General features: G+C 37.2%; 1 protein-coding gene across 18 annotated transcripts; it reads right to left on the reverse strand.

Moving 5' to 3' along the window:
• Positions 1-12,495: 12,495 nt before the first annotated feature.
• CEP162 (centrosomal protein 162) lies at positions 12,496-106,197 on the reverse strand. Of its 18 annotated transcripts, none has more exons than XM_072736542.1 (28): positions 105,876-106,197; positions 104,834-104,949; positions 91,014-91,128; positions 87,610-87,756; positions 87,077-87,260; positions 84,865-84,932; positions 79,998-80,113; positions 78,436-78,463; positions 71,870-71,983; positions 68,255-68,446; positions 67,604-67,685; positions 61,703-61,928; positions 60,560-60,821; positions 54,245-54,378; positions 53,756-53,983; positions 53,088-53,228; positions 50,793-50,905; positions 48,836-48,941; positions 41,990-42,116; positions 39,651-39,814; positions 38,829-38,933; positions 34,670-34,882; positions 32,830-33,280; positions 32,628-32,745; positions 28,768-28,909; positions 26,535-26,633; positions 21,031-21,165; positions 12,496-14,034 (listed from the first exon to the last, which is right to left on the reverse strand). In XM_072736542.1, exons 2-28 carry the CDS (start codon positions 104,888-104,890, stop codon positions 13,825-13,827), a joined length of 4,077 nt encoding a protein of 1,358 aa, XP_072592643.1. In that variant the 5' UTR covers positions 104,891-104,949; positions 105,876-106,197; the 3' UTR covers positions 12,496-13,824. The 18 variants fall into 18 exon arrangements, with proteins under 18 accessions (XP_072592643.1, XP_072592633.1, XP_025863229.2 ...); XM_072736532.1 differs by having other exon boundaries at positions 61,703-61,943; XM_026007444.2 differs by having other exon boundaries at positions 61,703-61,985.
• Between the last annotated feature and the right edge of the window lie 37,982 nt (positions 106,198-144,179).

The raw sequence follows: 144,179 nt of genomic DNA on the forward strand, positions 1-144,179 counted from the left end.
AGCCAAATATAAACTATGGGCTATTTCTTATTAAGTTTCAAAGCTATTTAAGTGGTATCTTATTTTGAAGTAGATTTACTAATCAGAAGGCTGAAGAATATTACTAGAAGTTGGAAAAATGCCCATGACCATATTAGCATTTTTATTAACTGAATGTCAAGAACTGTGAAGGGTCTAAGATCTTACCCCTCCTGCAAGCTATTGAGTTAGCTGGCCTGGTTTTGTGGATGCTGGCTAAAGACACGAGATTCCTGGCTCAGAGACAAAGAACTTCATCACAGCACAGCAGGCAACATGGGCTTCATGTTCATGTTAGTTCCTAAATGTATTTCCTACTGGGACTCCAGCAAAGTACCACAAACTTAGTGGCTTGAGCAACACCAACTTATACTCTTGTAGTCCTAGAGCCCAGAAGTCCAAAATCAGTGTCAGTGGGCTTAAATCAGGGGGTCATCAGGGCTGTGTTCCACCTCAAGGCTTTAGGGAAAAATCCACTTCCTTGTCTTTTCCAGCTTCTAGAGGCTGCTCACACTCTGACTTATGACCTTATATCACTGCATCCTCTGCTTCTACTTTACACCTCTCTCTGACCGTATGCTTCTCTCCTATAAGGATCCTTATGATATCATTGGATTATCCTTGATAATCTCTCATCACAAGATTCTTAATCATATCTGCAAAATCCCTTTTGTCATATAAGGTAGTAAGTATATTCACAAGTTCAAGGATTAGGATGTGGACATGTTTAGGGGACCATTGGCCTACCCCATGGGATCTTCCATTTGGCCCCAAAGATTCATGTGCATCTCACATGCAAAATACATTCACTTCATCCCAATGCCTCCAAAATCTCAATTATTACAGCATTGACTCAAAGTCCAACATATAGTCTAAATCTTATTAGCTCAAAATTCCCAATCTCGTAATCTTTTTTTAAAGATTTGTTTTTATGTATTTATTTTAGAGAGCACGGATGGGAGGAGCAGAGGGAGATGGAGAGAGAATCTCAAGCAGGCTCTACTGAATGTGCATGGAGCCCAATGCAGGGCTCCATCTTATGACCCTGAGATCATGACCCAAGCTGAAACCAAGAGGTGGATGATTAACCGACTGTACCACCCGGGTGCCCCCTCAGTCTCATCATCTTTATTATCTAAGTCAGGTATGGGTGAGACTCTGGGTATAATCCATCTTGGGGAAAAATTCTTTTTCTGTGGACCTGTAAAACTAGAGAACAAGTAATTTGTTCCCAAAATGTAATGGTGTGACAAGCACAGCATAATAGACATTTCTTCTCCTATAGAAGGTGACACTGGATAGAAAAAAAAAGGAGTCAGTAGTCCTAAGCAATTTTGAAATTCCACTGGGCTAACTCCATTCAGTTGCAAGTCCTGGAAATAATTCTCTGTGGCTTGTGGCTTCGCCCTCTGGGCCTGTAGTTCTGCCCTTACAATTATACCTCTTTTGCCATGAATGTATTTGTAACCTGTTTCCTGCATGTAGAATTTTGCGGGCCTGATGGCCACTTTTCATCTTGTCCTCTCCCTTTCCCTTAAAGCCCAATTTGGCAGTGTTTCTGCAGGTGTGGTATTCTCAGGAACATGATGAGTCACCTCAACACGTCACATGTATTCGTTCCATTAGATAGGAGGTACAAAGTGCCCCACAGGATCATTCTCTCTTGAGGCAGGGACATGACCTTTTGTAACTCTAAGCTGGTCAGGGAAAGGTGACTTTTACCTTCACCAAGGGCAATTCCCTAGAGAAGGGAGCACTTAGGGGGCCCATATCCCCAGCAGCTGGGACTGACACGCAGGCTAGTAAAGGAATCTGTCTGAGACACTACCATTGCCCTTAGGAACCATAATGGATGACTTTTATTGGGCACTAAGCAGGCTCTGTGCTAACTTAATTTTTGTAACCCTACTCTGAGAACTCTCCACACAGAGGCTTAAATGATCCTTTTAAGTATGTTAAGTCAGGTTACTTGTTGCTCAAAATGCTGCAATGACTGCCAGTTGCAGTCAGCAAAGAAGCAAGAGTCCTTATGGTGACTTCAAAGCTGTCCTCCCTCATGCACCAGCTGATCTCTCATCTACTGTTCTTCCCCTGGCTCACCCCGCTCTGGCCACACTGGCCTCCCTGCTGTCCCTTGGAAACAGCAGACATTCACCTACACTAGGGCTGTTGCACTGACCAGTCTCTCTATCTGGAACATTTTCCCTCTAGGTATCCCCTTAACCCACTCCCTCATCTCTTGCAAGTTTTTCCTCCAATGCCCCCTGTTATGGGTCAGATTGCATCCCCTCCCAACCTGCCAAATTTACATGTTGAAATCCTAACCCTCAAAACCTGAGGAGGTGACCTTATTTGGAAGCAGGGGTGTTCATTTGGAAGCAGCTGTAATTCATTAAGATGAGGTCATGAGGGTGGGCCCCCATCTGGTATGACTTGTGTCCTTATGAAAAGAGAATATTTGGAAAGAGACATGCATAAGAGGAAGACAACATGAAGAGAAATTGGGAGAATACAAGTCAAGGAGACAGGCCTGGAACAGACCCCTCTGACAGCCTTCAGAAGGAAGCAACCCCACTCACACCAGACCTCAGACTTCCAGCCTCAGGACTGAGAGACTACAAATCTCTGGGGTGGAAGTCACAGGGTTGTGGTGCTTTGTTGGAGCCCTAGCAACAAATAGCCCCCTCCTCAACTCTCTGAATGAAGCCCACACTGGCCATCCGTTCAGACCCAGTACTGCGTTCCCCTAATTCCTGTCTAGCACCCCCATTACCTTGATCTCACTCTGTGTTTCTTCCTCTACAGTACTTCTCACCTATGTACTATGCAGTTTACATATTATCATGTCTGTGGTTTCCTTTGTACTCCTCCTGCTAGAACGTAAGCTCTGCAAGGGCTAACTCAGTGCCTGAAACACAGTAGGCAGTCCAAGAAGATTGGGGGGAGGGGGGGAAGGACTGTTCCTTTGACTTGCTCTAGGCGGGAGAACTGAGGCTCTGGGAGATCCAGTATATAATATAGCTCAAGTGCACAGCTGCCATGAGGTGGCCCCAACTGAGTTCTGAGAGATCGAGAAGATGCAGAAGGTTTGAATGGTACCCTCTCTGTTGGTTAGTATTTATCTGACTTTTTTTCTGTCTCTAACTTTTGACCTCTTTATGTGTTCTTTTTAACTTTCCATCTGGTTTAAATTTTAATTTTAAAATTAAATGTGTAAATGTATCTTTAAACTTGCACAATTATTGTATGTATTGTGATTACTGATGATGTTTTATTTAACATCTTATTTTGTGATTTCTATTTACTTGGCTCTGCTTTTCTCCTTTCCTGCTTTGTATCATGCTGTGGTCAAGAGCATAAGGTCTAGAAATAGTCTATTTGGGCTTGGTTCCATTATATGCTAACTGCAGTCTTAACCAGCATACCTAACCCCTTTGAGACTGTTTCCACATATACAAAAAGGGACAACCGCCACCTAAAAGTTTGTGAATGTTAAGTGATAACACATATAAAGCACTTAAAATAGTGACTGGCCTATTCTACATGCTCCATTGCTGCTCATTCGCTTTTATTCTCTCTTTTCTAAATTTTAACTCTAGTGTAGTTACTTTTATTCTCTTTTAAAACAACTATTTAGTTATTTATTTATTCATTCATTTGTATGTTTATTTAAATCAGTATTTTGGCGATTACTCTTGAATTTTAATGAACATACTTGACACTGAAAGTTGAAGTCTGTTTACTCACTGAAATGAATTTATGTATCAAATGTTATATATATTTTGTTCCCATAGTTCTCTTTGGCTCTTTCAAAAAAATTGATCTGTTCTTTTCTCATGAGCTCCTGATTTTTTCATTCTATTTGCTATGATATATATATATGTACACGTATATAGATTATATATATCTATATATACACATATATGTATTTATATACATGTGTATACATATATAAAATATATTTTTTTATTTTAATAATTTGGCCATACTCATTTTATGCTCTCTTTTAGATTGTTTCATAATTTTGGGCTCTGGAATACTAATTATCCTGGGGTTTTTTGGGCTTGCTACTTCTTTACAGCCAATGGATTCCAACTGTTTGTGTGTGTGTGTGTGTGTGTGTGTGTGTGTGTGTAGTTGCCTGAGCTTCCTTTCAGTGAGTATTATTTTTTGCCTATGATTATCCTACGAACCCTGGTTTTATAAAAATTTCCCTAGAGAACAAGTTTGTGTTGCTTATCCTTAAGCCCCAAGCGATTTGCTCAATCTGAAATTGTTAGTTTAAAATTTTTGCTTGGGGATTCCTGCCTCTTACATGGAGTATGAATTTGGATGGCACCCCCACATAAAGCATAAGCTTGGGGTTTATGGCAGCCTTTGTTTTTCTTAAGAGACCTTGGTAGAACCAGTTTCCTCATCTCTTTCCTGTGTCCGTGTATGGGGTTCTTGTCTCCCTCTCACTGAAGAGTCTCAGTAAAGCAGGGGAGTCTCTACATCTGGTATGAACCCCTTTTTTTCTGAATGGATATTGTAACCCACTTCAAGATGCAGATTAAAACTCTGTCCCCTGGGGTGCTGTGGTATTAGCTCACAAACTTCCCATTCCAGCTTTACATTGCCTGTTTATTTGTGTCATCTGAAAACTTCTCTTTTCTTCATGGTTAGTCCTATATTATTTTTGTTGTTGTATTTTACCCAGTATTACCAAAATTTTAACTTTTAAAAAGGATCCAAATTAACTGAGCTCACCATGATTCCAGAGTCAAAAGCCCTAGTTCTCAAATATCAGTTTAATTCTTTTAAAAAATGCATTTCAGTGTATTTCTCTGGTGCAAATCTTTATCCTTTATCTAAATCTTTATTCTTTATCCTTTCATCTGTTCTGTCCATTACTTCCTCTAGTTTATCAAACATATAATTATTTTACAGGCTCCATTTGCTAACCCTGATACCTGGACCATCTGTGTGTTTGCATGCTAATATTTCCTATTTTCATATTACCAATCATGTAGCCGTGGCATTTTGCATGTTTAGAAATTGTTTACTATTTGGCATACATTGTGAATGAAAAATCTATTGATGCTACAAATGATGTTATCCTCTGTGAGAGAAGCTTCCTGTCTTCCTGTTAAGGCAGGTAGGGTGAGAGGCTGATCATCATGCTCCTGTCAGGCATCAAGGTGGGTCAGGACTCAATTGCTTTTTCAAAAACAACTTTGAGGTATACCTGACAAAATTATTTTTACATATTTAAAGTGTGCTACTTAATACATTCGGACACCCAGGGAACCAAGATAATGACTCTATCACTCCCAGAAGTTTTCTCATACCCTCTTGTAATCCCTTCATCATCATCCTTTCCCTGGAAACAGTTGATCTGCTGTCTGCCACTATATATTGGTTTTTATTTTCAAGATATTTATATGAATGTAATCATGTCATTTCCATTCTGTTTTGTCTGGCTTCTTCCATAATTATTTTGAGATTCATCTGTGTTGTCGTATTTGTCTACCCATTTACTTGTTGGGAGGATATTTGGGTTATTTACACATTTGTCTATTCATAAAACTATGACTATTTGTTTATGAGTCTTTGTACAAGCATGTGCTTTTTTTTTTTTAAGAAAAATTATTTATTCCTGAAAGAGAGAGAGAGAGAGGTAGAGACACAGGCAGAGGGGGAAGCAGGCTCCATGCAGGGAGCCTGATGTGGGACTTGATCCCGGATCTTGGGATCATGCCTTGAGCCAAAGGCAGACGCTCAACTACTGAGCCACCCAGGTGTCCCATGTGCTTTTATTTTCTTAAGCATGTAGAAGGGGAATGTCTGGGTCATACTGCAGATAGATGTTTCTTTTTAAGAAACTGCTGGACAGTTTTCCAGAATGGTTGTATTATTTTAAATTCCTCACAGTGTGTGAATTCTGGTTGCTTTGCTTCTTTACCAATACTTTGTAACATCTGTCTTTTAAAATTTTATCCATATTTGTGTTTAGTGGTATCTCATGATGGTTTTCAATTGCATTTCACTAATAATGATATTCATTGATTATTTCATATGCGGATTTTTCATTTGGGTATCTTTGGTAACATGTCTTCATATTTTTGGTTCATTGTCTTATTGGGCGTGTTTATTATTGATTTTTTGAGAGTTCTTCATTATGTATATAAATCCTTCATCTGATATATGACCTGCAAATAGTTTCTTTATTTCCTATAAGATTTATAGTTTTAGGTTTTATATATAAGATTTATGATCCATTTTGAGTTAATCTTGGTATATGTTGTGAGGTATGGATCAAAGTTTATTTTTACTTTGTGTTTTAAGGTATCTAATTGTTTCAGCACTGTTTATCGAAGAGACCTTTCTTATTGAGTTGCCTTTGCACCTTTACTGAAAATAGGTTATCAGTGTACACATACTGGATTATTTCTGGATATTCTATTCTGTTTCATTGTTCTATTTGCCTATTTTATGCCAAATCATACTTCTTGATTACTGTAGCTTTATAATTTGTGTTGAAATCGGTTAGTGTAAGGCCATTAACTTTGTTCTTGCTTGAAGTTGTAGCTAATTGAGGTCCTTTGCATTTCTATACGAACTTTGGAATCAGTTTTTGGAATTTCCTTTCTTACGTTCTGTTCTGCCAAAATTCCACCCATTCCTTAAGATCCATCTGTGAAGCCATATTTTCCAAGAAAGCCTTCTGGATCCCAAGTGTAAGGAATTTCTTTTTCTTCCATGCTCCATTCACACGTCATAACACTCTAATTGCATTTGTTCATATTTGGCTATGTGTACTTGTCTGATCTTTCCTGCCATACAGTAAAACCTTACCAGGTCAGGAATCTTGATTTGTTCCCTCTCTCTGCTGATAAAGCTAGTTTTAGACTTCGCAGGTGTGAGCCCTGCATTAAGCGAGATCTGTAGAAGATATCTAGCTCATCTCCTGCATATTGTTAAGGAGTTCAACAGATTTAGAATGGTTTATTTTATATATCTCCTAGTTCTCTCAGGCTTCATTATTCCTATTCCTAGTTCTGCACATTCAAAGAATAATGGAATATTGTCCAAATAGCAAAGCATATTCTAGTTGACTTGTGAAAATTATGCAGTTATGTCTTAATCTATTGTTCACATACTCCCTCATCATTGAACTTTTGGGAGAATGTCATAGTTTTAAGGCTATCAATGATATCTTTGGCTCCTTAGGGCAGTGGTACCTCACCTCAGACCTACCATATTTCCACCGGTCCCCTCTGGTTCTACTCTAGCTCTCCACTGGGGGGAACTTGCAGTGATGCCCTTACCCTCTAAAAGCCTGTTCTCCTCAGGAAAAATTTTTCTGGGAGTATAATCATGTCTTTCTTAGGAGGGAAATTTAGCCCAGTGATCTGCCAGTATATTTAGTCTGATTTTGTAGAATCTAAACCGTTTCCTACTTATTAGGAACAAATACAACGAGGAAACTGTTTTAGCACCTAAGAAATTAGCAGCATAATTATATGAGTAAGGAAATCAGCTTTCTCATCACACTCAGGCATTATGTTGATGTGATACTCATCTTGGATAACGGTTTCTCCTGTGAAAAATTCTGAGGTACAAATTCACACTTATGAATGGCTTTTTGGTTTTCTCCATAGTCTTTCCATATTCATTACACCTGGTGAGATTATATAAATCCTGTTTGTGGCACAGGACTAATGCTGCTTAAAGCATCATATGTTTATTTTTAAAAAATATTTTATTTATTCATGAGACACACACACACAGAGAGAGAGAGAGAGAGAGAGAGAGAGAGAGGCGGAGACACAAGCAGGCTCCATGCAGGGAGTCTGATGTGGGACTCAATCCCAGATCTCCAGGATCATGCCCTGAGCCACCCAGGGATTCCCATGCATCATGTTTAAAAGGCGAGTAGACAATTTGTTAGAAGATAGATATCCCCTTAATTCTCTTTTTCCTAAAGTAGAATCTTTGTTCACAGATAAAGAAAATTCACATTAAAATCTGAAATACAGTGATATAAAATTAAAAAGAATTAACTATTAGATGCCATAAACACTAGAGCAGTTATTTACTTCTAAGCCTATTTCCATGACAGCTTCAGCTTTGCAATGATTTCTTTTTTAACAAAATCCTTGAGAGGCCTGTGTCACAGCTATCATTATCATCATTATCATCATGGAACTGATTCCTCTAAAAGATTCTAGGAAAACAAAGAGATGAACAGGGGAGGTGTGTATGTGAGTGTATGTGTGTGTATACAATGAGAAATATAATCAGGCATCAGGCATTGGATGCAGAATATATGTTCGATTTAGAGAAGAATGTGATTTTGAAAACCTGGTGTGGTGAACAAAAGGATGTGGTGGGGGCGAGATGGTCAAATGGAAAGGAGGACGGAAGCCAAGATGTTAGCCTAGATGTCATGCTTGGATTAGGAGATGGGTTTGAGTAAGAAGATTGTGGTAAGAATCCTGCTCTCTGCTAACAACCCCCAAGGTGACTCCTCCCACCTATGAAAATGTGCTGTACATGCCAAAAGGGACTTTGCAGATGTCGCTAAGGATCCTGAAATGGAGAGATGGGAAGGGCAGCCTAGATTGTCCCAGTGGGACCAATTTAATCATGGGTCCTTAAAAATGGAGAACCTCTCCCAGCTGAGTTTGGAGTCAGAGGTATGGAAGGATGCTCAGAGAGATGCACGGTCACTATGAGGATGAAGGGAAGGGGGGCAAAGCTAAGGAATAGAGGTGGAAACCAAGGAGTGGCTGGAAAAATCGAGGAAATGTTTTCTCCCAGAGTCTCCAGAAGGAATGCAGCCCTGCCGATACCTTGATTTTAGCCCAGTGGAAACAGTGTTGCTCTGATCCACAGAACCGTAAGATGATGAATCTGGGCCGTGTTAAGCCATTACGGTTGTGGTCATTTGTTACAGGAGCAATAGGAAGCTGGCATAGGGAGTACTTGTGTAAGAGATTAGAGGTCTGGAATGGAGTGTGGAGAGGAAAGCTAGCTCAGACCGAGTAGTGCCTTGATGGCTTAAGGTAAGGGTTCTAACACCTAAAAACCAGCTGCGTCAAGTGGGAAGCTGGTATGCATCAAGCAGAGCCTTAGGAAAAACTGATCATGTTGTTTTGCAGGCTATTTGGAGGGGGGAGAGCACTGGGGAAGAGGCATCAATCCTCTTCGAGAAAAGTAAGGAGTTAAGATGGTGACGGGTTTTAGTGGGTAAGATGGAATGGAAAGGGACAGGTAGATAGAAACATTATTTTGAAGAAATTGGCTACAGATTTGATGGCCACATGTCGAGGACAGTTCATCGATGTGGACTGTGTCCCCTCAAAATGTGTACATTGAACCCCAATCCCTCAATGTGATGGTAGTAGGAGGTGGGGCCTTTGGGAGGTCATTAGGATTAGATGAGGTGGTAAGGGTGGTGCCATCATGAATGAGATTAGTGCCCTTATAGACGTCCCAGGAGAGCTTGCTTTGTTTTCAGCTCTGCGAGGATTCAACAAGCAGACAGACCCCTTCAAGCCAGGAAGCAAACTGTCACCCACACATCTTGATCTTGGACTTCTCAGCCCCCAGAACTGTGAGAAATGAATGCTTGTTTAACCCACCCAGTCTACGGCAATTCGTTACAGCATTCCAAATTGACTGACAGCTGGGAACGCCTCAAGGTTTAGAACTGTCCAGAGAATGTTGAAACCCAGGGGAACAGGCAGCTGGTTTCAAACATGTTGACTTTTTTTGAGAACAGTGGGTAATTCCAGCAAGAACTGGGAAGAGGGGCTGGCACTCAGGAGAGAGAAAAGGTAGAGAGGCAGGCCCAACCTTATCCTGTTGGTAGAGTGTAGACTTAGTCTAGGTATTGGAGGGAGGAGAGGGTCATATTTGCAGATGAAGGGCAAGAGACCAAAGAAGGGAACTAATTATTAAGCCCTGACTGTGTATTAGGGACCGTGCTGTGAAGGCTCTGATCCCAAGCCAGAATGTGCACCGTTATTGGTGTTATGGCTGTTATTGGGGCTCCTTGCATGTGGCCATGATAATGAGCTTAACAGGTAAGACGTGGGCATGCAAATATGTGATGATTTACACTTACTGCCCAGGACTGATGTGAGTTAAATCCCCCCCACCCCCCATGCTTCTTTCTACTCAGTCTTTTCCAATAAGCAGTCTCAATTTAACCCTTTTATATTCTTTCCCTCCTGACTTCACTTTTGGCTACCTCACAAATTCTTCTCCAAAATCCCTTCCAGGCTTTCCCCAAGGACTTAAAAAAACAAACAAACAAAAAAACCCCCACAGGCCATGTATAGTTTATCATCTGTCCCCTGCATTAGGATTTTCTAATTGTCCTATCAGCACCCTGAGGTAGGGACCACTGGCAGGCTACCATTAAGGGTTCAAGTACAGGGGAGGCTTAATGAGAGTAGCTCCAGTGGGTCAGCCGCCTGCTGTGTTCTTGCCCCTTCACTTTTATGCTCCAGGGATGCTTACCTGGTACAATTGCACTAATTGTGTGTGTGTGTGTGTGTGTGTGTGTGTGTGTGTGTGAGCTTCTCCACAAAGTCTAGTCCATTTCTCTGGTTCCTGAATTTACTAACAATCCATTTTGTTCTGATCAAGCTCAATGCTTACCTTCCTCCTAGAGAACAGATTTCCCCCTCTGATACAGCCCTTCAAACATTTCTTATAACAATCCTACAAAGCGAGTGTGGGTAGGAAAAATGTTTCCTCTTAGTTATACTATTTAGGTGGTTGTGACTGAAGCTTTCAGCAAACCTGGAGACAAATGGACCTACTACTAGCAGGGAGTAAATAGGCTAATTAGGGCTGGACAGGTGCTGAGAAGGAACACATGTGCTTTTCATTTTACTTTTCTACAGAAACTGGATAGGAAGGCTCTAATTCATGGTTTCAAATACCAAAATAGAATTATATAGTAACTTGGGAGGTTTGGAAAATTTTCAAACTTCACTCTTCTCACCATTCACAGCTAAGGAGCTTTATAAAGAAGGATGGCGTGAATAGCCACATTAACTATAAAGTCTTTTTTTTTTTTTTTTTAAGATTTTATGTATTTGTGAGAGACAGAGAGAGAGAGATAGAGACAGAGATAGAGAAAGGCAGAGACACAGGCAGAGGGAGAAGCAGGCTCCATGCAGGGAGCCCGACGTGGGACTTGATCCCAGGTCTCCAGGATCACGCCCCAGGCTGAAGGCGGCGCTAAACCACTGAGCCACCCGGCTCATAAAGTGTCTTATTCTGAGTAAGATTACCTCTGATAACGTGCCTGTGGACCTGACCTAATTAGAGTCCTTAGTCATATGAATGACAAAGAGAAATGTTTTCACTTTCTTGGCATTTAGTCACAAATATAGGATATTTCTAATATGGAATGGGACCCTAATACCAAAGCCTGGATTCCCCAAAGTTGATGGGTTGATACTATAGAATTCTATTTGCCCAAAGTAATAGATTAAATCAGAAATCTCTATACAGGGGATCCCTGGGTGGCTCAGCAGTTTAGCACCTGCCTTTGGCCCAGGGCGCGATCCTGGAGTCCCAGGATCGAGTCCTGCATCGGGCCCCGGCGTGGAGCCTGCTTCTCCCTCCTCCTGTGTCTCTGCCTCTCTCTATCATAAATAAATAAATCTTAAAAAAAAAAAAAAAAAAGAAATCTCTGCACAAAAGCTGTGGTGGTAGCAGCAAGCCATATATCCTGGTAAGGTTCCCACCCTGTAGAAGCAGGTACCTTATAGCATTGTGAGGGCGGATGGAATTGGTAGGAGGGACTGATAATTTCTGGAGCTTCTTTCTTTTTAAAAGCCTTCCTATTCAAGGGGCACCTGGGTGGCTCAGTCAGTTATGCATTTGTCTTCAGCACAGGCCATGATCTCAGGGTCTCGGGATGGAGCCCTACTTTGGGCTCCCTGTTCAGCAGGGTGTTTGCTTCTATCTTTCCCTCTCGTCCCTGCTTGTGTGCACCCGTGTGCTCTCTTTCATAAGTAAATAAACAACAAACTCTTTTGAATAGGAAGACCTTTTTTTTTTTTTTTTTTTTTTTTTTTTTTTTTAAGATAGCCAAAGTGATATCTTCTGTGTTATCATCTTAGACCCTTAGGTCAATGACTAAGGAATGGAGTATGGTTCCTGAGGTTTTTAAACTAATAATTCTGATAGTACTTAGGGATCTTTAATCTGTAAATAGAATTGAAAACCTGCTGTGTGCACAGCTTATTCTAAAAGTGAATACAGAATCCTCATCAAAATAGGATGTAAGGATGTAATAGGATCACTTTCTTCTGTAAGTAATAATTTATTTGATGTTTATTTCAGAATCAACCAGGTTTGTGCTTGGGTGCTTGGAATGAATGGCTAATGGATAGAATCATTAGGGATGGGTGTAATAGCTAGAATTTAATAGGTTTGCAGATAGAAAATACACACAAGTACACTCAATTAATAACCAAAATAGTTTATATTATAACTTAAAACTCTTTCACATAAAAAAATAGCTACTTTTAATTAATGCTTTTTCTATTCTCTTAAAGGACATAAAAAACGTTGAACGTTAAGACATTAATTGCATTCCTTATACTTAATTTCCACATTTCACATTTGCTACCCATAATTTCACCAAGATCAAGTACACCTGTCTTTTTACCAAGTATTTTACTTTTTAATTATTCAGAATTGCACTTATTGGTATATGGTAATTGAGCACTTGGAATATGGCTAGTCCAAATTGAGTTGTGCTGTAAATGTAAAACACACCAGATGTGAGAGACTCGTATGGAAAAAAAAGTAAAAATTCAATTTTTATACTGACATTTTAGATTTTTATAAATGAACCAAGTTAGTTTCATTTGCTTCTTATCTTTTTAAATGTGGCTATAAGAAAATTGAAAACTACATGTGCCTTATATTACGTTTCTATACGATAGCACAGGGCCAGAACACTTGAAAACAAGGTGGCTACAGCTTTAACTTACCAGTATTTTATATACTATCTGCTAATGGAAATGGGCATTGTGAAAAATAACAATCTGGCTATTTTTATGTATGCTTTTAATTTTTTCTAGTGAACATGTTACTTTTTAAATAAATATATACTCTATAATCTTAGACTTATAAAAAAGGACTAGAATTTAGGACTTGGAGCATAAAAGAATAAAAGAAAGAATAAATCAAATTCCCTTATTATGTGTGAACTATCCTTTGCACTCTATATCACAGGTAAAAACTGAGGCACTCAGAAGTAGAAGCGGAAATCTGAGAGAACACAAGAGATCACTGTTTGCTGGTACAAAGTTGTAATTCTTGTCAAAATTACTGTGGAAGTTTTACTACTTGAGTGACTGATGATCTGACTGTCCAAACCACCATGCTCTCATTCTTCTCCATGTTTTCATGAGAAAGCAGAGCTGTTTTTCTAGCAATGAGGATTAAGAATACACAGTCAAAAATGGCTGAGTATGAGCAATTTTTTTTCTTTCCACGTCAAGAATGTAAGTCAAGACCTTTTACAGCTAATTTCACTAGTTTTAATGATCTGACACAAAGGGACCCGTCCATAAATTACTTAAAATGTGACTGTGAATGATTTTCAGTAAAATACAGCATAATGTTTTTCTTACTGCTTTAGGGCAATTTATTTTGAAATGTTGCTTCTGTATTGTTTGCTTTCAGACAACATACTGGAACACTTGTTTTCAAGAGCCGCCTTCTGACAGTGGCACAATCCTCCATCTCCAGGCCTTTCTGTGAGCTCCTAGGAAATGCCAGTTTCTAGTAATATTCTGGTGCATCCACTTCATCTGCAAAAGCAACTGGCACAACCACTCCCTGCCGGTGCAGCTCTCGAAGAACATCTAATATCGAGTCTAATTCTGTGCGGAACTTGTCCAATTCACGATTCTTCAACTGTGCAAGTCTTTTCCATTTCTCGATTTCTTTGTTCTGCTCAGTTTCTACTACTTGGTGTGTCTGCTGTATTATCTGAAAAAAAAATCACATTACTGTTACAGTTCATAGTGGGGGAAGATTTAACAACCTCAAAGAGCTTAAGTGGGACAATGCTGACAGCAGTAGAGAGGACGGAGTGGTGGTGGGGAGCCTTACCTAATGGGCTTCATTGTGTCTGTCAACAGGCTTGTGGGTGAAGAAGGTAAGAAGTGGGAATTCAAATTCTGATAGGGAGGTTAGGGAGCTTTAATCTTGTTGTCTTTATTCTTTTACTCAAAACTTAAATATAGCATTTAGAGCATCAGAAATTTCTAGTATCATGGTATGAATCCAAACACAGCCCCTGCTCCCCCAGATGTTGTTCATCTTAAGAATAGCACTTGAGGGGCACCTGGGTGGCTCAGTCAGTTAAGCGTCTTTTGCTCGGGTCGTGATCCCAGAGTCCTGAAACGGAGCCCCAACATCTGGCTCCCTGCTCAGCCAGCAATCTGCTTCTCCCTTTCCCTCTGCTTGTGCTCTCACACTGTCTCTCAAATGGATAAAATCTTTAAAAAAAAGGCACTTGAGATGCAATCAAAAACAGTTCCAATATATAACATATGTCCTTAATAGACATTATAGCAGGGGAAATGATAAAAGCACACCTATGTAGCATCTATTATGTGCCAGGCTTGATTTAGACATTTTACACACGTTAACTCATTTAGTCCTGCCAACCCACTAGGAGGTGAATTCTATATATATTTATCCCCATTTACTCGGTAGGGAAATTGGGGCACAGATGAGTAAAAAATAATTTGCCCAAGATTCATATAGAACTGGTTAGAGGCAGAGTCAGAGTTTATACCCCAGCAGCCTGGCCTCAGAGTTCCCTCTTAACTACCAGTAGACTAGACCATTTTGCTCATGGGGATAAATTCTTTCAACTGTGAAATAAGGGTACCCTGTCCAGTAACTTATAATATAGTTCTTATAATTTCAAAATACCTTGCCATAGGGGAATCATTAGTCCTAAGTATTACCACAAAAAGCTGGACATATGAAAACAGCTACCTAGGGGCAACAAAAGCAAGAATAGCTCATCTCTGAATATTAAATCTGTTGTACTTCAGCAATATAATTTTTATCTATAATTCTGTCTGGCTATAGAATAACTTCATAATCTAAAATAGAAAGCATTGGGGAAATATTGTATAAACAGGTATTTGAGTTATGGGGAACACAAAATGCTGTATGAGTTTTCAATTCTAAGTTTTAAACATACTTTGAAAATTTTTGATGTCTATCGAAATTTGGCATTTAACCAATTTTTTTCCAGTTATATTGTTATAATTGACATATAACATTGTGTAAGTTTAAGCTGTACAATGTCATGACTTGATACATGTGTACACTGTGAAATGATTACCACAATAAATATCTCACTTCATAGTTTTAAAATTTTGTTGTCATAATGAAAACTTAAGATTTACTTAGTAACTTTCAAACATACAACAGACATATATAGATCAATGGAACAGTTTAGAGCCCAGAAATAAACTCATGCCTTTATTATGCTAAGGTATTCCTTCTTTATCTAACTTGAGAATTTTTTTTTTTTTTATCACGGATACTGTATTTTGTCACATGCTCTTTCTGTATCTATTTAAATGATCACAGGATTTATATCTTTCAATTAATGTGATGCATCACATTTATTCACTTGCATATGCTGAACCATCCTTACACGCCAGAGATGACTCCCACTCTATCATACCATATGGTCTTTTTAATGTACTCTTGAACTTGGTTTGATAATATATATATTTTTAAATATTTATTTTTATTTATTATTTATGATAGACATAGAGAGAGAGAGAGGCAGAGACACAGGAGGAGGGAGAAGCAGGCTCCATGCCAGGAGCCTGACGTGGGACTTGATCCCAGGACTCCAGGATCGCGCCCTGGGCCAAAGGCAGGCGCTAAACCACTGAGCCACCCAGGGATCCCCGATAATATTTTTTTTGAAAAATTTTGCATCTGTATTTATCAGGGGTTGGCTATGGTTTTTCTTTTCTTGCAGAGTCCTTATCTGGCTTTTTTTTTTTTTTTTTTAAGATTTATATTTATTTGAGAGACAGCAAAAGCAACTGGACACAAATGAATGGGGGAAGAGGCAGGGGGAGAGGGAGAAGCAGGCTCCCTGCTGACAGGGCTCAATCCCAGGACCCTGAGATCTTGACCTGAGCTGAAGGTTGTTGTTTAAGCCACCCAGGTGCCTCCTTATCTGGGTTTCTTAACAGGGTAATGCTGGCTTTGTGAAAACAAGCTTGGAAGTGTTCCCTCCTTTTCCACTTTTTGGGAGAGTTTGGGAGAGTTTGAGAAGACTTCTTTTTGTGGCCTACCATATTACCTATTCTGGAATATTTTTCTTGTGTGACTGAGAAGAATGTATATATTTTTTCTGTTGTTGCAGGAACTTTACTGTGTATGTCTGTTAGATCCATTTTATCTATAGCATTGTTTAAATCCCACTCTTTTCTTATCCTTTGGATGATCTACCCATTGATAGGAGTGACGTATTAAAGTCCCCTACTATCATTATATTGTTGTTTATTTTTCCTTTTAGTTACTGTCTTATATATTTAGGTGCTCTGTTATTGGATGCATATATTTTACAACTGATACATCTTATTGATGGACTGACCCTTTTATCCTTATATAATTAGTTCTGTCTCTTTTGGAGATTTTTAGCTTAAAACCTATTTTTTTCCTGATATAACTATACCTATTCCTGATTTCTATAAGTTACCATTTGATTGAAATACCTTTTTCTATCCCTTTACCCAGTCTACGCTGCTTTTAGAGCTAAAGTCTCTTTTAGGTAGTATATTTCTTGGATCTATATTTCACCCATTCTGTGGTTTGAATGAAGAATTTAATCCATTTACATTTAAAGGAATTACTGATAGATAAGGAATTACTATTGTCATTTTGTTGCTTTCTGAGTGTTTTGTAACTCATATGTTCCTTGCTTATTATAACTTGCAGTCATATTTTATGATGTGATGACTTTTTGTAGTGGTATGCTTTGACTCCTTCATCATAATCTTTTTTGTAATTAGTATGCTTTTTCCTTGGTGGTTACCGTGAAGCTTACATAAAATGTGATATATTTGTAACAACCTAATAATTTAAGTTGATAACTTTGTTTTTGTTTTTTAATTTTTGCTTTTTTTTTTTTTTTTTTTTTTTAGATTTTACTTATTTATTTATTTATGGTAGACAGAGAGAGAGAGAGAGAGGCAGAGACACAGGAGGAGGGAGAAACAGGCTCCATGCCGGGAGCCCGATGTGGGACTCGATCCAGAACTACAGGATCACACCCTGGGCCAAAGGCAGGCGCTAAACCCCTGAGCCACCCAGGGATCCCCCTAAGTTGATAACTTTGATAGCATACCTAAACCCTACATTTTTATTCCAACCCTACCCCCAACTTTAAGTTATTGATGTTAATTTTAACATCTTTTACATTGTGTATCCAATAACAAATTAGCGTAGTTATGGTTATTTTTAATGTTTGGTTTTGTAAATGAATTAGGAAGCACCATTTCAGTATTAGTGAATCTGACTCTGACAATTTATTTACCACTGAGTTTTATACCTAACGTTCATAATGTTTTTATGATGTTAATGGTTTCATTCTTCTACTTGACAAATTCCCTTTAGCATTTATTTTAAGGCTGGTCTAGTGGTGATAAACTTAATTAGCTTTTTATGTTTTATTAGAAGTGTTTCATCAGATGTCAGGGATTCATCAGGCTCATATAACACCCAGTGCTCATTACATCACATGCTCTCCTTAATGTCCATCACCCAATTACTCCATCCCTCAACCCACCCCCCTCCAGCACCCCTCAGTGTCCTATGATTAAGAGTCTCTATGGTTTGTCTCCCTCTCTGCTTTCCCTATGATTCTGTTTTGCTTCTTAAATTCCACATATAAGTGAGATCATACTAGAGGGTATTATGCTAAGTGAAATAAGTCAATCAGAGAAAGACATTTTAATTTTAGTTTTATTTCTCTTTTCTTGGGTTAGTCTAGCTAAAGGCTTGTTAATTTTATCTTTACAAAGAACCAACTCCTAATCTCTTTGACCTTTTTAGTCTTTATTTCATTTATTTCTGCTCTGATTTTTATTTCCTCCCTTCTGCCAACTTTGGGCTTCATTTACTCTTCGCTTTCTAGTTCCTAGAGGTATAAAGTTGTCTATTTGAAATCTTTTTGTTTCTTGAGACACTTAATGATATGAATCCCTCTATTTTTGCTCTATCCCCTAAGTTTTGGTATATTGTTTTTCCATCTTCAACTGTCTCAAAATATTTTTAAATTTCCTGACTTGTTTTTTTATCTACTGGTTGCTTAAGAGCATGTGGTTTCATTACACACATTTGTGAATTTTCCTTTTTTTTTCTTGAAATTAGTTTCAGGTCATTGTGTTTGGGGAAGTTGCCCTGACCTTTCAATCTTAATTTATTAAGACTTGTTTCATGGCTACTATAAGATCTAACCTGGAAAATGTTCCATGTGAGCTTAAAAATGTGTATTGTTACTTTTGGATGGAATGTTCTATTTATGTTAATTCCATCTCATCTAATGTATTGTTTCAGGCCAGTGTTTCCTTGAAGTTTTCTGTCTTTAGGCACATGATCTTCTGATGTAAGTGGGGTATTAAAGTTCCTTACTTCCTTGATGAGCACTGGGTGTAAGTGTTGAATCACTAAACTGTATACCTGAAACTAATACACTGTAATGTTAACTAATGAATTTAAATAAACTAAAAAAAGAGTTCCCTATTATTGTATTACTATTTCTTCCTTTTGGTTTGCCAGAATTTGCTTTATGTATTTAAGTACATTTATCTTGCATTCATAAGTATTTGTTAATGTTATATATTCTTACTGGATCACTCCTTTATCACTATGTAATGACCTTTGTTTCTTATTACCAGTTTTGTCTCATATAGCTAGCCACGCTTTTTATTGATTCTCATTTGTATGAAATACCTTTTATCATTCCTATACTTTCAGTCTGTTTCCTTATATCTGAAGGGAGTCTTCAGTAGGCAGCATATAGATGGGGTTTTTTAATCCATTCATCACTTTTGATGGGAGAATTTAGTCCATTTCCATTCAATTATTGATAGGTATATATGTATTTGCATTCTGTCAATTATTTTCTGAGTGTTCTGTAGTTCTTCTATTCCTTATGGTCTTCCTTTGTGATGTGATGTTTTCTTAGTGGTATGCTTAGACTAATTTATTTACTTTTTATTTTTACTTTGTAGTTGACTAACATACAGTATTAGTTTCAGGTATACAACATAGTGGTTTAATAGTTATTTACATTCCAAAATGCAAACCAACCTTATGTCACCATACAAAGTTATCACAGTATTATGGACTATATTCCCTTTGCTATACTTTAAATATCTATGATTTAGTTATTTTGTAATTGGCAGTTTGTATCTCTTAATCCCCTTCACCTATTTCCCCAACTCTTTCCCCTCTGGCAATCAGCAGTATGCTCTCTTTGAGTCTGTTTTTAGATTCCATATGTAAGTGAAATCATACAATATCTGTCTTTCTCTGACTTACTTCACTCAGAATAACCTCTAGGCCTATCCATATTGTAGCAAATCGGAACATTCCATTCTTTATTGCTGAATAATATTCCACTGTGTATGTATGTATATGTGTGTATACAAACACAAATACATGTGCACACATAGCACATCTTTAGCTACTCATCTATTGATGGACTCCTAGATTGTTTCCATATCTTGGCTATTGCAAATAATGATGCAAGAAACATAAGGGCGTATATATATTTTTGAATGTTTTCATTTTGTTTATGTAAATACTAGAAGTGACACTTTTATACTGTATGATATTTCTATTTTTAAGTTTTTGAGGAACCACCATACGGTTTTCCATAGTGGAAGGAACAACATACATTCCCAGCAATAGTGCATGAAGGTTGTGCTCAATTTAATTTTAGACTTCCAGCCCCTAGAACTGAGAACATTAATTTTTTAAAAATTTGTATTCCAAGCCCAATTTCTGATATTTTGTTGTGGCAGCTCAAACAGAGCAATATACTGTTCAAGCAAAGCTAATTATCAGCAGAGAGGCTAATGCCTAAAATCGTCATGCCCTTACTTCTGCCATATTTAATTTCTATTTCTTTACCTGTTTGTAGTATAGTAATTGTGATGCTACTAGTGCTGGGCATATATTTTAAATGATTACATTTTAATATAATTCTACTTCTTACAAACATTTATGAAATGAATATGGAATATGGCTTCCAAAGACCCATTCCCACAGTAAAATGCCTAACTTTTCAGGCAACCATCTAAGAACATGAAAGGTGCCTGGGTAGCTCAGTTGCTTAAGCATCTGGCTTTAGGTTTTGGCTCAGTTTGTGATCTCTGGGTCTTGAGATCAAGCCATGCATCAGGTTCCATGCTGGGCTCTGAGCCTGCAGGAGATTCTTTCCCCTCATCCCTCTCCCTCCCCTGCTTGTGTGTACACTTGCTGTCTAAAAGAAATCTTAAAAAAAAGAAAACCCATGATACAAGTTGTTTATTATTCCAGAGATATGATAAATTGATCTTTAGGTATTTGAAGTATAAAGTCTTTTTTTTAATAAAGATTTTATTTATTTACTTATTCATGAGAGACACACAGAGGCAGAGACATAGGCAGAGGGAAAAGCAGGCTCCTCACAGGGAACCTGATGTGGGACTCAATCCTGGAATCCCGGTATCATGCCCTAGCCAAAGGCAGATGCTCAAAAACTGAGCCACCCAGGCATCCTGAAGTTTAAAGTCTTATATGTTCTTAAAAGCTATACCTTTATTCCTAGTATCAATATACAATGAAACAATTTAAGAAGTGTTGCTAGAGATAGCAAAACTATAGTAAACTGGAGGTACTTCAAAGTAAAGAACTATACAAATCTGTAAATATAATTTGTTACTCGACCTGTTGAAGTTCTTGCTCTCTTTGCTGATGTCTCATTTCCATCTGTTTAATTTTCTTTTCTAAGCCCATGAAATGTTTCATCTCTGGTGTATGGTTTTCTCTGGCTTCTCTTAATTCTTCTAGAAGTTTTGTAATCTAAAATTGAGGTATAAAGTAAATGAAAAACTGGTAACAAGAAAAATTTTTTACCAGGTAGTCTTAAGAATGTTCACTATATTTTCTTTGTATAAAATTTCTCTCAAGAGGCTTAAGAAAGATATCTGGAGTTGTTAGAATAATGAATAGCTTGTATTTTTTATGTCTAGAAAGAGAAGGCTCATCCTTGGTCTGAAATGACCTCATATTCCAAAAGGTTCCAGATGATTGGACCACCACCTCCCATGTTGCCAGTCTGATTAAAGCATTCAAAATGAAGGAAAGCACTGTCATTGGTATATTCAGCTTTACTAACACAGTGTCAATGTATTTAACATGGTTGATTGATCTCAGGATTGAATAATATTTTTAAAGCACCCTACACAGTACAGCACCTACACAGAAAGAGTTCAGTAAATATGGATCCTCCTTTTGTCAGTTCCCTATAATTCTCTTCTGGCTCTTATCATTTTATAATTTATAATAATTCCATAAGTAAATTTATGCTTATAAAAAAAGGCAATATGTTGAAATATTTCTGTGCTGGCTGTTGTCTTAGGTCCTGAAGATATAGAGATGAAAAACCTAGTCCATCCTCATGGAGGTTATGGTCTAGTGTGGTACCTCTTTTTTCATATTACGGTCCACAGAGAAGATGATAATATTTTCATGGTGTCAGTATGTAAAATAGGGGGGAATCTAAGCAATCTTTATTTTATTTTATTTTTTTTTCTAAGCAATCTTTAAATTGGGCTTGGTAAAACAAATGCATTTTTTTATAACATAGAATTATAATTTGCTAATTGTTAGTATCAAAAGACAATAATTAACAAGCAAGTGAAAATGGCTAAAATTAACAAATTCAATCATGTTTCCCATGGAAACAGTACCTAGCAAGAACACTGATAATACTACAATAAATCCAAAAAACAAAACTCAAAAACAAAACAAAACATACTCTTCCTAAGTTAGTTTTAAAAATGTGAAAATACAAGCAAATTAAATCAGGTGCAAATATAAGTAAATCTAAGTATTTAGATATGGGATATCCCTGATGATATCATCAGTGACCAAAGAAATTTGCAGACTTTAATTGGGATGCCTTGCAGAAAGGTCAAGGAGAGAGGCTCTATAGAACATGCTGTAGTGATGAGTACTAGGCATAAAACCTTATCCATCAAAAACAATGATTGCTAAAAATTATAAAACAAAAACTAATGATTGCTGAACTAAGAAAGTTGTAAGAGGCACTTCAACTTCTATAAACTTTTTAATGACTGAAAAATGATTTTGAGTTTGTAGTAAGACAACCTTTCCAGTCATCGCTATCTTATGATCCACAAATAATCCATTCCTGATATAACAGCTGGGAAATTCTGGTTTAGTCAAAGAAGTAGTCAGGTGAATGAGAATTCTAATACGATATGTTGTAATGGAGAGATAACCAAGTAGCAGTGAGGTGATAAGTAGGGAATACCTAACTGGAAGTGGAGTTAAGTTGTAGATTCTTATTTGACGCAGCTGTGGTTGAATAAAGTCTTAAAGGACAAGTAGTAGAGTCATAAATGATCATGTGCTAGCTGCTATACTAAGTACTTTACAGATATTGCCTCAGTTTGAGCCTTACACTTGTTTACATTTCTGATTCCCCAAATAAAATGTAAGCTCCATAAGGCCAGGGATTTGTCTATTTTGTTCTCAGTATTCCTAGTACATATATAGATGTGCATAGCAGAGATAAATGTTTAACAATTATTCATGAATTAATTAATGAACTCACCAATGATTAAACATTAGTTTATAAATTATGTAAATTCAGAAATGTGTACTTAGACAAAAAGTAGGAAAAATTTCCCTTCATCTATGCCTACTTAAAAGTACCTTTAAGAGTACACTTGAAGTGAATGTATATATTTTTAAATCCTTGTATTTTAGTGAATTTATCCTATGGAAGTAAGTGGATACATAAGCAAAAGTGAATGATCAAAAATTATTCCTGCTTTTTGAATGCTATTAAAAAAACTGGTAACTACCTGAATGTCCAAAAATAGGGCATTGGTAAAATAGTAATTAAGAGCCTGGAACCTAGAGTGAGGTTTTGGGTTCTAATGCTGGTACTTTTTACATGTTGCTTGAGAACCTCTGACAAGTTACTTCGTTTTTCTTAGCATCGGTTTCTTCATCTAAAATGGGGACAATAGTACCTGTCCTTTTGGGCTATGGTGAAAACCACACAGAGCACTTGTCAGTGCTTAGTTCATACTTAAAATGATGTTTAGTACATACTAAACTAAATATTGATGGTTATCATTTATTTTGACTATTATGGAGATATATACAGACAGGAAGAGTGATGTCACCAAGGTGGTGACATAAGTAGTTCTTGAGGCTGTTCTTCCTTAAGAACTAATAACTATTTATGGATTAGATACAACTGAGAGAATCTTATGAGGGTGAGGCTGAAGCAACCCCCTGCATCACAGAGACCAAGACAGATGACATTAGAAGGCTAAGAGGAATGGCCACCTACTGGCCCCTCCCTAATGGCCCCTCCCTCAGGCCCAGGCAGCACAACATGGAGAGGGCTCCCTCTGAACCTACCATTTCTCCATGGGAAAAGAAAGCCTAGGTTGGCATCCAGCTCCCCCAGTGTTGTAGGTCACTTCTTGGGAGGCCCAAGGGCCTCACCCTGAGGAGACTGATGCCTTGGAATTTGATTATGATGGACATGTGGGGAAGGGCTTGTAACAACTGGCACTTAGATCTTGGCAGACTGAGTTCCTACTTGTAGTGCCCAAGTAGTGATCCCAACTAGCAGCTTTGGTCATCTATAGATCCAAGTTTGTGGTGAAATCTGACCAGGGAACTCAGTGGATCTGGTCAGATCTGTGTGACTGAGGTCCTCAAACAAAAAGATCTGCCAGCCCCGAAGCTGCGACTGCACCCACTCAGGCAGAAAAGCTAAGTCATACTTTGGCCTACTGCTGAGTGAATACTGCAATGCCGCCTGACTAGAAAGCCAAAGTAGAACACCTGAAAAGCTGGGTAGCCCAGCAACACTAGAGCAGAGTCCAGCAGTTAAAGTTGATTAGACTGAAATGCCAATGGTATATTCAGCCAGGGAACTTGGAGTGCTATCCTAGAGCCTTGCTTAGAGCAGGCAACCAAGCCAAAATTTTTATTCAACTATATTCAACCAGTGGTATCTACTTTACCCCTGACCTCAGACCTTGGGCAGTAGCCTTGGCCATAAACAGACCCTAAGAGCAAGCGCCACCTGCCCAAGGACATCACCACTAGACACATCCAGAAACCCAAACTGAACTGACTGGTGAAAGCTGTTCCTACCAAAGTGAACCTATAAAGTCTGGAAGAGGAGACCATTTAGTCAAATATATCAATACCAATCAAAGGAATCAAGGATGAGAACAATCTGGTAAACATGATATCACCAAAGAAAACTAAGAAACAGATATCTATGAAATCTATGACCAAAGAATTCAGAATAATCCTCTTTGATAACTTGTCTGTGTTCTTGTAGTTCTCTAAACAAAATTAAGAAAACATAGAAATAAAAACCATAAAAAACTCCACAAACTCCTAAAACAGAAATCTCAGAGCTGAAAAATACAAGGACTATACTGAAGAATTCAACAGAGAGTGTCAATAGCAGACTCAACTATGCAGAAGAAAACCAGTGATTCAGAAGACTGGTCCTTTAAAATTAAACAGAAGAACAAAAAAAGAATGAAAAAGCCTACAAGACTTATGAGACACATCAAAACAAACAATATCTGCATTGGGGTAATTCCATAACAAGAGAAGGGGACAGAATATATTTAAAGCAATAATGGCTGAAACTTCCTCAACTTGAGAAAGATGGAAACAAAGATCCATGAGGCCCAGGGCATCCCAAATAAGTTGAACCAGAATAATGCTATACCAAGACACATTATAATGGTCAAAAGTCAAAACAAGGAATTTTGAAAGCAGCAAGAGAAAAGAAATTACATACAAAGGAATGTATGTCCTTAAGATCACTGGAGGAATTTCTTGACCAAAACATTTCAAAACAGCAGAGAAAAAGATAGATTTTTCAATATTTTGAATATGCCATCAGCCAAGAATTCTAAACTATCAAAACTGTTCTTCAGAAATGAAGATTTTAAATCACTTTTTTTTTCTATAGAGACTGAATAACAACAAACAAGCAGTCAAAAAAACAAAACAGAATTTGCTACTCTTAAAAAATATGTATTATGCTTTTTCTTGTGGTCAGAAAGGGACAGGGATTTACCCTCCTTTCTTAAACAGAAAAACCAGATGACATCTGAAACAACTGTTTCCAAACTGTAGCTAACAGCACTGCAGGACTGCGATTCCTGAGGGTAGGGGGAACATGCAGCCTGAACTCCATGACTGACTACCTGGCTGCCCAGAGGCGGTTTTGAAGCCAGTGGAAATGGCAGCCTAAACAACTCCAGGAGCTCCCACAGGGCTGGGAAAATGAACTATTCCCACCAACCTGAGAGAAAATCCCTTTGAGGGCTCTCAGGTTATCAGTAGTGGGAATAAATAAGCCCTCTTAAAACAACTATTATAAATGTACTGTACATTAAAAGGCAGATGGCAATTATTTTATTCAAAAAATGGAGTTTTACTCAGTTTTCCAGTAAACAGGCTTGAAAATCATGTGTTGCAGCTTTTCTAATTTGAAAACAGTTTAGCTATTCTTAACCTAAGAACACTGTAACTTGACTAAAACTGACCTTTATCAGAACATATTTCCTTTTATTGCTTCTCCCCCAAATTTTACTTCAGGTCTGTGAAGTTCTGTTAACTTACTACTTATAGAACAAAGTTTATGTTATCTTAACCACTGAAAAGAATGCAAATATGCTGCGCTATAAGCCCTTCAATTATTGAAACAAGACGTTTTAAATTGATAGTTACATAATTGTGGAGTGTTTTTACATTAATCTTTTTTGTAATGCAATTAATTGTATGTTCTGCTTGTACGGTTTAATAAATTCTTGAATAATAAAAAATGGTGTGCATGCTTCAAAGAATAGAATGTACAGGTTTTTTTTTTACACTTTCTAGAATCAAAAGGATCTTAGAGTAATAAAAAATGGTGAGTTTCCAGAAAGATCTGTTTCCTCAACATCAAATATATAAGAAACTTAATATCTGAGAGTTCCACCTGGGGAAAGCAGACTTACAATAAACAAGTTATTAATATTTGTTTGACATGTGATAGATATTTTCAGGTTCTTTCTACTTGTAAATTTGTTAAAATATTTATATAAAAATAAGAATATGATTGAAATGGCTAAGAAAAGCTTATGTTCAGTATTTTTATTTCTTACCTCTTTCTGTAGGATTTCTTCTCGAACTTGAGAAACTACAAGAGACTCCTGTTTACCCTGTAGTTCATCAACTTGATTTTGGAAATGTTTTAGAAGTACCTAGGAAATTATGTTAGAAGTCAAGAGACTTCGCTGAGTCAAGAGAGCTCTTCCTTAAACATTACTTGAAAAATATGAGAAAACCAACTAATGACTTTTGTTTGCAAAAAGAAAAATTCCTAATATTTTAAAATTACCAAAGTTTAACATAGAAATAAATTGCCACAGGAAGTAAGTTCATTGGATTAATTAAGCTCATTGAATACATACAGCATCACACATATTACAAATTAATGGCTATATAACTAGTGGCTTCTTTATCTCTAGTACTTTTCTCCTGAAGGCCTGAAAAGCACCTTTTAAAATAAACCTTTATTATAAAGTCTGAGTATTTTGAAGAAAGTAGCTAATATGTCTTTATTACTTTGTGATTAAGTAGGATAATAGTTTTTATTAAAGAGCTGACAAAGACAGCATAAGCCTATCAATAAGCATGAAATAAATATCACACATTTTTGGCAAACTGAAAGACATCAATACTTCATCATCAAGCAACTGAAAACTTAGGAAAAATGTGTAGCTCTTATCTCTAATGCTTTATTTTTATTGTTTCTCCCACCAGACTACGCTGACTTCCATTTAACTCATAATTTACAATATTACATTTAGAACACTGGGAAAGTAACCTTTATGGCACTATGGCACAAGGAGGACACTACTTTTCTCACCTCTCCCAACTATGTAATAACTTGATATAATGTTTATACTGCCCATGACACCCTACTCCTATGGGGGGGAAAAGCCAGAAAAGTTATCAACTGCTGTACCAGGATTACTTTTGAAAAGCACACTAAATCTTTCTCACTGATATATTAAAATAGGCAAATTTTTTTGTTCCTGAGCTACCTGAATTTAAATCACAGAACTCATACTTTACCCTTAAATACCCCAAATACTTCAGCATGCATCTCCTTATAAGGGCATCTTCTCACAAAACCATAATAGCACTTTATACCTGAAATAATTTACAATAATTTCATAATAACCATTATCTGGCCAATACTAAAAAAAAAAACAAAAAACAAAAAACAACAAAAAAACCCAAAGCCAAAAAAAAAAACCCAAATCGCTCAATGGGGAAGTTTAAGAGGGCTCGATGCTGGGCCGGGGCCAAAATAATGTGATGCCCAAACTCAGGACACGAGAGCAATACCTGAGGGGAGATCAAGAGTTGGACACTTAACCAAATGAGCCATCTAGGCGCCCCTGAGTGGTTAGTTTTTAATCAAGAGGCCATTAAATAATGGCCAATTTAAATAAATAATTATTGATGGGAGAGGTGGTGGCAAGATAAATACTTCTTGGTTTCTGCCCCCTCAGCTTGTTTTTCAAAATTAAAATCTAGAGAAAAGAGCACAACGAACATTTATATATTCTTCAATTTGATTTATCAACTGCTAACATTTTTGCCATATTTGCTTTCTTTTTCTTTTGGGAGGGGATACAGATACAAATTCTATCTTAATGCTGTTTTTTCTATTTGCTATCACCACAGAAGATGGGCCACATTAGTTGATATTCATAAATATTCCATGTAGATTTATATATACAAACCAAGAAGGAAGATACACTTTTTTGAAGAAATGTTGATGTGCTTTCAGCATACTCAGTCATATTTCTAAGAAGACTACGCTTCATAATGGCTATAGTTGCATACATCTCTCTGTTCATTATTTTATCCCCAGGGCCTGATTGTCTATAGACCCTGAAATCATTATTTAATGAATGAAAGGTAACTGGGCAAGAATAACTAGGATAATTGCTAGTCAGCTGGGACTTGGGGAGAGGGAGATGGTTCAACATTCAAGTTCAAATACTCAGGTTTCAATCACATAATGTGATTCCACCACCACTTAAGACTGTCTTAGGAGAACAATTTGAGGAATGTAGGGACAAAATGGTGAAACCGTTTATTTAGAGAGAATAATTTTAAAGCAGAATAGTTAAACACATGGTAATGGCATCCTCGCCTATAAAAAAAAAATACTCAAGTCAGTAATTTCTCATTCCTATCAAAAACTGAAGTGTTTCTAAATTTCTAAATTAAAGTGAAGTTATAGTATTTCTAGTACTCTGTTAACAGTCCTGAGAAAAATAATTTTAAAGCCAAAGAAAGTTTGTTAAAGTCATTTACCTCTTGAGTTGCTACTTTACGATTTAGTTCAGCTACTCTGGAAGAAGAATTTTCTACTGCATTTTGGCAAAGGAGCTTCTCTACTTCCCTCTGATGAGATGCTTTGAGAGATGTGATATGTGCTGCAGTATCTTCCTTGACCCTGTAGGGCAAATCAAAGAAAATAACACATTAAAAACAGCTCTTTAATTCAGTTAGCACAAAAGTAATGTAAGAAGCCTGGAAATCAAAGTAACAAAGGCAGAGAGAGCATCAATTCTTACTGCACTCTGTCAGGTGCTTTATACATTATCACCTATGAGATCTTACAAGCATGCCAGGAGCTATTATTCACTGAATTTTATAAGGGCAAATTGGAGTTTAGGAAGGAGTGATGTCTCTAGAGTTCACTTTAGTAAACTGCAGAGCTGCGGTTCAAACCCAGCAGAGTAGGAGCTCAAAGTCTGGGCCTCCCACTTGACCCCCAGCCTGGAGGTTACTTTCTGAGAGAATGAAAGGTTCTAAATGGTCTACCCGGATTTAAAGCAAGGGCCTCATATTTTACCTTTTAAGATAAACTCAGGTATTTCCCCAGATTATTTTTTTTTTCAGATTCTTATTTTAATAATCACAATTCCTTTTAGAATCTCCAATGCTGGGTGCCTGGATGGCTCAGTCAGCTAAGCGTCTGCCTTCAGTTCAGGTCATGGTCCTGGAGTTCCAAGATCGAGCCCCCATCAGGCTTCCTGCTTGGCGGGGAATTTGCTTCTCTCTCTGCTCTTTACCCTGCCCGTGCTCTTTCCCTATCTCTCAATCTCTTGCTTCAAATAAATAAAATCTTAAAAAGAAAAAAAAAAAAAAGGAGAATCTTCAATGCTCTGTCTTTAGGCAACATTCACCAGTTCTTGGTCCATGCATATGACCTCCAAGGCTAGCTGACACGTTATAAAAATAAAATAATCTTTACGGTAATTCTTTAGGACCCAGTGTAATCTGCACGTAATCTGTTTGGACTGTTAAGTGTGACAGATAACTGATTTGTCTCTGTGACAAAATTTCTACATTCAGAGGCAGTTTAATAAGTGGCAAAGTTCTGATAAAGCTTGATACATTTCTTACAAATAAACATATTCTCTCTTACTGGAAAGTTATTAAAAATTGACAGGATTTTACTCAAAGCAAACGGAGTAAATCACTGTTGATACATGTTAAATGGCAATTCTCAAACTATAAACAAATTTATCAGTTGCTTATTTGACTATATGAATATTTCTTTACAGAAATTATATAATTAGCATCCTTGGAAAAGTATAAAAATCTAAAGCACTTATGACATAACTGAACTAAAGTAAAAAACAAAAACCCAAAACAGCCTAAATCTGGGATTAGGAAAGGTGACTTCTCACTTCTCAGGCCCAGAGCTATTTGGAAAACAGATTAACAATGCTAAAAAATTACAGATTATGTATAGAAAAATTTATAGGAAAAATTTCAATTTTAAATTATTTCCAGAAAAGAATGGGATTCTTCCCAAACAGCTTCATTTCTAGTATTACATTTAGGACTCAAGAAATTTCAATTTAGAAGCATTAGGATTGCCAGGATGACTCAATCAGATATAGCTGCCAATCAATCAGTAAGCATTTGTCTAGATGCTTGCTATGCTCATTCTGCTCCTATGGCCAGCCAGGTTGCAAAAGAATTATTATTACATCAGCTCTCAAGGAGTTATAAGGCACTGTCTGACTCGTGCTTTCTTGGTACTTAATAATGGTACCTGGGTACGTAAGTTATAGAGGAGCTAGATGTTGGGAGCAGGAAATTTCCTGGAAGGCTCTAGGAAATATTTTGTGGAAGACCTAGTACTTGAACATGGATGAGCAAAAGTCAGCAGACATTCAGCAAGTCAGGCCCACGGAGAGGTCTTGTAATGGTGATGGCACTTGGGAAGCCGTATAGAGTAATTTAGTCTTGATACCTCAGGAAGCAGGGAGTCAGTGGAAGGCAGAGTAACTCAGAGACAGAAATATTTAAAGAATATTAATGATTTTTAAGCAAAATTTTGAAGGCGACAGAAACTAAAATCTGGGAGATTAGGGTGGGGAAACTACTAAACCAGGTAAGGCAGAAAGCAAAAGGAGACGTTATTTATAAGGAAGCACCCCATTAACTGTGAACCTAAGAAATAAAGGAGGTAAAGTTGGATTTGGAGACGAAAAAAATATGGTCATAGAGACAGTAAAGTTGTGAGGGGGCAGTTTATAGGTATAAATGGAATAACATTTGAGATACTACTGATTCTGAGAGGAACAATCCAGAAAATGGCAGATTTAGCATCTGAGCCAGGGAATAAAATAAGCCTTGAAAACTAAATTGGAGTCATGGTTCATAGAAGCCTTAAGAATGGATGAACTGAGCAATGGAGAAAGAAGAGAGAACAAATAGCCGAAAATGAACCCTGGTAGAAGTCTGATTTTTGAGGAAAGAAGATGAAGAGGAGTCATTGTTAGTTAAAAGGAATGGAAGAGGAGTGTTAGTCAGAGGTGTCAGTCATAGAAACTGTGGGAGGAAACCCTTATTTCAGGAAGGTCAACAATGTCAAGGAAAATGAGAATGGAGAAACTACCACTGGACCAAGAAAGGTCACTACTTAGAAATGAGATTTAAAAAAGTGAGGATGAGAGCCCCAGTTAAGAGGAAGTGAGGTGCAAATAAGAAGCTACTTGTGAAAAAAAAAAAAAAGAAGAAGCTACTTGTGGAAAACTGGTACTGACAGAGGACAAAGACTGGGTTTGAGGACAGTGAAAAAGGTCTGAGAATGTTAGAAGGCTCAGAGGAAAGAGTAGATAGTACCTGGTGATTCTGAGAAGGAAAGGGATAGGCAAAAAAATTCTTTGAGGCATGAATGGGTATGAGCACTAGATTAATTTGAAGAGTTATTTTGGAAAAGAGGATCTTTTTCTCTTAGAATGTCAATTAGTTTTTTTTTTTTTTTTTCCTTTGAAAGACATTTATGGGCAGCCCGGGTGGTTCAGCGGTTTAGTGCCGCCTTCTGCCCAGGGCATGATCCTAGAGACTCGGGATCCAATCCCACATCAGGCTCCCTGCATGGAGGCTGCTTCTCCCTCTGCCTGTGTCTCTGTCTCTGTCTGTCTCTCTCTCTCTGTGTCTCTCATGAATAAATATATAAAATCTTAAAAAAAAAAAAAAAGAAAGACATTTATTTTATAGAGAGAGCACACATGAGCAGGGGGGAGGGGAGAGGCACAGAGGGAGAGGAACTCAAGCAGATTCCCTGCTGTGGGGCCGAATCCCTCGACACATGAGATTATGACCTGAGCCAAGACCAAGAGTTGGATGCCCAACTGAATGAGCCACCCAGGCACCCCAGAGAGAGAATCTTTCTTAAACAGGCTACATGCTCAGTGCGGACATGGGGCTTGATCTCATGACCCTGAAATCACGATCTGAGCCAAAATCAAGTCAGATGCTTGATTTGAATCTGAGTCACCCAGGTGCCCCTGTTCAACTACTTTTAGTGACAGCTATTTTCTATCTGCCTGTGGCAGTTATCAATGATGATATTTATTTCCAATGGGTCAACTTATTAACACTATCTGATAAATGTGGATAGACAAGATTAGTAAGCCTAAGGACATGATTTGGGCTGACATAGAGATTTAGGTTTACCAGAGCCTGGGCTTCTGACAAGTAGAGGATCCTACTCTGGAAGAGATCTATGCTGAGCGATGTAATACAATTTCTCAAAATTTGGTGATGAATTCAGTTCAAGGAAAACTAGTTATCCAGAGGAAATACACCTTATAATTTTGATGTTTTTATCGTTTATGTCTCCATATATTTACAAATTCACATTTTACCTTTTCATGGAATTTTCAAATTGGTTCACTGCTGCTTCAGATTTCATCTTCAGCTCATCTCTCTCCACAATTAATTTCTCCAGTTCATTTTTTAATCTGCAGTTTTCTTGTAAAACCTCTGAAACATGGCAATCAGTAAAGGTATGTGGTTGGTAAAGTTTGCCATCCAGGGTTCCAGGGAATGAGTGAGCATTTCCTTTACCTGAAAGCAAACCATCTTTCTTCACTCTTTTTGCAGTCACTTCTTCTCTACCCTTAGAGTTCTGATTAGACAGCATCACCCTTCTCTCCTTTTGAAGCCTCTCCACAGTTTTTGAAAGATCTTGTATTTCTCTTCCCTTTGCAGCCAGCTCCTCATTGAGTCTCACCAGTTTAGCTTTAGCATGAGCTTGTTCTACCTGGAATTCTATAGACTGGAAATCTTTATCATCTTTATCATTTTTCTTGCATTCCAATTCAGCATTTTGATGTTTAAGAATGTCTATTTCTGCCTCAAGATTTCTTACAGTGATTTGATGGGCTTCCTTGATGTCGTTGAGCTCCTTCTCTAGTGCTTCAACCCTGGAGGAGTTATCAGGGTGGTTCTGGGGTACTTCCTTTAATTTGCAGGCAAGTAGCTGCTCCTGCTCTTCCAGTCTCTGTTCATACTGAATCTGAAGAAAAGAATGATGTGATGTCAAAACCACTGCTAAATATGTCATTCGCTTCTGCAGCCCTGCATCTTACTAGGGCCTGCCTAGTCCTTCATTAAGGCATTCATTCCATTTTCTGATGCTTCCAACTCTGAGTTCGAGGAGTCAGTAAAATGTTCTGAAGTCCCAATCTTTAAAGGGCTTAAATTATGCATATATATAATAAATACATATATTCTTAAAATATATATGTTCATTATATATTCTCAGGATATTATATAATTTCATAATGAATGTGTTGCTTCCTAAACATTAAATAACACATTTCTGTACACTCCAAAACATAATTAAGTATCACAATCGAACCTATTATTGTGTACCCTTCTTTATGCAAACTGACAAACTATACTCCTGCAGGATAAATAGGGAAAGCAATTGGGGACACTGAAATCTTTAATCGTGCATTTTCAACTTTCGAATATTAATTTAGGAATCTCACAGGGAGTAAAGCAGCTTGGATTTGTTACACTGGAGCTTTAATATTACAAAAAAATAACCTAATAGGTTACTCTATGATAGAAGGCACTATGATGTTTATTCATTCATTCAATGAATATTTATTGAGATACTGCTGTGTGCCAGGCACTATGCCAGACTCTAGAGATAAAGAAGTGCAGTTTATGCCTTCAAACAGTTCACAGCCTGGTCAGGAGAGCAACATGGCAAGTTTCAATGTCCTATGATAACTGTGATAATGGGCCTATGAATATGTGAAACGGAAATGAGGCACCCTAGTGCCTCTCACCAGTGACTGGACAGATGATGCGGAATGACCTAAAATGTCTGTGAAAGCATCTAGCATGAATTACTGCAGAAACTGTGTGTTCAACAAAATATTAAAAGTAAGTGAAATATCACATCTTTCACATTTGGTCATCCTAGTGCTTGCATTTTCTAATTCATTCCTCATGAAGGATCAGAAAACTCACAAAGCAAGGCATTTTCAACAGATATTGCTCTGCCTCCTGCTGTACCTCCCAAGACATGCTGTGTCTTATTCCCTTTTTCCCTTGTCTAAGGAAACTTCAAAAAAGTATTTTCAACCATGGTATTTAAAAAACAATCTTATTGAATATACATCAGAGGTGTTTTGTTCTGCCGTTTCATGACTTAATTTCCACTAATTCTATTATCACTGAGAGAGGCCCTGTGCTTGATTTTCCATGCCTGACAAAAAGAAGTTGCTGAAGGAGAACAAAAAAGATAGGTTTCTTTTGCATCTGTTGACATTCAATTTTATGGGCTAGGACGTTTAGTGATTTGTTAAAATGAGACCTGAGAAGTGCCCAGCCCCCACGGTACTGACACCTTGGGGTCTGAGACCCATGTCCATGGCGAGCTGGCACTTACCTTCATTTTCTGGAACTGTTGCTCCATGGTACGAAGGCTTTTCTTTGCTTCTTCATCTCTGCCCTCCAAATCAGCCTCTAGTTTTTTTATCCTTTTTTCCATAAAGTCCACTGTATTTCTATTCACTGTATCACCAGCTGCTGATGCAGCCAGTATTAGAGCAGGTAAAGAATTGGGGTATCTTCTCTTTAGAATTCCTTCCATTTCCTTAACCTTTTAAAAATATTTTTGCATATATGTAAGGTCACAAATATATTAAAATTAAGTAGTTTTACGCATAAATTTAGATTAGGCTCTATCAATTCATGCCTAGATTTCAAAGAGATGTTTTTATCACATCTTAAGACTGAATCAAATGCACAAAAACACAGATTAACTTCGAATTTTATATCCCTAGGTTACCTGATCTTAAAATCCTATAGTGTAATGTCTAGTTTAGTACTGGTTAATTTACAGAAATCCTCTTACATTTATTTGCAGTAGATCTTTGGATTTTCTATTGTACTAGTGATAACCAATCTTTCTGAGGACAATGTTCTTTCCTTTTTTTTCCCCACAGAGTCCTTTGGATAATCATGTTTATGCTATCTACTGACTGAAAAATGACCTGTATGCATATGAATACACAGAATTTTTGTGGTAAACACCTGGCTTCCTAAGTATTTGCCCCTACTTGTAACAATCTCCATCCTAGCTCATCCCTCCTAGAAATGTCCCCTTCCAAATGAAGTTTGATCTATTTTGAAGTTACTTCTTTCAATTAAAAAGCAAGGAAGATTAGATAATATTTAATGAAGTCTTTACAAAAGACTACTTTTCATTTTGTCCGTTAAACAACATATTTTATGGTCTTTCTGTAAGAACTGTGCCAGGGCCCACAGAAATTAGAGCATATGTGCATGTGTGTATACCTGTTTTTGTTAAAGGTATTATAGTTAAGATATCTCAGAAAAACATATTAAAACACTAAATTCTTTGTTGAGCAGTTTTCTACCCTCTGAGCATAATAAAATAAAATAGCAAAAAAAAAAAAAAAAAAAAAAAAAAGCATCTAAGAGGCAGTCCAGTCCAGTGGTTGGAGTATGTTTGGAGTTGAGACTGTGCCACCAGCTTTATGACCTATGTCAACTCTTCAATCTAAATCTCTTTTGTCTCAGTGGTAAAGTGGGAATGACGACAAAACCAATTTCATTGCACGGATACATCTAGGTGAGGATCAAAGGACATTTATCTTGGTAAAGTGCTTAGCAGCAGAATGCCCAGCATACAGTGAAGCCTTGCTAATGCTGGCTTTTATTGTGATCTGGTCTTAAAAACTACCTTTCCTAAGGCAAGATGGGTTGCTGGTGCTCAAAATCCTATTTATAGATTGAATATTGTTCATGTTAAGTATTTAAGGATCTCATCATCTGCAGTTAACAGCAAATATTTCCATTCATGGAAACTGCTTGCACATTCATATATGTACCATAAATTGAAATACATCCAGATACAAATATTGATAATTTTATCTGCAACATTTTCAAAGCTTTGCTTTCTCTGGTATTAAAAATCTAGTTATCTGGAGTAGATCTAAGCATATAAAGTATACACACAGACATTACACACCGTATATATTGAAGAGAAGATTTCGATTTTAAAAATGAAAGTTTTAACATTATTTATAATTAATGCTTTAAAATTTTAAGAAATGTTTCAATTTAATTATGATTTCTTTTTTCTTTTAAGATTTTATTTATTTATTCATGAGAGACACAGAGAGAGAGAGGCAAAGACACAGGCAGAGAGAGAAGCAGGCTCTATGCAATGAGCCTGATATAGGACTCGATCCCGGGACTCCAGGATCATGTCCTGAGCTGAAGGTAGGTGCTCAACTACTGAGCCATCCAGGCATCCTGTCTTTTTTCTTTTCTTTTTTTTTTTTTTTAAGATTTTATTTATTCATGAGAGACACATAGAGAAAGGCAGAGACATAGGAAGAGAGAACCCGATGTGGGACTCAATCCCAGACCCCAGGATCATTCCCTGAGCCGAAGGCAGATGCTCAACCGCTGAGCTACCCAAGCATTCCTAATTATGATTTAACGTTTTATTACATTTTTGGAGGAAAATCAGATTTTATTTGTAGTTTCTTTAATTTTGCTTTGTAACATTATTCTTTGGTCACAATACCAATAGGGCTATCATACAAAGTAAATATTTAAAAAAAATTCTCACTGGGAATTAAACCATGGAATATTCCATTAAATAAACGAATGAATAAAAAACTGTGCATAATCTGAAATTTTCTTTTTTTTTTTAAGATTTTATTATTCATGAGAGACACACACACACAGAGAGAGAGAGAGAGAGAGAGAGAGAGACAGCCAGAGACACAGACAGAAGGAGAAGTAGGCTCCATGCAGGAAGCCTGATGTAGGACTCGATTCCAAGTCTCCAGGATCAGGCCCTGGGCTGAAGGTGGCACTAAACCACTGAGCCACCCGGGCTGCCCCTGAAATTTTCTTTTGTTTTTGAAATTTTCATTATAACTAGCCCCATTTTTTACTTATATGACTATTTAGAAAAGGAGATATTTTATTCTATAATTTATTTATTTCAGAATATGGCTCCAAAATGATTCTAAATATGCTGATATACTTGAACTTAAAATACATGTTAAGGTTTAAAATCATTAGGATAGAAATGTTCATGGAAAGAGAATAAGATCTGAAATGCACATGTAGTAAACTATAAAAATACTATTAATGAGCAGTATTTTAGAAAGATACAGTTTAAAATGGTAAACTAATAAATTTTTAACAAAACCACTAGTAAAAGAGAAAAGTAATTGTATAAAGTGTTGTATTTCTAGTCAATATGGATCATCATTTCAAGTCTTAATTTTGCTTTTAAGCATGCTACATTTTTTCACTCTGATACATTTAGTTCTACATTAATTCTCTTAAAGTCATCAAGTTTCTTTGGTCCTTTCTCTCTCTAAATTCTGGATGGCTTCATCTACATTAGCTAATTTAAATCTTAAGCACTAACAGCCAAGCAATCCTGGATATAGTTATTTCAGAATATTTCTAGTTCTTCAAAACATCTGTCCTTTTCCTTCCTTTCCTGGCTACTAAGCCCAAGTACCAAACCATACCTTTTAATAGAAGAACAGGTCTTGTAAAAGTAACAAAGTTAATTTTTTGCTTAGTTTTTCTTCTTTTATAAAACCGGGCTAATATTCAGCCCAGTGATGACCTCACAATTTTGGGTTTGTGATGGAATAATGGCCATACATTGAAATGTCATTATTTGATTACAGGTTCATGCTCCCTATGAACATGGCTGGAAATTCTTATATTGTTTTTATATTGAGTTGTAAATACAAATGAAACAACGTTACAGAGTTTCAAAAACAGAAGGAGGAAGTTAATATTTCACTCCTGAAAACAACTACTTCATTTTTTTTCTTCATGATTCTTTGCATTGTTTTTTTTTTTTTTTTTTTTTTTTTTTGCTTGTTGTTTTATTTATTTTTTGTATATTTTTTTACTGGAGTCCGATTTGCCAACATATAACACCCGAAAACAACTACTTCAATGAAAAAAAACTTTACCCTAATAAGCATCACTATATGATTTTTGAAATGGTCTCCCAGCTACACTGACCATGAAATGAATATTTCTAAGCTTGACAGTGCTTAGAAAGAGCAAGAACTCAAAATTAAGCTTTTTTGGGGGCTAAACGTCCCAAGTACTTCTAACATGTTCCAAACTCAAGGATCTCCTTTACTGTACTTCTTTCTCATGGACTTTCATCAGGAGAAGGAATCCTAACTCTATACCTAGAGTTTTAAAATGCTGCTTCCTTTTTTCTAGATGCCTAATAGAGCTGGAATGCAAAATAACCTTTCATCCACAGTTCTACCATCCAATGAGGCACAAGAGCCTACAAATTCTTTATGCAGAAAGCCACAGACTATATAAAATGATTTTATTACTTTTATTACTATCACCTTAAATATTATATATCAAGTATGTTTCAAGGGCAATTCTATATTAAAATAAATGAATACAACCAAGAATTTTCAGGTTGATTATATTTTGAAGGAACTGTATATAAAATAAAATGCACTGCATATAAAATATCTTAATAAAAATTTATCCTGAACACATACTTGTCGCTCTAGATCCTGAATTTTTTTGGCATCAGCTGCTTTCTCTTTTAAACGTATCTTCTGCTGAACAGATGGATTTCCAGACTCAGCTTTCAGCTTCTCAACCTATCAATAAGTAAAGAAAATGTTAAGAAGCATATTTAAAACACACCATAGAAACACTAGGAGATACACATAATGTATTCAGTCATTCATTTATTAATTTTCAGGGTGCTGTGCTGGAGATATGGAGAGCAAACAAGATAAGCCAGATCCCTATTTTCATAGTGCTTATACTCTTTCTGGTGGACGAGACACATGATAAGCTAATGACATAAATCAACAAGTAAATAAAATAACTTTGGAGTTTGACAAGTTCTATGAAGAAAATAAAACAGTGACAGAATGGGAAGAAAGGTCAGAAGGGGGGAGGACTGGTAGCTTCATTAGAGGAGGAGATCGGAAAAGGTCTTTCTGGGGAGTAGAAATTGGAATTGAGACTTGAATGAATGAGACATGGAAGAAACTAGACCAGAGTAATCAAGACCAAGGGAACCTGTGGCACAAGTGTGGCATGATCAAGAATCAAAGGGAGGTTTGGTGTGGCTGGAGAGTGACACAGATGAGGCTGGAGAGAGACCTGACAGGTTCTAATAAGGAGCTTAGATTTATTCTCAGTCCAATCCAAAATAGACTACACATCTAAGAGCAAATGAAACCCGAAACCAACTATTCACACTAACAGAGTTTATGGTATTGATTCCATTACACTTACAAGGCTAAGAAGAACTAATTGTTGAATACAGTTCATCACAGAAGTACATACTGAAATGATCTTACTACCTCAAGTCTGAGCTTCTCAATTTCTTCATTTGCTTCTTTAAGCCGAATTGCATCCTTATCCAGAAGTTCCTGATTTTCAGCATACCATTGTAATCTTTTTTGCAGGCGACTTACTTCTTGTTTATGTGTTTCTTCTAAAATTTTTATTTGATATAATTTTTCACCTGTAAAATTTTTATTTCACATAATTTTTCACCTGAAAGGTCCCCTTTTCCCCTGTGTCTTATGGATGTTTTCTGATCATCCCATTCCTGGCTGGTGCCTCTCACAGGAGGGGGACGGTGGGTCTGAGGGCCCAGGAGGCTGAGGACATGTCCCTGTCCAGCGTCCAGGGGCCTGGAGAGACCCGTGCCCCTCCTCCCCCAAGGAGTGCAAGGTCACTGGGACCTGGTTGCAGCCACTGAGCTGTGGCATCGTGAGGGGGGAGGGGGAGGGGCTCCCAGGGACTCGTGCTTTCAGGTGACCACCCCCCCAACCCCCCCACCCCCCAGGCCTGGCCTCTTCCTTGTATTTAATTAAACCCTTTTTTAATCCGAAAAAAAAAATGGAACTCCTGAACTTGATTGTAATTTTCCAAAATAAGGAAATAAACTAAATTATATGAAAACCAATGCCTATCTAGTGAAGGCATTATGAAAAAATAAGTGAAAAAAAGATGATATTTGCAATGTAGTATCCAGTTTACTTTATTAGTAAAGAGAGATGAATATTGTGTTCACAGTCCAAATCCTCAAATTCACAGCAAAATTGGCTGTGTAAATTTGATAAATCCATTGCTGTCCCACTGACTTTCATTATAAAAGCAAAGTTGTTTTCATGGGACAATAAATGTTGGATTCAAGAGATAATAAACACGAAGAATTTCTATAATAAAAAATTACCATGGGAAACATTAGAGAATGCTTACCATGCATGATTTCATTTAACACAAAACATACAATGGGTACTATTATTATTATTCTATTTTACAGATGAAGAAAGCAAATGTAATTTTCTTATAAACAGGTAAGTGGATTTTATTGTATGTATCTTACAATGAAGATCAGAATATAACAGTAGAAAGACCCTCATAAGGGCTTCTCTAATCTACTTTTCTAGCCCTATGTTCTGTCAACCTAAGCTCCAATCACAGCCACACCCAATAACATGCTCATCCAGCAACCTTCCTCCATCCCTTCACTTCTGTGTCTTTCAATCTGTCAGGGCCCAGCTCAAATGCCACTCTTCCCTGACAGCCTTATTTAGTACCATAGTACTGATGGGGAAACAGGACTAGTTGAGGACAAAATACAAGTATGGGGCAGCACATACAAGTCCTTGAAACAGGCAAAGGGACATTCCCCTACAGACTCAACTGCCTTGATGTTAATACTTTGCTGAGGGCAAAAGGCAGTCTTAGCCCAATCCCCAGAAGCCTGTAAGTCTACTTTAACATATAAAAATTACTTTAGAAATGTCCTTTATCTTTAAGCCCCCACAATAAGTGTTGGCAATCATTCTCCAAGCACATGGCCCACCGATATACATCTGAAGGGTCTCATGATTCAGAGACCCTTTTATTATTTTATTAGATGGTAATAAGTGACTTTTCCCAACAACAGCTAGCCCCCTCAAGGTCCTGGAAATCTTGCTTCCAAAATTCCTTAGAGAGTACACTATCCTCAAACCCCTCCCAACTCCCATGTATATAATTAGCCACCCCTCACAGGCCCAGGGATCTTCCTGTCCATGGGTCCTGACCCCATGCTTTAATAAAACCACCATTTTGCACCAAAGACGTCTCAAGAATTCTTCCTTGGTCATCAGCTCCAGGCCTCACTTATACTCCAAAACTTTATCATTAACACAACTCATGTTTATTTATATAATTTTTAATATTAAACTTTTCTTCATTCTTCTTTCTTTGGTTTTCCCTGATGGGAAATGTCACATTTATCCTTGTGTTTTCTATAAACACAGTGCAGTGTTATTTGTTCATTTGGTAAATACTTGAGAGCCTAGGTTTCAGATCCAGGGAAAAAAAGGCATACCATGCCCTCAGGAAGGTCACAATCCAGCTAGGGTGACAGACATGAACATGAATAAATATAAGATGCCACAAATTAAAAATAACCTTAATTTTTTCTTATCCTGCAATTATTCCTGCTAAAACCAACAGCATGAATTTTAATTTTAAATTTTTTTCTAAAATTTAATTTTAAATTTTTTTCTAAAATTACAATATAATTCAAGGAATAGCATTTTGATTCCTTAAGTAGTAACAGCAATTGCTATTACTTAAATTCAAGATTAGAATACTTATGAGTGTAAAGGTAAGCTGTTTCAGCTCAGCATTTTACCTGTGGCATAAGCAATCTGATCTTTGGCTTGGTCTCTCTCTCTCTTCATTTTTTCCAAGTCTACTTCAAGAGCTTGTTTATCTTGCTTCAGTCTTTTGATGTCTTCCAATAAACTGTTTTTTTCTTTCTTGATAGTCATACAATTACAAAAGCAAATTATTTCTGACCACAAAAAGTGTGATATAGGCTCTTTTTTTTACCCCATCCATCATAAATTCTACATATGCACTTTTTATAAATACATAATTATTTGTCCTAAATTTAGTTCTGGTGCCATTACTACCCACCCTACCAAATTATTAATAACTCCTCACAGCCTACAAGAATCAATTTTATTCACCTAACTCAACATAGCCTAGAGACCTTCCAATGAACCGTTCTAACTTCTCCTTGATTACTGCGATAACTTCCTAACCAGTATGCCTCTTCTACTTTCAGCAGCTGGTCTATTCTCATAGTAGCCAAAGAAATTTTAATTTTAAAACAACTTTTAATTAAAGTATAACTGACAATAAATATCCTATTAGTTTAGGAATACATCATAGTGGCTTGAAATTTTTATGTATTATGAAATGATCCCCATAAGTCTAGTCATGATCTGTCATCACACAAAGTTATTACCTTATTGCCTAGATTCCCTATTGTATATATTACATCCCTGTGTCTTATTTTATAACTGGTAGTTTATATTTTACCTATTTCACCTGCCCTCCAACCCCCTCAGCAGCCCCACACCACTTCTGGTAATCAAACACTTTGTTTCCTGCACCTATGAGCCTGTTTTGTTTGCTCGTTTATTTCACATATAAGTGAAATCATATGGTATTTGTTTTCCTCTGACTTATGACTTAGCATAATACCCTCTAGATCCACCCATGTTGCTACAAATAGCATAAGATCTCATCATTTTGCATGGTTTAGAAGTATTTGGTGTTCATTTATAAGTGGATGTTTTTGTTGCTTCCATATGCTGCCTAGTGTAAATAATGCTATAAGGAACATAATGCATGTATCTCTTCAGATTGGTGTTTCCCTTTTCTTTGGATTAATAACCAGAAGTCAAATTGCTGAATCATATAGTAGTTCTATTTTTGATTTTTTTTGAGGATCCTTCATTCTGTTTTCCACATTGGTTGAACCAATTTACATTCCCACCAACAGTGTAAGAGGGTTCCCTTTTTTCTACAACCTCGCCAACAATTGTTATTTATTTTTTTGCCTTTTTGACCATAGTGAATCTGACAGGTGTAAGGTGATACCTCATTATGGCTTTGACTTGTATTTCCCTGATGATTAGAGATATTGAGAATACATTCATGTATCTGTTGGCCATTTGTCTATCTTCTTTGAAAAAATGTCTACTTATGTCCTTTGGCTGTTTTTTAATCATGTGTTTTTGACATCAAGTTGTATAAATTCTGCATATACTTTGGATATTAACCCCTTATCAGATATATATCATTTATAAATTATATTTTCATTTAGTAGACTACCTTTTTATTTTGTTGATGCTTCCTTCACTGTGCAAAAGCTTTTAAGTTTGATAAAATCCCATTTGTTCATCTTAGATTTTGCTGCCTTTGCCTGAGGAGACTGGTCTAAAAAAAAAAAAATGCTAAGACCAATGTCCAAGAGCTTACTGCCTACGGTTTCTTCTGGAAGTTTTGTGGTTTCAGGTTTTACATTCAAGTCTTTAATCCACTTTGAATTTTTTTTTTTTTTTTTTTGAGAGAGTGTGCATTTGCATGAGTTGGGGGAGGGGCAGAGGAAGATAAAGAATCCCAAGCATCCTCCATACCCAGCATGGAGCTCAATGTGGGGTTCAATCTCATGACCCTAAGATCATGACCTGAGCTGAAATCAAGAGTTGGACACTTAATCCACTGAGCCACCCAGGTCTCCCTTTATTTTTATATTTGGTGTAAGATAGTCCAGTTTCATTCTTTGGTATGTATCTGTCCAGTTTTCCCAACACTATGTATTGAACAGACTGTCTTTTCCCTGTTGTATATTCTTGTGTTTATCATAGATCAATTGACCACATATGTATGGGTTTTTTCATGAGCTCTCTCTTCTAGAATGTTTTAAAGAGTCAGAAAGTTTTGCCCCTTTGTCTAAAATTCTCTGGTGGCTCCCATCCTTCTCAGGGTAAATCCAAAATCCTTACCATGACCATCAGTATCCCATAACTCAGCCCTGCCCATGCTTCTGACCATATCTACCCTAAATTTTTCCCTTCCCACTTCATTCCAGCATCAGAGACTTCGCACTGTTTTTTGACTAGAACCAGCACAATCCCACCCCAAGGTGTTTGCACTTACTGTTTCCTCTGCCTTCGGTACTCTGCCACCAGATAGCCAGGTGGCTCACTCTTTCACTTCATCAAGATTTCTGCTCAAATGAAACCCCAGGAAGATCTTTCCTGATCACGCTTTGTAAAACAGCAACCCTCATCCTGACTTCTAGGTATGTTGTTTTATTTTCTTGTCACAACACTCATCACCACCTGACATATGTTTACTGGAAAGCAGAGTTTTATTTTACTAACCTTTGTATGAAAAATGCATAAAAAATGCTTGGCACATAAAAAAAGTTGAATGCTCAAATGCCCTACTTCAGTACTACTCTCAATTGCCCCCAATTCCTCTACTTGACAAAATCATACTTATCCTTCAAAGCTTTGTTCAAATTAGGGTATTCCTGATAATCCCCTCCTCTGTGCTCCAGTAGACGTTCACTGTACCTCCAGCATAGTATTATTTTCTATGTCATATGATATTGATTTGTGTACATGCCTCTATCAGGTTGAGAACTCTATGGGGACTAAGACTAATTTATTACTAATACTTGTATACTTTATGACACTAAACACACAGCTAGTACTCAATAAGTGCCCACTGATCTGAACTCATAACTGCTGAAGAAACTCTTGGAGTCACAGCAGTACGCTCAGTATAGTTAAGTTTTAAAATAAACTTCTTAAAATTCTCTATCACTCTATCTCATAATCCCAAATCCAGTCTTGTGAAGAAAATAAATCCATTCATTAAAACACTATAATTGTGGTTTCTAACTGCATCATAGATTTAATTGTGTCATTTAACTCTTTACTCTTCTGTGTGACCTTTTGTAGATGTCTTGTCAAGAGAGCACTGAGTTTCACGTTTTTGAATGCTCAGGATCTTTCTACAACAACCTTTCGTTTAATTAGTTCAATCAATTTAGAAATGCTCTCTAGTAGAGTCTACTTCATAAAATTACAAAGTTTTAGAACTCAAAGGAATTGTAAACATCTTGAGTCCAGTCGTGCAATTGACACTTAAATGGATGTTCACTCTATGTTTGCATGTTTCCACCTTGAAGAAGGCTAGTAATGTCCCAGGTCAATCCTGTGGGGACAGGGTTGGGGCTGACAAGTACTTGCACTCCCTTATAAATTACTATGCAGACATTCGGAGAGGGTCTCCTCTCTGCCTCTCTGAACTTGTGTTTACTCACCTACTTCTGCCTCAGACGTGCTACTTCTAGAAAGTAACAAGGCCCTTCCTGAATATGGGCTTATGTTTTTCTCCTGGCTGGTAGGCTCAATCTTTGCATAGTTGGCTGCTGCTTCTCTTTAGCTCTCAGCTCTTGACAACTTCCTCAGAGTGTCTCCTAAAGCACACTGTTGACTACTGCCTTACCCTCTCTTTCCCACCCACCCTTATTCTCTATTTTTATATTCTTCAAAGCACATCTTTTTATTTGCAATTATTTCATTTATTTATTTATGGTCTTCCCTATTAGAATACATGTTCCTAGTGAGCAAGTTTATGCCTGTCTTGTATAATTCCTGTATTGCTCATGCCAGGATGAGTGCTTGGCATGTGGTAGGTGCTTCAATAAAGGCTGACTGAATGAAAGCAGTGGTCAGCCTCATTCTTTTTCCTACCCCGAAATACTAAAAAGAGCTCAGAACCTTTGCTTTTGCTGTGTTTCTATCTATGCTTTACAGAGAAACAACTCATATTATTACTATTCCTTTTCCCAGGACACTGGGATCATGACCTGAACTGATGGCAGATGCTTAACCGACTAAGCCACTCAGGTGCACCCTAACTTGTATTTTAATACTACACTAATTGGTATTAATTCTTAAGGTACAAGTTAGATTGCACACAAATATACTCTCTCTCTCTATATATATATATTAGAGACTTTTCCCAGTATGAATTTTTGCTCTAAACCCAACTAAACTCAGAATACCAAAGTAAATGAAAATTAAGAGTGTTTTACATTCCACCTTACAGAATTTGCAGAAATAAACAAATCTCCAAATAAGTTTTGCTATTATCTTAAACTAACACTTTTTAAAAAAATGTCTTTTTAGGTTTTTCTTGCCTTTGGTAGTTTTACCATTGGGGGCCTAAATGTAGATTTTTATTTTTTCTTCAGCTGGGCTCACTGGGTTTCTTAAATTTGAGATTCATTTCTTCTATCATTTCTAAGAAATTCTCAGCCATTATTTTTTAAAAATATATATTTTAGCATTTCATGTATCTGATAGTTATAATTTTTAGTCTATTTATAGTATAGTCTATCCAATAATTTTATTGAAGTTCTAATGCTGCTGTTTATTAAATCATCCCATGCCTGCTCTCATGGTTTCTTTGGGTTTTATAATTTTGTGTTGTAAGCATATTGTTAGTGGGTTTTTATCTGCAGGAATACTGTGTGAGCTCAGCTAAGGGTGTATACTTCTAAGCGCTGTTTTGCATTCGTTTCTTCTAGATTCACTAGAGGTGATCATTGACTCAAGACCACAGTATACATTATTTTTTTCAGTTTGAGCATAATCAACTCTTGCAGGTAGTGTTAATTCGAATACTAAAACACAAACGAAGGCAGGAGGGATGACATTTATATTGAACAATCAGGAAAAACGTGGGCACTCAGCAGGAGACTTTCTGCCCCTCCCTAACTAGAGATCAAGTTAAGATAGAGAAGCTTCTTGACATTTCAGCCCCTTGTGAAGGTGGGTGGATTTTTTTCCCTAGTCCGCTCTTGTACTGAAGGATATGGTCCTTTGAACTCAAGTGTCCTGTCTCCACTTTGCTCTTTAAGCTCAGACCCGGGGCTACTGAACCACTGGTCTAGGAACAGATGTTTACTATTAGGTTTTTATCCCTCATTTCGGATCCCTAGAGAGTTCTCTTACTTTCCTGAGAGCTTTTACATCATGTATTTACAAGATGTTTATTATATTTTATCCAGTATTTTCTCATGCTTTTGTGGCAGTTTTAGTTTCCTATCTGTCAGAAAAATACTTTCAAAATAGCCTTTTAAAAGGTCACTAATTAATAGAGTCTGAATAAAGCTAATATAATGCTTGAAACCTTATTGCGGTTTTCCAAGCCTTCATAAAACACAGCAATATTAATTTCTCTTTTAACTATTGAATTTTTGAGGCCTATTGATAAGGAAGTTAGGAGGAGTCCAACCATTCACTTTCTTCTAACCTATCTGCCTATCTACCCATTTAACCATGCTATGTATGCCCATGAAGAAAGTTGCCTAACAGATTCACATTTGAAGCTGCATTTTATATACACTACAAAAACCTGTTAAACATGTTATTGAAGTAGGGTGTGTTTGGATTTCTGTATAACAAAACTTTATACAAAAAAAGTAGTGTGTATTGGAATTTTTCTAATTCATATAGTCATGCAAATAGATTAAAAGGGCTTTTTAGTTTCATGCCATGGTTCTTAATGGGAGGGAGTGGGGAGAACTAACTACCCTTCCACAAGGGACAAGTTTTGAAATGTGGCAGTGCTTTTGATTCTTATAATCACTGGTGAGTGCCATGAGCACATATTTCCTGGAGACAGGGATGATAAAAATCACGCAATACATGGAATTGTTCTACCTAAAGGAGAATTAACTTGCCCGCAAATCCCAGAACTTCTCCCACTGATAAATACTTCTTTAGAAAATTCTAAGCCATATCCTTTATAATATGATCCGATAAAAATAAAGAAAAAAGTTACGGAGCAGCTATTCTATTTCATATTGGTGTTAGGTACACATGATGCAAATATTTGTAAATACAGTCTCTGCCTTCTAGTAGTGCACAGTCTGGGATCCCTGGGTGGCTCAGCAGTTTGGTACCTGCCTTTGGCCCCAGGGTGTGGTCCTGGAGTCCTGGGGTCAAGTCCCACATCGGGCTCCCTGCATGGAGCCTGCTTCTCCCTCTACCTGTGTCTCTGCCACCCCCCACCATGAATACATTAAAAAATATATAGAAGTGCACAGTCTATTGAAGACAGGTAGAAAGCTAACTAACGTTTTAAGGTGAACAATCATCTTCAAAGTGTTTTCCTATTTTAGCTTACATTTCCAATAAGGAATTTAAAATAAGGTATACATGTTCTAAGTAAGGTTATGCCTCCAATATGGCTCTGATGATAGCTAGATGAGAAGCTAGATTATAAAGAGGATGCCATTTAAAACCAATATTATGTCATTTTCTCTACTAAGGTCACATGTATATTAAATGCTTTTTTTTTTTTTAAGATTTTATTTACTTATTCACGAGAGACACAGAGAGAGGGAGAGAGGGAGAGAAGCAGAGACACAGGCAGAGGGAGAAGCAGGCTCCCTGCAGGGAGCCTGATGTGGGACTCAATCCCGGGTCTCCAGGGTCATGCCCTTGGCCGAAGGCGGCGCTAAACTGCTGAGCCACCCGGTCTGCCCTAAATGCTAATTTTTAATGTGTAAAATTTATAAGCAGATTTTCTTACACATACAGAAATTTTTATAATAATCTTTACTATCACTAGTAGTTAAAATCCTTGTCCAACTTACCTGTGCCACCCGTAGTTCTGCTAACAGATCTGTAAAATTCTGGTTTTTGGTGGGCTCTGAATCTTCAACTACTTGAGACAGAAAACGATTTTTGTGCATCTGTTCTCTGATTTATTTTGAAAACAAAAAGATTGTTTTTAGCAAAGTACTCTTAAATACAAAATATACAATTCTTAAAATTAAAGAATCTAATGGACATTGCAACTATTTGAGCCACTGAAGAAAAAGGTTATTTATTCTAAAGATTAAAATATTAAAAAGCTAAAATAACTACATTTTAAAGGAGGTGTTTGTTCAATTTAAAAGAATTGAAGCCTTAACATCTTGATTTATAATAAAATATTTTCTTCTAATTCTCAGAGAAAAAAAACCTCAATCTCCCAGAAAGATGTGCTGCATTTTTCCTATGGTGTTACATCCTCCCTGCCACATCACTCTAGGCTCCTTTCTAAGAAACACAAACCACCAAACATGGTAACTGACAAGCCAGACATAGTCTATTACTTGAAGTCAGAATCAATTTTTCTGGTTTTCTAGAAACATTATACAAGGAGTTTAGGAATCCATATAAGATCATCTAATCGGGATCCCTGGGTGGCGCAGCGGTTTGGCGCCTGCCTTTGGCCCAGGGCGCGATCCTGGAGACCCGGGATCGAATCCCATGTCGGGCTCCCGGTGCATGGAGCCTGCTTCTCCCTCTGCCTTTGTCTCTGCCTTGTCTCTGCCTCTCTCTATATATATGACTATCATAAATAAATAATAAAAAAAAAAAATTAAGATCATCTAATCCTAATGTAGTAAGGAAACCATCTATTTCATTAAAAAGTAAAAGTTCATTAAAGCTAGTTCGGGATCCAGCAATAGATCTCTTTTAATACACAGGTAATACAAGATGTGGTATTTTAAAATACTTCACCGAGGCATACTTGATCTGAAAGGAATCAGATATAAATGCTTTCATGCATCAGACCTATGCAGATTATCACAATTGGCTTGGGTCATACATTAAAGGTCAAATAAGCTTCTTCTAATAGCAGTCCTACCTGAATGATTAGGTGTCTATGTGAAGTGGGGTCAAAACTGGGGAGCCATTTCCTAAAAGATGATAGTATCCTAACTTGCCCATGTTTATGAGTTCAGCTATTTTCATTTAGTATGTTCAAGTTGGATGTAATAATATCCAAAGATCTTATAGTCTGAAATAGGATTCCTAAGCAGGTGTTGGTCCTCCATGAGCCTGCTGTGCTGAGTGCTGGTTAGTACATCTCATAAATTATTCTCTGGAGAAATGCCCTCAGCCAAACAGCAGTCTCTGCCCCCAGGCTTACAGGCCCCCACTCCCTTCCTTAGGCATATCTCAGCCAGTGACTGACTAGTTTGGGGTTTAAAGGCTGCTCCACTTGCCTCAAGCAGGACCAACACTGTGGTGCAATTTGTTTTCCTGAGCTTTCTGGTGAGAATAGAATAAAGTCAGTCCCCAGCTAAGACTGAATTCTTACTTACCTTCCTTCCCCTCATCCCATCTTGCTTCTCTTATTCCCCTTCTCCTAAAAGTTATCCTCCAAGAAATCATCTCCATAAGGCTCCTTACCTCAGGCTCTATTTTCACAGAACCTGATACTGTATGACATATATATTTTTAGTATTATTATCATATGGTTCCTTAGGAAATGATTAAGCAACTCAGGCTTAATGACTGACCAAGAGGAATACTATATATTCAATTTCCTAAAAGTGATGTCAAACTCAAATATGAGTATGCAGAAAATACTAAAATATGTACTACTGGTCATCTAACACTAAAATACATTGAATATTAATCTATAAAACTTACAAACTATAATCAGTGTAAGCATTTTTCAGTTCTAAGTAAAAATAAATATATTATTAATATAACAATAAAATGCTTAGAAATAGTCTAAGTGTCTTTGATTTTAAGAATTCAAAAAGGACTTACTTTAAGGAAGCTAACTCACTGAATAAACTCTGGTTTTCCTTGAACATTCGCTCCTCATTCTTCTTATTTTGTTCTTGGAGATCTTTCACTTGATTATACAGTCTTTCATTTTCCTTTTTATAAACAGAAAATTACATTGTAAATGTCATTAGTACTTATATAGCATAAGTATATATGCTCACAACAGACACATCTTTTAAAAATTTTCATAGTCTTTTAAATTTACTCAGTTTTTGAGTAAGCAAAATCTTTTAAAAACTCTTTATATATCATCTCGGAAGAAAACTTGTTATCTGAAAACAATTTTCTCCAAAATGCTTACTTGAAAAAAAGTTGCAAAATTTCCTATAGCCAAAGATCCTAATGTCAGTACAAGGCACTGTATTTCACAAGAATGAGAAGGTGAGTGCTTGCAGGAATAACCACATCCCAACTCTATGGATCAGGGTCAGGAAGGACCGCTGGGATTGTCTGCATCCTCTGTTTTCTGATTCTAGCCTGGCTTCCTGCAATGAAGTCACTGGATAGAGATAGCCATGATGGGCTTCCAGGGTTGTTTCTGGAATTCCCTCTGAGCAGGGAGTTAGAGACCAGGTATTTCTGAAAGTGTAAGGACAAGGCAGATCAGAGACTAGGCCCACTTCTCCACCAGCCTTTGACTAAACAGTGACTCAAACAATGAGATCAAAGGGAGAAAGTACCAATCTATGCTTAGATGGTATGGCTTATTAACCTTTTTAAAATTAAGAATCTGATGAACCTTTGAGAATCTAATAAAAATCATGGACTGTTCTACCATGTGCTTGGTGAGATGGTCTGTCCTCAAACACCTGCAATTTAATGACTAAAGATATGCAAGTTTTGTGCTTTGTGAGAAAAGGTGGTTGGCATCCTTATGGGTCTGTGAAAACTCCTTAAAAACACATGCTCTCAGGCCCCTGGTTATCACAAATGGTTAAGCAACCAACTCTTGGATTTGGCTTAGGTCATCATCTTGGGGTCCTGGGATCAAAACCACTCCAGGTTCCATATTCAGAGTAAAGTCTGCTTGGGAATCTCTCCCCATCTCCCCTGCAACCCCCTCTGGCCTCTCGCATCCCCCCCACTACCCACTGTACTCTCGCTCTCTTGAGAAATAAATCTTTAAAAAACCAAACAAACTAAAATGTGTGCTCTCTACAGCAAGATCAGAATGGTAGGCAAAGGATTAGAAGGTTCTCACTAAGTCTAGGGCAGTGTGCCCTACAAAATCAGTACTATTTCATTTACAGGAAAGTTGTGAATCACTGATATGACAATGTTTCCTCTGGATATCCTTGGATGACAATGCTTTATTATTAGCAGATCTGATGCCTTATGGTCAAAAGAAAAAAAGGTAATGACGGAAGAAGAGAAGGAGAGGGAAATAAGAGAAAAAAAGAAAAAATTGAGATGAACTTTCATGCTGGAGATCACTAAACCTGTTCTGGCTGGCAGCTAGTCAACATCACCAAGAATCCACCACACATGGCAAATACCTGCCTTCTTTTTTTAAAATTAAAAAAAAATTTTACCTGCCTTCTTTTTAAAAAAAATTTTTTTTAATTTAAATTAAATTTGCCAACATATAGATAACACTCAGTGCTCATCCCATCAAGTGCCCTCCTTAGTGCCCGTCACCCAGTCAAATATCTGACTTCTATAGGACACACAGATTTTCTCTCATTTAATTGAATTTTTTTCACTCTCAACACATTGGCAATTAATTTCAGATTTGTATTACTGAATATAATATGAAAACTAGTCCATATAATCTACTGAAAAGCATTACAGAAAACTAAAGAAAAATAAGGCAGCTTCTAAGGAATATATAGCTATTAAAAATGATAACAGGCTACATGAACTAATTGGTTACTGTGTGCCAGGTACTAAGAGGCTAGTTTGTGCTTTCTTATTTACTTATTTTTTTGCATTTTCTTATTTTAATTTCACAATCATCATATGAGGCAGCTACTATTATTACCATCCCCACTCACAGATAGGGAAATTGACCTAGAGAGGTGAAGTGATTTGTCCAAAGCTGCACAGAAGGTGGAAAGAAGGCTAACACCAGATTCTTTGAACTCAGAACCCATGCTCTTAATCACTTTACTTATATACCCATGAAAAATGTTCAGGCTAGTCCAATTATTACTTACTCATATTTGCCAGAATTCCTATTACCTGATACAGAAATATTTTAATATGCCTTATTTTTTTTTTTACAATCAAAGGATCTCAAGAACAAATTCACAAAGTGCAGAAAAATCACCATACCTGCTGATATCCTTGAAGAAGTGTCTCTTGTTCTTGTATTTCTTTTTGAATTTGCTTCAATTTTTCTTCAGTGACAGGATCAGCTGTTTCTCCAAAATGTAACCATCTTTGCTTTTTGTTTGTTTCTTCAAAGCTACTTAACTTAAAGAAAATACAGACATTATTTTACTTAGGAAAGGAAATGATGAAGTGAGAAATGAGGAAGAATAATAGAAAATTCAAGGTACATAGATCTAAAACAATAAAATTAACAACTACAGCTAAATCATAAAATATGATGTTTTGTGCTGATCGTTCTGGTGATGAGAGTAACTCAGAAATGTTACACAGTGTCATTCTCTGAATCTAGGCCTGCTATAGCAGTTTTTTTCTGAAATCACCTTCTTGGAAGGTCATAGTGAACTAAGGGATTAGTTTTCAAAAAAGACTGCTAACAGAAGAAAGTTATCAAAATGAGCCAATTTAAATTTTCATTTTTTTTCTGAGTGGGTTTGATTTAAGCTCTGCTGTGAGGAGGCAGTCTTGGGAACCAGGTTCAGATTTTATACAGCAAATACATCAAGTCAAACAGCCCCAGGAACAAAGGATAACAATGCATTTGGCAGGAAGTACAAGTATTTTTTAATCAATAAAAAGAAATAGGAGAAATAGGACAATGTGTCTAGTACCTTGGCTTGAAGAATGTAATTGTCTTGGTTCAGTTTGAAGAGTTCCTTTTCCTGTTGTCTCTTTAGTTCTTCCATCTTATTTTCCAGCTCTCTCTCTTTTTCTGAGAATGTAACTTTAATTTGCTCAATTAGGGCTTGTGCACCCCTCCATTTTTCCTCTGCTTCCTGAACTCTTTTAAACATAATTAACTCTGTCTCCTTACTCTCACCACAGTATCCTGAAAAATCCTTTTAGGGAGAAGAATTACTTCATTATAGTATATTTACATATTAGATTTATCTGAACATAGGTGGTTAGGAAAAAAAAAAACCAGATTGAATAAAAATGGTAACAATGTTCTACTAAATAAGGAAATCAGTAAATGTTCAGTAAGATTAGAACATCATGCTTGATGCAGAAGAAATTTCATATGTTTCATTATTTATTATTTAATTTTAGTATTATAAAACAAGAAAATTATGAATATGATTTTGAAATTCAATACCTACATTCTGAAACTGAACACAGTAATCAGTTTCTGTAGAATCTCCAGCCTTCTTAGGAGTAGCCAGGCAACCTTCAGTTTTGGAAGCTGGTTTACCCAGAGCTTCAGGCTTGATGACTTTTGTTCCAGATAAGATTTCTAAATATTGCAAACAATGGACAGAAGCACCACAAATGCAAACATAGTTGAATGTGTATTCAGTAATTATGTAACAATAGTACTAATACAATGGGAACACTAAGATAGATGAGTATCTCCAAATAGGCTGAGGTGTAACAATGAAACACAGCTGTTTCACTGCACTCAGAACTGCTGCCCATAATCAACATTTTACCCAATCTGACAGAGAAGGATAACTGACCCAAAATTCATGTCAAATGATAAATGGAGCTAAAAAAAAAAAGTGAGAATGTGGATGGGATAATTTCAGGCCTTACTAATTTTAAATAAACTATTTATTTGGTTTTATTTATTTATTCATGACACACACACACACACACACACACACACAGAGGCAGAGACACAGGCAGAGGGAGAAGCAGGCTCCATGCAGGGAGCCTGATGTGGGACTCGATCCCAGGACTCCGGATCACACCCCAGGCCAAAGGTGGTGCTAAACTTTTGAGCCACCTGGGCTGCCCTAAACTATTCTTTTAAATATTCACAGCAATAACAAATAAGAATATCTAAACGATAAATCAAAGAGCAGCTGATTAATTTTATGAAGCACTTTTGTTCAGATTAAATGTGATTTCAAAGCTTTTTGAAAACCACTCAAAGATTGCCAGAATCATGCTGCTTTTAACTGCATTTTCAATTTTATACATTATCAGTTTTCCCTTCTATGAAATATAAGGTAGTAAGACTTTTACATAAATACTGTATATCAAGATATAGTATTAATGGAATAGTATAAATTGCATAGAAATTTTATAACAGCTAGTCTAAATTTGACTTAAAAATCAATTATAATACTGCTATAAAATCCTGGTAATATATATTAGAAAAAATGTGATTAATGTATATCCTGGTCAAATTTTCAGCTTTTAAGGTACCTTGTAACTCCCCAAACAGTAAGAATAATTCTAAGGCCAATAAATTATTCAGTTAACAATAAAAAAAATGTTTATGAGAAATACCTGGAAGAGATCTTGAGGTCCATAGTCAAATACTACAGGTTCTGAGCTGAACAGTCAGCAAACATTTATTTATCTGCCTTAGAGGTAAATGAATAATTTGAATTTTAGATTTTTAAATATAATTTCTTCAAGATGCTAGCTTTTTGAGTGTAAAGTTTACTTTTTCATTTAAAGAAAAAAATAACATGGTTATTAAAGATTTGGAAAATACAGAAAAATCAAAAAAAGAAACAAGTTACCAGTAGTATTTCACCCAAAGATTTTTTTCTAACCTTTTCTCAGGCATGCAGAAGTTTTCCTTACAGAGTAGTAGTCATATTTAACTGGACTGTTCCATGTAGAAGGTTTTCTGGAGAAATTTCTTATATGAGAGTTTCTCATAAAGAAACTGAGTCACTATGAAAGCCAGCATTCATCCTTCCAAGTCACTGGAGATCCAATAATGTGGCCAATGAATGGGGTGTGATCTGCTAGCACTGTCTAGGAAGTGGCAGCTAAGAGTGGCAGGTGGTTCTTATTCAAGTTGTAGTCAGCTAGTGCTTTCATACCAGAATTCTCTTTTCCTGAATTATTAATTTTGATTTCTCTAAGTAGTCATTTTTGTAATGGTACACACACATTATCTTTTTCCTTTATACATGACAGAAAATTGCCTAGATATAAAACTTAAACATGAAAACATCGCAGATTGTGGACCTCATGAACCCTTCTTGAAATAAACAATGCATCAAGGAAATTTATTCAATAAGAAACAAACCAAAATAATTCCAGAATGGAGAAGCTATGGCTAAGCGACTTATGAAAAACATTCCATCTCTTTAATAACCAGAACCAAGACCTAAATTCAAAAGCTGAGGGGAATTAAGGTTGAAGTAGAGAATATAATAAATAAATTTGAACAAGTAAAAATGAAATCAACCAAAATGAATAAAAGGTATGTGAGTGGGGGATGTATTGAAAATGCAGTTAAAAGCAGCATGATTCTGGCAATCTTTGAGTGGTTTTCAAAATCTATTTTCTTAAAGGGATCTTTTGGAATATAATATTTCTTAGGATGAAGTTTATTTTTCTTTTTACAGATTTAAGAAAAACTAAATCTAGTATTTTAAAAAACTTGCAGGAGAATCTGGACGGCTCATTTGGTTGAGCATGGGCTTAAGACCCGAGTTGGGCTCCATGCTCAATGGGGAGTACACTTGGGAGTGTCTCCCTCTCTTACCCTCTGCCCCTCTCATACACTTGTGTGTGTGTGTGCATGCGCTCTCTCTCAAAAATAAATAAATAAATCTAAAAAAAGGAACTTGTAAAGAGTGATCCTATTCTTACAAAATGTTTTGTCCATTTAGCCATATATCTGCCTGTCTCCTTCCTTCCATCCATTCATCTATGCTTCCTTTTATCTGTATAAGAACAAGAATATACACATGAGAAGCACAAAATGATGCTCACTTGGTGTGACACCCAATGCTTTTTGCTAAGTGTTTGTTTTCTTTTTACTTTTCTGTATTTTTTAATTTAAATAATGAGCAACTATTCCTTCTGTGACAAGAAACTTATTAGTCTAAAAAAAAACATAACTTAATAGCCAAAGAAAATTAATTTAGAATAAAAAGGAAGACAAGCACACAGGAGGTGCTGATAATTGCCAATCTCCTCCTCCTCTGTATTAACAGAAACTTTCGTATGAATTTTACCCTGGGCAGCAATGTTCCCAGTTGAAAGTACTCATTTCCCTGGACTCCAGGCAACTGAGGGTGACCACAAGATCAAAATTCAGGCTGATAAGATGAAAGCAAAAGTCTTATATGGGGTGTCCAGAAAATCACTACTTTCCCGATGAAGAATTTGATGATTTAACTAACACAGACCTTTTTACCTCTCCTGCCGATCTGGCCTGGAGGCTAAGTAGCCATCTTGTGATAATGAAGACAAAACTCACAGATGAAGGATTTTTTGCAGCATGAAACAAGAAGGGATATGGTTCCTTGCACAGTGGCACCAGCTCTGAACTGCCTATCCCTGCCTTCTTATTACATTAAAAAGAGAAACTCTGAGTAAGCCCCAGCAAATGGCTTATTTTTCATCTTAACCAATGCTGATTACATGTGTGTTCTCTAGACTTTCTGTATACTAATCTCTCAGAGTCTAGTTGGAGAACCCAACCTGCAAAAAGTAACAACCATCCCAAAGGAATTAAAATTCTTCTTAATAAAACTAAAATTGCTCTGGGGGAATTTTATAATAAAAGGATTTTTAAATATCACACTTAATAGTCTAATGAAAAAAAGTAACTCAGTATAAACATGGACAGTCAAGTTTATCATTATACTTTAATTTTTTTTTTTTTTTTTATTTATGATAGTCACACACACAGAGAGAGAGAGAGAGGTAGAGACACAGGCAGAGGGAGAAGCAGGCTCCATGCACCGGGAGCCCGACGTGGGACTCGATCCCGGGTCTCCAGGATCGCGCCCTGGGCCAAAGGCAGGCGCCAAACCGCTGCGCCACCCAGGGATCCCCTCATTATACTTTAATGTCAATTTTTCTGTTTTTATTTTGGTAGTCACAAATATTATAAAATTTTGAAAATATGAAAAAATACTCATAAAAATATTGTTGCTTTCATCCACTGACTTCTAAATCATGCCCCTCATTTCTTTTCCAGCAAATGTGATATTACTTCTGTCTTCATTCTTAGTAATTTCAATATACTCATAGGTGATCCTTTCAACCCTTGGCTTTTGGATCCTTATACTTAAAACTGCTCCACCTCAGCTACTTAATTCCATTGGTATACTCTAGGCCTTTGTTTACCAGTAACACAATCACTCCTAATCTCAGTCTTAGGCATTTACTCTCTATCAATCCTATCTTTCACTTTACGCTCTCTGGTACCTGAATTCCATCAATCCTTTAACAGCAGTGGCACTCACAGATGATTGTTCCTACCTGTTTCACACTGTATTACACCCCTTGATGTCCTGTCTTCCTTCCTTACTCAACTTGAATTCCATATACACCATTAGCTCCCTTGCTCCTCTCTCAGTTCACTGCACTCATTTGGCAAAATGGTAAATCCAACTATACAGCTACTCAACACCTCCAATCATGTAGCAAATGTTGATATGCACACACAAATACATTACCTAGTATCAATTTAAATGTATAATCACCAACTTTAAGAAGACTCCTCTGCAGGCAGTCTAGTTCTCCAGGATGGCTATATCACATCTTTTCTTCTATCCTCCAACACTCCTAACTCCACCCACAATGCCACCTAATGATGTTTTATATCTTAGAGAAAATGGAAGCAATCAGAAGAAATCATCTACATTCTTTTACCATTTCTACCCAACCACCAACTATCTATACCTATGTCTTCCCCCTTCCCATCTGCTTCTATAGATAAGCTATCCATGCCTCTATCTAGAGCCAACCCTTCCAGTTAACACTAGATTCCATTATACCTCCTCTACTCAAGGCCATTGCTCTAGCAGTTCTTCCCCTCTTACCATCACAAATCTATTGAATCTTTCCAAAAAGCATAAACATACTATTAGGCATACTATTATTTCTACCATTAACAACAACAACAAAAAAGGCAAAACAAAAAGCTTTTTCTTGACTTTACTTCCCATGTCAGCTACTACCACACTTTTTCCTGCCTTTTACACTCGTTCCTCCTGGTCAATAAAGTAAGTATCCCTCCTATTCTCATTTAGCCTGCCTTTTACAGCCGCATAACCATGGAAACTGTCCAGTTTACTGATGAACTCCTCCATGCTAAACCCAAAGGTCAATTCCTAGTTCCTATTTTCCTTTCTCTCTCAGCAGCAAATGATAGATAAATCAATCCTCCTTTCTTCACTTGGCTTTCAGGATCCCACACATTCAGGTTTCCTCTGACATTATTCTCTTTGAAGGTTACTCCTCTTCTTCCTGACCTCCTAAGGTTAGCATGCCCAGGGCTCAGGCCTTGGTTTGCTTTTCTTCTATTGCAATGTTCACTCTCTCGATAACCTTTGTTAAGTCTTATGGCTTAAAAACCATCTATATTAGTTTTAACAATAACTCCTAAATCATATCTTGCAGTCCATACCTCCCTCTTGAACTCTAGAGTTTTCTATTTAATTGGCTCCTTGTCATCTTCACTTGCACATAGAATAGTCATTTCAAAAATAAGAGAAAACAAGAAAATTCAAAGACTTTGTAGGGGAAGGAATGAGAGGCCTACAGGTTAAGAACAAGAGGAAAGGATGCCTGAATTAATCCTATAGAATCATATTCCTGTCTCTCCAAAATAACCACCTCCTGCTTCTGTTCTCCTCTACTCTAACATAAATCAGCCTTGGCCTTCCTTTCCATCTTAGACGCACAGGTTGCAGCAACAAGTACACACACACAAAGGCAGGAGAATCTCTAATGCCTAAAGAATTTAAAATACAGTTAAATAGGTCCTGGACTTAATTTCAAGCTAGAAATGAATTTTCCAATGAAGACAATTCGCCTCATGACAAATATCACCATATAATAATGGTGAAATTGATCAGCTATTAAATTTAATCACAAAGGTAAAGATAAAATGCTTCTGGCTCTATTGCTCTCTCTCACTGGAATTTAAAGGCAGCAGGAATGTTGGTCTGATCTGAACCCTTCTATTTCTTTTAATAGCTGTATGGGCTTCTAAGTTGAAAATTACCATTCCTACTGTCAATATCAATGACTACATTAGGAAATAACTAACAGAAGCACTGCAATATATAAAAATATGCATTATGTGACATATAAGACATCCAGTCTGTCTCAGTCTATATTGAACCAATATCCAAATAATCTCTATATCAACCTTCATTTGCAGGTTGCTATTTGCATTCTGAATTTGTAGTTCTTCTCTGGTAAACATTGGATATTCCAAAGTCAACCAGATGAGCATGAGTTTGACTCTCCAATTCATTTCCCATACTTTATGAGTTTCACTCAGGAAAGCCTAAAGCTAATGACCAAAAACCTCCTGTCAACAGAAGCTTCCAAAATGGAATGTCCTATCTTAAGATTAATTCTTTCCTATGAAAAGAAAAGTCCATACAAGGAGAGAAAGAAATACGGTAAGTAGAGAACGTGGAAAGTAAAGTAATATGCTAAATGCACAGAACTCTATTACGAAAAGAGTATAAAATTACCTTTTTTCCTAGCTTGATTAGAAGTAGGAATGGATTTCAAGTTTTTGCTTTTCATAATGTCCTTTGAAGTTTTCTTTTCAAGAGTAGAAAAAGTCTTGAATGGCGAACTGGGTTTGCCATAGCCTGAGCTCCTAACTGATGCATATAATCCACTCTGGGGTTTTCTTTTAAGTAAGGGAGGTGCACTTCTGGCCTTCTTGTATGGTACCTGTTTGCCAGGTATAGCCCCTTCTTCTCCAGAACTGAGTTGAGATCTAAAAGTCTGCACACAACAAGTAGCAGCTTTTTAGGACTTAAATAAACTTCAATTCCAGTTGTAAATGAAAATTTAACAGATGGCAAAACCATAGTGATTTCTAAATAATAGTTTGCAGAAGGCAAATCACTATACATTAAAGTTCTTAAACTCTAATTCATCGGAATTTTAGTATTTTGAAGCACATCTTCAAAGTCAGGAGTAAAACAAAGCAATAATAAAACAAGATAAGCTTGCCAGAAAGCAAGATGTATAATTACTAGATTAAGATGGAGGATAGCAGGAAAGAACTATTTTGAAATGACATAAAATTGTATCTTTTTTCCTCCAGAATTCAGATAAAAATTTATTAATATCCTGCCTTATTCCACAAATATTGGAGACAGTTTATGGTAAACATGTAATTCAAAACCATAAAATCAAACTAGAATATTGAGATCAAAGAAACTGTAAATCAGAATAGATCAAGAACAGAGGAAAAAGGAACAGCAAAATATAACACTCTCAAAGCTGCTAATAGCATTTATATAAAATGTTAACTTACCTACTTTTGCAGAACATACTTTACTGGGAAGATTAAATAAAAAGCACTACAATGATGAGTAAACTTTATTTTCTTATGCTATTCAAATTCTGGACTATGCATATCAAAGACAAATGAAGAATGTAAAGAACGGCTTCCAAAAGAAAGCTAATGCTATAATGGTATTTTAAAATTTGAGGACTTACAGGATGTTGGAATAAATAAACTGCTCACAGATATCCAGGATCTATGTGGAGGTTAATATGTAATCAATCCCACTACCTGTGAAGTACCTACTTCTTAACAGTATTTACGTAACTTCATTTATCAATATTTCAAATCAACTTAGATTATAAACACTTACTTTATTTATTTTGTCCTCCTGAGGCAATACTGAAGAACCAACAGATATTTTTTTCCTCAAAATATCAAGGTACATTTTATCTATATGTTCTTCTGTAGTATTTACTCCTGGATAGCTATTTTCTATATCTTTATTTGTTGTCTTTTGTAAAACCACATTCTCTTCATTTTTGCCAAAAAATTGGTTCCCATTTCGTGGCTCCTGAGATATAATATTTGGATTCATCCTAAGGGGTAAAGGGCTAACAAATTCAATTTCTTTTCTATCAGTCAGTTTCTTATAGCTATAAAACAAAACAGAGAATGAACCCTAGGTGATCCTCAATATCAGTTATATATATATACACACACACACACACATACACACACATATATATCACATATATACATAACACATGTACTTGCACACACAAAATATAAAAATATTTATATTTAATATATATAATATTTACATATATATTAAATACAATTAATATTTGTAACTATTCAAATTAGGTCATCAATGTAAAATACATTATTTTCTGGTTAGCAGAGTATACTCACATAGTGTTATATAACTGTTTTAAATTTCAGATAATAAAATTTTAATGCAGAATATAAGGGATTACATGGTTGACTCTCAGACTTACTTCAAAGGAAAGACAAACCAAGCAGGACGGAGATTGTTTTTGTGTAAGAAAAAATAAAAAATGAATTTCTAATGAACTTTGTGTAATTAATCTTTTAAATATTATAATATTGTAAAGTCAACATGCATTTGAGGCAGGAAAAACATTTTACACATTTTTAGAAGAAACTAAAGAAGTAAGCATAATTTATGTCAGTGAAAAACAGTATAAATATTAAAAAGCATAAATTTCATAACAGTATAGGAAAAATTTTAAGGTAAAATAGAAAAATCACTAGTATTCTGAAATAAAATCATTTCTGTTATTTCAAACAGTAAAATCCAATAAAATATTTCAAACTACTCAATTTTTTAAAATAGAGAAAATATCCCTTAAGGAAATGTTCTAAATGTGGTTAAATATCAGTATAGGGGCTCCAAAATATAAATATTGTTATTTTCAAACTATGTAATCATGGTCTGTTAGGTCATTTAATCTTATAAAGTAAGATAATGTCATTTATAAAACAAAGTTTAAGAGGCTACTATTTTCATATAAGATAGACTTCTTCTCAGCAACTGTTAGAACTTTCTAAAGTAGTTAGAATCATTAGAAAATGTAACAGTTCTTTGCTTCTTCACAGTAGCAGGATCTGGCTAGAAGCACATCAAAACTGATTCCTGGTCTTCCTGCGTAATAACTAAACTACGTTTCCTCGCCTCCCTGAATCTAGTTGGATGCAATTACTAGGCTCTTGCCTTTAGGATGTGAATGCTATGATCACAAGAACCAAGAGTATGTGTCATTGGCTCAGTGGCTGGGTTTTGGGAGGCAAGGAAACTGATACTAGAAACTGGAGAAGTGGCTATGTTCTACAGTGACAAACCATTTGCCAAATGGTCATCTACAATAGTTTATAAGGCAGATCACATGGCTCTTGAGTATGGGATACTAAGAAAAATGGCAGGAGAATTTCTACTAGCTAGCTACTATTGGCTACTTTTGACAAGGTATTATAAGAAAGACATGAGCTCAAGATAAAAATGTGCCAGTTTGTAAGAAGAAATCAAAGGGAACAGAGAGAGGTCTAGAAACTTAGTGCCTCTTAAGATTCAGCATTGAAAAATGCTATGACAAAGAAGGATTTCATGAGACTTCTCAGTTGAAAAGAGTGACTCAGTCCTTTGACAAAGATCATATTAAAGGAGTCATCTTCACACTTAAGGTTACTGTTCTCAGTAATATCCAGACAGCTGCAACTGAAGAGAGAGAGAGAGAGAGAAAGAGAGAGAGAGAAAGCAGACTTAAAGCAGATTTAAAACCTGTCTACCACTGAGCCACCCAGGGGTCCTGGGATAGAGTCCATATCAGGCTCACCGCAGGGAGTCTGCTTCTCCCTCTGCCTAGGTCTCTGCCTCTCTCTCTGTGCCTCTCATGAATAAATAAATAAAATCTTTTAAAAAACAAAACAAAACAAAAACCTCTGTCTAGGGGTGCCTGGGTGGCTCAGTTGGTTAAGATCTTGTGGGACCCAGGAAATTTAACAAAAATCCCCTACCCCTGGACAAGCAGAGCAGGACTGATTCCATTTTGTGCTACACCCGCCACCTCCTGTGTGACCCCCACGTAACCTGCTTATTGCTTAAGGCGCTGCCCCACCCTAGTGAAGCCGCTGGGCACACCCTAATTGGAAATTGGCTCATAACAATGTAACCCTGCTTTGTGCCCACCAAAACTGCGCCAATTCTGACCAAAGTAACAGGTCAGCTCAAATGGATACTATAGGGTAAGGTGTAATTCAATTGGCCACCTGCATGTGGACCGACATGACTGTGCAACTTTCTGTGTATCCCATGGGCCACTGGCCCCTATAAAGCTGCTACACCTCTTAGTCTCGGGGTCCAAGTCCCTGCTCCGCTATGTCGGGCACACTTGGACCCAAGCTCGAGCTTGTAAATAAACCTTCGTGTGTTTGCATTGGTGTCAGCTCCTTGGTGGTTTCTCGGATTCGCAATCTTGGGCACAAGAGATCTGCTTTCAGCTCAGGTCATGATCTCAGGGTCTTGGGATTGAGCCCTGCATCTCACTGCATCGCACAACATCATACCCCATCCTGCTCCCTGCTCAGCGGGGAGCCTGCTTCTCCCTCTTTCTCTGCCTCTCCCCCTGCTTATGCTGTCTCTCTCTCTCAAATGAATAAATAAATCTGAAAAAAAAAAAAAAAAAAAACTCTGTCTAGCAGATTAATTTTAAGTGTAGTTACTGGCACATGTAACTGACTGGAACCAAACCAATCAAAAGCCTACTAAACTTTTTGAATAAACTATAATGACAAAGAAACTGCAATCACATTTAAAAAATAAACAAATAAAAGCCAGTGACTTGTTTGAGAGCCTTAAAACAACCTGCAAGCAGGAAATAGATTAAGAAACGAATGCTTTCTCCAAGATGGGAAAAAGAATGACTTTCATATCTCATATTTGAGCCTCCCTCAAAACTCACTTCATCTGTGGCCAAGAGTATAAATATTGTTATAAGAGGATTTCAAGGTTACATTACTGATTGCTGTATTTTCTTCATATTTTTACCTCTGAATGGGAGCATTTGTTACAGTTTTACTATCATATACTGGGTGAAGGTGAAGAAGTATAGAACCTGTGTTTTTAATTCATTGACAGTGAAGAGCCATATTCAAACCTGGTGAAGACTGTGCTTCACCTGAAAATCCTGGCCTTTTAGGCAGATGTGGTCCTGAATGGGATTTTGGGCTATTTGCTTTGGGGAAGAGATAGCAAGTCTTTGTATGAAAAAGAGTAAAATGGATTATTTGTCTATTAGAAGGGTAGATTCTGGTAGAGACTAACTAGATGCTATCAAATTCATTTATTTACTTTTCTTTCTGAGCATACAAACAAATCCTATTTCCCAGTCCTCTTGGACCTTGTTAGCTAGATGTGTTAGTTCTTACTAAGAGAACATGAATTAAAGTGATGTAACACTTCTCTGTTGAGGCAGTTGAAAGGAATTATGCTAAATTACCTTTTTTCTTTCTTTATCAATTAGTTGGATGATGCTATGATAACCTTAAAACCACGTATTGATTACAAAGTAGCCTCGGTTCTTCAATGACTATGTGGAGAAGAGTCCCATCCCAGCTCCACTGACAAACATGGGATTATGATGTGAGCAAAAAATAAATTTTTGATGATGTTTAGCTATCAAAATTTTAATAATCCCAGTAACTAGGATTATTTACTCTAGTTTACTAAAGAGTTTTCAGATATGTACACTAAAGTTTATACTATTGATATTTCTGTAATTATTGTTACGCTTTTAATGTAAGTACAATTGTTTTTAGACTTTAAACATAAATGAAAAAAATCTCTATTTAGAATTCACATTAAGTAAAATGATTCCACCTATGCCAACAAAGACACAAGATATATAAGCAAATCTCTTCATTAACACTAACATAGCCCCCAAGTAGCAGTAAGTGAGAATAATCTGCTCTTTAAAACATACTAACTAGTGCTGCAGATCAGTGGAAGAGTACTAGACTTAGAATTCAAGTAAATGGGCTTTAGTGTAAGCTTCATTGCCTTGTTTTCTCTCAACTAGCACAAACAGAGAAACAGGATGAGAAATCCCTACAAGTGGATTTAGACAATGAGGATGTATGTAGTACAAGGGGGGGTTCAAACTTTGTTGAAAACACGAATGAATGAATACATGAATGGATGACAGGCTTCTCACAGAAATATTTCATGGAGATCGAAGATCTGACAATATAAGTGGTTAAGCACATGGACTTGTTGTTTTCCTCAATATGATCTTGAGCAATTTCTTTCATTTCTTTTTTTTTTGGGGGGGGGGGAGGAGGAACAGAAGGAGAGAGAGAGAATCTCAAGCAGATTCCACACCCAGCATAGAGTCTGACAGGGGGCTCAATCTCACAACCGAGACCATAACCTGAGGCAAAATCAAGAGTTGGTCACTTAATTGACTGAGCCATGCAGATGCTTCTATTTAACTTCCTTAAGCCTCAGTTTTCTTACCTATGAAATGAAGATATTACAATATACCTCATAGAGTTACTGTAAGATTAAATGAAATCTAATATGTAAAGAACTCTACACAGTACCTGGCCCACAGTAAGTATGTGATAAAAATGTTAGCTGTTAATCACCACCACCTCCACCGTTATCATCATCTGATTCTTGTGAAAGCTCCACTAAATTGGTTTATCTGTTTCATCACTTGAATAATGCAGATATAGATGCCTGACCTATTTGTTATGAGGATCATATGAGATGATGGATGTGACACTCTAAAGAATGTAACACAAATGTAAGGTTACTGTGACATGCTTCTCTGTGTTGGAGAATCACAGTGAGGTTCCACAAGCTTCCACTAAAATGTACTGTGGCAGTCCATTTTCATGAACCCTGCTCCTCTTGTGACCATAAAACTTACGCTGTAAGACAATGGCTGGTCTGTAACTAAGTGCAAAACAAACTGGTTTATAAAGAAGCAAATCTATATGTGTACAGAATAAAATTCATGGTCCCTCTCACTGTTCAAATCAACTGCCCTGAGCTATTTAAAGGTGAAAGGAGGGACACCTAGGTGGTTCAGCAGTTGAGCATCTGCCTTTGGCTCAGGGCGTGATCCCGGATTCCCCAGATCCAGTCCTACATCAGGCTCCTTGCATGGAGCCTGCTTCTCCTCCCTCTGCCTGTCTCTCATGAATAAATAAAAAAAAATCTTTTTTTAAATTTATTTTTTATTTTTATTTATTCATGAGAGAGAGAGAGAGAGAGAGAGAGAGAGAGAGAGGCAGAGACACAGGCAGAGGGAGAAGCAGGCTCCATGCAGGAAGCCTGACGTGGGACTTGATCCCAGGTTTCCAGGATCAGGCCCTGGGCTGAAGGCAGTGTTAAACCACTGAGCCACCCGGGCTGCCCAATAAATAAAATCTTGAAAAAAAAAAAAGTTGAAAGGATTTTAGCTTTCAGTAAAAAGCCTTCAGGTTACTTAAAAAATGGCAGGCTTTTTTTTTTTTTTTTTTTTAGTGGCATCTATTTAAATTTTTTTTTTTTAATTTTAGCACTAGAAGGATTTTGATAAAGTAAGAACTAAATAAGAAGAGAGCAGTGACTCACAGACTCAGATAAGCTACTCATTAATCATTCACTAGGAATGAGTATGTAAAAGAAATAACTCTAAAAGTTTCCAGTAACAAAACAATAAACGAATAAATAATCTGCACAATCCATTCCAAAAAATTCTCATACCTGACAGGTTGCAAATCAAAACCACTGACACCAAAGGCATCTATTCTAATAGGTTTCATCAGCTCCTCTACTGTGGGCAGATCTAAGAGGAAAAAAAGTTAAAATAGCAACCCAAAAAATTATGTTAATTGCTTAGTGTTTCAGTCTCACTATGATTACATTTTTTCTGACAGAGTCAACAAAATGACATATACAATAAATCCAGTTTCCCTCTATAAACTTACTTGTATCAAGAAAATCTCTTTTGATTTACATTTTAAATATGTATATATATATTTGATGTGCCTAACTATATCAATATTAAATATATGTGTATGGGTGTGCCAATACATGTACAAATGTTTGTTACATATGTATTTAGTTGATCCCAAAATAATGTTCTTTATTGAAAGAATAACTTTAGAATATGCATGAGGAAAAGCATAAAAAATGTGAAAATGTTTAAGTGATTTCCTAATTTGATCGAGGCACACTAAAGGAGAAATTGACATTTTACCCATGTTCAGCTCTAACTTTATAGCTAAACCACTGATTCCCAAATTCCATTTTAACAAACCCTTTAAATTCAGAGACTGAGAAACAATCATTAAAGCCAACTACATTTAAATTATACTAGAAACTGTTCAGAGAAGGTCTCAAATGAACTTTTACCAGATTCCGTAGTAGAGACGTTTTTAGAGGACATTTCACTTTCCTGACGATAATCTTTCACTGAGTTCTTGATATTTTCCACTGCATTACTCTCAGTTCTTTGTTCGTCCACCTCTCCCAAAGAATGGGCTATATGACAATATGCCTGATGTAGAGCTTCAATATCACTATTGCTTTGTCCATAAGAAACACCTGTTGAAATAAATGTAATTTCCAGTATAATCACATGAATACATGAGATACAAAACACTAATATCATTCTTTAATGTGTTTGGAATGGTGAACAAGGCTGGAAGGACAACAGCAACATTACAAAGACAGAGTCAAATACACACCTTGGTAATATGTACCTCAGCTATTACCCATATGATTCTGACACCCAAATCTATGTCTTTTGTCCTTACTTGTTTTCTAAATATTAAATTTTCTAACAGACATTTACACTATTCTATAATAAGTAAATCAAATGTAACATATCCCCAACTGAATTTATTATATTCTCCAACAAAACTTGTTCTACTACCAGTATCGTAGCTAATGGCATCACTATTCATCTAGTCATCCAAAACAGAAAACCTGATTTCATTGTTTGCTCTACCTTCCCTATTAACCTCCTCCTCCTCCCACCAACTAATAAATATGTTCTGGAAAAAAGAATTTGAAGATTCTAATGACAAAGATGATCTAAGATTTTGTAAGTATTTTTCTTACTCATTTTGTGCCTTTCATTCCTAACACTGGAATTTTCAAAATTAGAGAAAAAAATAAAAGAATAGAAAAGTGGGGAAAAAAGAAGAGAAATAAGGTAAGTAGTCTCCTCTTCTGTTACTATTCATGATCAATTAATCAACACTTAAAAATAAAACAGCCGAGATAGCCTTAACTGGAAAGGGCTGACTTCTCTGCCTTTTATGCTAAAAAAAGAGGATTCTATGTGGTTATTTAATATATTATTACAAGTCAAAAGCTCCCTAATTTTTCTATTTTAGGGAGTTGAGAAGTGTCAAATCCTACATTGCAGAGGCAAGGATCTAGTTGTGAAGCAGTACTGCCATCCTGTAAATGCTCCACACAGGTGGCCATAGCACAAAATGGTACCTCCCCAGGGGACAAATGAAAATAAGCAGAAGGCTGGATCTGGCCCCCATTTTTAACAGTTGCCAACCTTTCTAATACAATAAAGTGCAAAGAATTTCAAAAGTGATACCTTTTTAAAAAAATGATCTTTGACAATGTATCACTTAAACTGAGGTTGCTTAATACTTAAACATTATGAAGAAGAAAACAAAACAACCATCTGATGTTTCAGTTCTTAAATCAAGTTCAGATGCTCATTTGAAGATTTTCTAGTGTATTTTTGAAATAGTAAGTAAACTCAATACCGCGCAGTCCATGAGTATTTATACTGTATGCCCTCAAGTTTTTTTAATAATTTCTACCATCAACAGAGGGTTGGTATAACTAATAGTGATAAGAACCATATAGTACTACTGCTTATTGAATCTTTAACAATAAACAAGGCGTTATACATTATCTGAGTTGACCAACACAAGAACTCATTTTAAAGATGCGGAAACAGGCTTAGAGATATTAATTGTCCAGTGTCACACAGCTCATAATTGGCAAGGCTGGGAATATGAGTCTAAGGCGATGTGACAAAATGTTCATACTTACTATCTTCCAGTAATAACAATCAAATTATCTCAGAGTCAAAAGCATTTAAGAAATAATACCAGAAAATTAAAGCTTTCTATAATTGCTTAAATTATCTTAATAAGAGTTTTTTCATTTAGCAATACCTTCTTTTTCTTATAAAACTACAGCGGTAGTTTTCATATTGTATTTTACAAAATCACAGTTTCGCAGAAAATCATGGGTTCTACCAATGCATGATTGAAATTTCATTTTAAATTGTGCTTTAAAATGTAAAAACAGAAATTAATCTGCACATTCAACTGTGCCGTCTATATAACCATATTATTTTGAAAACCATCAGCATGGTAACTTTTGCCTCCTGCTTAATTTTCACGCACATCTTATAAATGAATTTCCTATAATGCATCACTGATTAGAAAAGCTGTAACTCTATATTGGTCTTTTATAAGATTTTGTGTCAGCTTACTAAAAACTGTACATGTGGGTTGACTATCATAGCACATACGTGATATGGACTCAAATAGCAGTAAGACTGAAGAACATGTGTTCAGCACATGCTTTCATTATGGCGAATATTAAACTGGGTAATAACTAAATGAATAACAGGACTTGGGAAAATTCTGTTGAAATTTTTTTTACTTTCATAATTATATTTTTAAATGGCAGTAGATGAAACAAGATAGTGGTGACTTTTGGAACAGCAGTGACTAGAAATAAGATCTTGCGTGGACTTTGTGGTTTTGGTCATGCTTTGTTTTTTTGATCTGGTTGTTGGTTACATGGGTGTGTTCAATATATGAAAATTCATCAGGTTGCACTATTATTATACACAAACTTTTCTGTGGGTATATTATGCTTCAATAAAAAAAGTAAGAAGAAATAAAAAATAAAATAAAAATAAAATGCAAGCAGATGTTTAGAGTTGGCTAGTGATTTATCATTTCTATTGCTCTTCTGTTTCAAGTCTGGATTAGTTAATTGACTATACTGGTCAATTGAGACCTGCAAAGCTAGTTGATTAAAAAGTTCTCATTTGCAACTATTTATGCAATAAACCAAGAATATTTTAATGTTATACAACAAAATAAAATATACAAACATAACCGAAATCTGATGGTGATGTAAGAATATAACAAATGCCTAAAACTTCTGATTTTAAAAATTTCAAAAGACCATGCTTGTTCTCATCAACTTTGTAAGTAAATATAACAAATATAAACATTTATATTTATACTGATAAAATAACATACTTCTCTACACAGAGAGTACCATACTGAATTTCATTTGGAAGTAAGCATTCCACTGCCTTAATAATTTGAAAAGGCACTGTCTTGAAGATCTTTATAACCTTTAGAAAAGTCTAGATGGTCCAAGGCATTTTGGAATTTTGGAATGTGCTTTAGCTTTCTCTCACACAGAAGGAACAATGGAAAAGCAAAGTAAGACTGAAATCTCATTTCTCCTACATGTTCCAAATTTAACAGAACATGCTTTGGATGAACACAGAAAATTAATTCATATTCACCTATAGTGTTGTACTTTGTATAACAGCATTCATTAATTTATTAATAACTTTTTATTAAAAATACACTTTATTTGGCCTAACATTGTCACCATTGGCAAATTTAGATTATTTAAGTTGTTAATAATGGTAAAAAAAAAAAAAGTGGGATTTAAAATTTGATTGTTGAGGTACCAACAATTGGCTCAGTTGGTTAAACATCTGACTCTTGATTTCAGCTCAGGTCATGATCTCAGGGTCATGAGATTGAGCCCTGCATTGAGCTCTGTGCTGGTTATAGAGCCTGCTTAAGATTCTCTCTCTCCCTCTCCCTCTCCACCCTCCCTTAATTTTTTTTATTGTTGATATAGTTATTATATATTATATATTTATTTCTCTGGAAATAAAGTCAACTAGTCTTAAACTTACATATTTAGAGAATAGTTTTTCACTTTTACCTGTTCCTGTCATTTCATTATCTGCCATTTCTGGTAGGGCTTCCGGCTTAGTTGCTCTATCCTGTTCATCAAGCTTGACCTCTCCAACAGAGTCTAAAGAATCAAGCAGCACCACTTAAAAAAAAAAAAAATAGAGGAATATAGAAAAGTTTGTATGGTTCCTTCAATTTAATATTTTAATCATGTACAAGCTATATAAAAACAAAGATAAATATTCACATATAAAAAGCATATAATCATGTATCTGTAATAAGCATGATTGTATTAACATGCATAACTACGCTTATATACATGCGGAATGCAAAGGGTCTGTGAAAAATAACAAAAAAGAAATATTCTCCCCCTCCAATTTACTGAGGTATAGTTGACAACTGGAAGTTATATATGCAAGATGTACAATTTCATGTTTTCATATATGTACATACTGTGAAATACTGACCACAACCAAACTAATTAACATATCCATTACCTTACCTTTCGGTTAGGTACCTTTTATATATGCATGTGGTGAGAATACTTAAGATTTTCCCTTTTATCAAATTTCAAGTATACAATATTGTTATCTATGACCATATTGTTGTATATTAGATCTCCAGAACTTGTATAACTGAAACTCTGTAGTCCTTAACTAACATCTTCCCAAATCCCCCTCACCTAGTTCCTGGTAACCATCATTCTACTCTCTTGTTTCTACAAGTTTAACATTTTTAGATTCCACATGTGAGATCATGCATGTGTGAATATGACTAACGCTATCTTGGACATACCTGCCATGACAACTATTTTGTGACTTGAAATCTTCTTGAGCACAGCTGCCATCCAACATTCTCTGCTTTTCCTTAACCACATCTGTTAAGTACACCCTCGAGCATAGCATCTGTAACCTGCCCTGGAGCTAGGACTATGATCTACATCTACTCTTAAACATTCTCCTCTTCATTGGTCCCTCAGCATGTACTACCAGCCTCTAGAGCTCTACAGGCAGGTCCTAAGGAGGTGGGGTTGTAGAGATCTATTCATCTTGCGGTGCACAGAACATGCTTCCACCTGTAAGTTCCCTTAATAAACCATTTCTTGTCAAGCTGGACTTGTTAGCCTTATCCTGCGGACTTAGGACTCCTTTGGCCTTTGAAATTTGATTTGCATATGCCTCCCTTTCACAGAACAAAGTACTATCTGTCTTTCTGCATCTGGCTTATTTCACTTAGCATGATGTCCTCCACAGTGTCCTCCTACAAGTACATTTTCTTTATCATTCATCTGTTGATGGCATTTATGTTGTATTCATATTTTGGCTATTGTAAATAATACTGCAGTGAATGTGGGAGTACAGATATCTCTTCAAAAAATATATCCAGAAGAGGAATTACTAAATCATAAGGCAGTTCCATATTAAATTCTTTTCAGGAATTTCCATATGGTTTTCCATAGTGGCTGCACCCATTTACATTCCATCTACAGTGTAGAAAAAGTTTCCTTCTCTCCATATCCTCATCAACATGGTATTTTTTCTTTTTGATAAATAGCCAATCTGACAGGTAGGAAGGGGATATCTCATTTGACTTGCATTTTCCCGATTAGTGAAGTTAAGCATCTTTACCTGTGTTTGTTGGTCATTAGTGTGTCTTCTTTTGAAAAATGTCGAGGTCTTATGATCACTTTTAACTGAGTTATCCAGTTTTTTTTGCTATTGAGTTGCATGAATTCCTTATATATTTTAGATATTAACTTATCAGAAATATGGCTTACAAATATTTTCTCCCATTTTATAGGTTGCCTTTTCACCCTGTTATTTCCTTTGCTAGACAGCATTTTAGTTTGATGCAATCCCATTTGTTTAATTTTGCTTTTGTTGCCTGTGTTTTGGGGTCACATCTAAAAAATTATTCCCTAGTGCAATGCCAAGTTTTTTCCCCTACTTTTCCTTCTAGTTATTTTACAGTTTCAGGTTTATTATTTAAGCCTTTGATCCATCTTGAGTTGACTTTCATATGTGAGGTGAGATAGGGTCTAATTTCATTCCTCTGCATGTGAATATCTAGTTTTTAAATATCATATACAGGCATAACTCAGAGATACTGCAAAGTTCAATTCCAGACCACTGCAATAAAGCAAAAATTGCAATAAAGCCAGATTAATTTGTTTGGTTTCTCAGTGCATATAAAAGTTATATTTACACTATACTGTATTCTATTAAGTGTGCAATAGCATTACATCTATAATTATGTACATATCTCAGTTTAAAAATACTTTATCGCTAAAAAATACCAACCATCACCTGAACTTTCAGCAAGTTGTAATCTCTTTGCTAGTGGAGTCTTGCCTCAATGTTGATATCTGCTAATTGATTAAGGTGGTGGCTGCTGAAGGTGGGTGGGGGTGGCTGTATGAGTTTCTTAAAGTAAGACAATGAAGTTTGCTACATCAACTGACTCTTCCTTTCACAAATGATTTATTTCTATGCAGCATACAATTCTGATAGCATTTTACCCACAGAACTTTCTCAAAGTTGGAATTGATCCTCTCAAACCCTGTCACTTGCTTTATCAACTAAGCTTATGTAATATCCTAGATTCTCTGTTGTCATTTCAACAATCTTCATGGTGTCTTCACCAGGAGGAGATACCATCTCAAAAAACCACTTTCTGTGGTTATCCATAAGAGGCAGCTCCTCATCCTTTTAAGTGTGACCATAAGGTTGCAGCTATTCAGTCCTGTCTTCAGGCTCCCCTTCTAGTTCTCTTGCTATTTCTACCACATCTGCACTTACTTCCTCCACTGAAATCCTGAACCTCTCCAAGTCATCCGTGAGGGTTGGAATCAACTCCTTCTAAACTCTTGATATTTTAACCTCTTCCTGTAATCACGAGTGTTCTTAATGACATCCAAAATGGTGAATCCTTTACAGACGGTTTCAATTTACTTTACCCAGATCCATCAGAATCACCATCTAGCACAATTATAGCCATATAAAATGTATTTCTTAAATAGTAAGACTTGAAAGTCAAAATTACTCTGATCCATGGCCTGCAGAATGATACTGTGTTACAAAACATAGGCAAGAAAACCACATGAATCTCAACATACACTTCTATCAGAACTCTTGGGTGATCAGGTGTATTATGGCCTATCTCAGTTTTCAACATGCCTTTCTCACTAAGTTTAATTATTTCCAGCTTCTGATTTAAAGTGAAAGACATGTGACTCTTCCTATTACTCAAACACTTAGAGCCACTATTAGGTTTTTAACTGGCCTAATTTCAATATTGTTGTACCTTGAGTAATAGGGAGGCCTGAGGAGAGGGAGAAAGATGGGGTAACAGCTTGTCAGTGGAACAGTCAGAACACAACATTTATCAATTAAGTTTGCCATCTTACATGGGCACGGTGCCCCAAAACAGTTACAAGAGTAAAATCAAAGATCACTAATCACAGATCACTATAACAAATATGATGAAAAATTTTGAAAAATCACAGAATTACCAAATATAACACAGATACATGAAGTGAGCAGTGCTGTTGGAAAAATGCACTGATAGGCCTGATCAATGCAAGACTGCCACAAACTTTAAATTTGTAAAAAACCCAGTGTCTGTGAAACACAATAAAGCAAAGCACAATAAAACAAGGTATGCTATATTAAGGAGACTATACTTTCTTCATTGTATATTTTTGGCTCCCTTGTTGAAGATCAGTTGACCATAGATGTGTAAATTTATTTCTAGGCTATTCTATAGTTTCAATGGTTTTATATGTCTGTTTTTATGCCAATACCATACTGTTCTGATTACTATAGCTTTGTAATATATTTTCAAATCAGGAGAGTGATGCCTCCAGTATTGCTCTTTCTCAAGTTTGTTTGGCTAATAGAGTCTTTGGTAATTCCCCATAAATTTTAAAATTGAATGCCATTGGGACTTTGATGGGGATTATCTTGTAGACTTGTAGACCACTTTAGGTAGTACAGACATTTTAACAGTATTAATTCTTCCAATCCATAAGCACAGGATGTCTTTCCATTTATCTGTGTTTTCTTCAATAGTTTTCTAATTTTCACTGTAAAAGTCTTTCAACCTGTAAATTACACTTTCTACTACCAATTATCTTTGTCTTTTCTTTTTTAGCTTCACTGAGGTATAACTAACAAATAAAATTTTAATATATTTAACGTGGACATGATGATTTACGTATACATTGTGAAGCGATTCCTACAACTGAGTTAATTAATGCATGTATCACCTCACTTTTTTTTTTATGAAAACACTTAAGTTCTACTGTCTCAGTAAGTTTCAATTATATAATAGTCACAACTGTATTCATCATGTTATATAAATTCTCAGACTTTATTTATAACTGAAAGTCTATATCTTTTTACCAACCTCTTCTGATTTTCCCCACCCTTCAGCTTTTGGCAACCATCATTCTATTCTGTTTCTGAGTTCAACTTTTGTTTTTAGATTTTACCTATAAGTGATACTATGCAATATTCATCTTTGTCTTGCTATTTCACGTAGCCAAGTTCATGTATATTGTTGAAAGTATTTCCTTTATTAAAGAGTAATATTCCTCATTATATATGAATATTCCATTAGTATATGTCACATTTTCATTCATCCATTGACAGACATTAGGTTGTTTCCATGCCTAGGCTATTATGAATAATGCTGCAATGAAAATGGAAATACAGATATCTGAGATAATGACTGTTTTCTATATATTTCTAATATTATATATGTATATATGTGTATATATATGTATCTCTAAAGATGGCACTGTTGGATCATGTAATAGTTCTATTTTTAATTTCTTGAGGAGTCTTCATACTGTTTCCCATTGTGGCTATACCAGTCTATAATGCCACCAATAGCAGACAAGAGTTCCCTTTACCTCCTCACCAGCATTTATCTCTTATCATTTTGATAACAGCTGCCTAGCAGGTATGAGGTGATATTTCACAGTGGTTTTTTGTTTTTTTTGTTTTTGTTGTTTTTTGTTTTTTTTTAAAGATTTCATTTATTTATTCATGAGAGACACACAGAGAGAGACACAGGCAGAGGGAGAAGCAGGCTCCATGCAGGGAGTCTGATGCGGGACTTGATCCCGGGACCCCAGGATCAGGCCCTGAGCTGAAGGCAGGTGCTAAACTGCTGAGCCACCCAGGGATCCCCTCACAGTGGTTTTTAATGTCACTTTCCTGACGATTAGTAAAGTTAAGCATCTTTTTATGTGCCTACTGGTCATTCTTGGCTATTAATTTGTAGGAGTTCCTTGTATGTTTTGGATATTAATCAAGTATCGGATATGTAGTTTGCAAATAATTTCTTTTATTCCACAGAATGCTTCTTAATTTTGCACAGCCCATGCTGTGCAGAAGCTTTTTAGTTTGATGCATTCCCACTTGTTTATTTTTGCTTTTGTTGTCTTGGCTTTTGGTGTGAACTCTAAAAAACTGTCACCAAAGACCAGTATAAAAGAGCTTACCCCATGTTTTCTTCTATGGGTTTAATAGTTTTAGGTCTCATATACAAGTAATTAATCCATTTTGAGTTATTTTGTGTTTGGGGCCAGATAGGGGTCCAGTTCCATCTTTTGCATATGGCTATCCAGTTTTTCAAATACGACTGAAAAAACTATTCCTTTCCTCACTGTGAGCTCTCTGTGCCACTATCAATAACTAATTGGCTATAAATGCAGAGGTTTATTTCTGGATTCTCCACTGATCTTTTTTAAATGCCAATACCATGCTATTTTGGTTACTGTTCCACCGATCTATGTAGGTTTTTTTAATGCTAATACCATACTATTTTGATTACTGTAGCTTTGTAATATATTTGAAATCAAGATGTGTGATGCCTCCAGCTTTGTTCTTTTTTTCTCAAGACTGCTTTGGCTATTTAGGGTCTTTTGTGGTTCCATCTGAATTTTACAATTGCTTTTTCTACATCTGTGAAAAATGCCTTTTGAATTTGATATGGATTGCACTGGTAGATCACTTTAGGTAGTACAGACATTTTAACATTAATTCTTCCAATCAATCAGCACAAAGGATCTTTTTTCCTGATTTATGTGTTCTTCAATTTCTTTCATCAATATTTTATAGTGTTAAGTGTACATCTCTTTCACTTCCTTAATTTATTCCTAAATATTTTATTCTTTTTCATGCTACTGGAAATGGGATTGCTTTCTTATGGTTTTCTTTCTTGAGGTGTCTGTCCGGTTTGGGTATCAAGGGTAATGCTGGCCTCACAGAATGAATTTGGAAGAATTCCCTCTTCTATTTTTTGGAAGATTTTAAGGACTGGTATGAATTCATCTTTGAATGTCTAGTAGAATTTACCATAATGCCATCTGGTTCTAGTCTTTTAAAAAGGAAATATTTTTACATATGACAGGAAGGATTCAAGACATGCATAAGATACATATTGCTGAGAAAATCTGTGGACTTTAATTTATTCAAGATATTTAAAAACAAAGGGAGATAGAAACTTTTTCAGAATTATTTAGATACAATGCTAAACAGATCATTTTTTTGCCATCTAAAATATATGAATACATGTAATATTTACCATTAGCCAGCATGCCAGTTTTCTCTTCCTAAATTAAAAAGAAGATAATCATATGATTTGAAACCAAAATTATATAAAATACCCACAATGCAAATAGTAGCAAAATTTGAAAACCAGTGTTTTACTCCATTATGAAAAGTCAAGAAATGTGTTTTCTAAGTTTCTTTCATCACTCTCATTCACTAATAATTCTATATGACTGGAGAACATAGCTATAAGAGAACTTTCAGAAGTCTCTTTAGAATAACAATTACCAATCCATTTAGGCCTTTAAAGTATCTAGATGCCATCTGCTCATCCACCTTGCTCAGAAATTCTACTTTTTGAACTCTAAGATAACATGGATACTTTATATAAGATTCTTGCTATTATAACATCAATCATTTTTCTTTTATTGTTCAAAATTAATGATCAAATATAACTTGTACTCTGTTTGAGCTACATTTTTGAAAGACAAAAATTTCAAAGAGGCAGTCCACCAAATCAGCAAGATAGTTGAAATTTGTCAAAATGATATGTTCCCTAAAAACAATTATCAATTCTCTTAGAGTAAGTTTTATATAGTGTCACCCATATTCTCCACTTAGACAGGCAATGTGTATGTTTACACTGACACATTTTTATGTAGGCTGTATTTTCTTAATATATCAAACTTCTGTGCCTTCTACTAACCTGTTTTTCATAAAACATCTAAACTGTCATATTCTAAGTATAAAGCCCATTAAGTTACTAAGGATAACCAGCAGATCACATTAATCTTCATGTATTTCTAAAGGTTTTATTCTCCCCCTCCAAATGGAGTGATGTAGAGACACCCAGTGACAAAGCACCAGGTATATTTAAAAATAAGTATTTATTAATACCTGGTATTTCTTGCTTCTATTTAACTATTCTATTTAACTTTGCTTCTATGAAACCTATGGTTTCATACATGTTTAAAACATCTAGCCTGAACATGCAGTCCCGAAAGAGACCTCACTTGTACAAATCAAGACCAAAATAACTAACAGTAATTATCCTACTAGTTAGTTATTATTAGGTAGCTTCAAGGATAAGCTCTACAAGGCATGCAATATGCAGTAATACCCTTCACCAGTCTTAGTAAGAACTGAGAAAAAAAAGAATTAGAGTACAACAACTGAATATGAATGGAATAATTTAATTCATGATCTTAGCCAAGTGAGTTTCATATGGTAATGTCACTGCTAGAATAAATACTGAGAAGGGGTATTTATTGTACTTCACAAGGACAAGATCTACCAAAAAAAGTGTAGCTTAATATACCTGTTTAAAAATTAGATTTGAATTTCAATTACAATTTCAATTTCTAAAACTTAAGAAGTTACTTGCCAAAAAGATCCTTGAGAAAATCAATGGCCGTATTTCATTACGATTTAAACTGACATCATGAATTAAAAAAATGTGAGCGTTAAGAGATGAATAACCTTACAACGATGAGCAAGACAATGAAGAACTCTGTATTTTGAACTCTTCCTATAGTGAAAGTCAGCTAAAATGGTGACAGAAGTTTCAAAACTGTCAAGTATATAACTGATGTATACCTGTTTGGGTACATGTTGTTTTTCAGATTGGGGATTTTCTTTGGAATTAGTCTCTTCTTGAGTAGTTAAAGGTGCATCAACATCCTCCTCACCTTCGAAATCATCACTGTAATTTTCTGAAGAAAATAATTTTTTTAAAAATACAAGGATCATACTATCAAAAAGATCATATCCTGGGAAAACATTGTTAATTTCCAAAGGAAGGAGTCTGCATACGAATAATTTATTGAAATATTAACATAAAGATAGCTTTAGAGGACATACTTTATTTTGTGAAGATTCTTTTTTTTTTTTTTTTTAAGATTTTATTTATTTATTCATGAGAGACACAGAGAGAGAGGTAGAGACATAGACAGGGAGAGGCAGGCTCCATACAGAGAGCCCAATGTGGGACTTGATCCCGGCATCCCGGGATCACGCCCTGAGCCAAAGGCAGACACCCAACCGCTAAGCCACACAGGCGTCCCTCTTTTTTTTTTTTTTTGGCAAAAATTTAATGAAAACTCAATTCGTAAGACTTAGGTTTATTTCACTGTCTTATATTTTCAAATAGTTATAAGAGCTTTATATTTTTAATCTTTTATGTTCTTAACTAAAAATTTCTAGAGCTGTCCAAACATTGTATTTTTAAAACAAAGTTTAATGCTTATTTTTAAAAGAATCTCAAAAGCATACTTATAAAAGGCAGCACTTCTGTGAAATCTTGACATTCTTAAAACGTTGGATGGATTGATTGATTGATTGTCTCTGTAAGTATCTCTAATGTAACCCTGAAACAGTACTTATGAAAGATCTATCTCTAATCCTTCCCGCAGGTAAATACTGGCTCTATGTGACCTCTACTATTTCCCAATTCTGGGCACTTCTCAGCTAAAGTCCCAAATTATATCTCAATGAATTTACACCAGAAGAGAAAAGTGTGTCTATGTTAATTAACATGATGCCAATAACACTACTTAGGGGAAGGTAAGGTAGGAGTTACCTGGCCAGGATCTCTAAACCAATTTTTAATGTGTTGTTTATAGCCCTTAAATTGAAGGATTAACCAAGATTTGTGATGTTTTCAGAGTGGAAACCATCATTCCAGAAATAAACATAATCTTAATTGTATTTTGAAAATTAGAGCACTTTCAGAAACAGGATGGCCTGATGAAAGACTGTACGAGTTCCAGAGACTGCTATGGAATGGCTGTCTTTTCTTAGAATGGAGAGGATAACCTGAGTGCAATTAATAATGAAAGTCTGAGAATGAATTTGAGAGGGCTTAGAAGTTAAACAGAGATGTTCCTAGTGACATCTATCTACAGAAACATCTCCATATTAGTTCAAAAGGAAGACAAGGTGAGTACTGGATCTTAGGTAAATAATCTAGCTTAGTTGGTTAACTACATTAATATATTCTGAGGCTGAGAACCTCACCTTTGTGAGCTCATCTTTTCCATATAAGAAATAACACTGGGATTTTCTAAATATCAACAGACATAATTAAATTTGCAAAACAGTTATCAGGGACACCTGGGTAGCTCAGCAATTGAGCGCCTGCCTTCAGCTCAGGGCATGATCCCAGAGTCGCAGGATCAAGTCCCACATCGGGCTCCCTGCATGGGGCCTGCTTCTCTCTGCCTATGTCTCTGCCTCTCTCTCTCTCTCTGTGTCTCTTGTGAATAAGTAAATAAAATCTTTAAAAAAAATTAAAGATCTGAATGATAGATTTTGGAGGCATTTTTCATTCTTTGTTAGAAAATTTAGCTGCAAATTTTAATTTAAGTATGATACAACCTACAGGACTTTCCCCTCTACTATGCTGGATTTCAAAAACTCTGTAAACAATGAGTACATTGAACAAAATATATGAAATAACTATTTACAAACACTGGACAGCTGGCAGCACAAAACTGATTCCTTAAGAAAAAAATAAACAAGTGAAGTGAGTTCTACAGTTACTTGAAGGTACATAAATTCAGGAATGTTAAGCAGGGAGGGGAAGATCAGAACAGTCTCACTATGTTAAGGTTACAGAGATAAACTTTCAGAAAGACTGAGAGGATCAGAAACACCTACGTAGAAGCAGAGCTCCAAAGATCTGTATGGGGTCTCCCTGACTCTTTGCTGAATACTAAGCCATATTTGCATACTTTGAGCAACTGGAAGCCACTGGCTAGGAAATTCACAGACTTCAGGAAGGGAAAGGAGAGTCTGGAGCTCTAACCAGTTTGAGTGGAAAAAATCCTCATTGTTTAGTAGGTCATTCAGTAGAAACCTCAGAAAGGATGTACCTTAGTACTAGTGTCAAACTGTACTACGAAATGCTACAGGAGACCTCCCCTAACAAAGCATAAGAAAAGCCTTGGAAGGATCAAGGTAGCAAGATCAATTATCTGCCAGAACAAAGCTCAACACTATAGGAAGAAAACAAAATTCAGACACTCAACAACATAAAAATCTACAATATCCAACACCCAATAAAAAAAATAACTAGACTTACAAGGAAAAGCAGCAGTCAATAGAAAGAGACCCAGAAATGCACACACATTGGGATCAGCAGAATATGTTTTGTTAAGGACTTAACAAGAAAACAAACAAACAAAAAAGAACATGAGAGAAGATACCATAGAGATTTTAAAAAATACCTAAAAGGAGCTTCTAGATTGAAAGAAAAAAGATTCAATGAATTAACAGAATATCAAAGGAAAGAAGAAAAAAATCAGTAAATCTGAAGACCTAACAATAAAAACTGAAGCACAAAGAGGAAAATAGCTTTAAAAAATGAAAGAGACTTAATGACCTATGGCACAAAATTTAACCATCTAACACAACTGTAATTAGAGTCAGAGGGCAGGGGGTGACAGAAATATCTGAAGAATTAGTGGGCAAAACATTTTTTCATTTTGATGGAAACTATAAATTCACAGATCAAAGATGCTCAATTACCTCCAAGTAGGATAAATACAAGCAAAGCATACCAAAATACACCTACATTAAACTGCCACAAAACCAGGCTAAAAAAAATACTATACAGAAACTCAAAATACCAGATAGCTACCACGGTTGACTCTTGAACAGCATGGGTTTGAACTCTGTTATAGTTCCACTCACATGAGGATTTTTTTCTGATACAGCCCAATACTATAAATGTATTTTCTCTTCCTTATGATTTTTTTAAAAGATTTTATTTATTTATTCATGAGAGACAGAGAGAGAGAGAGACAGAGACAGAGACACAGGCAGAGGGAGAAGCAGGCTCCATGCAGGGAGCCCGACGTGGGATTCGATCCCGGGTCTCCAGGATCACGCCCTGGGCCGAAGGCAGCGCCAAACCACTGAGCCATCGGGGCTGCCCCCTTATGATTTTCTTAATAACATTTTCTTTCCTCCAGCTAACTTTAAGAATATAGTATATAATAATATACATAACATATAAAATATGTGTTTATCAAATCTTTTTGTTATTGTTAAGGCTTCCAATCGATGAGAGGTTATTAGTAATTAAATTTTGGGGGGAGTCAAAAGTTACACACAGATTTTTATGCAGGGGGTGAGCATCCCTAGCTCCTATGCTGGACAGTCAACTATATTTGAAAATTGCTAAAACAGTAGATCTTAAAAGTTATCTCAAGGAAAAAATGTTTTGTTTTGTTTTTTTATACTCGTGATACTGTTAACTAGATTTGTTATGGTGATCATTTCACAGTGTATCAAATCCTTATGTTGTGTGCCTGAAAATAATGTTACATATCAGGTTTACTTCAAATTAAAAATTAATTTTTTAAAATTCATTTTAAATAAGAAGTTAAAAAAGTCCTCAAATCTATACAAAAGAATACAAAAAACTGAGAATGATAAATACACGGAAAATGTTTTTACATAAATATTAATTTTTTATCTCCCTTAAAAAATTTTTTGTTTGTTTATTTATTTGAGACACATAGCGAGAGGCAGAGACACAGACAGAGGGAGAAGCAGGATCCATGCAGGGCGCCTGATGTGGGACTCGATCCCAGCAGCCCAGGATCATGCCCTGAGCCGAAGGCAGACGCTCAACCGTTGAGCTACCCAGGTGTCCTTTCCTTAAAAATGTTTTAAATAGACTATTAAAAGCAATAGTAATAATAATAATAGTGATAATAATACATCATGGAGTTTTAGGATACACAGAAAAAAATATCTGACAAAAATAGCAAAAAGGTTGAGGAGGGGAGTTGCTGTTTTTAAGACTCATATAAAGTGATATAACGTCATCTGAAAGTAGAATCTATTTAATAAGCTAAAGATGCATAGTACGAGTCATAGAGAAACTAAGAAGAAAAATACAACAAAGAGGTATAACTAACAAGCCAAAAGAAGGGATAAAATGGAACACTACAATACTCAATCCAACAGACTGCAGGACAAAAGCAGCACAACAAATGGCAAAAGAATAAATAACCATACCAATGAATATATTTTTATTAAGGGTAGAAACAATTCAATTAAAAGTCAGAGATCGTCAGAGTGGATAAAAAAGCAAAATCCAGCTATACGCTACCCATGAGAAAATCATTTTAAATATAAAAACAGAGCATGTTAAAAGTCAAAGTAGAAAAAGAAATACCTACTGAGCCATGCTTTAGAGATATTGGTCCTGGCTCCAAAGATTCCCCTCGTCCTTTTTTTGTCTTCTGAAATGATCCACCACCCACTTCCAACAAATGATGCAGCAGTGCACTCTCAACCATTTCTTAGTACCTCAGACTGTAACATAGGCAGTTCACTCAACCTGATCTAAGCTCTTTCCAAGATATGACTTTCCTTTTCTTTTTCTATCAATGTCTTTATTAAGTTATATTATCTTTTCAAATGTTGTACATTTTTAAACCAATGAAATTACCTGCCAGTTCTTCATGTTTTGATTCATTCTCATGTTTATCTTCAGTTAGTTCTACATCAATTTGATTACTGAAAAAAAATTACTTAATTCAGAATTAAATGTTAATACATGCCATGCAATCTTTTGTGCATATTTAAAAAAAACTCTAACATTATATTTTTCTTCTCAAGTACTCTTATTCTATCAAAAACTAAGAATTTGGGCACTATAAAGAAAATGTTGTGAAAATAAAGGACCCTCAAAGCTTTATTGTAGCTATCAAATTAATACAAAGAGAAAAATGCCATTAACTTTATACACAAATACACAGTTTTATACATAAGTGTGCATTTACGTGTCTCAGGACCCAGATGTTCTTTCTACACTAAAAATCAGAAATTGACCACAAGCTAGGAGAAACAGTGAAGTCTACGTCAGGCCAGAACCTGACCAGAAAAAAATGTCAGGTTCAGCATTTACATGTTAATAAATAAGCAATTTAATCATGAAATACAGGCTGAATAGGAACCTTAAACTAATAAAAACTCAGAAAGTGACAAAGGCGCTTGAGCAAATTTAATTATATTGGGGTTAGTTCATACACTGCTTTCTTGCAAACTGAGGAATCTGCCCTACTTTTTTCAGTCCATTAACCCTGTCTTTAGTGAGATTATCAGCAAATCCATAAAGATATAAAACTATAATAATAATAATAGCAGCAAACAGTACTGCATAACCAATGGTATTCAGCACTCTGACTAGCCTGTCCAAGAACAGAAATATCAGGAGTTAAGAATACTGCTAAGAAATAAGAAAAAGAGGGCAACCCGGGTGGTTCAGTGGTTTAGTGCCGCCTTCGGCCCAGGGTGTGATTCTGGAGACCCAGGATCGAGTCCCATGTCGGGCTCCCTGCATGGAGCCTGCTTCTCCCTCTGCCTGTGTCTCTACCTCCCCCTCCCCCCACTTTCTCTGTCTTTCCTGAATAAATAAAATCTTTAAAAAAAATAAGGAAAAGTTAAGGAATATTATAAAGGGGCCCAAACTTACAGCTAACAAACCTGTGTATACTTCATCTGTGTTGTTACTATTGGGAGAGGCAATTACCCTGAATGTCCCTACATGTTTTTATGGGGTACACCAGGAACTCAAGGCACAAACTCCTCTTTCCTAGGTTATTTCCCACAATTGTGTTGCTGTGAGCCACCTTGAGAGATGATGCAGTATCTCCTCCCAGAAAAGAAGTAGGCCTGTTTCCTCTTACATAAAAGCAACAGATTCCCCAAGTTCAGTGATCCTCTCCTGTAAGGCAACCCAGTGCCCACGCAGATAGCCTTCATGGACTCTCCGTGGTGCCTCCACAAGCTTTGTGGGGCATGGGGGAAGTGAGGCAAATAAACATGAGACTCAGATAGGCTTTTGTTGTAAGAAATAAGGTCCTTTGTTTCTAACCCAGGAATCCTATGTCTATTGTCAGCATCCATAAAACTGGCAGGGTCACTTGTTAGCTTACAAGTAGGGTAAAAATCTCAAACCCTCCATAATTCATGACAGTCACTGCACCACTTTATTCATAGTCTCTAAGAAACTAAGCCTCCTAAGGAGACCAGGTACTCTAACAACCAGAGGATATGATTCTCCTCACCCTTAATGTAATTATAGTTTGGTGTTCTTAAAATCTTAAAAGTTGTAATCTGGCTTCCATTTATCATTTTAACAAGTCAAAGGTCTACTGTATGTACAGAATACCAGCTCAATTAGTAGGAGTTCCAGGATAAATGAGGTTTCCTGATTATCATCAGGGTCAACCATACAAAGGTAGGACAGAGACAAAACTGGTCTTTACTCCTTGTTCCCCTTTCTTTTCTTTTTTTCTCGGAGTTTATAACAGCTACTTGAACTCTCTTATTTATTTTATCTATGTAAAATCACTTAAGAAGTTACTTGCCTAATAAGGTCTTTTTGCCATGTGCCATTAGTCTCAAAAGCATCTTAGGCTGGACATTTCAGGTATCTGGATGCAGAGTGGGGTCTCAAACACAAATCAACAAATTCCATTCATATATAAGAGAAAGCATGACCAAAATAATGAACAGAGAAAAGAGCTAAAAATAAGATTTAATTTTTGTTTGTTATGTTTACCCATTGAAGTCCATGCATACACCAGTCTTCCAAAAATATAGAAAAACACAGAAAGAAATCATTTAATGATTAGTCAATATTGTACATACATTACCTATGTAAAGCTTTAAATTGCGTGGAGTCATTAGAATCCAGTTCCTTATTTAATCTTGAATAATCAATGGAAGATGTTAAGCCGTCCTCAAGCCTGGCAAAAAATTGCTCTTTTTCTTCTTGTTCTTCTAATGTGTCTAATCCCAATCCAAGGACACTATGATTGAGTTCAGAAACTACTATCTCTAAATGAAAAGCACAAATACATTTTATTAATATGAAGAATTGTGATAAAATTAATTTTAATGATTTATTAATAGAAAAATTTTTAAAATTTAAAACATACTTTATAATCTCTGACCAAGTACAGACTTGTATTCATAACCGGTATGTAAGGTTATAAGGCTTCTCTCAAGATCTAATTCTAAATCTTCTAGGAAGGTATTAATTAAGTGTACATGGTTCAGTAAAGGAGGCTTCAAGATACAAGTTAATTTTTGTAAAAATTTTAATTATGGCATAGTAGAATTATAGCATTTAATCTAATCAAGCATAGTAATTGACCTATCAACTCATATCCCTCACATTTCTTACCATTTGTTTCTAAGCTGTCAATACTTAAGATGGAGGTTCCACTGCTCTGAAGAAACTGAATCCTTTCAGCAGAGTCCTCTTCTATTTCTATAATAGGCTGAGAAGGTTTCTTTGTTTTCAGATAGCTGACATTTGTTCCAAGCAGTCCTAAGATAGGATTTAAGATACAGTTGGATATTTATGTTTAGAAAACTGTTTTGACTACTATTTACTAACCAGTAATAGTGTTGTACTAACATTTTTTGTTAGCTAATTTTATGGACAGTAGTTACAAAATAAATCTGGTGTATTAAATAAAAATCCATCAGACCTAAAGTTCACAAAAGAAGAACTATAATTCTATTTATTTGCAGTATATCTTATTAAATAATCTCAAAAAGTTTACATAATGAGATAAAATGTTTTAAATTACTTTGAAGCACAATTATTTAAGACAGTATATCATACATGTTCTGCCTTATGTAAAGGAAAAGTAGGAAATAACTAGGTGAATTAGAAAAGGAAAACAAATCCAGGTAGGACAGAGACAAGGTACACATGGTCAGCAATGGGAGGGGCAGGCCCACATTGGAGGATGCAAAAAGGCCAGTGAAGTTGGATCTAGAGAATGAGGGTGAGTCCAGGTGGAGATAAGTCCAGAGCAGGAGCTGATGGTCCGACTAGGCCAGTACTCACAGCCAGGAGTTTTGCTCTTTATTCCAAAAACATTAGAAAACACTGAAAAGGCTATACAATATTCAAAATTTCTTTATCATAATAGCATACATTTTTCATAAAAAAGTAAAAAATGGAAAAGTTAAATAATTACATTGTAAGATATAAATATTAAGATTAGAAGAATATCACTTTTGCTTAGAAGGAAGTCTTACCAAGAAGTCACAAAATCTGACTTAATTTTCCTAATTAGTGTCCTCTTAGAAAGGATTTAGAATATTTCTTTTAAAGATTTTATTTATTTATTCATCAGAGAGAGAGAGAGAGAGAGAGAGGCAGAGACACAGGCAGAGGGAGAAGCAGGTTCCATGCAGGGAGCCCAACGTGGGACTCGATCCCAGGTCTTCAGGACCATTCCCTGGGCTGAAGGCAGCACTAAACCACTGAGCCACCCGGGCCACCCTAGAATTTATTTTTTATGGTTTTGTGAGAATAACGGTTTTACAGATCAAATAATAACTTCCATGGCCACAGAAAATCAAGAGATGTTATCTAAAGACATTTCAAATGAAAAACTTAATGCCATGGTTGGGATGCTATTTTGGGGCCTATGGGGGTCTCACATTAGCTCTGAAGTTGGACTCAGGGATGTGACCCACATTGAGTTTATAAGAGACTAATGAACAAAACCAAGACCCAATTTGCTTATTTGTAATGAAGATTATAACCAGTAGAAGGATTAGATTGTTTCATCCTCTAGGCAGAACATTTTATCCTTATGGCAATTGAAAGAGAAAATTATAAGGTTGAAGTAGCTCAATGTTGATGTTTAATGTTGTCTAAGATTAGTAATGCATTTCTCTCTGCAAAAGGGTGTTTACTTCCCCCTCAGAAGCTTCTATGCTCTTGATGGCAGGAATCATATCTTGTCTATACACTAGTGCCTAGTATGCACAACATAACATGAACTCAGAAATGTCTGTGATTGCTATATCTTTGGGTGGAGAAACCCTCTCCTCTGTGTTTGTTTATTTATTTATTTTTAAAGATTTTATTTATTTATTCATGAGAGACAGAGAGAGAGAGAGGCAGAGATACAGGAAGAGGGAGAAGCAGGCTCCCTGTGGGGAGTCCAATGTGGGACTCGATCCTGGAACCACTGAGCCACCCAGGCATCCCCTCTCTTCTGTTTAAATGGATATTGTCAAAGCTTGCTTCTTAAATATAATTCTTTGCATCTTTTACTAATCAAATCCACTTCTGATTGACAAATTCTTTCTTAAAAATTAGTCCCTTTAGTCATGTTACATTCAATTGTTAGTCTAGGACCTAGTTTTTCCCTTTGGGATGAGTACATTTTATCTCTTACACATTACTTTCTGGAAAGAGATGTTAATGCTAATGAAGTCTTAAATCTTTGTGAACAATTCCAATTGTACTTTATCACATATTATTTTCAAGCACCAATGGCAGGGAGATTCTAAAAAAGAATTCTTTACATGCAAACTTTAGCATTGTTACATGGTTGGGGGATTTATGAAAAAATTAGCTGTATTTTTCAATAAGATAACTCTTTATTTATAGTTTTAATAACAGAGAAATGACTTTCACTCTAACATTCATTTATTATTAAATGCATTTAGTATTAAATGCATTTATTACTTATTTACTGTTGGGGGCAGGGGAATACAAACAAAAAAAAAGTGTTTCCTGTCCTCATAAAGCTCCAACCTCAGGAGTAGCCCTACAGGTTATGACTATCAGCACAATATGTAAGTGCTATTGTGGTGTTCTGAAATCAAAACAAAGGAAAAAATAATTACGTTGAGAAGGGAGCTAGAAGAGTTAGGGAAGAAGGATGCAAGCAAAGGCAGTCTAGTGGTGAGAAAGCATGAGCTAATGCACAAAGCTAATGCATAGAGTCAATGATGTTTCCAGGAGATAGGGAATAACAGAGTACGGCTGGGGCACAGGATGCTGGAAAGGAAGGTCCTAGTCAGATGATGTAGAGCCTTAGCGGTCACATTAAGGAATCTGGGCTCAATTTCATGGGGGAAAAACAAAAGCTATGGGGCAAATTTCCCCCTGAGGATATAGAAATCTTCTAAGTTTATAAAATGCTGCTTAGTGATCCATAAATAGTATAAACATAGGTTAACATAGAGTTCCTTATGGATATGCAGTATCATAGACAGCAGGTATACCAAAGCAAATACTCCAGAGAGTAGTTTTCCATTTGTAAAGATGTGACTAAGAACAACTCTGGGAAAGGTATACACATAAATCAAACAGGATCAATAATCAGTTCTTTACCATTATGGCAAAAAAAAATATTTTTTTTTACTACTGTTATTAACAGACTGTGATACCAAAAATCTAAAGATTTGTTAAAATCTTTCTAATGTGATGACATTAATACATGTCAGAATATTTTATTAAATCACTTTAAATCAATTTACCATTTATACAGGGAAATAGAGAAATATACGTGTATCATTCATCATATTAATTTAGATAAACATAAAATTATCCCAATGTAATATAACCTGATAATGCAGGAACATCACAGATTCTCAATTACATAATATATATTAAAGCAAAGTTATATGAAAATTCGAGCTTCAAAAAGTCATGTTACTACTATTATCTTCTTTATAGATGTATAGTCCAACAACAAAATCCCAGAATTGAAAGTCTTGACTGACCCCTTGTGGTCAAATAATTTGGAATAAAAAATGATCAATATTTACCACCATCTTCAAAATCATCTTCAGTTATCCACCATGGCACTGCATCTTTCTTTTTCACTTCTCTCTTAGGTTGTCTAGGTGTTTTGCTTGAATTATCAAAAGAATCATCTGAAAGCTATAGATACAAGTTACTGAATTAAAATTTGAGAATCCCAGATTCATTACTAAAAATGCTTCTCTTAGTTCTTTCACAGTTCAGTTATCACGTACATAAACAAAATTCCCAGCAACAATAAATTTGCATTTTTAAACATATGTAGCTAAAATAACTTAAAAATCAAGCATATATCTCTGAACATCAATTTCATATCCAGAGTTAAATAAGTAAACTAACCAGGGAGAAAACATCAATGATAACAACAAAGAAATGAAAACTTATCAAGAAACTTGATCAAGGGGAAAAAAATGAAGTATATGAAAGTATACCCATTCTCTAGGGTATATGAATAAATAAAAATTGCGCAAAATTACCCAGCATCATTCTCAAAGAGCACAAAATTCTAAGACCAGATGAATTGAGTTTGCCAGAAAAATCATCATTTTGTCACAATGACTAAGAAACTTTAATAAAATTTTAATTATTTTTCTATTCTTCAGGTCCAAATTTTACCACAATCCTAAGAGATCCCCTACTCTAACCCTAACTCCACCCACAGCCACTGCCACCACTCTGTCAGTAACCTGGCCTCTCTCTTCACTGAGAAAAGAAAGCTCTCAGGCAAAAACCAGTCTCCTTTCCCTTATTCCACCATTACACTCATCTGTGAAGACACTGCTTTCCTTTTTCAGAAAAGAAATGGTTTCCACACCAAGGAGAACTTGCAGAGGGGTCAGTCACTTCCCACCGTTCTAGGTTCTCACTTCCTTGCTCATTCCACATCATCTCTATATCTTCACTCCCCCTTCAGACTCCCCTGCCTCCTTCCCTCAGGTTATAAACCTGCCCCTTGCTGTAACCTCAGGGCCTTATACAACTGTGGAATGGAAGAATGAACATTCAAGTGTACTCCACTTTTTTTTTAAAAAAAAGCAAAGTAAAACAAAGCAAACAAGAATAAGTTCCTTATTCCCACCTCCCCTTTATTCTACCTATCACTTTCTTCTACATACCAATTTCTTGAGTTTACTCCTCAACTCTTGAAAAGCTGGTTCCCATCCCAAAACAGCGCTTGCCCAGGTTCCAAAGGCCTCCTGGATGCCACAAATAAAAGACCACTGCCGGTCATCTTCCCTGATTACATCACGGAATTTAATACTGGTGACTGACTCTTCCAAAAACTCTCTATCCTTGATTTCACAACCTCACTTCCTCCAAATGATACTTCACTTCTGGGACTTTTCCCACCTGTCTATTTCAATAGGTCTTGGCTCTTTTGCACATTTATTTACACTAGACTTCCCCAGGACTCTGTCCTTGTCCTTTTTATCCTCACTCTACACGTTTCCTGGAGAAGAAACCAACATTTATTCCATGCCTGCTGTGTATTAGGATCTATCCCCAGATTATCTCAATCTCTAAGCATTCAATCAAGATTTATTGATGGGGGTACGCTCAGAGAAGTTAAGCAACTTGCCCCAGCTGCTACTGTTAGTAAGTATTACAGACCTAGGATTCAAACAGGTCTGATAACACTTGTCCACTTTCCACTGTAGTATGTAGTCCCCCAACTGGGACAATGTCACCAGGATACCCTTTTAAACTTCCAAGATGACTGCACAAATTTCCACCTGCCAACCAAAGAACTCTACTGCAATGACTTAAAATAATCCCGATTTTAAAATGTTCAAAAAGAACATCAGACAGGAAGAGGGGAAGAGGGAAGGAAAAGTATTCTTCCTTTTTTTAAAAAAGTATTTATTTATTCATTCACTCATTCATTCATTTATTTATTTATTTGTTTATTTATTTATTTATGACACACAGAGAGAGGCAGAGACAGAGGCAGAGGGAGAAGCAGGCTTCATGCAGGGAGACCAATGTGGGACCTGATCCCAGGACCCCAGGATCATGCCCTGAGCCAAAGGCACTGCTCAACCACTGAGCCACCCAGTGTCCTGGGAAACTATTCTTTAAATTTTAGTTTCATCACTTTCCACTCAGTCTCTGAACTTGGTCAACACCTTGAAATGTTCCATTTCTCTCTCCTCCCTATATCTCACTGTTCACCAAATTCTGACAATCTGCCTCAGACTCAGTCTGTTTCTCTTTTAAGCCCCATGGCCAAGAGTGTGGAAGGAGTATAGGTTTTGGGGGCCAGACAGATCTGAGTTCGAATTCTAATTTCAATTTGCTGTTGCTTCAGAAAAATTATCCTCTTTTCAGTTTATTCAATCTGTTAAAAAAGTCATAGTACCACTGACCTTGCAAGCTTGTGACAAAGATCAGAAAATGAAATGCAGGGTGCTCACCCTACTATCTAATACATTGTAGGTATTCTCCCTTTTGATAATCGTCCACACTGCTTTCCAGATTCTTACTATTAAAAACAAAACACAAAAGCTGGTGCCCAGAAAATAACTGTGCTGGTGAGCATATGGAGAAACTGGAATCCTAATATACTAATACACAGCTACTTTAGAAAACAGTCTGGCCATTCCTCAAAAGGTTAAACAAAGTTACCATATGACCCACCATACCAACTACCAGGTATACATATAACAGAAATGAAAACATACAACCTCACAAAAACTTGTACATGATTTTTCATAGAAGCATTATTTATAAATGCCAAAAAGTGGAAAGAACTCAAATGTTCATCAACTGATATGTGGATAAACAAAATGTGGTAAACCCATACAATGGAACGTTATTCAGCTAATAAAAAGCAATGAAGTACTGACAGATGCTACCACATGGATGCACCTTGTTTCAGCCACAGTTGAGTGGAAGAAACCAGTCACAAAAGACAACATATTATTTAATTCTATGTCTATGAAATGTCTGTAATCAGAATATATTCAGAGACAGAGAGTAGATTAGTGGCCCCCAAGGCTGGAGAAAGGGGTAACTGGTAATGGGTACATGGTTTCTTTTGTGGATGACAAAAATGTTCTTTTTTTTTTTAAATTTTTTTTTTAATTTTTTTTTTTATTTATGATAGTCACAGAGAGAGAGAGAGAGGCAGAGACACAGGCAGAGGGAGAAGCAGGCTCCATGCACCGGGAGCCCAACGTGGGATTCGATCCCGGGTCTCCAGGATCGCGCCCTGGGCCAAAGGCAGGCGCCAAACCGCTGCGCCACCCAGGGATCCCGACAAAAATGTTCTAAACGTGATTGTGGTAATAGCTTCATTGCCGTGAAAAAACTAAAAACCACTGAATTGTACACTTTGCTTCTTCTTAGTAGGCTCCAAGCTGGGCTTTCCTCCCCAGAGGTATTCCAATATGGGGCTTGAACTCACGAACCTGAGATCAAGATCTGAACTGAGATCAAAACTTGGACACTTAACCAACTAAGCCACCCAGGTACCCTGGAATTGTACACTTTCAACAAGTGAATCGTATGGTATATGACAACTCAAGAGAGCTATTAAAAAAAAAAGGGTGGTCCCACCAATCTCCATAAAAACAAAGATATGTAAGCCATATCATTGAATAAATTCTTTGAACAATAATTTAACAAAATGATTAAAAAAGTTAACATAGCTCTAAAATCATGGTTTTCATTATTAAAAAAACAAAACAAAACAAAAAAACAAGACTCTGCTTACCCAAATCTCTAACATGAGATAAAAGATTTTATGAGTTGAGGCTAAATATGAGAGGAAGAGTGGGAGGGACAGAGGGTGTTGAAGGGGTGGTAAATGAGGGGCAGAAGGAAAAAAATTGGTTTGTACTGCTTTTTATCTTTTACAGTGAAAATACTTCCTATTAAGTTTAATTTTCAAAATAAAATTTCATATTTGAAAGCAAAAAATCAGTTTTCAAATGGGAAGTGAGATTCTTAACCTGAGTGTCTGTTACATTCAGATAATCATTAGATGCTTTTTTAAACCCTTACAACAATCTACAAATAATGCCTACTTTGTAGGCATTACTTTTCCTGTTACTGAAACTGTAGCTCTCTACTACATCATATATCTAGCTCCCTTTATGAACAATTATACAATATTAGTATAATTGCTTAAAATGTGGCTTTCCTGAATGCTCTACAAGGCCTATTTATATAAATACACAGGATATAGTGCAACCCTCTAATTTACTCATTCAGCAAATATATATTTAGCATCTATTAGGTACTTCAGGTATAGCAGTGAACATGTAGCTGTCACATCACAAATCATACATTCTTACAATGGGAGGCAGAAAACAGACACAAGTAAAATCATGAATGGTGCCAAGTGCTACACAGAGAATTAAATATATGACACACAAAGAAATAACTTGCTGGTTACTTTTTTACTGGATAAATAGAAAAAATAAATATAAAAACCTCTCTGTGGTAGTGATATTTAAGATGGGATCTTTAACAACCAGGTAAAGGATACGGAAACAAAATTATTGGCAGAGGGACCAGTTCCTGAAAACCTCCTAATGTGAAAGGATCTTGGCATTTCTAAGGGAGAAAAAAAGCCATCGCAGCATAAGTAGACAAGGGGGAAGAGAGATATAAAGTGAATGAGGACAACATGAGCAAAAATCAGCCAGGGCTTTATAAACCATAGGAAGGAGTTTGAATTTTATTCCATTGGTGACAGGAAGCCAACAGAGTGTTTTACAAAGGAGAGGAACAATCTGATTTATGTTACAGATCACGCTGGTGGCAGTGGGGTGAAGGAATTGGACTGGGGGGGGGGGCAGTATGTGGGAACTGTTATAGTAGCACAAGAGAGAAGACAGTGCTCCAGACTACGTTGGAGGTAGTGAACAGGAAAATAACTAGGAAGGTGACAGGTAGATTCTGGAGGAAAAGCTGACAGAGCTTGGTGATGCACTTGTGAAACTGAAAACAGGAAACTTCACTTAAAATACAGTTGGGGTGGAGGCTTTTGGGTTTTCTATGTAGAGTATCATGTCATCGGCGAAGAGGGAGTGTTTGACTTCTTTGCCAATTTGAATGCCTTTAATGTCTTTTTGTTGTCTGATTGCTGAGGCGAGGACTTCCAGTACTATGTTGAATAGCAGTGGTGAGAGTGGACATCCCTGTCTTGTTCCTGATCTTAGGGGAAAGGCTCCCAGTGCTTCCCCATTGAGAATGATATTTGCTGTGGGCTTTTCGTAGATGGCTTTTAAGATGTTGAGGAAAATTCCCTCTATCCCAACACTCTGAAGGGTTTTGATCAGGAATGGATGCTGTATTTTGTCAAATGCTATCTCTGCATCTAATGAGAGGATCATATGGTTCTTGGTTTTTCTCTTGCTGATATGATGAATCACATTGATGGTTTTACGAGTGTTGAACCAGCCTTGTGTCCCGGGGATAAATCCTACTTGGTCATGGTGAATAATTTTCTTAATGTGTTGTTGGATCCTATTGGCTAGTATCTTGCTGAGAATTTTTGCATCCATGTTCATCAGGGATATTGGTCTATAATTCTCCTTTTTGGTGGGGTCTTTGTCTGGTTTCGGAATTAAGGTGATGCTGGCCTCATAGAACGAATTTGGAAGTACTCCATCTCTTTCTATCTTTCCAAACAGCTTTAGTAGAATAGGTATGATTTCTTCTTTAAATGTTTGATAGAATTCCCCTGGGAAGCCATCTGGCCCTGGACTCTTGTGTCTTGGGAGGTTTTTGATGACTGCTTCAATTTCCTCCCTGGTTATTGGCCTGTTCAGGTTTTCTATTTCTTCCTGCTCCAGTTTTGGTAGTTTGTGGCTTTCCAGGAATGCGTCCATTTCTTCTAGATTTCCTAATTTATTGGCGTACAGTTGTTCATAATATGCTAGAACTCATACAGCAATTTGGTAGCGTGGCAGGATACAAAATCAATGCCCAGAAATCAATGGCATTTCTATACACTAACAATGAGACTGAAGAAAGAGAAATTAAGGAGTTAATCCCATTTACAATTGCACCCAAAAGCATAAGATACCTAGGAATAAACCTAACCAAAGAGGTAAAGGATCTATACCCTAAAAACTATAGAACACTTCTGAAAGAAATTGAGGAAGACACAAAGAGATGGAAAAATATTCCATGCTCATGGATTGGCAGAATTAATATTGTAAAAATGTCAATGTTACCCAGGGCAATTTACACGTTTAATGCAATCCCTATCAAAATACCATGGACTTTCTTCAGAGAGTTAGAACAAATTATTTTAAGATTTGTGTGGAATCAGAAAAGACCCCGGATAGCCAGGGGAATTTTAAAAAAGAAAACCATAGCTGGGGGCATCACAATGCCAGATTTCAGGTTGTACTACAAAGCTGTGGTCATCAAGACAGTGTGGTACTGGCACAAAAACAGACACATAGATCAATGGAACAGAATAGAGAACCCAAAGTGGACCCTGAAATGTATGGTCAACTAATATTCGATAAAGGAGGAAAGATTATCCATTGGAAGAAAGACAGTCTCTTCAATAAATGGTGTTGGGAAAATTGGACATCCACATGCAGAAGAATGAAACTGGACCACTCTCTTTCACCATACACAAAGATAAACTCAAAATGGATGAGAGATCTAAATGTGAGACAAGACTCCATCAAAATCCTAGAGGAGAACACAGGCAACACCCTTTTTGAACTTGGCCACAGTAACTTCTTGCAAGATACATCCACAAAGGCAAAAGAAATAAAAGCAAAAATGAACTATTGGGACTTCATCAAGATAAGAAGCTTTTGCACAGCAAAGGATACAATCAACAAAACTAAAAGACAACCTACAGAATGGGAGAAGATATTTGCAAATGACCTATCAGATAAAGGGCTAGTTTCCAAAATCTATAAAGAACTTATTAAACTCAACACCAAAGAAACAAACAATCCAATCATGAAATGGGCAAAAGACATGAAGAGAAATCTCACAGAGGAAGACATGGACATGGCCAACATGCACATGAGAAAATGCTCTGCATCACTTGCCATCAGGGAAATACAAATCAAAACCACAATGAGATACCACCTCACACCAGTGAGAATGGGGAAAATTAACAAGGCAGGAAACAACAAATGTTGGAGAGGATGCAGGGAAAAGGGAACCCTCTTACACTGTTGGTGGGAATGTGAACTGGTGCAGCCACTCTGGAAAACTGTGTGGAGGTTCCTCAAAGAGTTAAAAATAGACTTGCCCTACGACCCAGCAATTGCACTGTTGGGGATTTACCCCAAAGATTCAGATGCAATGAAACGTCGGGACACCTGCACCCCGATGTTTCTATCAGCAATGGCCACAATAGCCAAACTGTGGAAGGAGCCTCGGTGTCCATCGAAAGATGAATGGATAAAGAAGATGTGGTTTATGTATACAATGGAATATTACTCAGCAATTAGAAACGACAAATACCCACCATTTGCTTCAACGTGGATGGAACTGGAGGGTATTATGCTGAGTGAAATAAGTCAATCGGAGAAGGACAAACAGTGTATGTTCTCATTCATTTGGGGAATATGAATAATAGTGAAAGGGAATATAAAGGAAGGGAAAAGAAATGTTGGGAAATATCAGGAAGGGAGACAGAACATAAAGACTCCTAACTCGGGGAAACGAACTAGGGGTGGTGGAAGGGGAGGAGGGCGGGGGGTGGAGGGGAATGGGTGACGGGCACTGAGGCGGACACTTGACGGGATGAGCACTGGGTGTTTTTCTGTATGTTGGTAAATTGAACACCAATAAAAATTAATTTAAAAAAATAAAATAAAATAAAATAAAATAATAAAATAAAATAAAATAAAATAAAATAAAATAAAATAAAATAAAATAAAATAAAATAAAATAAAATAAAATAAAATACAGTTGGGAGGTCAGAAGGGGGAGCTCTGACACCCTACGGACTTGTCATCAATTACAGACTCCAGATGGCAAGTGATTCGGAGCATGTTTATAAGCAGCAATGTCCACAATAGCCAAACTGTGGAAGGAGCCTTGGTGTCCATAGAAAGATGAATGGATAAAAAAGATGTGGTCTATATACACAATGGAATATTCCTCAGCCATTAGAAACGACAAATACCCATCATTTGCTTCAACGTAGATAGAACTGGAGGGTATTATGCTGAATGAAGTCAATCGGAAAAGGACAAACATTATATGGTCTCATTCATTTGGGGAATATAAAAAAATAGTGAAAGGGAATAAAGAGGAAAGGAGAGAAAAGGAGTGGGAAATATCAGAGAGGGTGACAGAAGATGAGAGACTCCTAACTCTAGGAAACGAACAAGGGGTAGTGGAAGGGGAGGTGGGTGGGGGGATGGGGTGACTGGGTGATGGGCACTGAGGGGGGCACTTAATGGGATGAGCGCTGGGTATTATGCTATATGTTGGCAAATCGAACTCCAATAAAAAAATATACAAAAAAAAATTACAGACTCCAACAAAGTAGTGTTTCTTGCATTTTCCAATAGGAGGAAGCCTACTTTACTACCCCAACAGGAGGAAGGAAAGTTTTTCTTCATGCCCAGCAAAACAGCTCTGTCAATGAGAAGCCATCATCCCCCTGAACTCTTGCTTTCCTCCAATAGACTTTCATTCAAAGCAGCCCCTCCCAACTTCCTCCTTTTCTCTATGAAGTTATGTTCCTCTCCTTTGATCTCAGGTCTTGCCTAGGGTTTTGCCATAGCTTGCAAGTCCGAATTGCAAGTCTTCTGCCATTCCCAAATAAATGGTAAAACAACTGGCTGTTTTATTTTTGAGGTCAACATTACTTGGTGATCAGAAGTGGGATCCAGAGAAGACTCCAACAACTCTGAGGCCAGTGAACAAACAGGTTCAGTGAATTCAGTGAATACATAGCTTTCTCCCAGACCCTGGAGTTTGAGAGTTAGTCTCTCCTGGATCCAAGCTCTGCTCTCTTTGCACTTTGAGCTCTCTGGCTTTACTCAGGATCTGTTTAAAAGCTTTATTATTTCTATTTTTGTTAACACTTTGTCCCTTCTGGTGAGTATTCATGTGTTTTTCTGAACTTCTGGATTGACTAATGGGATCCTAATCCTCAAACTTTCTCAGGACAGCCTTCTTCTTGAGACCCTGATGGACTTTATGTCTAAAAAAACTATGATCCCTCCTCAAGCACACTGCTAATGAAATAGACCAACTTAGCTAAATTTAGAATTTCAATGACTATCATTGGGGACCTTTTGATCTCCTGAAGCTTCCTTCTCTCAAAACCAACCTAGAAGACCATAGCTCTAAAATTAAACAAATTGAATGGAATGCCTGTTTTAATTGGTACCTGGAGGCTTCCAAACATAGTCAGGACTCTAAAACTGTCTCTTTGAAAAATGCCATTTCTAAATTAACTGAAGCTACTAAACAACTGAGAGAAGTCAAAAGGGCTTCTGAGTCCCCTCTCTGTTCCCTTGGAGTCTTCATCTCCACACTCACAGCAGCAGTCAGCATGTGCTCAGGCCACTGCTCTGCTGCCATCTTTCTACTTCCGTGCAGCGCTATCCTCAGCCCCTTCAGACCCTTCCTCATTCTACTCTTCTTTCTGAATTTCTATTTTACTCCGAACCTCTCCCAGCTCTCTTTCTCTGAACCTATCAGAACCCACCCCTTTAAAATCAAGCCCTCTAAGGATCTAACTGCTAAACTAGTTTCTTATGTTCCCTGGACTAACGCTGAACTACAGGCTACAGTCAAAAACTTTCCCAAAGTTACTGAGGATCCTCATAGATTTGTTGAGGAATTTAACACAGGTATTCAAACTTATTGACTAGGTTTCTCAGATTTATATTAATTAGTTCACATGCTGGTTGGGGAGTGCCGGGCTTAACATTGGATGAAACTGGTTTGCTAAAAAATCCTGAAAGAGATTCAGAAAAACAGATCTCTGACTTCTGGCAGGAGGCTGAACATTCACGAGAAGTCTTCACAGAGCAATTACACAAGCTGTACCTAAGCCTGATGATTAGAACATCATTCAGGCTTGCACACAAAAACCTGATGAACCTGGTTATGATTATTACAATTGACCAGATTATTTTTAAGGAAAATTTTAGACGTAGAGTCCACTCAAGTAGCTTTTAATTCTGTGTTCATTAACTGGCTAAACTGGATCTTTCCCTTCAAGTTAAAAGGACCAGGATGGAATGGGCAACTATGTCTGCCCCAGATTTAGTTAATTTAGTGAACCAGCTTGCCTACATCCTAGATGATTTGACTAAAAGTAAGACCACTAAAATCCTTAATTTTCATCTCTAACAAATGGAGGCCCCTAAACAAACCCCAAACTCACCTGATGATCTGTCATTATTGCAAAAAACCAGAACTCTGGAAAAAGGACTGTTACAAACTTAAGCACTCCAAATGCCATCAAGTCCTTCAACTAATCTTTCCAATGTTTTCCTAATCCTCAGTAACTGGGCTCTGAGGAACTACAGGGGCTTGTCACAATTCTTTCTCTCAATTGGTTTAGAGAAACAACCCTCTGTCATGGTCCAAAGGGATGTTGCTTCAAATGATAATCTATAAAATTGACATGAGATGCCCAACAATTGGCCCCAGAGAAAGAAAAACAATATTGGAAATCTAAAAATTGTTGGTTTGATAAAAATAGAGAACTCTAGCTTGAGCCAAATAACAATCCAGTACTGCCAGTCTCAAAAATCTCATTACTAACCACTGCACATGCATTAATTATTGCTCTACTGATAAGACAGCCTTTATGAATTAATTCTGGTAGAGAAATATTAAAAAGCCCATAAAAATTGCCTACTTTGCTTGCCCCACCCGTCCAAAATACAAACCTAAGAAACCCATCCACACCAGGCCCTGGCATTTTTAAATTGCCCCATGGACCAAAGTTTGGCAAATGGATTTTATTCAGCTCCCCCTGTCTCGTGGATATATGTTTTGGTCATGGTCTGTTTTCTCACTGATCTGAAGCTTTCCCCTGCAGATAGGGTATGGCCTCTTCTGTAGCTAAAATCCTATTAGAAAAAAATTATTCCTACCTGAGGAAGGCTTCTCAAGCTTCACAGTGATCAGGGAACGGCCAAGTTCATCAATAAGCCTATGCTGTTTGGCTGGTACTACAGCATTATCCCGGTGCTTACCAACTCCAATCCTCAGGCATTTAAGGCCCAATCAACACATTAATAGCACCATTAAGACTCAATTGGCAAAATCTGTGAAGATACTTCAACTAACCTAGCCAAAAGCACTACAGTTAGGTCCTGCTAGTATATATGCTGCCCAAGCAAGCACATAATAGGATCCTTCCAAATCTGAGATCCACCCCTTTTGTAACTCATTAATTCTCACACCATTTGAGATAGTCACAGGGCACCTGATGCACCTGGCTCCTGCCTTGTCTGACCCATAGCTGATAAAAAGAGATCCACTTCAATATTGTAAAGGCCTAATTGCTTTTGTTGAGAATAATCATGCTTTAGTAGAACTAGTTTCACAGCACATTTTCAGGAGACAAAGGCCTTAAGTGTCACACTGCAACCGAGAAATTTTTGTCTACTGCAAAAGACATCTCAAAAACTTCTCTCTCCAACCTTGTTGGAGGTGCCCTATCGGGTACTATTTACCAACCCTTGTGTCACCAAATTTCAAGAAACGAACTCCTGGATTCACATGTCACATCTAAAGAGAGCACTAAACCCAGACTGGACCTGTAAATCAACTGGTGATCTGAAAGTGAAGTTTCCAGGAATTAAAGCAGACATCTGATAAAGACAACTTTCACAAAATGACTGGACTAGGCTTTATTTTTTGCCTCTCTTCCATGGATAGATAATGCTTACCCACATTTCCCAACTCCAGCAAAAGGGGGAACTTCTCTGATTATGGGATGTGGCACCAGAAACCTCAATCTGCCCACAGCAAGTGATCCCTTAGCTCACCTGCAAGTCATTTTGCTGGAAGCCCAATTGCCACTACATGCCTAAAGTGTTCCCCAGATCCGTTTTATAAAGTTAGAACTTAAATCCATACATACGTATTCCCTGCCTCAATTTAACCCAACCCTAGGCAGGAGAAACAAGATCTCTTGAATACATATGTAAAACACACTGTGGAACAGCCAATATAAGTTAGGCCATTTGTAAGCTGGCTGTCATACCCATACACTCAGGAAAACTTTCATTATGTGATAACATGGTATTTGAGTCTTGGTTGAATAATGCTAATGCCTCTATACTGACAAATGGGTCCATAAATGCTAATACTTATGAGGGAGCCCTATGTGCAGCTACTGGCTACTCTTCTAACTGTGGAGGTTTTGGTAATGGCCCTAGGCTTGGGCAATTCATTGCCTTGACAGCTGATGGATAAAAGGACAATGTGCTCCTGCTGTATTCACTGTTCTATTTTTGGTTCACAACAAATTAGCAGCTTCCTATCGGTCTATGTCACTAAACCTTCGTGGTCATCTGAAATGAGAACTTCCAGGAGGCATGAAATTCCAGGTTTGCCTCCATAGAGAGAACCTTTCTCCCTGCAGAGTAAGTCTAATAGACACAATCAGAAAAATTTCCCTAAAATTAAGAGAGCTGGTCAATTCTGCAGCCAAAACAATAGCAACCCAACGATTATTCAACTCGCTGGCTAAAGTAGTTTTGAACAATCACATAGCTCTGTATTACTTACCTTCTGAGCAAGAAGGCATAAGTGTGATAGCAGACACCACCTACTACACATGGATAAACTCTTCTGGAAAAATAGAAACTCAACTGCACAAAGTTAGGGGATAAGCACATTGACTACTGAATTTGATAAGCACATGACTAATGCTGAATTTCACATGATTCTCACTGGTCTTTTGTTCAGATGGCTTTCTTCAGACCTAGGGTCACGGTTCAGAACCATCATACAATTTGGAATTGTCATGTTCCTTTTAGTTATGTTTTGTATAATAATTTTTAAGTTTTGCATCTGTTGCTTGTCAAACTTTGTAGAAACCATGTACCCAATAAGGTGATGCTAGCTCACCACTTCAAGATGATCTCTTACACATATGACTTCAAAAAGATATAGACTTTGTATGGGAAATGCCTGTTTTCCTTCCTAAGCTTCCTTGTTATTCAAATATGGTCCAAAATGGGTTCTAACTGCTATACACTTTCTGACGTGGGACATGACACCCAGGAAAGGTCCTTTCTGGCACTGAGACATGGATGACCCAACTCTTGGTCACTGATGCTTTTGAGGAAAGATCTGGATCAAAAGGGAATAATGTGAAAGTAAAGAAAGAAAACATTTGAAATACAATCAGGAGGCCAGAAGGGGGAGCTCTCATGTCCTATTAACCCATCATCAATTGCAGAACCCACTGGCAAGAAAGGGACCTTGCATTTTCCAGCAAAGGAAAGAATGAATTTCCCCAAGCAGAGCAACTAGCGCAGCCAGTAAGAAACAGCCACAACTCCACCAGTGAGAAACTGTGACCACCCTGAACTCTCTCTCTCCTACAAGGGACTTTCATTCAAGGAAGCCCTTCCCAACTTTTCTCATTTTCTCTGTAAAGTAATGGTTCCTCTCTTTTGGTCTCAGGACTTGCCTATGGTTTTGCCATAGCCTGCATGTTCTGAATCGTAGTTTCTCTGTCATTCCTAAGTAAACCCACTTTGCTGATAAAATAACTGGCTGCTTTATTTTCAAGGTTGTCAAACTGATTGCATATTAGAAGTGAAAGAGAACTGAAAGATGAATTTCTTGTGACACAAGTTTACAAAGTTCACAATGTAGCTTTTAAAAAGATGAAACTTACCTCTCTCATGAACTGCTCAAACTCTTCATCCAGCTCTTCTTTGGAATAGTGAGCCATAATCAAGAATTTTCACTTCCCAAGGTAAACATTCCAAAGTATTTACAACACTGGAAACACTAAATAACAAGAGATAAGTATGCTCTGAGGAAATTCATATCACATTAAGAGCAACCAGACTTAAACCTCATGCATTTGTCTTATGGTTTAGTATACATGCACAATTATTGACCAATAACCTTGACAAGAGATCCTGAATTCATGAATAAAACTGCTTTGGAAAAGCAGCTCTCACAGTTTGCACTGTACTTAGGGTCCAGAATGACATTTTCATTGTTAACACCCAATTGTTGAAGGGTGGTCTCCGCAACATTTCCTAAACCTATGGTGTGTGTGCGTCTGTGTGTGTTATTTAATATCCCTGAAACAAATCAGGTCCTCTCAAGGAATCTGTCAAAAACTTAAAAATAGCAAGTCCAAAAGGCCATTTCTTTTCTGCAAAGCACAGGACAGAGTTTGTGTCGCCCTATCATTCGGTCTGTTATCAGTGCATATGAATAGTCTTGCAAACCAGACTGTTTCTGGATACAGACAAAATGCAATTCATTAAGATTCAAGGTCTACCTAAAATAGAGTTAGTGGAGTGTACAGATCAAAACGAATTGTGTTCCTTTTGGAGGGAGGGAACGGCAACAAAACTACGCATAACTTGCAACGTAAAGCTCTCGCCACCTGTCTAATGAACCCAATTCATTCGTTTAAAGAACCCCGGCCAGTATCTTTCCCAACCTGCAGAGTATCAACTCCCGGCCTCTAGCATTTCTGATCAGTGCAGGAGGTGTGCAGTTAAGGTCCTGCCCCAAGATCCTGGGCGGAGGGGGAGCCCGGCTCCAGGAAGCGCGGGTTCCAGAGCGGCCGGAAGACAAAGACGCACTTGAATGGAGCGTGGGCGGAGGAGGGGGAGTGGCCCGGGGGCCTAAAGCCCTGAGGAGCGGGTCTGAGGACACTCTCGGGCAGGGTCCACCGAGCGGGAAGCCTCACCTACCTGTCTCTGAGCTCCGCGCCATCCCAGACTTCTGCGGGGAGGGCCCAACAGTTACCAGGGTAACACACTTCAGCCGCCTGAAACCCGAGTCACATGACTCGGGCCGGTCACGTGGCTTGCGGGCCCCACGGGACAGCGGTTACTGTCTTTTCTCCGCTACGAGAAGGTGGCAGTTGCTGCGGCTCAGAATAATTTGGAGGGTAAGAGCCGCCGCTGCTGCACCAACGAGACTCCACAGCTTTTTCTGTGCTCCTTGGAAAAGTGGAGGGCGCGCGGCGGCGGGGAGGGGGGCGGTTCTCGAGAGGCGGAACCCAGGCATGCTGGGTGTTGTAGGCCGAGCGCGTAGCTTCCTGGGAAGTGTAGTTTAGCTCCCTAAGTCCTTGTATCTCCGCACGTCTCGTTTCTTCTAACGTTCCCCACCTTTGTGGTTTCGGTTCCGCTTTCCGAGCGGAAAATTTGAAAAAAAAAAAAAAAAAAAATTATTGGATTCCTCTACGTGCAAACGCGTGAGTAGGCGTTGTGAGAGAAACTCAGATCCGTGAGAAAGAATTTTGTCATGAGGATAGGGGCTCTGTTCCACCATCTAGTGGGCAAAAAATTGAAAATACACATGCACATCCCAACCTGCTGCTCGTCTTGGAGCATCTCTGTGGTTTCCCTCTACCCTTCCCTTACGCCCTCCCACTCTGTAGTGGCATTTTACAATTATTTTTCTTGAATTTTGAATTTTAGTTTTGCCCTTTCTTCCTCTAAAACACACGCAAGTTTCAGTTTCAGAGGACGTCATTTAGGAAGGTGGAAGAAAAGTACCAGTTGAAAGGATTGCCACTGGCAGACACAGGTTAAGGACTTCATTCTCACCAGCCCAAATTTTTCAACCGGCAAGTATTTATTGTGATACAAATGCATACATGCCAGGAGCTGTGCCCTCAGATAAAGATTTGAATAATGAGATTTTTTTTAAAGCTACTATTTATTGAATACATAGGTTGATAGGAGCTTCACATGCATTATTTCACTTAATGCACTTATACTCTTGTATTTCAATCCGAAGGAATCCGTGTAAAAAGATGCACAATGTCTCTATGAAGTTGTCCTCGTTTTATAGATGAGAAAACTGAAGCAGAGAGGTTAATGACTTGCTCAAAGCCATAGTGGCTAAAACCAGAATTCAAGACTTGTTTTCACCTCCTTTCTTATCCAGCTTCTGTTCTATCATCCTTCCAAAAGCGTTTTGCAAATACTTTCAATAGCTTTGCCCCAGTGCCCTTGGAGCATGCCTACCCAATAAAACACCTGCTCTGGAGCCACTGAATACAGCTCAAGAAAATCACCCAAAAGGTTGGACCATAACCAGTTTTCTGAGACATCTCAACTTTTTGGAGTATAAACATAGAGTTATTTTATTTTTAATGATCACTTTTTTAAACAGAGCTGTGTTAAATACTTCTATCACTTTTCTTATCACCTTAGACAAATTTTAGATTCCATAACTTTTTGGTTACTTCTAGATATTAAAACTAGCCAGTACAATTTAAAACAGATCTCTTAACTAGTTCATAGTTGTTTTTGTATTTGGAGAGTTTTGGAATGGACAGTGGGCATGATCCATTTTTTTACACAAATTTTGAAATAAGAATTCGCAGGCTTTTTACACAGTGCTGGATAAGGGGTATGAACTGACATTGGTGTAGGGGAAACTGAAATCCCATAATAGTCTTCCAGTTAGAGTGGTAGCATATGGAGACCAGATGAAAATAAGAGTTCTAGCCCAAGCGTGTTTCACAAAGGTACAGTGGGTCAGTGGCCTTCCCTGTGACTGTATCCCCACCCCCAATGAACAATTGAGATATATAAGATAGCCAAGTAAACTTATAACTGGAAGAACTCGAATTATTGTGTTGGTTCCTGATCTGTGGAGCCATTATGGTAGGAAGAACCAAGTGGAACCCCCTAGATATAGACCCACTCCCATCCAAGTGAGCAAATCAAAACCAATGCCACTTCCTGGGAGGAATGACAGAGATTAGCACCACACTGAAAGACTTTAAGGCTGTTGGGATAGTAAACCCTGCATATCCCTCTTCAATCTTTTTGGATCCTACAGAAAAATAGATGGATTTTGGATGACCATGGACTACAGTAAACTTAAGCAAGTGCCGGCACTAATTTCAGCTGCCGTGTCAGACATATTTGCTTAACTGGAAGATTTCAACACAGTTCACAGCACTTGGCATGCTACCATTACCTAGTAAATATGGTCTTTTAAATTCTCTTCAGTAGAAGCGTGAAAGCAGTTGGCATGCATCTCGGTGGGACAACCATTCACATGCACTGTTTCAAACCCCATTGACTAAACTAACTCTCATTGTACTCTATCAGAATGTAATCTGTAGGAAATTTGTATTGACATTTCACAGAATATCATTATGGTTTATTATATTGATGGCCTTACATTAATTGTAGTTGGTGAGTGGAGGTGGAAATTATTCTAGGTTATCTTCCTTAGGCACATCCAAACCAGAGAGTAGAAGATAAGCCACACAAAACTTTATGGCACTGCCATATTGGTGAAGTTTTAGGTTACCTACTGTTTGGGACATGATGGGACCAAAAAAATAAAGGTAAAGAACAAATTGATACACATTAGAGCTTGCCACTAGGACGCATAGTGCTTGGTAGGTTTATTTTGATTTTAGAGGCAGCATATACTGTACTGTAGAATAATGTACCAACCCATTTATTGGATGTGGATATTAGAGCAGAGAAAGTTCTGCTGCATATATGGTAGTTGTACGAGCTTGCTGGAAGCTTGGGTCATATGATCTGGCAGATCTGATGATGGCTAGAAATACCCGTACTAATGAATAAAAGAGCAAAATATGCTGGGATTATTCACATGTTGGTTAGAGTGGCATATTAGTGGCAACCATGAAAAGACCGTTGTCGTACTACTGCCACACTCAGAGGTATCCTTAAAAGAATATATTGAATGGAAATCCTTTCAGTGGGAAGAGCTCCAAGCAGAACACTTCAATTACTTTATGTTTTGGTAGAAGTGACCTAAGGTATAGATATACATAGACTATTGGATAGTATCAAATGGCTTGGACTTTTGGTCAGAGGCCTTGATAAAGCAAGATCAAAAAACCAGAGATGGGGCACCTGGATGGCTCAGTTGGTTAAGTGTCTGCCTTTGGCTGAGGTCATGATCTCAAGGTCCTGGGATCCAGCTCTGTGTCAGACTCCCTGTTTAGCAGGAAGCTGGCTTCTCCCTCTCCTTCAGCCCCTTTCCCCAGCTTATGTGTTCTCTCTCTCGATTTTGCTCTCTCTCACTCTCTCTCTTTCTAAAATAAGTAAATAAAGTCTTTAAAAAAACAGAGACAAGGAAATCTGGATAAAAGAGGCATATAGCTAGATCTGTGGGAGGGGGACACATAGCTCGAAGATTGTCCTGTTTTGTGTTAATGTCCACAAAGGAGCATTCTCTGAATAGAAAGAGAACAACCAAATAGACAGGTTAGTTTGTTCTGTGAATATCAGCTACACTCTCCCTTCATCTTTAGACCCCCACTCTTTGGACAATTGGTCCATGAAAAAACATGCCATGACTGGGAAGAGGGCAATTTATGGGCATAACAGAATGGGCTTCCTTTCCTAATACTGATCTAGTAGATCAGTATTCTAATTACTACTAGATCAGTTTTCTAAATGCCCAACTTCTCAGCAAAAGAGATTGATACTGAGTCTTTGATGTGATATAGTCCCTAAAGGACACCAACCAGTCACTTAATATCAAAGTAACTTTATCAGATCCCTTCTACCTGGAAATGGCAACAATTCATCTTTGCTGGAATTTAAACCTAGTATGGTAATGAATTCACGTTCTCTGCCAGTAAAGCCTCCACCAGTGCCACCAACTCAGGATTTAGAAAATACCCTTACTCATTGGCATGGCATTCCCCATAATGTTACTTTTGTTCAAGGGATTAATTTTTGACAAAAGTCATGAAACAATGGGTGCATGACCACATATCACCCAGAAACAGATGACTTAATGCAATAGTGGACTAGCCTATTGAAGGCTAAGCTAAAGTTCCAGATTGGAGAAAGGGTAAGACATATGTGCTGTATCAATGCCTGGCATATGGTGCTGTGTCCTTCTAGGAACCGAGGGATAGAAGTACAATTGATCCCTTTCGCCAATACTCCTAGGGGCCCATTTTCAAAGTTTATTCCTTCTGTCCCTGAAACCTTAGGCTCTTCTGGGTAAGAGGTCCTGGTTTCCAAAAAGGGGAACACTTGGGACACCTGGGTGGCTTAGCTGTTGAGCGTCTGTTCGGCTGGGCCTGATCCCAGGATCTGGGATTGAGTCCCACATCGGGCTCCCTGTGGGGAGCCTGCTTCTCCCTCTGCCTATGTCTCTGCCTCTCTGTGTTTCTCATGAATAAATAAATAAAATCTTTTTAAAAAGGAGAACACTTTCACCAGAAGACAAAGTAAAGGAGTCCCACAGAACTTGACTATTACCTTGTCATTTGGGGGTCCTCATTTCTATATTATCAGGTAAAAGGGAATTAATGGCAATGTATTTATAGGATTAATCTACCCTTATTAGCATAAAAAGCCTGGGTTGCTGCTATATAATGGAGGCAGGGGGAGATATCTAAGGACTTGACCGATGCATCACCTGGTGTTTTTGTGCCAGGTGATAATGGTGAATGGACAGTTATAGCAACTATGCCCTTAAACTAAACCTAGAATAAGAAGATCTGGGTCATTCTACCAGGCAAGCAACTTTAGATCAACTGAGATGCTAGCCAAAGATGAGAGAAATTTAAAATCAACTAACGGAGGAGAGAGATGATCATGATGGACAAGACTTTGGAACCATTAGTTCCACAGACCCTCTTGCAGAAATGGTAGCTGGCTAGTACCTTGAAAGATATTTGGTGATGGAGTGGAGTTAATGGAGAGAAAGGGTGGATCTGAGTAGTGCAAAGGTTCTACTGCATCAGTTACCACTTTGTCCCCCACTTAAAATCATCTCAGCCCTACATGTTACAGAAGTCACTGTTTCTACAACCAGTCCTTATCGATCTTGACCAGCTTCCTGCAGGTGCAACTGGAGAGTGCCTCATCTCTGGCTGAGATGTGAGCCTCTCACTTCCTTCCCTGGAAATTTTCTGACATGGAAGTGTGGAATATCCATTGAAATGCCATACATGTGCAACCTACAAGTGGTTATGTAGTGGCCAGTGTCCATGGGGCCATCTCTACCTGTGGGAGATGGAAGCCCATAGAAAAGTCTTTCTCATTTTATTTCATAGATTTCATTAAAGTTATACCTTCATTAGAATGTCTATGGAATCCAGCAGAGGTTGGCCATAGCCATAGCAACCCCTTCCTTCTTTTAGAGAGGGAGAGTGAGAGAGAGAATCTTAAGCAGGCTGCATGCCAAGCTTGGAGCCCAATGTGGGGCTTGATCTCACAACCCTGAGATCATGGACCTGAGCCAAAATCAAGAGTTAGACACTTAACTGATTGAGCCACCCAGGCAACCCTAACCATAGTCATTTTGATAATGCGTCCCTATTTCATCTTTTCCTTCTTCCTGTCTTTACTCCCCTGTTCGTTATTCCTGCTTCTGGGGTCTATTCCCAGATAAATTACCTGTGGGAAAGCCTTTTCAGGAGGAACCTCAGGCCAAGACATTAATCTTATTAGCTAATTTAAGTTAAATACATGCAAATAATTCAGGTCTCAATATACAATTATGCTTCATTATTCATATGTACAGAAATTTAGGAAGAGTGATGATTTTAAAAATTAACATAATTGTTTCAACTTCTCCAAACCTTATTCACTTTATATTTGAGAGCTAGTAGTCACAGTGGTAAGTTACTGTATCATTGAAATGTTCATTCTGCTATATAATGTGCACATATACAGAGATTTACAGACTGTAAGAGAGCTTTTTTTTAATGCTTTAAAGTAGCATGAAATTATCCAACAATCTTTCTATATTGTTGAATAATTGATACTATTACATCCTCAAGGTAAATAAATGTGAAAAGGAAAAGGATCTTCAATAATAAGGTAAATGGATTTTGTGACATTATTTCGGTTGGTATTTGTAATGTCAGTTTACACTTTCACCATCAGAGGTCATGAAAGGACAATGTTGAACAGAAAATTGGAATTTTGTTGAAAATAAACTAAAGTTTGAAATTTGAATTGTAACATCCTTAGAAGGTTTTTTAAAAAGAAAAGTGACAGTCTAAACATCGTTTTTTATTTCATTATGATCTCATATTATTGTTTTATTAAGTTTTTTTTGTTTTAATTCCAGTATAGTTTGTAAGGGAAGAAAAATATTTTTTAAGAATAAAGTGATCTGATGGGTTACAAGAACATTAGGCTATATTTGACTTTGGGACTTTCAATTTTTACCTTAAGAATAAAGTTTTAGGGATCCCTGGGTGGCGCAGCAGTTTGGCGCCTGCCTTTGGCCCAGGGCGCGATCTGGGAGACCCTGGATCGAATCCCACGTGGGGCTCCCGGTGCATGGAGCCTGCTTCTCCCTCTGCCTTTGTCTCTGCCTCTCTCTCTCTCTCTCTCTGTGACTATCATAAATAAATAAAAATTTAAAAAAAAGAATAAAGTTTTAAATGCAAACTGTTGATTACTATTTATCTTGGAAATATATAACATTTAATTTCAAATGGGTTTGTGGGGCCTATAATTGACAAAAGTATTGCACTTATTAACAAGAGAAAATAAATAGAATTAAAATTTAGAAGGGCTTGGGAATGCATTTCTTAATGAACATAGCCTATATACTTCATAAATCATAGTAAAGAGTCAGAAACCTCGGATCTGAGAAACTGGCAATGCAAAATGTTTCAGATATCATATTGACAATAAATTTTTGATATCTGATATTGATCTGTTTTTTTGCTTATCATTGGTAGCATGTGTTGATTTTAAACTTTTCTTGATCTAGTTAAATTATTAGAAATGCAAAAAACCAATAAGTGAAAATAACTTTTGGGGGGTTATAAAAACACACAAGTCATCAGTTGCCATTGCCCCTTTTCGGTAAAAATAACAACAAAACCTCCATATAAAATGATTGTTAATATGTTTGCATTAACAAAGTTTACATGTTTTCAAAAGTGCTGTGGCACATGAAATGAGTGTATTATAAAAACACAAATATTGTGTGATTTTCCATATATGAAGTATCCAGAATCCTTTTCATAGAAAAAGAAAGTAAAATGGTAGGTCTGTGGGTTATTTAATGGGGATAGAGTTTCAGTTTTGCAAGATTTAAAAAGAGTTCTGAAGATTGCGCACCAGTGTGAATGTACTTAACACTATTGAACTCTACACTTAAAAATGGCTAAGTGTTATTATGTGTATTTTACTACAATTAAAAACAATGGGGTTTAAAAAATGCTGTGGCACATGAGTTGACATTGGACAATCAAAATTCTTCCACTGAAGTTGGAATCCAGTGTCACCAGCACCTGCAAGTCGCCTGTGCTGCCTCTCAATGGCTGACTCTGGCCAGCCAAAGAGGCCACCAGTGGGCAGAAGGAACCCCTGCAGGATGGGGAGCTGGTTCAGAGATACTGTATTTGATTTGTACAAGAAATTTGGATTAGAATGTGACACTGTCCTTCCCAAATTACAGGTACAACAGTATATCTACACCATAGTGTTGTGAGGAATAAATGAGTTATAACATATAAAAATTCTGAACTGGGACTTGTATATCACAATGCTTAGTTTATTTTAGCTATTATGTTATTTATGAAGCATGTCATAGTGTAAAATGGTAAGCAATAATTCCGTACCTGTCATCACCACCATTATTACTTGTTCCATTTTTCCAATCTAGTGTCTAAAAAGGCATTTTGTTTTTATTTGTTTATTTGTCTCCTGGAGTGTCAGGCACATCACAGTTATCAAAGAGCCTTTCAAAATAGTAAAGCACAATCTGTGACTAATGCTGAAATCCATCTTCATGGAATATTTGTGTCAACAGCTAAGACTTAGTCTTCACTAGTGTCCATACGATTGTCCCTTCCCTCACTTCTGTCCTTTTTGAGTCAGTTGTATCTTACTGGGTATCTTTTCCAGTCTTCCAGTGGTTTTCAAGTTCTAGAAGCCCTCATGCTGCTAGTATGTGCAGCCTGCTCTTACATGTAAAATCCCTCTCTACATACAATGACCATGATGTGTGGTGGTTGGGGGAGGCTGATGTGTGGTGGTTGGGGGAGGTGGTTGGGGGAGGTTGGAGGATCTGGAGCTTCAGCAATCTTCACAGATTTTATTATTTTAGTCCATGCTCCTTTTTGATGATAATAGCTATTCTAAAGTCATTCTTTGAGTTTTCCAAAAATTACTTTTAGACTTTTTGTTGTTCACACTTGCTTGATTCGTAAGTAACCTCAGGGTCCCTCAGTTTTAACATGAACATAGACTCTGCTCTTCGTGTAATTACTGGTGTATTCTGTTAGTTGAGAAATATCCTACCCTGTTTTTAATTTTGGTTATATAATCAACCTTAAAAGGAAAAATATAAATTAATGGTTGATATGAAATGGGAGAAAATTTTTTTTTCTTAAAGTTCTTTTGTGAAGAACTTTTTTATTCTGAAAGTCAAAACCCACATACCATTTTCTAGTCACCATATAAATCTCATGGATGGAAAACAAGGTTTCTTTGAGAGAAAAAGAAAATATGAAGAGACTGTTTCTACAATTCCACCAAATCTTTCACCAATGCTTCTAACAAGTTCCAAAATGAATTTCATCTCCATATCCTGCCTTGCAGGAGGTTTTAATGAGCAATGAACTGGTTCTCATGGTGAAAGCCAAATGAAGAAAAATTCTGAATAATCCACCACCTGCACTATTCCACATTCAATAATCAAGGATAATGAGAGTGGAGTTAGTTCTATATCACTACTGCCTTATTAAATGATCTACTTGACTTTGGAAAAATTGCATAAGGAGCAAAAGGACATCCAGTTCAGAGTTCTTTCATGCTTGCAGCCAAGCCTTCAGTGACATTCTGACATTCCAAGTTGGAATCAAGTTCTTTTTTGATTATATCTAAAACAGAAATTTTTTAAAAAATTTGATTGATTGATGGAATGTCTACTCTTTCTCTCTCTCCTACCAAATCATAAACACTTTGAGGCTGGGTGCTGCATTATTAATTTTTGTATTATACCAATGTTTTGCACAAGTAGGTGTTCCATGGTTGTTGAAACTACAGACTTTATTTCTTGGTCCTATTTTACTATCTGATGCTTTAAGTTGTAACTTAAAACTTTTCTAAGTTTTAATACTTCCTGAATGGTTGTCACATGCATGGGGCTAGTGCTCTCCTCATCTCCCACACACCACCTTGCAGCTCATCCCTGTGTATTAGAGAAATAGTCCTTTGGCCTGTGCATAGGCAAACACAGTATTTTTATGCAGGAGTAATTACAGTCACAACATAAACATGGTAATCTATTTTTACTTTCTATAATCTCCTTGGTAGCAACAATGACCAAATGTCCAGGAGGACTATACAATGAGATGTGGGAACTGTAGAATGTCCTTTATCAACTCAGCAGTTGCTCAGCATCAATATACAGATGCTCTACTCTCCTAGGGTCTAGTGAATGGACAAATAAGTTGCTTCTTTTAATCTGGACAATTATTCCATCAACCGGAAAATTCTTCCATTTTGTGTCTTAATTCTGAAGGACTCAGAACAAATAAAAAAATCTCAACTAATTATTTACTGTTCAAGAGTAGAGTGCTTCAGAGTTAGAATGAGGCTGACCACTGGTGGTTACCTTCTGGATAAGTTACCCACCCTAATGTCTTTGGGAAGCCTGAAGAAGTTTTGGTATCTGTGCCACATTTTTCTTATAAGTTAATGTAACTTAAAGTAACTCTCTTTTGCAGTTTCATTTCCTTCCTCTTACAACAATAAACACACTTAGGCTGTTTACCTGCTTTGAAAGCTATTTGTAACACATAAGATGCAGGATTTATGCTCCCTTTTTCTCCCCACAGGCCCACCCCAGGAAGAGAGGTGTTAATACTTTGTTTTCCCTAAAAAAGAGAATAAAATCCATGAGATTATAACCTCCATATATCAAGGTTGTTTCAGAGTTCTTGATACTCTTTGAAAGGAGATGAATTTGATTTAGTTTTAATTGTAATTGAGGTTTTTTTTAACTTAAAAATGTCTAACACAGATGCTACAAGAAATAAAAGAAGTAATCACATGTTAACATTATTAATAATAACCCTGGGTTTTTAAAACATAGTTTTTTTTTAATGTGTAAATCTAAAGAAAGGCCATAGGCTGATTCAGGGGAAGGCCTCTCAGGAGAATCTCAGCTATGGTTTTAATTGTGGAGGTGGACCCTTTTATAGAGCTTGGAAATGTCACCTTCACGAATATATTTTGTTTGAAGCAAAACATCTAGTGGGTTTGTTTTGATATCGGGAACATGGCAGACAAATGACCAGAGATGTCTACCATCACAGAGATTAAGTTGGAAGGCCTGAGAAGTCCCAGCCCTCTGTAGCAGAGCCACAGCCCTCTGAATCACACTGGTGGAAGGCAGGGCTGGCAGGACTAGAAGGAAACGGAATAAAAACCAATTAGGGACAGGCTACTGAGAGGGTAACATTTGAACTTTAGAAGAGAACCATATACCTTTGACTCAGATCAGCAATCTTTTAAGATCTGAATAACACAACCAGAATATACTGTTAATCTGAGTTTGTTTTACATTTTTAGTTCTGGCAATTCTTCAAGAACAAAAAGCTGTTTTCTTTCTAAATTTTGAAAAGTTCTTTGGCCTTTTAAGATTGAAATCTTAGTATATGATACACTTTCAAATATCAAATTTAGAATTTGTAATTTGAATTCATTGTTAAATTCTTCTCCAGGAGAGAAAAAATCTGTGTAGGCCATACATGGAAATCAACTGGGCTGGGATCCAGATTTGATGAATTTTCTTTATATTTTATTATATTTTTCTAATTATCTGCATGAGGAGTGTAGTCTTTTTTGAAGTTTGAAAAAAGGGAAAGTGAAAAGTAATATATGAAACATTCAAGTATGCACTACCTTTATTTACATTTTTTAAATTTTGTGTTGGGATTTTTTTGGAGAATAAATAAATGATCCAAGATAAATTAAAGTTCTCTGTTTAATATCTATTTTAAAATACATTTACAATCAGAAAAGGAAATAAAGGCTTTAATTTTCAGAGAAGCGATTGTTAACATGGTTGCATTTCAAGTGTTTATCCCTATTCCATGGGCAGTTCCTAATGTGAGAGTTTTCTATTTTAAAAAATCCACAGAATACTGAACAATCAAATGTTTAAGGTCATGTAAAGCTTAAATGAAAATAAACGAAGTTGTGCATTTATAATAAAGATGTCATGTTGTAAAAGGGGTCCAGAGTAACACTGCTAACACTGCTTTAATAATAAAATAAATATTAAAATAGGAAGAGTAAATATGGAGGTTGAGACTTCTAACAAAACTTCTTTCTTCCATTGTTGTTTCTCTACCTCGGTCATGGTGAATCTAGATATTTCTTTGTAAGGCTTGAAATTCACATATTATTTGATTTCTTGGTGTACTGGACGAAATACAGGGGCTCAAGGTAAAGATGAGAAAGCAATTTAGAGACAAAAGTAAGGAAAGGACAAACATACACTTTAATAGTTTAATCAAAGTACTGCTCATGCCTTTACGGGTGGAACATTTGACAGAATGCAAGCAAGACTAAATGGTATAGAGAGGTGCTCAAAAAGCCAGGTTAAAAAATCGTATCAAAATAAAGGACTGCTGGGCAGCCCCGGTGGCACAGCAGTTTGGTGCCACCTGTGACCTGAGGTGTGATCCTGGGGACCTGGGATCGAGTCCCAAGTCAGGCTCCGTGCGTGGAGTCTGCTTCTCCCTCTGCCTGTGTCTCTGCCTCTCTGTCTCTATGAAAAAATAAATAAAATCTTTAAAAAAATAAAATAAATAAAGGACTTCTGGACTGCCAAAACTTCCCAGGCACACTGATGAAAGTTGTAAGCTGTGGAATGAAAAAATAAGTTTGAATATGTGTAAAAACAGTATATCAGTGAGTTTTACAAGAGAACAATTACATTTCCTCCTGAATTTATGTAAATGTATTCCTCATACAATTTTTCCATTTTTAACTGTCTTATCATTTCTTTCCAGTTAGCTATTTCAGATTGATTTCCTTTGGGCAAGATTGGTGCATGTTGGCAGAATAATGACCACATTTTTTTGGCCACGAGCTATTAAATGCCTGGGGATCAGTAGTTCTCTGCACCTCCAAGAGGCATCCAGCTGACAACTGACAGTGGAGCTTGTTGAAGAATCATATTGCTCTTATGCCAGATCTAAGTGGATACCAAGTAAAAAAAATCTCATCCTTAAAACAAATGAACATTATTCACAAATACTTTGTTACTTCTCAGTTAAAATTAATAGTATAAAGGATTTTATCTTCTGTTCTGTTATAGATCACAAAATTGAATGCTTAGCATTAAATTTATTGTCTAAAAATTTAATGATTATCTTCTGTGTGGAAAACTATCAAATTTTATTTCATTATGATGATATGTGATATTAAAGAATTTGAAGACTTTGATCTCATTTGCCATCTAGAATCTAGAGGGAGACAATGGGCTCTTTACTATCTTCATAGCACAGGGAAGACAGCATAAATGTTAGTGTGAATGAGTATTACCCAACTGGATTTGACTACTTTTGAAATTGCTTTAACTCTCATCTGAAATAATGGAAAACCTTTCACACAATTGCTATATTACCCAGCTTATAACTAAAACGACGATAAAACAACTGCACATAAGCTTTGGTAGAGATGCAACCCTAGCAGTACACTGAAGTTCACACCATAATAAATGTTAGAACTGAGAGTGGGGTTGAGAGGTGTTGATTATGAGACTGATGGCCAATGTTCATGCCAGGAGTGCCTCCCAGCTTGCGATTGCCTGGCGTAAAGTTCTAGAAACCGTCAGTTCCTGTCACTGGGCAAGAGGAAGATGGTGACTTTGCTACTGACTGTGGAGGTCAGGGTCTTCTAAGGGTCACCATGGATGCTGAACATTCTTCCTAGGGGAGCTAAAAAATTATTCAACAAACTTTACTGTCGATGTATTTTGTCCTGTGCATGATGCCTGGATCTGAAGGCACAGAGATAGGAGACATAGTCCCTGCAGGGGAATTCCCTGTTGGCATGGGAAATTGACTTGTGACGTGCATAATAATTACATCACCCTGTGTGAAGTGCTACAATCAGGTGTGGTGGACCACAAACAAAAGAAGTACCAGCTCTGCCTAGAGGCACCAGCCAATGGTTTTTTCCCTGAAGGTGTGACATTAGAGCAGGGGGAGGTAGGTCCTCCCTTAGAAAACAGGGAGTCATCTTTCAAATATTGAGAACAGCATTTTAAAAAAGGCAACACATTCTTTTGGAGAATGTTGCATAGTTCAAGTAGCTGTAACAGATTGTACCTCTGTTGATTTTTGTTGTCCATAATCTAATTTCACTTTTTTTTTCAGAGAGAAAGAGTGAGCCCACATGTGTGAATGGCAAAGGGGGGGGGGGGGGGGCAGGGTATGAACAGAGGCAGAGAGAGAGAGGGAGAGAGAGAGAGTATTAGGGCTCAATCTCAAAACCCTGAGGTCATGACCTGAGCCAAAATCAAGGTCAGACACTTAACCAACTAGGCAACTCAGGTGCCCCACAGCTAATTTCACTTTTTAGGCCAACCTCTCTCTATGCACCTGAAAAGTCTGACTCTTGCTTAGCAATCCTCCCTATCTCCCCTTTCTTGGCAAGAAATGGATATCTAACTTAGGCTCTGTCACTCAGATGAAGCAAGAGAGGCAGAAAAACATATCGAGTGGAAAATCCTTCTGGTCTTTCAACATCATTGGGGTTGAAATTTCCCATCATTGGTGTTGGCCAGTGCATCTGGGGCCAGTGCCACACCCAGCATCCAGAAACAGTGTCCAGAGAGAGTGGCAGTGTGATAGGCCATTGTGGCAATGGAACAGGGCCATCGCTCTCTAGTGGCAATAGTTAACCGTCTCAACTGTCTTGGTTCTATAGTCTGATTTTGGCTGTGGTTTTTCTACTGAGTCTCTGTTTCCTCCTGCCTTTTCTGAGTCTGGTTCTTCAATCTTCCCAAGATTTCTAGGAGCTATTCAATATATCCTGTCATAAATTCCTTTTTAAAAAAAATCAGCCATAATTCTTGCAACTAATGACCCTTTTAGGCCAATAGTTCATGTTTGAGTTGAGAAAGTTAGGGTAAAGTATGAAGGGTTTCATGCTATGTTAAACTTTTTTTTTTCATACTGAGGGCCTAAGATAAGGGAATGATGTGATCATATTTGTACTTAAAAAATAATTTTGTTGTTAATGTTGATATTGGTAAAGAAAAGAATGAAGACAGGAGTGTAGGTAGAAGACTATTATAATGGTCAGGCAAGAGATAATGAAGGCTTTAAAAGAAAAAGACAGTGGTTAAGAGAGAGAGAAAGAGGATTTGAGAGATTTTTCCAGAAGCTAACTGTATTGATTTGGGTGACTTATTCTGTAGGGTAAAGGGAAAAATTCATGATTGCTTTAGGTGTTTTAGCTTGAATGAATGGATGAATAGAGGGTAATGGTACTTTACCATTGATTAAGTAAACCAAACAGGTTTTGGATATGTTGAATTATTGAATTTCAGGTACAGTTGGAGTTATCTGGTAGGCAGGTACATATACAGAACTGAACTGGAACAGAAAAGTGAGGGATGGAAAAGTATGAATGGCCTTTTAGGTGATCAGAGTAGATGAAGCACCTTTGAGAGCTATAGATAGAAAAAGAGTTGGCTAAAGAAAATATCCTCAAGAATATCAACAGTGACCACTCTCAAAGCTACATTACAATTTCTTGCATCCAGTGATCAGCTATTTGTTGCATAACTTGTGAAAGGTATTCAGACTCAATTTTAGGTAGAAAAAGAGGTAGGCTATTATTGACTTTTGTAATTTCCATTTTATTTTTTTATTTTTAAAAGATTTTATTCATTTATTCATCAGAAACACAGAGCGGTGGGCAGAGACACAGGCAGAGGGAGAAGCAGGCTCCATGCAGGGAGCCTGACGTGGGGCTCGATCCGGGGTCTTCAGGATCACGCTCTGGGCTAAAGGTGGCGCTAAACCACTGAGCCACCCAGGCTGCCCATAATTTCCATTTTAAAAGATGTATTTTCAAAGGATGTATTGCATGGAACCCCAATTTATAAAACATTTGAAAATAGAGAGACTCTGGTTGAAACAGGCATAGAAGCCAGGAGTCCCAAGACAGCCTTGAGGCAGCTTCTCAGATTCCTAAGTCTCCAGATATAATATACAGCTGTATGCATGTGTACTTGGAGCTGTAACAAGACTCACAGCCTCCCTCCACAGTGTCTCCCAGTGCTTACCTGTTCTTACTGATGGGTTTACCTTGTTTCTATCCTGCTGCTGTGGATCCTGTTTGTCTCTGGTAGCTGTTTGCAATGCCACGTTGAGGAACTATACACTAAGGCTACCATAAACCCAATGTCTGTACCCATAACATCTCAGGGTACTCTTAAAGCTCCCTAACCTGGGTGCCAGAATAGTGCTTGATGCCAACACAGGTGAGTAAAGGGGCCTTTTCTCCCACACTCTAACATGCCTTTCTCCACAGCCCAAAGCACGTTTGAACATTTCCATCTACCTATAGTCATTGCTTTTTGAATAAATCCTATTTACTAATCCAGATGGGAACAGATACCATACCATCCCTTCTATCTATACTTTCTTTCACTGAATCTCACCCTGAAAAAAAAAAGCAAATTAATGAACTCAAACAGATAGTTTGTCAAGGTATGCTTCTGTGCTGTATACATATGTATGAATATGTGTGTGAAAGGATATCTACACCATCAATATCCTCTGCCTGTGGAACACAGCTTAAAAATCATTGTATTATTTTGGAAAAAACAATGGCTTTGTCACCATACTTATCTCTCTGGATTTTGCTCCCCTCTGGATTGTTAAGATATAAGATAGTGTTAAAAAAAAAAAAAAGATAGTGTTGATAAGTACTTGTCATTGGTAGGTGCTTAGCAAATAATGGAGAAAATGGGTCTGATCTATTTACCTAATTAAAATGGGTGTACTTAGGATATGCCCTGTGAATTGGACTTCTACTTTGTTCTTTTTGTCTTTTTCACTCAAAACTGACCTCTCCTGTGTGTGTGCACAAATGTGTTACAGAAGAGATATGTACGTATATGCTAATGAAAGAGATGTTGAATATGTGAAGTCATTTAATGCACATGGGGAGTTGTATCTTCTCTTTGTTATAGAGAGGAACCATGTTTTTAAAACTTAGTGTGTACAAGATTCCATTGTAAAATGACTTGAATTGCATAAATATTTTTAAGATATTCCCAACTAACAATCTGTGAGCAAGAGTGGACCTTTAGGAATATTGTACAAAAGCATTTGTGCCTTCTGCCTCTGAACAAATTTTTGGAACAGCATGATTGTTGGAGAAACAACCAAGAACAACCAACAACAAGCATTTTTCAGCAAAACAAGATTTTTGGAATGAAGATAAGCATAAGGTCTATCAGACAGGAAAAATCATGTAGATGTTGACCATTTTCATTTTTGTAAAATAGCATTTTGTCAGTTGTTTGTGACTTTCTTTGTACCATATGCTCTTCTTTTCATTTCACTTTATATCAGACACAGAAAGTTCCTCAAAGAGATTTCCTCCACCTTACTAATCCATTTATCCTTTCTTTCTCTTAAACAAAGCTTTGCATGGAATAGCTATTTAGTAACAGAAGGCTTTAGTTTTTTAATCGCGGCTTAATTTTCTATTTCATTGTTTGCAAAGCTTGATATTGGAAAAACATTTTAGAGAAGGATAGTAAAATGTTATCTATGCTAACAAAAAATTTTGAATGTTTTGTGTATTTCTCGTTTAAAATCTATCACTGGAAATGGAACTATTTTCTATCCAGATTGTTCATATATTCATTCCTTCATTCATTTATTCAACAAATATTTTGTGAGCACGAGTGACTGAGAGGCTCTAGAGAAGAGCTGTAAGAGATGGTCCTTGTCCTGACAGGGCTTAACAGTGGTCAGAACTTTAAATGTTTTTTTGCAAAAACCACATGGAGAACCCAGAATCTCTGCCAACATTTTAGTATTCAGTATGAAAAAGTCAAAAGACGTTGGAAATGATACCCTTCTTGTTCCCATATGCTGATGGTCTTATACTTAAATCAATTTTATTATTCTGACTTATTAGTTGGGACTTGGCTCAGATATATGAAACAATTTGTCTGGTAAATCTGATGATTGAACTCAGCTATTTATATTTGTGTGTTATATATGTAATCATACATTATATTTAAGATGAATTACTCATTAAAACCTCCATGTTGCATATAAATGCTTTCAAATAATAACGTCCTTTTTTAGTGTTATCTTAGAGTTCTATCCTTTTTTATTGCTTAGCTTTATAAGGAGGGGTTATCACTGTGAACATGACAAAAAAAGCAGTTTGAACAAAGTTCTTAATTCACCACTGTTTGTTTGCTTTTAATTCAGTATGAAACTGTTAACCTTTACAAAAAGACAACTAGGAAAACGGCTAAATATTTATTTTCATTATCTCCAGTTTCACATATTTGTAAGTTCAGAACTGAAATCCTAGATCTCCTCTGACGCCCTAGCAGAGTTAATGGTACAAACTCCTTTTTTGAACTTTTTCCCTGACTTAGTCTCTTAATTTTTTATGGCTCTAAAAAATAAAACATGAAAAGGCAAAGCCAGATATATTTTATCTTTCATGTATGACAGATGTTCCCTCACCCATGTTTCATGGGCATAATCCGGCTTTTGAAAACATGGAGATGGATGTTGCTGCCAGCAAAGCCTCATGAAAAGAGGGCTAGTTGTCTTGATGAGCAAATCCTTCATAATGAGTCTTAGGGCCCTGTACTCTTCAGTGTTCTGGAGGAAATTTCTACATTGAGTGGTAAAAAATTAGCATGAGACTGGAACGTAAAAAGCAGCTATAGGTGGGTCTACCAACGGTGATAGCCGCCATTTGGATAGAACATATTCTACTGGTTCCATTTTAAATTTACTCAACTAGTTGCTCTTTTGTTTTGCTTCATTTTTAAATATTAGATGCACAGATGTGAAGGCCAAGCAGTTTTTTTTTAAAGATTTTATTTATTCAAGCAGTTTTATTTTAAGATGGTCATAGAAACATGGGTGTTCATATGGATATTTTAATGGATGAATAAGAAAAAAATACAGTTTTTATTAAATATAAACATAAAACAAACCAGATAGGCTCTAGCTACCAAACTGGTATGAGATATAAGTCTGCTTTAATCATCACAGGACAGAGACGCTCTCTCTTGGATAAGGCTGATCCTATCTCCTTACAATGCTGGCAGACAGAGCAGCTTTGCCTTTCAGATTTTCACCCAGTTATTTTTAGTTCTTCTGAAGCCTGGGAAATAAGAAATATAACCTCCTTGAAAAATCCAAGCGGGCCAACCATAGCAGGGCCTCTGAATCTGATTAGATAAAACAACAAAGAGGTTCTGTTAGGGCAGAGGCAGGAAGAGCCAAGGTGGGTGGCAATCTCTGCTCAACTCAGGGGAAATGTAGCCTCAAAGAATTCAAAAGTGGGTGAAAAAAATAACATAAGCACTAGACAACTTTCCCACATCTCAGGTCACTCTCTAAATACAGCTAGAAAAATTTTCCCCACACTAAACTTTTTTTCCAATTTTTGAAGTATAATAAACAGTATGTGAATGTATGTTTATCCTAAGCACCACACTGAGAGAGATATTCGCTCTTTGGTAGTGTTTGTGCTCTATGTTAACATTTTTCATCCCCCTTATTAGCTTAGAAGGTAAATCAGGCAACATTTAAGTTATAAAAGTAGCTATTTGTTTCCAGTTTTTGAATTTGATATTGGAGTAATTTAATGCAGTCCTTTCCCTCAGTTATTAAAATGGAAGCAGAACATGGGAGTGAGTGCCGGGTTGAAATTCTCCCCTTAGGTGGAGTTGAGAAATAAAGTCTATTCCAGTTCTACCACTGATTCCTGGGTCTGCTGGATTTTAGCCTGGTGAAAAGGAGGCAGAGTCTAACCAAGGAGATGGGGGTGGTCGATGTGCTGACAGTTGTCATCAGTAGCTTTGACAGGGCTACTGAATAAGCAACGTTATGTGTCCCCATCCCCAGCATCACCACTTTGTAAAAGAAAACAAATAAAAGGGGGCTGGATACTGAAATACAAGATAGTGGACATCTGGCATCTTTCACACTGGGGAAGTCACTGAAGTGCTCTGTTCTTCAGTCTCACTGTTCAAGATGGAGGGATTGTCTTACATGTCACATCATTTGATAACTCGAAAATCACTCCAGATTCTTGCCCATTTCCTCCTATATTGATGATGTCCATGTTAAAACTGGGGAAGCTAAAAAAAAAAAAAAGGTCGAATTATAATATGGCATTTATTTCTTGACTATGAGCAAAGTCAACCCTGCTATATTTCCTTCCTTTTTCTCCCTGAATTTCTCAACCTCTCTCTTCAGCAATACCTCAATTCTTCTATAATATGGTGTGAGCAAATGAGAGGAACTGTGGCAGATGTGGGAGAGGGGTTTAGTGGAGGAAGTAGAGCACACTTGGGCCAGAGATTCCTACAGTCGGTGCAGAGAGCTGGGAGGCATTCAGGTTATGTAAGAAGAGGATGAAGAAATAGGATGGGCTCCACTGAGATCCCAGCAGGGACCATGACTCCACTGGATTCCACCTCTTAGCCAGGGCTCTGTGAAGCTGTTTTCTGTGGAAGTCTTTGGTGTATGGTCCTAGATTCCATGATAGTTGTACTCTGGGGCATCCAGAAGTAAATGAACCATTATTTCACCTTGATTCCTTCAAATCTGAGAGCACCACTAATAGTTTCTAAGCATAGAGGTAAAGATACTCCTGGCTTCCCTGCCACCGTGGCATTGAGCACCTGGCCTAAAAACCACTATTTGGTCTGAGCTAGTTCTGTCTCTTGCTTGTGTCCCTGCTGTGCAAAGCCCTGTAGGAATGGAAACTTGAACTTGCTTCTCAGTCACGCCGTGGCTCTGCTAGTCTAGGGATCCTTGGAGTCAGACTTGGAAATCTGATGGCCCCTCTCTAGACAGCCACCAACACCTTTCTGCTTTTGGGATTACAGACACTCCTACACTAGGGTATTGGGAGACTTCTGGTATCTTTTTATATCATACACTCATTTTTACCCATAGAAAACACCTCAACCAAATCTGTCTATCTGTCCTATGAAATATACAGTATTGGTTCCTGGTTTGCACTTTCATTAGGGCCAGATTGTGGACTCATCTGTACAGAAGAGTTCTGGCTTTGCGGCTGACAACTTCTCTGTTTGAAGTTTCATGTATTGCTTGTAAGATGGACAATTTGCAACTAAAAAAATCCCGAATTCCTCCTTTAGAATATACCTTAAAAGAAGGACTTGTGGCCTAATTTTAAACTTCATATGAACTTTGTAATTAAAAGTGTGCACAACAGTGTTAAAATCAATTATGCAGTTATCTATCAGCCTAAGGAGGAAGTAGTAGATGAGTCGTTACTTTGTAGCCATTGTTTTCCCCATCTACAAAACAAAATACATTTAAGGAGAATTTTGCAGTTTACAAAGTGCTTTCCCACATGCTCTTTTTATTATTATTATTTCAATGCTCTAGAAGTTTAGGCTGGATGGTTTATAAGTTCCCACAGCTTTAAACTTCTATTAGTCTGTGGCTCTACTTCTATTATAGGATACAGACTGGAAGGTGGTTTCTAACAACAGAAACAGTAGAATGAACCGACCCCATGCAGTGGAGTGACGTACGAAGGCTCTTCATAAAGTCCTTGTATCTTTAGATAGCACTTTAAAAAATCACCATATGGTGCTCAGGCTTTTTACTTAAAGGGTCAGAGACTCATCATCTGGGGGTTCCGAAGTGGAGGAGACAGTCTGTCAGTGCCCTGGGAGCCAGAGCAGCTGAGCATTTGAAGTCGGGCAGCCACCCACATAGTGCCAAATTTGCCACCATGGAGTTGTCTGTGCAAGCTCTGAAAGAGAGCACAAAGAATATGACACCTGTCCTCTCGTTTATTCCCTTTCTTTCAGCATCTTTTTCACTAATCACCTCTGAACTGCATCAGTACAAGAAATAAACACTGGCAGAGACAAGCCTCCGGCCGAGCACTCAAAGACTCTCTCCAAAATGTGGCTTGAAAATAATACCCAGATTAAGCCTAAAGACCAGGCTGTTCTCTTTGTTGTTGCAAGCTTTTTGAAAATGTTCATTTCCTTAATGTGATAAGAAGCTGAAACATTTTCAAAGAAATAAGAATTTCGTCAGGATCAATAGAGTCATGGCCAGCACTTTTCGGGAATAATTTCACTGCAAGAAATTCTCTCAAGCTTCTCGTTCTGATTTGGAAAACCATTTAACTAGTATTGTGGAATGTTCCCATTTTTGAGGCGGTATAAGGCATGCATATGGGGATTTGCTCACTAAAGAAAGCCTTTTGCAATCTAAAAACATTAGACCGTAATTCTAGTAGAATGCACACAGAACTTAAAAACACATTTTTTTTCCTTGAAGATTCATAGAGGAAGATTGAGGTCTTTTAAAGCTCAGGATTATTCCTTAACTATCGTGTGTGTGTGTGTGTGTGTGTGTGTGTGTTACTAATTCTATATTCTGTCCAACTATGAGAGGAGTTCTCTTAAGTACCGGAGCAAAGGCTCAGTGGCTGACTCATCTTCGGGTTTGGATTACACGTGTGGGGTTGTGTTTTGGATGGAGCTTTCTGGAATAGCAACACTCCATCAAAAACACAGTGGCACACCTGTACTCCAAATGGTTGAATAAGACAAAACATATGACATCAAAACACTGGGAATCATATTAAAAAGAAAAAGAAGAATGCAGCCTGTAGTGAAGATAAAGACAGCAACAAAGCGCTAATATACGGGAAGAGTCGAGAGTTTTACATTTGTTACTCATGAAATGATTTATCTGTCATTTAACCTCTGCTCATAAGCCATGTTTGCTCTGCCTGATGTTGACATGAGCACCACATACACAGCGTGTGAAAAGTTGCTCATTTGGATGTTCCATCCTAAAAAATAAATTATCATCACATGTCACACAATGAGAAATGACTGCCGCTTACATTTCCAAAGGCTCTAAAATACCACAAAGAAGGGAACAATGGCTTCTTCTGGAATTTTCAATGGTAACTGATGGTATAGTATAGATTTTGCTATTTTAAGGGAGGATGCCACAAATTAATGCTTCATTTTAAAAGAAGGAATTTATGTCATTGTTTTTCATCTAAAATGTTCACAAATTACGGGGATCCCTGGGTGGCTCAGCAGTTTAGCGACTGCCTTCGGCCCCCAGCGTGATCCTGGAGACACGGGATCGAGTCCCGCGTCGGGCTCCCTGCGTGGAGCCTGCTTCTCCCTCTGCCGGTGTCTCTGCCTCTCTCTCTGTGTGTGTCTCTAATGAATGAATGGATAGGGTCTTTAAAAAGAAAAAAGAAAAAGAAAAAAATGTTCACAAATTACCTTTCCAACTTATTGAATTCTTAGCAGATCTCTTAGAGGAAAGTGTCAATGTGGTTGAACTTTCAATTTTACAGAATTTATTTTTCATGGATATAGTTTTAAACAAATGTAACAGAAACTCTGCTATGTGCATAATCATCTCTACTTAACTGGCTGCAAGAAATTGTTTTTGCATGCAAAGAAGTGCAAGCAGGCAAGTGTAAAAATACAATTTCTGATAGATAAAAGCTTATTTATATACAAGTTGATATTTAATAACTGAGTTTGAACTTCTGTTCACTGAAACTTGTTCTATTATAGACATTTCATGGTTATTTACACAGATTCATGTTGCTTTTCCTTCTTACAATTCCTACTTATATGGCTTTTCTTTTTTCTTTCAACTATGCAGCCTTAATAGACAGTAAGGGCACATTGTCTATTGGATTATATAACTATGTTGCAATTTTTTTCAAAGAAAACTTCTATATTGAGATTGTAATGGATTTCAACTCCCAATGGGTTTCAACTTTAATTGACTACTTTCTCCCCATACTGTAGGCATCACCCCCATGAGATAGCTGTTTATCAATTCTAGTGCTTCTACTTACTGTGGTTTAAAACATGGGGACTGAAATTAACCTCAGCTTGAAAATCTGGCTTTCCGGTAGACTACACACATGTTTACCCGTTCCATGCAGAAGACCAAGATTTGGCATTAAACACAGACTTTTTCTGGAAATATCATAAGAGAAATGATTACTAAAAACACTACTTTTTATATTGGGCACTCAGGAAACACAATCATAGCATCTAACTTGGAGGTTTGGTGCCACCATGGTCTTATTGAGAAACATGTGGCTGACAATTGAGAAGCTGGGAAATATTGTGTGGATTAAAGGAAATAAATTAAGAGCTGAGTTATATAAATCTTGAGTGCTCGTTGCACCTGGAATCATTTTCATGGCAGTGCATACAATTGGTCTTTCTACTCTTTAAAGTATCCTGGCTGCAGAATGAAAATTGCTGTTTTGAGTAAGTACTATACAAATCTTTCATTTGGCCAATCAAAAAAGATTTTTTTGGAAAACTTTTTTTTTTCCCTGAGATTTACAGGAAGTACCAGAGTATTTTTGGTAGAGATTACCAAATTCTTCTGTCACATATCTTTAATCCTGGACTAACATTTTCTCCGTGTGCATTTTTCTTTAGCTTTCACTAAATCCATTTAACTTAGCCTATGCTTAATATTCACAGAAATTTTAGGGAATTGACACAGACCAAGTTTGGTAGAGACCATCTGGATATGGTATAGTATGGTATAGGAAGCTTTAAGGCATTTAAAAAGAGATGGTTTTGAGGACACTAAACATGCTGAATTTGTCTGTAGGACGGGAGAAATAAACAGTTTCCCTTCATAGTATGTTTAGGGAGAAAAAAAAGGATGATAATACTACCATTTTTGAGCTCCTACTTAACTTAGCATTCTTCTAAATATTGTATGTATATTCTCTAATAATGTGAACATTTACTGAGTGCTTAATATGTGTCAAACTCTGGCTAAAGCCTTTTAAGTATATTAACTCACTAAATCCTTACCATGAACCCTATTGGGCACGTATTTTGTTATTTCACTTTGTAGTTGAGGAAAGTGAAGCTGCCAGAATGTAGAGCTCTTACGCAGCGTCTGGCTTGCTTCTCTATACTCCTCTATTCTCTTAGTCAATATCTGTAATGTCTTGCAAGATAGGCATAATTATTCTTTTTGCATACATGTGAGGACACAAGAAGCTCAGCAATTCAATGACTTCCCCCAGATCATACAGCTATAAAGTGGTAGAGCCAGAATTCAGCCCAGGACTGAGTGATGCCAAAGCTTGTGTTTCTCCATCACAAGAGGTATGCTTTTCCTGGAAGGCTAAGTCAACAACTTTAGAGAGCTTGTCTATGAGTGCATAGCTGGGAAGGCTCTGAGGCCACAACCAGAAGGCAGTGTGGCAAGGGCACTGAGGACTGCCCAAAGCTATAGCCCATACACATGGTTCTAATTGGCCCCCGTACCCATGCTGCAGGGTCAGTGCTCAGAAGGAATTGGGAATTTCAGAGTGGTTTGCTTCCCAGAGTGGACATGCGCCTTCAGACAGGCTCTTTGTGGAAATCCCGCTGGGACTTCCACATAACATACATATTTGTAATGCCTTCCCCTGCCTCAGGCTACAAGGGTGCTTTGTAGTTAGAACCTAGTTCATTTTAGTATCCCATCTGGTCTTTGGTGGAACACATTGGAGAAAGTGAACTATAGATTAACCTCCAAGCCAGAAAATATTTTTATGGTTCCCATTTCATAGGGTCACAAGGGTGTATGAGAATAGAATGCTTGGCAGGAAGTAAAAACCTATACTCTCAAAAATATTCTTCTTTCTAGTTCTATCTCTATATCTTTAGACTCAGCTGCTTATAAGATAAGAGACTACAAATAGGGACCAGGGTAGAAAGCATCTCACTGTTCCTGTGGCAGTGTGTTGAAGGGAAAAGGCAGCATATCCAAGGCTCATCGTATTCAAGTCATTTAGAAATAAAATTTCAGTAATTACCTAATACTAAGTAGCATTTCTAGCTCTCTGTGCTAATATTGCACATTTTTAAAACAATGAATGCATGCGTGGATGGGTGGATGGATGGATGAAACTTGTATTACTGATTATTGCCTGCGTAGCAGTACTATTTTTATATTATGGGGCTTGCTATTAATTTGGGGGATCAAGGTGACTGCATTAATAAAACATACATTAGAGTTATTCTTCATATTCTTTCGTGACTACAAATGTGCACATTGTCAATATGGCACCATAAGGTTTGTGCTCCCAACTGTCCTTCTTAGGAGGAATCAGATCATAGACTGAGCACCTAGTATCCTCTCTTTTCCAAGGTAGAGATTAATATAATGTCATCTACAAATTTAAATCTGGCAAATGCAAATGCAAATAAGCTAAGTCATGTGACTCTGGCTCCATAGTGATGGAGATCATGAGCCCATCATGGCCAGATTCTGAAATCTTTCAGAGCAGAAGTTCTTAACCCTGGGTGTGTAGGACATGCATAAACTTCAGTAAGTTCAGAGACTTCAGAGACTGATGAAACTGAAAACAAAATGTTGAGTCTGTTAATTGTAGGGGAAAGGGCCAGAACATTCACCAGAGCCTGTGAAGGACCTATAACCCACATGAGGGAAGACAGTTACACAAAAATCCCCCCAGCATTACTTCTTTCTCTCAAGTCTTCTTTTGCTCAAGAATCAAAGGTGATGAAAACAATACAACAATAAGAAATATACATGGGGCGCCTGAGTGGTGCAGTCAGTTAAGTGGCTGACCCTTAGTTTTGGCTCAGGTTATGATCTCAGGGTTGTGAGATCAAGCCCTGAGTGAGCTCCTCCCTCAGCACATCTGCTTGTGAGTCTCTCTTTCTCTCCCCCTCTTTCCCTCCTCCTGCTTGTGTGCTATAAATAATAAATAAATAAATAAATAAATAAATAAATAAATAAATAAATAATAGTCTTTTAATTTTTTTTTTAAAGATTTTATTTATTTATTCATGAGAGACACAGAGAGAAAGAGAGGCAGAGATACAGGCAGAGGGAGAAGCAGGCTCCAGGCAGGGATCCTGATGTGGGACTTGATCCCGGGTCTCCAGGATCATGCCCTGGGCCAAAGGCAGGCACTAAACCACTGAGCCACCCAAGGATCCCAATAAATAAGTCTTTAAAAGAAATGTACACAATTTCATTTTTAAAAATGTTTACTCATGGATACTGTTATTGTTTTTGCATGCAGAAGGTCTTGTGCATCAATACGGAGATGTCTACCTTTTTTTTTTTTTTTGATGTGCAAAGTTTAACACAGAATTCTGCAAATAATACATAAAATAAGGATACCACATGCACAAAACCCTTCAGCCGTTTCTTAACTGGAAATGAAACATATTCATTGACATTTCTAGAATTGTCACTTTATATTGTGAATGATTCATAAGTCATTTATAAATAGCTACTGAAGGTCACAAAATGAAGTCAAATTCTATGAGTGATTTCCTGTATTGTATTTCCTGTATTGGAATAAGAAAATTTTGTTTGTATACTTGTCATGATAGAGATAAAAGATACACCAAGCCAGAACTAAAGATTAATTTGTAAGAAATATCCCTCTCCTCAAAAAAGTAGAAAAAATCTCTCAAAAATCATAATTCAGGCAATCTGAACTCATATGCATTAAAGATGAACGTCCACTCAGGAGCAGCTACCTTGCAGCCCACTAGCCAAAAGTTCTCTTTTCTTTCTGTGACAATGAGTTGGCATTTCCTTTCTCTTGTGCTCTTTTCCCCTCCTTCCCTGCTACTTGAGACCACTTGCAAAACTGCTGACATTTCAGTTTTTTCCTCACTGAGCTGAGTGTCCTGTGGTCTCTGGGACAGGAGTGACATTGATGCGAGGAAGGAAAAAGATTAAAGTAAAATCCTGTTTCATTGCCCTATGTGCATCTTTTCTCCAACTATGGCTACTTCCCCAGATTCAGTGCATGGTTTCATCAGTCATATCCCCAGTCCCCATGTCCCCTTATTACCAACCAAGTCCTTTTCCTCCTCTCTTCTAGAGGGCCCTACTGCCATAAAATGCTCAGGATAATATACTTTTCCTCTTGCATATAGATAAATCTTGCTCTAGTCTTGTCCTAGAAAGAGGCTTGGTCAATAAACATCCTTCCCCATCCCTCGTCTCCATGTGCCCCAGGGCCTTTGCATAATCTTTCTGTTTGCCCATTTATCCATCTGCTTTGTCTGTTTGGCTCCCTCTGCCACTCCTTCTGGGTCTCTGATTAAATGATCTCATAAGTCAACCTTCCCACTCCATTGCTCTATATTTCTCTTCATTTTTCTTCGTGGGACTTTCATCATCACACTACAATGATCTATTTATTTGTTTATTATTTGTCTCTTTCCATCAGAGTGAAGACAAAAGCTCTGTTTCAGTTACCACTCAATGGCTAGAACAGTGCCTGCCTTGTAGTAGTCACTGAATAAATATTTTAAATGCATTTAATAAATAAATAACACCTACCTCTGCTGTGCAGTTTGCAAACTTTCATACTTATTGCCTTATCTAACCCACCCCAAACTTTTATTATTCTCATTTTATTAATGAGATATTCTTAGGATTTAACTGAAAAAAAAACCAAAAGTATAAAAGAAAAATAATCTTTTTCTTTTAATCCCTGCGTTACAGTTCAGAGAAGTTAACAATTAAGAAGACAAATGTCATAACCTGGGATAGGCCAAATGGTATCATAAGAGGTCCCTGGCAGGGTTTTTATATCCCAGGGGTTGGTTCTCATATTAGCCTAAAACTAAAACATGTGATGTTAAAATAAGTATAGGTAATTTTATGCTGAGAATTCAGTAATCATATTCCCCAAACATTGATGTATATAAGAACAAGAATTCCGATTTATTAATTTATGACAAAAAGTAATATACCAGTCACTTCTGTTCACTAATCATCACATTCTTTCCTATTAGATGAGTCTTTAGGGGAAGCAAAATTATAATTAGAAAGTTGCTTGGTAAGCATAAAAACAAAGGAAGGGGTGTTAATTGAATGATTTCAGTAACTGTGTCATCAACCTACAATAGCTAATACAGACTGTCCCCAATTTACAGTGGTTTGACTTACAATTTTTTGACTTCACAATGGTGTGGAAGTGATATGTACGGAGTAGAAACTGCTTGGAATTTTGCATTTGGATCTTTTCCTGAGCTGGCAATATGTTGTATGCTCCTCTCTAGTGATGTTGAGCAGTGGCAATGAGCTGCATTTCCAGACATCGAGCCACAGGATCACAAGGGCAAACAACCAACACAATCTTCTATCCCCATCCAAACACTATTTTTCACTTTCAGTTCAGTGTTCAGTAACTTACATGGGATATTCAACTCTTTATTATAAAACAATTTACTATGATAAAACAAATTTATTATCTGTGTTAGATGATTTTGCCCAACTCTAGACTTCTATAAGGTTCTGCACACGCTTAAGGGGGAAGGCAAGGCCAAACTGTGATGTTCAGTAGGTTAGGTGTATTAAATGGGTTTTTTACTGTCTTAAGATATTTTCAATTTACAATTGGTTTATTGGGATGTAACTCCATCCTAAGTCAAGGAAGATCTGTAATAATAATAATAATCGTAATAATAATAGCTACTAATATTGAACTCCTTACTTGCTGGGCATTGTGCTTATTTACATAGATTTATATTTGCATGTGATAAAACTGTTTTACATAGGAAAATACAAAGATCAGAGCAGCTAAGTGATTTACATAAGATCACACAGCTGGTAAGTGATTGAGTTGCGTTCCAGCCTGAGGTGATTTTGTTTTTGTTTTTTTTTAATAAATTAATTTTTTTATTGGTGTTCAATTTACCAACATACAGAATAACACCCAGTGCTCATCCCGTCAAGTGTCCACCTCAGTGCCCGTCACCCACTCACCCCCATCTCCCGCCCTCCTCCCCTTCTACCACCCCTAGTTCGTTTCCCAGAGTTAGGAGTCTTTATGTTCTGTCTCCCTTCCTGATATTTCCCACACATTTCTTCTCCCTTCCGTTATATTCCCTTTCACTATTATTTATATTCTCCAAATGAATGAGAACATACACTGTCCTTCTCCGATTGACTTACTTCACTCAGCATAATACAACGTGGATGGAACTGGAGGTGATTTTGGATCTAAGACTCCTGTGCTTATCACTGCCTTACCCAAGGGTGATGCTGTCTCCTCTACTGGAGGGTAACTTTGGAAGGTAGTATTCCTCTCCTTTCAACAGTGCTGTAGTCACTCTATCAATATTGATCTTTCTGGTTCTCCTTTCCTTCCATGTATCCGTGGGTGATAACCTCTTCTGACTGAAGAAAATATCTTTTCTTTGGCCATATTAACATCCATAATCACCTCTAGTGAAGTCTGCCTTCCACAGCTGGTCCCTTCTCTCTCAGGCATCTGGACTCTGCAACTTTGGATTCCTATTTTGGAGTTTCATTGCTGGAAGATGTTTGTTCCTCATTTCCAGATTCTTAGGTTAAACTCCCTCCTGTGCTTCCACAGAAAAGTAACAGCAGAGGCAGTTTTGGGAGGCAGAACAAAAATGGACATTCTGTGTAGACAGTATGAGGCAAAGATAAGAGCTTTAGCTTTAGGCTTGTCCATGAAAAGATGGAAAATGAGAAATGAATTAATAAAAATTGAGGCCCTTATATAAGTATTCACTTAGCAAGTAAAGCATTCAGTAGACATGTATCAAGGTTGCCCTTGGCACTGGAGCTGTAAAGATGAATCAAGGGAGCTTGCAGGCTTGTCAGAGGAACATACTACAGTGCGGTTGATGCTGGGAGAGAAGGATGTACAGAATGCAAATGTCATACAGGATGCCAACTCTGATAGTCTTAAACATTAAGAGTGGGGACTGAAAATTGAAAGATGACACCATATATTTGTATGATACTTTATAGATTCAAAGTGCTTTTGCATGGATTATTTGTCTGATTTTCCTTTAGCCCTTGGAGGTAGAACAGATTATCTCTAATTAATGAGAAGTGAAAGACTTGCCTCATCTCACGTTCCCAGGTCCATGCCCTGGCCTCCTGCTTCCCATGACACTAGCTTCCATTTTTATGCCATTTAAATGTGATACCAGTGATGCTAATTAGAAAATAGGAGAATCTTGGTTGTTGTTTTATTTTCCTTTAAAAAAAAGATTAAATATTAATTCCTTTGGACATGAACACCATGTCTCACTTCTTAACATTTTCCATAATACCTAAACAATGCTTATGATGAAATTGCAGCTTGACTAATGGAGGGATGGTGCTAATATTGCATGATGATGAAAAGCCCTTTGCCAGTCAAAGCCTAGACTGTCTAAGGAATAGAATTCACCTTTCCTTTGAAATTGTCAGGAATCTTTTTCATGGTTAAAGGTTAAAGCTTGTCTCATTGGTTTCCTTTAAAAATATGTTTTCGAACTTGGGTTATGTGTGTTATTATAACAAATAAAAACATTGGAAAAAGCTCTGGATATGCTTTTTCCTTTAGATAAGTGCTATGCTACTAGACCATATGACATCATACTTGGCTCCAACATTTGGAAATGAGACAGTATAAAAGATGGCAAGTTCTAGTAGCCATGTCACAACAGGGGATGAAATTTAAAACAAGACTGACAAAAAGTTTGAGGAAACTGACTATTTTTTAAATTGTGCATTTATCATGACAGTTTTGGGGTTAATCTCTGGAACCAGCACAAGGATGAATGAGGTAATAGTTGCACATGTTATGGATAAGATAACCAAAAGGGGGAAAAGCCCATTTCCAGGCTAATGTGCAACTAAGATTATGTGCCTGATGGCTGGAAACTGTTGTGTGGTTAGGATAATATAGGGTTCAAAAAAATGATGCTGATGGAGTGGTGAGCAATCACATTGGATCTGAAGCTTTCTGAATAGGGGTAGGAAACAGAATAGGCTGGAGGCCGCCAAGAGAAAGACTTGGGCAGTAAGAAAATGGGAGGTAAACTACAAGACTCCCTCCCAGAAATGACATTATAAGGGTTGGTAATTAAAACTTCACTGAAAAGTGAAATCTGATGATAAAACTAGCTAATGCTGTTCATGTGTACGTTAGGGTATGAGAGGAGATCACAGCATTGATTGCCATTCCTGACTACCCAGATGTTATTCCCATCAGAGAAATGTTCAGAGGTCTTGTTTGGACCCACTTTGTTTTATTCTGTGGCTTTGAGGAAGGGGAAAGAAAAGCACTGTGAAGGACGTGTTGACTGAAATGCACCATTAATTTCATGTCTCTTTTATAAAAAGCACTTTTAAAGTGTGCCAAGATATTTTAAGTGTTTCAACAACATGCTTTTGTGACAATAGAGAAACAAGGGTACATTTTCATGGTATCAATAAAAATATCGTAGTAATTTACAGGGTTGGACTGAACTCTAAATTGGGTCACAGTGAAGCTCTTGCAGTGTGAACAGAGATAGTAACGACCTCTAGTTTGTTCCCAGGCCATTGAGACCAGAGGAACATGCTCTCTGATTGCCTCTACAATTTGAGGTCTTGTTGCCAGAGGGCTCGAGTTCCCTGGAGGGCTCCCATTTTGGGACTCTCTTCTTTTCCCTCCCCCATAGATCCCAGATTTACAAGCTTTGAGGTCTTAGAAGGAGAGCAAAAAAGGCAAGCTTGTCTCTTTCTTAACTGGTGTAGGTTTCCAGATGGTATTAGAACTATTACTGGCTGAGAAGAAACACTTGTTTGTGTCTCAGCCTTGTCCTTGGGTCCACAGACTTGGCAAATGACTCCCTTTGAATATCTAAGTGAATAAACAAAGCATTTTCATTATTTGCTGACACTTACTATCCTATTCTCAAACTTTGCCAGATGCAAATGCCAAGGGCCAACATCTCTAGTTTTTGTTCTGTTTGGAATCTCTTTAGAAAATTACTTCGGTGAGAACCCCATATCTGCTTCTTTACATTAATGTGTCTGGTAGACATATGATTCTATGGCTGCCTACTGATGAGTCAAGTTGCATGTGGCTTGTTGACTGAATCCCCTCAATGTCATGCCAGTGTGGCACTGTCACATCAATGTCGTAATATTTAAGTTTCTACTATTCCAGTCATGGTGGTAGGCACTCTGGTGCACTGAGATGCTTAAGACCAAGTTTCTGAACTAAAAGTATTCACAATATTATAAACAGATTAATGAATACACATACCACTTTTCAAGTCTGTTGCTGTAAGAGAAATGACAATAGAGACAATGAGGCTTTATAGAAAAAGAGAGACCTGGGCTTCAAAGTCCAAATGTATGCAGGTTCAAATTCTGACTTGGCTACTTTCTTACCTAGAACACACTTTACTTCTCAGAGCCTTGGTTTCCTTATCTGAAAGTGGAGAAACCAACCTTCACAGGGATGTTATGAACTCTAAATAGGACAGTGAAACAAGAAAACTGTCCAGCACTGGGCCTGATATATGAAAGATGCTCAGCAAACACTGGTTCCTTCCTCCAAACACATAATACAGGATTCATGGCAGAGAGGGGTAAGGAAAGCTCTGCAAATGGCCTTAAGTAGAGTATTGAAGGATGCATACAATTTCAGTCTAGTGATTTGAGGAGCACTTCAGAAGAAGGAAGACATAACAGCATAAGGAAGGAAATAAATTGGTGAATAACATGCGTTAGAGTTGACTAGGGAACTCTGTGTTGGGATGAGGCCATGGAAGGCCTCCAAATGCAATGCAAGGAATCATCATAAAATTCTGAGAGCAAGAAGTATCAATGAGATCATTAAGGGGCGCTATATAATTGGAGTTGTCCCAAAGGAACATAAATCTGGGAGCACTATGTTCATTGGATTACAGTAGGGAGGGACAGATGCTAGGAGACTGGTTAGGACAATTGTTGAGAGTAGTTCAGAAGAAAAATAATGAAGGTTTACACTGATGTGGATAGAGAAAAGGAGAAAGAGGGCACGCAGGGGTGAGATAAGCAAACAAACAAAAGAACTGCAATTGCTCCCTTAACTTCTGCTTAATTAACACCCTCTCTACTCTCTCTATGTCTCTTTGTATTTCTCAGGACAGAATTTGATTTGTCTATAGGCTCCCCTTCTTGATTGGTGGGGGAGAGTGCTGAGAGCTGTATTTTGCTCATCTTGGTATTTCTAGACTCTATCACAGAGTCTGAGAATACACTTAGCCCTTGAAAAGAGTTTGTGTAGTGCAAGAATAAATGTTGAATTGATGTGGAAGATAGACAAAAAGTGGAATGGCAAGAGGAAAATAACAAGAAAGGAGAGTAAAAGGTAAATGCCAAACTGGGGTAAGGGGGAAAGCAGTAAAAAGAAAGAGGAGAGGGATGTTTTGGAACAGCTTGAGTTCATTCACAACTGGGATGTGGAATTGCAGCCATTAAAAAAATTAGATTAACACATCCCTTCTTTTTTTCCTTTACACTGAAGTCTTCACCCCATGCACTGCTCTTAATAAATAATACTTGATGAAGATGGTGATGATGTGTCCTCTTCATGTTAATCCAGACAGTTCTCCATTTATGAATGGGTTGGGTTCCAAATGTCTGTTGTAAGTCAGTTGTTTGGCCATTGGAATGTATTTTTCCTTTGAGACAATCAGTATAACAGTTAGTGGTTAAATTCTACTTCACAAAAGACTATTTAATCCACAAAGTGTCGGAATTATAGTGCAAATGTATTGCAGAGTAGCAACTCCTTTTTAGGCATATTACATACTTCTTGATGGTTTGCAAAGTGCTTTTGCATACATTACAAAAATGGATTCTCTCTGCATAATATTTTTTCCACGGAAAAATGTGTTCCAAGTTTTAAACGAGGAGGCCAGGAACACATCCTCCACCCACTCTAGTCTCCATGAAACAACTTGGCTTCCACACACAGTCTCTCACACTGTCCTTCCCAGAGGCGCCCCCCCAAAGGAGACCCTAAGACAAGGAAGTAGTATTTTTTTTCACAATCTGCACAAATTTTTAATGTAATTTAAGAAAAAGCATGAGCGCTAAAAATGACATTTCAAAGAGACAGAAATTCAGAATGTGATGGGTTACTAAAGTTCCAAAAACACATGACTATCAGGTGTTTCACTAGAATACAGTCCCTGATATCCTGAATTAACATTATGTTGTGTTTCAGTGGAGCGGTGGGAGGGAGGATTACAAATAAATGCCTTGGTCTGGCCAGCACAAGAGGGCCCGGTGTTGAGCATCGCCATCACTGGCTTTCTAATCAGAAGAACCCCTCTGTAGCTAGAACCTGCTACTTACCAGCTGGTAACATTGTGTAACTGTTTAGTTTCCCCTTATATGGAGTGGGGATAGTGGTGACTACCTTATGGGGTTTTGTGATGATCAAAATATGACAATGTATGAAGGAGCACACAGCACCGAACCTGATACATAGTGCATGCTCAAAAATGTTTTCTTGATCCTCTTCCCCGTCCACCCACCACCATTAAACTGAAGCAAAATGGATAAAAAGGGGTTCCTGCAGCACTCAGCAGGGCAAGGGTTAGGAACTAAGGAGAGGCTCTGGTGGGGAGTATTGCCCTGGTGAGTAGCCAGTTCCCAAAAAGGGATCAGTGAGGACATAAGGGTGCTGACTGTCCCAGCCACTAGTGGCAGCTCAGTATCCATTTCTGCGTTGATATTGTGTGGAGCTCTATGAGAATGGGAACCGGTCTGAACTGTGTATATTACCCCTAAATCTCAGCCGCTTAACACCGTAGAAGTTTAGTGCTGGTGGAGGAGGGAAACGAAAGTGCCACCGGAAGATGTGCATTGGAGATTTTTATGGGTCAGGCCTGGAAGGGGCTCCCATCACTTCCATTCGTACAGTGTCATGTGACCATATCAGACTGCAAAGGATTGGAAAGTGTAGCTTGCTGCTTGCCCAGGAAGGAAAGGAAATAGCTTTAATGATCAGCTAGCAGTCTCTGCCACAGATGGGGGTAAGGGTGCTAAGTAGCTTGTTAGTACGAATTGTTTGCAAGTGACTAATTATAAGTAAAACAAACAAACAAAAACCACAGGACTGCAATTCAAGATAAACAAATGAGTCAAGCTGAAGACTACTAGAGGATACACAGTACGACAATGGCCTAAGCATTGTGGGGGTAAACCTTGACATGTATGCCAGTTTTCCTTCTTTGGCAGAAATGAAAGAGACGAAACAGAGCAATATTAAATAGTTTTCAAAGTAAATTAAAACATAAAGATAATGATCATTTAAAACTCCTCTACCAAGAAAGTGTTTAAAATAATGCCAAACTTAATATAAATTAAGGTCGGCTATTTTAATGTATTGACTCCATATGAAGATACAAATTAGTCACTTCTCATGTTCTTTCTTTCTCTGAATTACTTAACATACTGACTCAAGATCTGGACATTCAAGCCCTACCCATAACTGTGGTGGATTAGGACAGTTATCTATCTCCAAACCTTCTCTGGCCCCAGGCAGAGCAATGACTTGAAGTCTAATTACTTAACAGGTCAAAGTTTTTCTAGGCTTCTACTGTGTTTCAGGTGTTATAGGTAAGGATACCTAAGACACGGGGTGACCCCGCAAGATGCTTACATGGAGACAATACAGATAAGCCATGGCAGCACAGTGGGATTAGCACAGCACTGGCTGCATGTTCGTGGGACCACGACATCACAGAGTAAGAAGCGCTGAGAGCAGAGAGCAAGGGGAGAGGGAAGAGAAGAGGGTTGGTCAAGAACAAAGATGTAGGCAGGGAACAGAACACAAAGGATCTTGTAAATCATGCCAAAGGGCACAGCTGTTATCCTATAGCTGACTAGTAGCTAATTCCACTCTAGTGAACAACCCAGTGAGCCCAGAGATAATGCCTATTGATTCAGAAATCATGACAATTTACTTCTAAAAATAGCATCCCAAATTCTATGTGGTCTTATTCTATTAAATAATGTTAGCACAATCTGTGTGTGCATGTGTATACATGTGCACATGTGCATATGTGTGTGTTTGTGTATGTGTTTTGCAGAGCATTCAAACATTTTTCAGATTATTGGCATGAAAGGCCTCTATACAGTAGAGGCAGTAAGTGAGAGTTGCAAATTATGTTCCTTTTGTCTGGGTTCATAAAATAGCATTTTTTCTAGAAGAAAACTTGCTCAAAAACCAACTTAAAATTTAATCTAAATGTATCTCATTAACAGTTGGGGGGTTATTCCTTGTTGGACTTGATTTAAATACTGGTTTAGAGTCCAATAACTAAAAAGCAGTCACTTTGCTTATTCCCAAAGAACAGGGAATGGGGCCATAGAGGGAGGACAATAGCTGTCTGTATAGTATAATGTAAGACATTGCAGTTACCCTGTAAACATGGGGTCACTTGGAGCATTTCTCAATTGGTGAAGCATCTGGCTATTAGAGTGATTCTCACTCGTGGCTTCTTATTAGAAACACCCGGGGAACTTTAAAACATTCTGATGCTCAGGTCACACCCCAGACCAATTAATCTCAAGAAGTGGGAACCAGGCACCAGCATTTTCTAAAGCTCCCCAAGTTATTCCAGTTCACAGCAGTTTGGGAAGCACTGGTCTATTAGACATGATTATCTGTTATAATACAATAGCAAGTTCCAGTTAATCAACTGAATTCATTTATAGCACATGCCAGACACTGTGCTTGGTTGGAGGGTCTAAGACAGGGGTCTCACCTTTGAGTGTGTCAGCGCTCTGGGAGAGAGGACATGCCTGGCAGGGCTGGAGGATGGAGAATGCTGAAGAACCATAGACTGAGTGTGGAGCATTGGTTCAAATGTGCAACAGTGAAAGGAAGAGGGGAAGATCACAGAAAAGAGTTGATAATAGTCATGTTTTGTAGCTGGAGAAAGAGGAACATAAATCTCGAAGGACTGGCTAGAGGATAATTTTATCTTAGAAGGGGATTAGAAACTAGGAAACTGGCTTCCATTCTTGTGGATAACACACCATTACTTTTGCCTATCTACTCCGGTCTTGCCTAAGGATTTAAAAACAAAACAAAACAAAACCCAAAAACAACTTTCTCATAAAATTACTTAAAAAGAATAACATACTTCTAGATAAAATGTACGTAATATAATTTGTTTAAATTATGCTATAAAAAAGAACACTAACTTGAAAAAACCCTATTTTTTCTCTTAAATGCTTAGAACTGAAGAGCTCTTGCCAGGCAGCAGGACAAGATTTTATTTTATAGGCCAGTGGCACCATTCTCATAGGGCTGTATAAGAATATATCTTTGTATATTACAAAGATATTAAGACCCTTTGAGTGATAGCTGACAAATGATAAGCCATACTGATTCTCATTTTTTTTATTTTACATTTATTTCATGGGGTAGACTACTCTGCACCTTTCCCAAGGTAGGATCTGTAATTGCACTCTCTTTTCTTGTTATTAGATGCATAAATGTCTGGAAAAGGCTTTGGGATTGAGCTCCAGCTCTGCTCAGGAACCCTGGAACCGTGTTTTCTTGTCTGTAAAATGGTGATAGTAAATGTTTGGTTGAATAACTAGAGTATGATAAACTCTGACAAATGCGAAAGGACCATACTCAGGTTTTTATACTCATTAAATAAATGCTAATAAATGCATGCGGAGTGGGGATGTATCCCTCTTTTTTCTCTAAGTATATTAGAAAATTTACTTAATATTATGTGTCGGCTTCCTTTAATGAACTTTGCCCAGTTCTTTCTCCAATGACCTGGAGGTAGTCACGGTAATGTCCAATAAAACTGAAATGACAGAGGGCCTACAGTACTGATGGGGAGAGGATTTCCAGGTATGAGCAAACAAAAGCTAAAGCAGGAAGGAGTGCTGCAGGGGCACCGAGGTGGCTCAGTGGTTGAGTGTCTACCTTTAG

The sequence above is a fragment of the Vulpes vulpes genome, chromosome 1, assembly GCF_048418805.1.
Source record: "Vulpes vulpes isolate BD-2025 chromosome 1, VulVul3, whole genome shotgun sequence".
NCBI classification, from domain to species: domain Eukaryota; kingdom Metazoa; phylum Chordata; class Mammalia; order Carnivora; family Canidae; genus Vulpes; species Vulpes vulpes.

Coding starts and splice junctions, on each gene's coding strand:
- CEP162 (XM_026007440.2), bottom strand. CDS start 104,890: ATGGCTCACTATTCCAAAGAAGAGCTGGATGAAGAGTTTGAGCAGTTC. Junction 61,986..67,603: donor TTTGATTTGCAACCTGTCAG/GTATGAGAATTT, acceptor TTTGTTTTATAG/CTATAAGAAACTGACTGATA. Junction 26,634..28,767: donor GTAAAGTAGCAACTCAAGAG/GTAAATGACTTT, acceptor ATAATTTCCTAG/GTACTTCTAAAACATTTCCA.